This window comes from Medicago sativa, chromosome 8 (assembly GCF_051527215.1).
Source record: "Medicago sativa cultivar Bolivia chromosome 8, Bolivia_mono, whole genome shotgun sequence".
In the NCBI taxonomy this organism is placed as follows: domain Eukaryota; kingdom Viridiplantae; phylum Streptophyta; class Magnoliopsida; order Fabales; family Fabaceae; genus Medicago; species Medicago sativa.
In genome coordinates, this window is record NC_140756.1 from 73,661,106 (window position 1) to 73,794,057 (window position 132,952).

The following is a 132,952-nucleotide window of genomic DNA, read 5'->3' on the forward strand; positions in this document are numbered from 1 at the left end:
AAATCCAATATCATATTATTTTAAACTTCGTAGCGGAATAATTTCAACAACTTAAATAATCTTTGGCACAAGGGCCTCAATATTAAATCTCATAAAACTTAGTTCAACATCAATTCTTGAAAGATTCATAAAGTAATACGTAAGGAACAGAAAGTAAAGACATAATCACATCTCGTTACGTATCAGAGCACCTAAGACACACTTGTGAGGAGTCCACTCACGACCGCAACTAATCTTGGTTACCTGTGTAACGCCCTCCTTTTTATTTAATTATTTTAATTAGTTTTAGAATATATTTATATATTTAGTAGAGAAATATTATTTATTAGAATATGAGGATTATTAGTGTGAGTGGATTTGGGGGTTAGAATAGAAAGAAGAGTAAGTTGTTGGGCCTAAATAGATTTGGGAAGAATATTTTAGTATTATAAATAGAGAAGCTTAGGTTAGAAAGTGTTTACCCTAAAACCGCTTTTTTGGAAAAGAGGAGAACAAGGAAGAAGAGAAGAGAAGAGAAAAGAAAAGTCAAGAGAAGAGGAGAATACCTTAGGAAAGAAGAACGCTGCTGCTGATTCAGGAATTAATCTAAGGTGAGGGTGAGACTATCTTGCATTAATATTAAGTTGTTAAATCATTAGATTGCATCTAACAAGTTGGGGAAAGTTTGTGAGAATTTGAGAATTAAGGTTTTGAGAGAGATTTGAGGATTAGATGATGAAAACTTGTTGAATTGATGTAGAAATTGTATACAGTCCTTAGATAACCCATATGATGATTATTGGATGTAGTTTTGAGGTTAGAACCATGGAATTGGATGAGATGTTGGTGAGTTTAAGAATTAGGGTTTAATAATTGTAATAGATTGTTAATAGATTTGAGAACCCTTTGAATTTGCATACAGTAAGTTGATGATTAATTAGTGTTTTAATGATAGGGTAATCATAGGGTAATGATTAGGGTCAAGTTTGGAGAGTATTGGATCGAATACGAAGTGGAAAAGATTTCCCCAAAGCGAAATCGCAGCTGAACTGCGATTTTGCTGTCAATGTGCAAAACGCGTTTTTATTGTCTCAGTTTGACAAGTTTAAGTTCCGAACTGGGTTTAGGTGTAAACACGAAAGTTGTAGGTATGGATGTTAGCTTTCTAATGCCGTTGGTCTCACGTCAATGTGATTTATAGAACTTGAGTTATGGTTAAATTACTGCACGTAGGTCACAGTGAATTTTTATGGACTTTCAGCACAACTTTTCCGAATTTAAAATAAAAACTGGTACTGATCGGTACAGAATTGGTCTTAGGCGTAAACATGAAAGTTTTAGATATTTTTGTTAGCTTTCCAGTGGATTTGGTTTGACGTGAAAATGATGTTTGGTCTTTGAGTTATGATGAAAATACTACAGGGGGTCTTAGCGAAATTGTACGATGACAGCCTTCTCTGTTTCATGTTTTTGCGTTTTGTTCATATGTTTCTGTTTTGAATTGATCTTTGTTGTAAACATGAAAGTTGTTGATATTTGTGATATCTTTCCAATAGCTTTGGTTTGACATGAAAATATGTTGTGGATAATTTATTATGTTTTTACAAAGATACATAGTGAATTATTGTTGATGTTTAAATACGATGTTATATGAAGTTGTTTATGATTGATGAATATGATGTTTTAAGATGTTGTTTATTATCATTTGATATTGTTATATTATGATATGACATGAATTATTTATGTGATCCATATGTTGTCAAGATGTTAAGATGTTAAGATGTTAAGATGATAAGAGTTGTTAAGTCGTCAAGTCGTTATGAAGTCATCAAGTTATTAAGATGTTATGTTGTCAAGATATCAAGATGTTAGGATGTCATAGATGTTCATGAAGTTGTCTAAGTTGTAGGAAGTTGAGTCCATTGCATACTCATATACGTTGGTTGGGGGCTTGATGCTTTGGAATGCTTAGTCATTCACACGATTGGTTGGGAGCTTGATGCTCTGAAGAGCCTATTTACGCTCATATAAGTTGGTTGGGAGCTTGACGCTCTGAAGAGCCTATTTACGCTCATATAAGTTGGTTGGGAGCTTGATGCTCTGTATTGGTACCAAATGCATTTGCATATCAAGAAGTTTTAAGATGATTTAAGATGTGAAGTTGTCGAGTTGTCAAGTTGTTAAGTTGTCAAGATGCTAAGATGAATTGAGATGTTAAGAGTTACATAGTCGAGTTGAGTCACATTGTCGAGTTAAGTGAGGTTTGATTATGAAGTTTGATTGTGATTTGATGATTATGATTTAATGATGATGTTTGTTTATGAAGTTGATTATGAACTTGATTATGAAGTTGTTTTCGATAAATGCTATGTTTTGATAATGATACTTATGTCAATTATATGATGATGCTTACGATTATATTTGGTGTTAGATATTGATGCTTATGATCATGATTTAAGATAAGATGTTTTATGAATAATAATTGAGATTACTTGATGAAGTATATGACTAATGTAGGAAGTATAATGACACTAGTTAAGGAAGTTTAAGTGATTAGATATGATTAATGAATTATAAGATGTTTAAGTTGTTGAATGTACTTTATATGATTTATATGCTTAATATTATTGTTTGAGAAATCTCACCCCTCTGCTTGGAAATGTTGCTCTTCTATGGGTAACTTGCAGGTAACCAGGATTAGTTGCGGTCGTGAGTGGACTCCTCACAAGTGTGTCTTAGGAGCTCTGATACGTAACGGGATGAGATTATGTCTTCTATTTCTATTCCTTACGTATTACTTATGGATTTTTATGAATAAATGTTGAACAAGACTTATGAGATTTTTATGCTGAGGCCTGCGTGCCAAAGATTATTTTTATTGTTGAACTAATTTCCGCTGCGAAGTTTTGAATTACTTATGTTAAATGATTTTGAAGAATAAATTGTTATTTATTCAGTTTATGAATTTTTAAGAAGTGTAGCATTCCGTTTAAAGTTGAAAAACTCTGATTTATTTATGAAATTTTTACGTTGGGAAAACGGGGTGTTACAACCTGCAAGTTACCCATACGAAGAGCAACATTTTCAACCAAAGGGGTGAGATTTCACCAACAACAATATTAAGCATATAATTCATCAATCACATTTAACAACTTAAACTTCATTAACTAGTATCATTAATCTTCCTACATTAGTCATAAACTTCATCTTATATTATCATAATAAATAATCATAAACATCATATATCATCTTAATCATAACATCATATATCACCTTAATCATAACATCATATATATCATCATAAATATCACAAACATCATCGCGTATCATCATTAGTAAACATGTAGCATCTTATCATAAATCACATAGCATCATATCATAAATCACATAACATTTTATCATAAACAACTTCGTAATCAATCATCATAAGCAACTTCATAATCAATCATCATAAACATCATAATCATTCATCATCTTAAGCATCATGATCATTCATAAAGCACTTCATTAATAGCTCATCAACTTGACATCTTAACATCTTAACAACTTCGACTCGACTATGCAACTTCAACTTCTCAAATCATCTTGACAAATGCAAATGCATGTGGTACCATTCTAGGGCATAAGCCCTCATCGTCGTGGTTGAGCAAAAGTTCCATCGTCATGGTTGAGAAAAAGCTCCAGGGCATGAGCCCTCATCTTTAAATGAGTATGCATGGACTCAACATCTTACGTCTTAGAAACTTCATGAACATCTATGACATCTTAACAACTTGACGACTTCATAACGACTTGAAGACTTAACAACTTCATATCATCTTAACGTCTTAACATCCTAACATCTTAGCATCTTAAAACATCATATATAATTCACATTAATACTCATATAACAATATCACATTGATAATATTAACAGCAATATGACAGCACACAATTAATTCATCATATATCATCGTATTCAAGTATCAACAATTCATCATGCATCTTTGTAAGAACATAAATAATCATGCACAACATATTTTCATGTCAAACCAAGGCTACTGAAAAGATATCACAATTATCAACAACTTTCATGTTTACAACAAAGATCAATTCAAAACAGAAACATATGAACAAAGCGCAAAAACATGAAACAGAGAATGTTGTCACCGTACAATTTCGCTAAGACCTCCTTGGAGTATTTTCATCATAACTCAAAAACTAAAAATCATATTCACGTCAAACCAAAGCCACTGGAAAGCTAACAAAATTATCTAAAACTTTCATATTTACGCCTAAGACCAATTATGTACCGATCAATATCAGTTTTCATTTTAAATCCGGAAACAGTAATTTGACCATAACTCAAGTTCTATAAATCGTTTTGACGTGAGACCAACGACATTAGAAAGCTAACATCTATACCTACAACTTTCGTGTTTACACCTAAGACCAATTCTGCACTGATCAATACCAGTTTTAATATTAAAATTCGGGCAGAATGCAAATTTTCTCCAAGTTTCACCTAATCTCATGGTTCTAACATCAAAACTACTTCCAATAATCATCCTATGGATTATCTAAGGTCTGTACACAATTTCTACATCAATTCAACAAGTTTTTATCATCTAATCATCAAATCTCTCTCAAAAACCCTAACTCTCAAATTCTCATAAACTCAACCTACAACATGTTAAATCTAATTATCAGAATTACAGACTTAATATTACTGAAAGTTAGTCTCATCCTTACCTTAGAATTATCGATTGGCAGCCCTTCTCTCTTCTCTTTGTCTTCTCTTGTCTTCTCTTCTCTTCTCTTCTCTTCTCTTCTCTCTGAACCTTGTTTTCTCCAAAAACTGATTGTACGTTCTATGTCTTTCTAAACCTAACTTCTCTTATTTATAACCCCTTATCTAATTTCTCTTACACCTCAAAATTACTCTTTTCCTCATAATCTTATTTATTTCTAAATTAAGTATATATCTCTCCCACTTAATAATATTAATACACCAAATAACAAATATACCTCTTCACTGAATAACAAATATATTTCTACACCAAATAACATATATATTTCTACACAAAATAACAAATATATCTCTACATCAAATAACAAATATATTTCTACACAAAATAACAAATATATCTCTACACCAAATAACAAATATATTTCTACACAAAATAACAAATATATCTCTACATCAAATAACAAATATATTTCTACACAAAATAACCCCACAACTTAATATTTATTTTATTTTCGAATCTTATTTTATTAAACAATAAAATAAGTCACAGTGTCTCATAAATTTCTCTAAAATCATATAAATCACATAAATCTTATAAATCACACTAATCATATAAATATATTCTAAAACTCATTTAAAATAATTAAATAATCGAAACGGGCGTTACAGGGGGTGTGGGTGTTTGGTGGGTGGGGGGTTCTTTGCCTCCTCCTTTCCTGATCTGGTTGCCTAGGTTTTCTTTGTGCTTTTTGTTTTTGCAAGTGCTTCGCAGATGTGGGGTGGTCTCTTTTTCTTGGGTTGTCTTTTTGTAGTTAGGAGCTTGGGGTGGTGCCTCTCCGTGTTTCCCTTACCTCGGTTTGGCTGGTTTTGTTTTCTTGGGGTTCTTTTTTTGTTGTTTTGCAGGCGTCTTTGGATGTCCTTCTGGTGTATTTGTACTTTCTCTTTTTGATTTTTGTATACATATTATATATATATTTTGCCATTTCAGAAGAAAAAAAAAAGTATTAATATCTTTTTCTATATACAGTTAACATATCCTTTTCTAAATATGATTAACTGCATTAGACAAACGGACTGGCTGTCGTGTTGGTACTCGTCTTTCTGCTATTAAATAGATAAGAGAGTGATTCATTATACTTGTTGTTTTGGTTGTTTCATCTGTTCGTAAATTAGTACACATACTTTGTAAAATAAATAATAAATAAAAACTTAGTTTGCACACATATCTACTTGAAATATATTTGATTTTAGGTGAATCTGAAATTGTCATAATTTTTTCACAAAATTTCTTTTTCACGAATACGAAGATAGTAAGATAAATTGTCAAACATAGCGGTGTACATGGATTGGATAAACCTAAAAAACCCGGTCAAATCCACAAAAAAATAGGTTGGGTTGGGTAATTGGATGAGTATGGTTTTAAAAAATGAAAAACTCATAAAAAATAACAGGTTTCAGGTAAAACCTGACTCAAATCCAATAAACTCACTTACCCAATATTGTCAACATTTTTATTTTTATTTTAATAGGAAAGAAAGAGAATATAAAAAAAATTGTTATAAATTAAGTCTAATTTCCAAAATTGACACAAGACATTCTCTATCGAAATTCAAAACATGCTAAAGTTACAAATTAAGATGTTGCACTTTTTTTTGGTCAAAAAAAAAAAGATGTTGCACTTTTTTGTTATTTTGATGTTAATACAAATTTATGTCATGCAACTTTAGTTTGTTGCACATATTTTATGATCAAATTTATTATTTGATATTGTCATTTATTATTTTATGTCGATTAAATATAGTGAAAATAGGCTACACAATCATTTCGATAAAATAAAAAGGTTGAGTAATTTTTATGAAAAAATATGACAACTCATCATTTAGTCATTTAATGGTAAAAAAAGAAAGAAAAATAATTTGGGTAACCCACTACCCAAACCAAAAATTAGTGGATTTACCCAAACCGGCCCAATAGTATAAGAATGGTTATTTTACCTCACCCAAACCGAAATAGCCTATATGGTTTGGATCTTGGGTTTGGTCATACCCAACCCAAACCAACCTATGTACACCCCTAGTCAAACATTTATCCACTACTAAATATTTTCTATAGGTGAGGCAGAGGTGTGCTTGGTGCTTGCAAGTATACTTTGGTGCTTGATGCCATCTTATTTTTAGGGTTGTGTTGGGCTATTGGTGTTCCGTATATATGCGGCACTATTCTGTATTTTTTCCTTCTTTCTGCGAGTTTTTTTGCTTCTTACAGCTACTCGACGAGAATAATATTTGCCGTTTCAAAAAAAAAATCTATAGTCAATAAATAATCAAGAAACTATCATTATTTCTTTAATAAAAATTACATGATGTAGAACCAATTGGATTATCCTTCATTTATTAGTGGTGGTCTAATTAGACCATTTACAATGGTCTGTTTAATGTTGCTTTAAACAGAAAATTGCAGTCCAATGGTGTGTTTAATGGCTAAGGAAAACTGAGCTGGAGGATAGAGAGGATGAACGGTTTCAACACAATTGAAAGGGTAAGAATTGCCACTTGTCGGATTTTAATTGCTGAAAGGGGAACTTGTGGGACAGAGGGCGTGGAAAGAGGCAAAGAGCAACCTTTTTTGGTTAAAGCAAGGACAGCTGGCTTGTTGCAATTGGCTACTTATAAAAACAAAAATTAAATAAGAATAATAAATAAATAAAAAGTGGTGGGGTAGAGTGTTGAATGAAAAAACCATTGGAGAGGTAAAAATTGAATGAGTGTTGAATTAAGAGAGAGAAGATGATGTAGAGTGTTAAAAATTGAAAAAGTTGGTGTTGAAGGGTGTTGAATGTGTTGAACCACTGTAAATGGTCTTAGTTGAAAACCATTGTCCAACTTGACATCATGATGATTCACAAGGGTCATATATGATATATTATATATGCTAGTATAAAAACAAGATAATGTCAAATAGTCTATTTGGCAATCAAATATTGCTATGTGATCATGTTTATTGCTCTAAAACCAGTTTTTCCTTCAAATAATGATAGATATAAGGATTCGGTTGCTTGGAATGGTTTAACTTAAATCGATGGAAGAACTAAGAAGTTTCACTATATTTGAGAGTTGAGGATGTGCATAAGATTTTAAAAACAAAAAACAAAAAAAATTAGAAAACCAAATGCATGTTCAAACTTTAAGGTAACCTTTGATGAAGTTCTTCGCAAGAAAATACATATTTTTTTTGGTGATGGCCGGGGTTCGAACCCCGGACCTTGCATATTTTATGCATTGTCTATACCAACTGAGTTAAGCTCACGAGGACCGCAAGAAAATACATATGAACATAACTCCAATTGCTTTTGATTTTCATGATTGGTGGAGACACCCACTTTTGTGTATGGGTGTCATGTAATTTTGTTTTTATTTGTTGGTGGTGGCATCCGTTGGTTGGGTGCCTTTTTTCTTTTTGTATCAGATATTGGGTGTTTCATCATTATTAGCACACCTTGTGCGGGGTGAATCACCTTTCCTTTGAGCAATATATTCCATTTTGATTTGTTCAAAAAAAAAAATACATACGAAGGCTATTGAAATATTTCAATATTTAATTATATTTCGATATATTCTGTAAAGAAATATTTTATTAATTATATTGGTTAATTGAGTAGTAATTTAATTATGTAATAATGTTGATTAAATTTTTAACCAAATAACTAATTATATATTTAATTTATTGATAAGGCTCAATATGAATGAATGTGAAGATGATATCATAATTGGTCATCGCATTATATATATGTTATGGTTCTTATTATACCAGACACGTCATATATTGTCTCTTTTCCGAATGTGTGAAGAGTTTCAAAGACACAACAAATTTAGGTTAAAGAAGAACCACAACTTGTAAGGAATCCAAATATTTATAAGATCTAGATAACTCGTAGATCCTAATTTACATGCATGTTTGTATTAAGCATATCTTGTATTGATTAATTATATATATTGAATTAATTCCAACAAAGTACTCATTGGGCATAGAAATGTACAAGAGTCGGATTGGATTGTTTTCGTCGTTGTTATCCGACCAATCAAATTTTATCGATTTATCCAAGGTCCACAATTCATAATTTTTGTACTGAACCAACCTGATGATGAGGGGTTTGATTCAAGTCATTGAGTCATAGATCAACAAAAAATCAACAAAAAAAACAACAAAAATATATAATTAAAGGAAAATGTTAACTTGTGCCCTTAAGGCAATTAAATGGCATTTTCATGAAAATTTAAACACCTAGACTAAATTTCATTAATTTATAATTTAAACACTTGAATTAAATTAAAACGCTAATTTCCATATATAAAAAAAAAACTACCTAGAATTTTGCTTGCAAAGGAATGGGTTTCCTCCTATAACTATTAGAGCAATGCTATATCTCTAGAAAAAGAACATCAAGAATTCTTCAAGAATAAAAAGCAATCAATCACAATGCACTATTTGCCACAATTCAAGGAGGTGTGGCTGAAAAATAGGAAGTGAACAAATAAATCATGCAATTAAAATTTGCCACATGTGTCTTGAAAAATTCTTGATGCTATTTTTCTAGATAAATAGCATTTTCCTAACTATTATGTTAGATTATGCATTGTGTTACTAGTTCCTCTATGACTATTCTGTGGAATAAGCGTCGGCTTCCTAGTTTTACTCCAACTCGAGGTTTACGGCAAGGCAATCCTCTATCTCCCTATTTGTTTGTGTGTGTGGAATTTTTGTCTCAAGTTATTATCAAGAATGTGGAAGGTGATCAAAAGAAACAAGTCCCGCTCTCTAGAAACGGTCCCCCTCTTTCACACCTTTTCTTCGTTGATGATGTGCTCCTTTTTTGTAAAGACTACTAATTCGCAAGCGTTGAACATTGCTAATGCCCTTAGGAGTTTCGCTGATTGCTTTGGGATGAAGGTTAATATTGCTTAATCGAAGATGTTATTCTCATCTTCCTCAAAGAGGTAAGATGACATCTATTGTAACGAGTACAGGTATCAGTCGTACTTTTTCCCTTGAGAAATATTTGGGTTTTCCCATGATGCACGGACGCCTTCAAAGGAAAGATTTTGTGTTTTTGGAGGAGAAAATAAGCCAACTGTTAACTGTGTGGCAACACTGCCTGTTAAATAAGGTTGGTCGAATGACTCTTGTTAAAATTGTATTGAATGCTAATCCCAATTAATATATTTAGGTGGCTTGGCTGCCCCAATCAACATGTGATTATATTGATAGATTGGCTAGAAATTTCATTGGAAAGGTTTTTCTAATTCTAGTATCCACTTAGTTGGCTGGGGGAAAATAGCCAAACCCAAAAAGCTAGGTGGTCTCAGAATCCGGAAGGCTAGGGAGGCTAACACGTCGTTGATGGCCAAGTTCGTTTAGAGGTTACATCAAAATTGTGGTTCTTTATGGGTGCAGGTTTTAACTCACAAGTATATTATGCAGATATGCTTCTCACTGTTAGTAGGATATCGAGATCGGTCACATGGAATGTTATTATGAAAGCTAGGTTTGCCTTAAGGGATGGTTTTGAATTCCGTTTGGGTGATGAGAGCTCCTCGTTTTGGTTTGTTAATTGGTATGGCATCGGAAAGTTAGCGGAAAAGGTTCTTTACGTGGACATTCATGATCTCAATCTGAGAGTGAAGGATGTCTTCGTGAACGGAGCTTGGAATTTTAATCATTTATACACAACACTCCCTCTAGCTGTTAGAGATAGCTTGAAAATGATCCCCATTTGCTTGAACTCTCGCGTGGTTGTTGGGTATACTTTGAAAGGTAATCTCAACGGTATTCACTCAGCACATGATGGATATTATTGGCTGAACAAGTTCGCTTTTGCTGCTGGTGCAGTGGAGACCGTTTCGTGGACTAGGATATGGCAACTTCCAACACCGGAAAAGATAAAATTCTTTCTCTGGATTGCTCTTTAGAAATCCCTGCCTACGCGTTGGATGTTGCGCCATCATGGTGTGCTTCAGTTGAACTTTTGCCCAAGATGTAATCAGGAACCTGAGACTACGTGGCAAGAATACTCATGCCCACGGGTATTTGTGGGTAAAATCCTTCACGGGCACGGGACGGATAGCTAAACGGGTATCCACGGGTATTTGACTACCCATTATTATATGGATACGAACACGGATTTGATTGTATCCATACCCACGGGTACCCATACCCGATGATAAATTAAGTAAATGACTAAAATATCCTTATATATCTTATTTTATCTTACCTTATTACTTAAAGTTGTTACCTTATTGAAGGAAATTTTACCGTTCACCTAAAATTCCTCATTAATAACCTATTTTAATTTTTAATTTTTTTAATTCATCTTATTAAGTTCACCGTTTCCACATCATAAAACATATCCTGAATTATGTAAAAATCATGAATTTTCTATGGATTATGTATGATTTATGAAATTTGGAATGGATTGTGTATGGATGTATTAAAGTTGAAGATTTTTGGTAATTAAAAAAAGTTATTATTTGTACAAAAAAAATAAATTCAAAAACCCATGGGTACCCATAGATACCTCAATACCCACGGGTACCCGCATAGTGGGTACCCATGAGGGTACGGGGCGGGCACGGGTATCATATTTATCCAACGGGGCGGGAACGGACATCATACTATCCATACCCATTGACATCCCTAGTCACTACGCTTCACTGCTTGTGTGCTCATGCTTTTGTTAATCGCTTTTGGAGATCAATTGGATTCTCAGGTTACTCCTTTTTCCAGACTGATAAGTTGTATGAGTGTCTGCAGACTGGTGTTAAAGGTTCAACTATTTATATGTTTCGAACGACAGTTTGGTGGCTTTGGCGCACTAGGAATAAACGGTGTATGGAGAATGAATTGGTTTCACCTGTCTCTTCGAAGATATGTATGGAGAATTATGCTCATATGTTGATCAATTGTTTCTGGCAGCAGCAATCGGTTTCCCTTATGAGATGATTTGGCGCAACATATTGTATATATAATAATATAACTTCATACTCTAATATATGTATATATACCAATTAAAATAATCTTTTTAGGGTTTGGATGGGTCGTGACCCACCCTAGCCCATGAGTGGCTCCGCTGAATATCACAATCTCACTCATGCTCTCCCACCAAGTCAAACTAAGATATGATCCCTAGGGAGCATTGGAAGAAACAATATGCCAATTCTCCAAGAGGGAAGGCGAGAAAGACTATTAAATATTAAGCTATTAAATATATGAGTCATCTCTTTTATATATACAACATTTTATCCATTCGTATTTGATGTGAGACTAACCCATATCTTTCTCGTTAACTTGGTTAATCACTTTGGTCATGTACTCCTCCTACGTGCTTGTAATGAACAGCATAATAACTAAGCCATAAAATCACAATAAATAAGTTTATGTTATTCATCCTTTAAAAAAAATATGTTTATGTCTTTATGTTATTCATATCCTTAATTTCAATTCCAACACATAAGGTATTTCCATTGAATTCTGCTCTTTACCCAAACAGTTTTGCTCATTCCCAAAGTAAATGTCCAAAATACCCCTATGCATGTTAGTGTTAATGGAAATGTGAGTTAACAAACGTTGCGTGAGTTAACTCACGCTGCGTGACTTAAAGCACGCAAAAAAACACACTAAAACACAGGGTGAGTTAACTCACGCTGGTTTTGTTTCAATATTTGCTTTTGTTTTGACCGTGAACTACTATTATTTCTTTTTCCTTGTTCCTTTTGAAGCCTGATATTGAAATCAAACTTGAATAAACAAGGCACCGATTTATGGTGTTTCCTCCATAGAACCTTCGATTCAAATTTCAAAAAGAAATATGAAATAATTAAAAAAAATAGAAGGAAAAAAGGTTGTTGTAATTACGATGCACATATGGAATACAAACCGAAACAAAGGTTTGATTTTCCTATGTTACAGAATAATTTCCTTTTGTTTGTTTCTCTTCATCGCATGAATGTTATAATACTACTACCTAATAATTTGATTTCTTTCATAGTTAAAGGCAATAACAAGATAACATAGGAAAATCGATTGCACTCTATGTGTTGATTAAACAGCAAAAATAAACAGGACTTGAAGAAAGAAGTTTGTGTGACATCGTCCCAATTGAACACATCATGATGAAGAAGTTTGTTGTTTTTCAGCAAGCATGACTTAAGTCACGTGAGTTAACTCACGCAGGAGCATTTTGGTCATTTACTTTGGAAATGAGCAGAACCGTTTGGGTAAAGAGCACCACTCATTTTCATTTGATCTCATAAAAAAAAAAAAAAAAAACAAGGGTACCCATCGAATCTGATAAAAGTTTGAAGAAAAAAAAGAGTAAATTAAAAAGACATTATTTTGTACCATGGATTATTCGCGTTGATTCCATGGTAGTATTTTTTAAAATTTGTTTTATGTTTTGTATTGACTCCTTTTTAATTATTATATTGTCTCTTTTAATGATATATAAAACAAAAGCAAAGCATCTTTCACACATGAAATGACCTTATGATATTATATGAGAGATGGATATATCATATATGGCAAAGAAAGCTGAAATCCTGTAGAAGGTCCTAACACAACTCTTTTGGAAGACCACATTTTATAAATAAAATGAAAGCAAAAGGTTGTATCTGCTTTCACTCTTTCTCCCTCGTTGCAATTTAACCACTAATTACATTATTTGTAAAGTGTAACCAAAACTCCACTCCCTATATATAGTGCTTTTATTTCTGTCAAAAAAATATATACAATGTTTTTCTCATATATATATATATAATAAATATGTGAATATGGCTATATCATTTTTCATCTTTAAAAAAATTAGAATAAAAAAATAACGTAAGTACAACTCTGATGATAAAAGATAGCAAAGATTCTTATGAGTTTCACCTATGATATTAGGATTCTATATTAGATAAACATGACGTTAAACTATAACCAAAATAGGTATATTTTATGAAATATCGTTAACATAGACTTTAAATTGCTATTAGACTAGGAAATAGTAATATCAAACAAAAACATAAACGAGATTCATAAAATCCAATTCGCCTTCATCATTCTAAATCAAATCTTTGTTTAATTTCAATTTTAACCAACATTTTGTAATTCTCCCATTTAGACGATTTTTACATATATACTACTTTATTACTTGTACGATTTTGTGAACAGTACTTTATTACTTGGACGATTTTTTGAACTTACCAAATTCTCAATCAAGTTTTTGGCGTCATTGTCAAGGATTGTTGATTTATTTCGAGTAGGTGATTTCACTTTATTTATTGCAATTTTTCTATCAATTATATCAAAAACTAGTAAAAGACTCGTACATTCGCACTTTAAAGACAAATTTACTTAGAGAGACTTTGTTTGGAGAGAGAAGGAAAAGAGGGGGAGAACTTCGAAGGGAAAGAGGGAAGGGAAACATAGGGAAATCCCTCACATTTTTTTTTTGGAGTGTATTTTTTGTTGGAGTGAGATGAAAAGACTATCTTTGACAATATCTGAAAATGCTATCTTTCACTTTGTATGTTTTGACAATATTTTGAAAGTATATAAAGAGGTCTAATGCATTTGAAAATTAAGTAAATTTGTCTATCGAGTTCATTTATCAGAAGGAAACTTTTCACGCCAACAAGAACTTAGATAAATATCCATTTTGGCACATGTTCATCCAAGCAAAACCAACATTATTTTTCTTCATGTGCTCATTGCGTTTTGGAATAACGTTCACTTGATTCGAATTCTGGTATTTAACTAGGGTTAGGATCAAATGACATCATGGTGTCAAAATTAGTTTGACACCAAATCTCATCCATTCATTTCATTTAATCTAAAGACTTAAATCTATCACCAAATTAATTAACATACACCAAATACTCTCTATCACCTAATTAAGAAACATATCTATATCATTAATTCATAACCAAGCATCCATTTTTGTTTTCGCTAGATTCAAACCCTTTTCATTTCCCCCTAAATTATTTCTTTCAGCCATGAGCACAAACTCAAACTTTTTAATTTTTATAAAAACATGATAAAGCTCAATTTGGTTAAACATGGGACACGATGAGTCCTCTAAAAAAATAAGACACTATGAGTGAGAAAATAATCTAAACTAACATGAACAATTCAAGAATCATTTGGGTGGTTTTGACGTATCTGTTATTGATACTTTAGCCGAACTTGTTAGCTTTTTTTAATAGAATTTATTTAATTATTAAAAAAAATATATGAGTATGAAATAAAGGCAAAGAATATAATCGATGGTGATGATGACTCAAACAGCCATAAGTATGAGTATTTGTGAAGGCAAAAAAAAACGTAAGTATGAGTTTTATCATCCATTTTATAAAAAAAATTAGAAAAGAAGTTTGAGTATGTGTCGATGGCAGAAATAAATAAATCTGGGGAAATAAAAATGGATGCTTGATCACGACCAAAAAAAAAATGGATGCTTGATTCTACCAAAAAAAAAATGGATGCTTGATTATGAATTAATGATATAGATATGTTTCTTAATTAGGTGATAGAGAGTATTTGATGTATGTTAATTAATTTGGTGATAGATTTAAGCCTTTAGATTAAATAAAATGAATGGATGAGATTTGGTGTCAAACTAATTTTGACACCATGGTGTCATTTGATCCTAACCCATTTAACTAAGTTAAAGGAAGGCACATTTATTTGGAAATGATTATAACTTCATTTCCACTAAACTTATTACAATTAAAAGCCGAAATTCAAGGATGACTAATTGATACTATAAAAGAAAAACATTGTGGATACCTATATATAGGCAATTTTTGGGTGCGGATCAAGTTTGCGCATCAACACATATATACACACCCTACTCTAATTCCTACACAATTATTAGTTCCAATATTGGTCACTAATTAGAATAGTACCTAACACATTTAGGACATATATAGATATATACACTCTACGCTAATTTCTAAGTAATCTTGATCCATATATTAAAAATGATTTGTTAGGATACACTCACTTGTTTTTTAGAATGAGTATTTTAGCATGTGATAACAAAAAAAGTTGATAAATACACCTTAAGATATATGTTGCTAAAACACTCATTCATAAAAACACATAGATGTATCCTAGCAAATCCCTAAATAAAATTATTTACCTTTCTCGCTTCAAAGACAAATTTACTTAAAAAGACTCTGTTGGAGATAGTGAGAAAAGAGGGGGAGGACTTTGGAGTGAAAGAGGAAGGGAAACATATGGGAATCCCTCACATTTTCTTGTAGTGTATTTATTGTAGACTTGTACGGGTGAGATGAAGATATTATCTTTCTATTTTAAAAGTTATGTTAACAAGTGCCTTTAGGGTAAATTATTTGCTCTCTCTCTCTTTTTCCTTTCTCTCTTGTGAGCCGTCACAAAAACTCTAGCTTATTCTCCTTCATCCACCAAAGAATGGTGATTAATGTAACACCCCGTTTTCCCAACATAAAAATTTCATTTAAAATCAGAGTATTTAATTCATAACGGAATGCCACACACTACTTTAACATCTCAAAACAGATAAAAATAATTATCCTTCAAAATCAACATCATGAAAAATCTTAAACTGTTGCAGCGGAAAATAGTTCAACATTTAAAAGTCTTGGCACACAGGCCTTATTGGAAATTCTCATAAATTAGTTCATAAAAGAAACACGTAAGGAATAGAAGTAAAAGCAAGCCCCCATCCCGTTACGTATCAGAGCACCTAGACACCAACTGAGAGTCCACTCATGAACGCCTCTAATCTTTATTACTTGCACATTACCCACGGTCGAGGCAACATATACGCAGAAGGGGTGAGATTTCATAATCAATACATTAAGAATATAATCCAATAAAATGCATTTAACAACTTAAACATTAATAACATATCAACAATTAGCATATTTTTCATTTCATAACAAATACAATCATCAAATACCATTACTAATTTTCATCACAAATCATAATCAACTTAACACTTAACCTGACGACACAACTCATCTTTGACCATGCAACTCTATCAACTCAACAACAACTTAACAACACAACTCTTCTTTGACCATGCAACTCTATCAACTCAACAACAACTTGACAACTTAAACATCATGAACTTCTTGATATGCAAATGCATGTGGTACCAATCAACAACAAAATGAGCATAATAGGCTCTTCAACGTGTGAGCACAAAGGCTGCCGGGCCTAAAGCCCCCAACTTTAATGAGCACAAAGGCTGCCGGGCCTAAAGCCCCCAACTTTAATGAGCACAAAGGCTGCCGGGCCTAAAGCCCCCAACTTTAATGAGTATGCAATGAACTCAACTTCCAACAACTTAGACAACAACATAAACAACTCATACGACTCATAGTCATGGACCACTCCTTGAATTCTACAACATAGACCGACTCATGCAACTTCAAGACACTAACAGTCAAAAGCAGGGAACAGCAGCAAGATACAACATTTAATAACATTTGAATGCATTAACATCATCTAAGGTATGAATTACATCAACATAAATACCATAAAGCATCATTATAACATTCATGCAACCACACTTCTAACCTCAGTCACCTGAACAGACTGCAGGGTCTATAAAAACATCCTAAACAGCTCTCTTACTTAATTCTAAGGTCAACTCAAGACTACACGTGTGAAGGGATCGCATCGGGACAATTTTGGGCAACTAACAGCCTAACTCGCAGTGGCGAGTAACTCTGCTCGCAATGGCGAGCAAAGTGTGCATTCTGGGTTCCTAAGTCCTTACTCGCAGTGGCGAGTTATTCTGCTCGCAGTTGTGAGCTTACAGGTCACTCGCAGTTGCGAGTTGCATTGCTCGCAGATGCGAGCTCTGGGTTCTAGCTCGCCGTTGCGAGTGTTCTTGCTCGCAGATGAGAGCGATGAATGTCAGTACGGCCAGAAACCTAAAAATCACAACTTTTCACCTATATTCATGATTTCTTCATCCAAATAGCATCTAATTATCATCTTAAGTCATATCTAAGGTCTGTACACTAATTTTGCATCAATCTAACATCTGTTCTTGATTCATTCATCAAAATTGATCCTAAACCTAATTATCAATTCTCACCAAAACTTAACCTAATCATGCTAAATTCATCCTATAGAATTATACCCTTAATGATATTGGAAATTAGTCTCACCCTTACCTGATAATAGCAGAATCGCAGCCCTCCTTTGGTTCTTCTCTCTTTTTGACTTTTCTCCCTTTTTCTCCAAAAACGTACGTACTACTTTTCCTAACTTATGTCTGTCTATTTATCTCTCCTTTTTACTCTTCTCACTACTAATTGCTCATCTCACCACGCAGCCCAATCTTTAATATTTTTATTTTATTTCTCATATCTTATTTTATTTAATAATAAAATAAGTCACACCAACATAACAACTTCACAACATCAATATACTTCACGTCATTCTAGAAAATCACATAATTTATCTATAAATCATGCAAACTATTTAAATTCTTAAATCATATAAATATATATATATAAATAAATATATAAATCCTCATTAAATTAAGTAAATAATTAAGACGGACGTTACAATTAAGGGTCAATTTTTGACCCAAAATCACCCTCTAACTCGTTTTTCTATTTCCCTTTTATTGAAATAAGTGATTTTCACATCTATTTCGTCGTCTTCGTGCGACGTTGGTTGTTCGTCATCTTTGTGCGACATTGTTTGTTTTTCTTGTTTCTCTCAAGTATTTGATCGCTTCAGATTGTCAGATCAGCTTCGATCCAATGCAGATCCAATCAATGACTTTGGCGTCATCCACGTTGCAGATCCGGAAACATGGTTATTCCGGAGATTTAAATATAGTCATATGTGTAGGCATTTGTACTTTGCCGTTTTATGCTATTAACATGGATGTTGTGAGCCTGATTCATCCTTTTTGTTTTTAGCGAAATTGCATTATATCGATGTACTCTTTCAATTTGAATGAATGAATATCTTTTATTTTGTCAAAAAAAGAGTGTCTTTAGGGTACTTTTTAAGAAGACAAAAATAGAAATGATTGATGGGAGGGACTAAAATTGCTTCTAAACTTAATTCTATCTTTTATTCTTAGTTATTTCAAGAAGAACATTTTTCACACTTTCAAGGATTTGGCCATATTTATTTCTTTAACCAATGTTTCAGAGACACTTTTTTTTTGACAAAAATGTTTCAGAGACACTTGTTAACATTTTTCTTTAAAACATAACCAAAAAGTAATTCTATACTACATTTTATTTTATTTTTTTAGTGTGGCCAAGACTTATTACCATAGTCTTGTGACCATGGAACACTTGATCAATTTCTTATGTCCTGATTGGTGGTTACAAACAATACAACTTGCACTAAACATACAACAATCATTATCCTAAGAAGCCTAGTTAGACCATGAAAAATTCTTGCATATCCCTATATCATAGGCCACTGATGGAGCCGTACATTGTGGGGCCGCATTGTGCTTCAATGGAGTCAAGTATTTGGCTATTTGCAAAAGCTAAAGCCTCCTCGATCACTTCTTGAATTAACAAATGAGAGAGTATGTGGCCAGAAAACTAGTTGTGAAAATATGCTAGAATGACCTTATGGTATGGTATGCATCTTAATCTAATATCTTAGGAGAATGATAATTGGCTACAAGCCAGAGAATCACAGAGAATAAATTCACTAGAATCGAATTTGGAGACCAATAAAGAACTAAAACTTAAGAATTTTTTTGATATTAAACGCAGGATTTGATAACTTTGAATAGTCACAGAGTACTGTATATGTAAAAGATGAAATACTTTCCAGCAAAAAAGCAGGCAATGTTGATCAATATTATGATTTTCCTCTAATCCTTTGTTACTACCAATCATAACACTAACAAAGGGTGGGGCCAGTTCAAAATTCATTCACATAAATTCTCTATTGAGTCACGCGGAAGCTTATATACCACATGTTAGTTATTCTAATCCAAATTCCAAATGGTTTTGTTTGGACCTTAGAGAAAGATTAAACATCTTTTAATGATAGTGTTATTGATTATAATATCGTCACAAAACCAAAGATAGGGTAAAGGAGATTCCAAATTCTGTGTCCCATTGTCAGAGCACAATTTTATAAGTATTAAGGTGCGCTTGGAGTCTCAAGCTTTATACTACACGATACCCCCGGGGCACTGGTTAAGGAATCCAAAAGAAAAAATTATAAGTTAGAAAAGACATTTTTTAAGCTTTTAATGCATTGATTACACAGCTTTCAATGCAAATATTACTATATTTGCTTCCTTAACCAGTGCCCCGGGAGCACTGGTTAACATTTCCCATAATAATAATAATGAGGATTTTACATCACTGCCTTCGCAACCTCTGCTTTTTAGATAACTGTAACTTTGACTATAAGCTACATGAAGCAGCTGGTTTTTCCTACAGTTTCTTCACCCTTACATTGTCTCCCTAATGTTTCCCAATTGTCTCTTTTCAACCTAGTAATGCTTCATAATGCATTCAGAGCTGTACATAATCAAACTACCAATAATCTTCAGACATAATTAACTCTAAGAAAAGAGGCAATGGTTAAATACTTAAGGGTATGTTTGGATGATCAAAGAAAGTGAAAGGAAAAATAGTAAGAGGAAAGATTGTTGAAGGAATGAAAGCGAGTAGAAAGTGAATGGAAAGAGAGATGATTATTTAGTTGTTTGGTATCAAAGAAAGTGGAAAGAAAATTGAAGAAAAGATAGATATATTTTTATTAAATGACATAAATATCCTTACATTGATATATATATATATATATATATATATATATATATATATATATATATATATATATATATATATATATAATATACACACACATACATAATAAATATTAAAGTAATTAAATTTAGAACATGCCTTAAGTATATGACGTCAGAAGCAAACTATTTTTTTATCAAATTTATGATAAAAATGAACATATGGTAATGAAGAAAAATAGTTCAAAAACTGAGGGTTATGTTGTCATTTCACCATATTGGAAGTTCGTCTCACACTTTCTTCGCTTTGCTGGGAGGAAAGTTTTTAATGTGGGACCCGCTAAATGATGATACTTTCTTTCCTTACTGACAGAGCATCCAAACAATGGAAGCACAATTTTCCATAAACTTTCTTTCCTTCCTGCTTTCTATCCACTCTCTTTCCTTAGAACCAAACAGACCCTAAATGAATCCCTCTATTGAGCAGCAACTCAAGATTCAAATAACCAAACGTACAAACAAGTTGGGTAGTTCTTTGCTCAATCGGTTGAACCAACCGATTCGGTCTGGTTTTTAAAAACATTGATATCAGCAAGCTAAATGTAGACACATGTATGCATAAGACTTTCTTTGGAAAGGAAATATTTTTGTTCAGCAGTATCATACAACTCCCACCTAAAGTAAAGGTTGTGTATACCTAGAATCTCTTGGAAACTTTTAAATGGAATTCCTGATTAATTTAATTATTACCTTACTGGCAGAGATATGCTTTCAAAAGTGTGTAGATTTTTAAAATAATGGTTAATGACATAATATTAAAACTTGTATGGTTGAGTAGTTTATGATTTGATCTTATCACAACGCTGTTATTTTCGCTGAAAGTTGATTTTGACGCTAAGTAATTAAACTTGAAACGTATGTACTTCAAGATTCAAGATTGGGAGACTTTCGCACAAAAAACATGTGCTAAAAATCGTCATATACCTTAAGCATGTTGAGAGAATTGATTCATGATTTCAATACTTTTTCTGGATAATTTCAAAACTCAGCTTGGTGTTGAAAATCAAAGGTTCAAAGCTAAAGGCAATTCAATGGTATTTGTACAATACCGAAATGGAATTGAAGTTACTCCCTCCGTCCCGGAATATCTGACCCATTTTCTAAAAAAAAATGTCCCAAAATAACTGAGTCATTTCAATTTTCAATACAACTTTCATCATTCCCAATACAATATAACACTAAATAATACTACTTTTATCATTCCCAATACAATATATTCCACTTTCCCTTTTGTTTATACATTTTTCTTAATCTGTGTGAAATGAGCCAAGGGCTCAGATAAATTGGGACGGAGGGAGTAACAAATACTGAAATTAACCATATGATGAGATTCAATGCATTAGTGTTGGTATGATACAACCTAACCATATGAGAGCTAATAAATATATATACAGCAACAAGTCTTCTTTTATTTTAATTATTAAATAAGGTGGTGGCTAATACCATTCGTGACATTTATCTAACATCAATCAAAATCACAATTATAATGGGCTTCTGTTCACGTCTTTGTACAGAAGATACCGTGTCGGAGTTTTCCCCAGTGCAGCGTACCTGAAGACAGCACCACATGTATTAGTCCGTTTGTTGCAAGATGATATGGAAGTAACATGTAATGTAACATAATTAAGAATGTGATTTTAGCCTTGTATGCTCAAATTAGCGGGGAACTGAAGGAGGAGGGTACAATGTAGTTTGACGTAGCTTACCATTGTGGGACGAATGGCGCCATCCAAATGACATCACCCGCCTGAACCGGGTACCTATTCACATAAAAATCACAACAACAAAAAAACAATTAAAAAAAAAGAGATAATTCTTTGATACCCATGACAAAATATAGGGCTAGGTACCAGTACTCATTAGGTAAACGCATCCTAGAAGTTACCTGAAATATTAGCCAGAGACCCTGCATATAGACTTACATACTAGTTGTGGTTTTAACAAAGAGATCGTCTAGTTCTCTCAACCAAGATGCACAAACATTCATACTTGACCAGGCAAGTTCAATGCGCCTAACACTATTACTAGTCAATATTTGTCCCAAATCCCATATTCAACCCAAAAGCTCAAGTTATTATATAGACATGTTAGATTTTGTATATATCAGTCGCATCACCTCCGCGGCAAACTAAAATTTCTCTTTCAATGTAGAATACTTTGGATTTCCTTTTATTAATTATTAAAATATAAATGAAATATATAGTATTAAATATTTAATGTTATTGTACTTGTTATTTATATTGGGCTTACTGTGAACGGACCGTGATGGGTTGTACCGTTCTTATTAGTCAACCCATTTGAGAGGTCCCTGCCTCCACTGATGAGTATATAATCTAACTATCCCATTAGGTTAGACACACTAAACAGAAGAACGCTCCATCAGTGAGGCGGTGGCAGAAGCATCTCTCAAAAGCTAATTCTCTCAAGTCTCTATGGATTCTTCAACTATTCAAGGTACACGGTTATGGTATTAATTAATATTGTATAATATGCTATATTTTCATATCTATGATTTTGGTCCTCTGTTAAATATTTATCAATTGGTATCAGAGCATACCAATTGATAAATATTTAACAGAGAACCAAAATCATAGATATGAAAATAGAGCATATTAATTAATACCATAATCGTGTACCTTGAATAGTTGAAGAATCCATAGAGACTTGAGAGAATTAGGTTTTGATGGATGCTTCAGCCGCCTTACTGATGGAGCGTTCTTCTGTTTTTAGTGTGTCTAACCTAATGGGATAGTTAGATTATATACTCATCAGTGGAGGCAGGCAGGGACCTCTCAAATGGTCTGACTAATAAGAATGGTTCAACCCATCACGGTCCGTTCACATTAAGCCCAATATAAATAAATAACATTAAATATTTAATACTATATATTTCATTTATATTTTAATAATTAATAAAAGTAATCCAAAATATATTGGAACCAAAGAATGTCACTATTTTGGATTCTCTGCAACACTCAGGCCAGTATTTTTTTGTAAGGTCAGGTTTAAACTCTTACCAACTATCACCCAAACGATAAATGCCTTCTCCTTCCAATAGCAACAAACCATGCTGGTTATAATGGACCTCCTGCAAAAGCCACAACGTACAAAAAAATTAAAAAGGCCTTTAAAGTAAAAAACTTAAAAACGAACTGTCTCGTTGACTCATATATGAATACCTTAACATTAAGAAACTCTCCAGGCTGAAAATCCATTATCTGCAAGCATGGTACATCAGTTAAATTTAACTACAACTGACCGAAACCATGATAATATTAGAAAGATTAGACGGACTTTGACAAAGTAGGACCTTGAGTTTATGAGAGATTTGGGCTTACATGTATATTGAAGTCATATGCCAAAGACATTGGAAGTAGCTTTCGCAGTTCAAAAATCTGATGATGCATACAGAAAGGAATTAAAACTGTGTCTACAAATTAGACATGCATAAAAATTTGCAATCTAGCTTACCAATAAGAGGGGAGGAGGGAGACTTAAAGTCTTAAACAAAAGTCAAAGACTTAATTATTGAGTATACGCCTAAAAAATGGGGCATTCTAATGCATCACAAGTGAATAATCTAAAGCCTATCGTAGAGTGACTTGACTTGTGCCAATTATAGACATGAATTGTCAGATTATCTTGAATAAGAAGTATAAATCATTGAGTACAATACTTCCAGAAAATCCAAACATTAACATTTACAGAGTAGTTAAATATGAACTCTCAGATTAATGATAGTGACCCTGAACCCAAAGCATTTCAGAATTGCTTCAGTCAATACCATTAACACTGATAATAGTGGCCATAATTTTTCGATTAACTATCATCATATATTGAAAAAATATAATTGTTGAATTTAAACAAAAAAGGAGAAATAAAGCATAATGCCTTCCAGAATATAGGAATAATGTACCTCCCCTGGAGTTTCAACGAGTGGCTGTTTATCCGTCGAATTAACTAGGGGCTCTGGGACATGATTTGGCAGATAAGCATACCTGACAGGTTATTTACATTACTCATGTGACTGCTGGCAATTTGAATTAATGCAACAAACAATACTCAATCCTTGAACGTTTTACAAAGTACAAACTTTTATTGTGACTACTTGTCAAAGAATCTTCAAATGTGAAATGGGTTCACCAATGCATTTTCAATAAAATTAACAGCATGATTTCTCATTCTGATGAATGATCAGGTCACAGGGATGATGCATTTGTTTATAAATCATAAAAGGGTGGAGGTACAAAGTACAAACCTTCGTTCAAATACCACAATAATAGCAGGAGCGTCAGATTCAATTGAATGTTCAAAATTTGGAGGAAAATAAGCATATGAATCAACCTGGAATTGATAACATGGCATAAAAAATTATTTTAGCCTTGCATGCATGTATAAAAATAAAACATTGCATGCATGTATCTTGAATGGCATAAAACATCGCATACATGTATCTTGAATGATATAAACATGAAGTAAATAAGCATAGCTTTGAAGCCACATCACACGCTGTTGATTCTTATATTCTTAAGCCCAATGCAAATGACACGGGACTTTGTACCCTAAATAATAAAACACATTTTTGAAGTTGTTAGAGTTCTGGATAATGAACTTGATGTAAGAAGTGAGATTGAACAAAGCATGAACAGTTATTTGGCATGGACCGTGGAACGCCCAGGATCTGCTGCTGTTGAAAAATGACGCAGTTACACACAGTTTTCCATGTAGGCCATTAGATTAGATTAGATTAGATTAGATTAGATTAGATTAGATTACAACTTTGTGAGGTCTTGTGGCACAAATCCCTCCAACGGCTGAAATTAAAACTTTTGGAAAAATAACTGCACCAAATCCGTTTCCGGCAAGTAGATTAGGTCGTGCAGCGTGTTGTACAGATAGGAGTAGATTGAGGCAAGTAGTCATTTTTGGGTTGTTATAGACAGAAAAGTACATTTTTTTTTCTCTAAAGAGCTGAGGCTCTGGTTTCCATTATGAAAGATTAGGCTCGACTTATATTTACTTTTAATAATATTCTTACACCAATTATTGCTCCTGGTGTTCCATCAATGAGTCCAATAATCCACAGATCATGGACTTTCCATGGATAGAGACCAGTAGCTGGTCCGTGCTATGTTCGACCTCAATACTGACATCATGATCATTATCCAGTGAAGTGCTTAATGAGAAGCAGACCTACTTGTGGGATTCAAATAATGAGCTAGATCAGAGTGTAACCAAATTACCTGAAACAATGATGAAAATGTTATTCATTTTTCCTCAAACTAATTAATTAATACTACACTTCTTCCACAAGTATAAGTTTATAAACAATAGTGAGAGGAAATGATATATACATACATATACATATAATTATTAGAAAATTAATTATAAAAGTCCCCAAAACTAGTATCAGACTGACAGGATCACTTCATATGCATAGCAATCATAAACTTATCACCTTCAGTATATGGCTCACACCATGAGCACTGGTGACTCTGACAACACCGTGGAGCACAAAGATGAATCTGCACATAACAATCTTATAAATACATCAAATATGCATGAGCTAGAAATGATGTCAAATTGTCAATGGTTTGGAGCGTCATGGAAATGGAACTGGGAGAAGTAGAATTCAGAAATTGAAAAGATGAAGGAACAAGTTCAAAACCTCTCTACATCATGCAGGGGAAGTCCTGATCTTGAATTTTCTGCAAAAGTGGGAAAGCACAAATCAGAAGCATACCAACTAAACCAGTTGCAGTTACGAACTTTAAATTGCACAGTACATTAAAAAATTAAGAGTCACAAATTAAATGTCGACGTATGCAAGTTAAGGGAAAGTGTGAAGGTGTGATTGGAGGATATAATGACAATTGTAACCCGATATTACTACGACCTCTAAAAAGAGAAGCAGATAAGATATAGCCAAACAAAAAAAAAAATAGAGCAAAAATACAATGAAATTATGTTACCAGACAGAGAGTGGCTACAAGACAATGAAATAAACAAAGCACCAGATGTAACGCACAAATCATGCAAGAAAGATAGTTTGCTATAGTGCAGTTAAAAGAAATGTCGTTTATGAGACAAGTACAAGCGACTGTGAATGATGAAACCTGGTTTTCTGACATTGACTATTCCATTTACAACATATTTTTCTTCAATTGTCTTTCTAAGCGCTCAAAACTTTCCATAAGATTTGATCTAATGTGTTGCAGAGGCTTTTACATATGCTTAACATATTCAAGGAAGGAAAGAAGCCTCATAAATATTATGCATCATGTATGGTATATGACATGAGCAGAAAATGACATCGCAAAATTAGTATTTAGCAAATATACAAGGTTTGGAATTCCACCTTGCCGAAGCAAAGTTTCATCACGAAATAAATATAATAGATTCTGTGTAGTGAAACATAATCAAACCTTTCAGCTTTGCTAGGTACATTATAAAGTGTGAGCCCATTTCAGGTGAAATTAAAAATGCCCCCGATGTATTGATCCTGCCAAAGCCAATAAAGTTACCACACAGGAAGAGGATTAAACATCTTAACCAAAACGAAATGAGGATATTCAAGAGTTACCAATCAGGCAATGGGCCATAAACATGACTTTCTGGTGATATCAAAGCATGATCTCTCTTATAGACACTGCGTGTGAATCCAGGCAAATCTGACAAACAAAACCACGTTAGAGTCAGTTCAATACAATTTAACCAAATATTTTTGTTTTAGAAAATAAATCAGGACTCAACAGTAACAAGACCATAAGATCCAAAAGATATTTTGATGTAGTTAACAAATAAAACAAAGATCAGATCTCAAGCAAGTATCCAAATAATAACGCTTGGTAGTTGGGTGTCAGTGTCACATTTCACCACTTGGTTCAATTCTTTCAGTAACCAAAAATAACAATCTTATAGTAATTGTGAAGTTCACAACTTCATCTAGGGAGTGGCAAAGAATCAACCATAGAAGATGGCATTAACTTATTGAGTTTCACCAATCTCACAGGCCTGCTAGGAAATGTCCAGTTATATGTGTATGTGTGTGTGTGTGTGTGTGTGTGTGTGTGTGTGTGTGTGTGTGTGTTTACACCTACGTCTAGCTATATATGCATAACTAGTTTACAGATATAAATTATAATGTATTTCATATTTACTACAAAGACCCCCCTCTATCATCATGAAAACAAACACAAAACTCCCTTTTGTTGTAATGCTGACAAGACTAATTAGATTTGTAAGCTAAGCCATTAGCTCATAGATATTATACTCAAATGCTAGTTAGGTGCATATAACACATTAATTTGGTGTAGTAGTTTTTTGTTGAATCGGCGAAATTTATTAACGCGCTATACCCCGGTCAAGGTGGACGGGACAAGGCAGAGAAATAATACAAAGATACAATTGACACAACCGAACAAAACCAAGGCAAAAGCAAAACGCAGCTGAAGCCAAAACAAACAGACACGGCAGCAAAACATACAAACACAAAGGCTGCACCAAAAAACTAATAAGCCCCAAACAGAACTCCCAAAACACCAGAACCAGGGACGGACCTAGCTATAATTAAAATGGGGCAGCCGCCACCCTTTAAAGATGTAGCACTACCATACCCTTATACGTATATAGTGTTTGCCAACCCAGCTTTATGAAAATGCATCACTTACATTACATATATTATTTTCAGCGCAGGCATCATTTACACTTTTGATTTGTTGAATCATCACTCACCTTTCTACAATATAAATATAGTAAACTATAATATTACATTAACACAGTCAGTTAGCAATTTGCTTACTAGCGTACCTGCCTATTATTATTCTCAAGAAATACTTTGTTGAAAAGTCAATTTTAATGTTGATAAAAACATTTACAATTGTAATTTGGATTTTTTCTTTTTTTTATGAATTGTAATTTTGATATCTAAAACCTAATCCAAATCAAATTGCATAAATTGGATCAGTTCATTTTTTTTAAATATGTCATCCAAACTGAAACACGTGTGATTATCTTTCAATCAAATTTGTTTAAACGGATCTAAAAGCACCACGAAAATCCCTAAGCATTGTCACATTGCCACACTGCAAGGTTTACTCTCTCATACCTTTTGTAGGATATATGTTTTTTATTTGTCATTAAACTAAAAAATTTACAATTATTAATAGTAAAAGTTAGTTGTATTGTAGTTCATTTTACTTATCACGTGTTATATTTCCGCCACCCTCAATACTTTTTCTGGTTTCGTCCCTGACCAACCAATCAAAACATCACCAAAAGGCTAGAACAGCAGATCCAAAGTGCACAAGACAATCACCACCCGAAAAAGCTCCAGCCAGACCAGCAAAACTGAAACTTGAAACCAGCCAAAACCACATAAACCAGCAACATACAACAGCAGAAACTACTCATCATCCAAGAAACAATCTTCAGGGTACCAAATCCATTCATAAAACAGACAGGGACACCTTTAACCGGCTCAAACTCCACCTCCAATAAAGACTTAATCCCATCCTCTATCTCATCCACCTCCATGCTCTTATTTTGAAAAATCACATCATTTCTAGCCTTCCAAGTCACGCCCAAATTGTTGAATAAATCAACCAAAATCCATTTCTCACTTTCTTATTCAACGCACACCCCGTCAAACACTCAAACTGATAGCCAAGGGTAATCATTTGGTGGTAGTTACCAAAATGAACTTTGAACTAAACTGCAAAGTAGGAATGATATTTGACTGCAAAACTAGCTTACTTGATGAACTTAATCAAGTTGGTAGAGGCAGTTTTTGTAATAAAATGAATAAAAAAATTATAACATTCTCATACAAACAAACATTTAAAAAAATTATAAATAAAAAGTGCTTAATTGAGCAAGTTATATTGACGAGTCTAGTACATTAAGGTTTTCTGGATTAAACTATTATAAGTTGCTTTCAGCTTATTTCACCGTAGTTGCAATGAAATAACTAACGATTAGTTAGTAGTAATTGTTTGCTTCTAGCTTCATTAACCATTTGATTCATATATGAAAATAACACAGTCGGTGAAACAAAGATGTTACCCTTACTTTGGAGATTAAGAGGAGGTAGAGTGGAGTCATAAATTTTGGAATAAAGAGGTTTCGATTTTAATTCTTCGCTGAGCACAGAAGGTGCAGAGCAAAACCCTTCTTCTTGCGCCAATGAATACCTAAACAACCCTGAAGAAAAGAAAGAAAGAAAAATAACATAAATGAGGCTTTTTAACTATACATAGCTTCGATTAGTAACGAAGGTGGAGAAGAGATAGTACCGGAAACGAGGAGAAGGAGGAAGATAGTCCGCATTTTGAGAGTGGACACTGGATAGTGACGATGACTCATGAGTCACGGAAAGGTTCAATTCGCATGCCTTGGCAAAATACTATAGGCCAAACAATAGCAATCGTTTTGGACATGGTCATGATTCATGAATGTATATCTCACTGTCATACATTCTAAACAATTCATATTTGATTTATATTTTGTAAAAAATAGCTGAAATTCTTATAATATTTTAAATATTTTTAAAAAATTATTAAAAAAATGTATAAAAGTTACACATGAGTTGACTTAAAATAATGTTTCTATCAATGAATTGACATCAGAGATAACACTTTAAATCCTTTGATCGGCGATGCCTTTATTTGAACAAATAACAATAATGGATCTTACACTACTAAGAGTGGGTGGCGTTTAGCCTGGGAATGGGGAGTTTTTTCCCACCATGGGAAAGCTCCCCTTTTCAGGACACCTGTCAGTGATAAACCTCTTTAATAAAAAAAAATAAAAAACTGAAAATTGTTATTTAATGTTTTTTGTTTTTTCTAGTGCACCTCCTCTCTATTTCCTATTACTATTGCTCCACCTTACTTCCATTATTTCCAGCAGACCAATTCATTCATTTCCTTCTTCGACCTTCTCTCCAACAACTTTTTTTCTTCTTTGACAACAACAAAACTCCTTCTCTCCAACTCCAACAGCTAAAACCGAAACTCAACATATCCATGGAAAAATAATCCCAATAGTTTTTCAAACTATAACAACTAAATCCAATCCAAGAGTCTCAATTTACAGCTCACACATATCATTAATTCATTTGGATCTACATCTCAGTAAAATCCAATCCAAGCGCTTTTATAAATCTAATGCATGTAAATAAACTTCTTTTCTTAATTTTCAATTTATTTATTCTCTGAAACTTTCTTTTCGTCTCAGATATGATGAAAAATGAAAATAAATTATTTTTGCAGATCTAATGAAAAAGGAAAATGAAGGAGGAAGAATGAGGAAAACACCTAATCTCCAAAACACCCAAAAATGATCGAAAATGAATAGAATTAGAAATTTTGGGGAAAAAATCTGAATTGACGAGTGTTCTTCATTTTAATTTTAATTACCTTATATATATTTTTGTATTAATTAAAAGTGAAATTCTAGAGCATTCTTGTTTTGATTTTAAAATAATTTTAAAAGTGATTTTAATTAATAAGATATTATGACTTATGAGAGACGATGAATTTTAATTTAAGTTAGAACAAAACAATCCAAAACAAACTGCCAGGCCCATGACTTATTACAAACAGATAAAATATTGTTGTTTAATGAATTTGTGGGGTCCATTGTTGTGGTTCACAATACCAAACAACAAGTTAAAACAATTAACTGGTGACAAATCTTAACCATCCATATAAAAAACTATTAAATCTATGGTTGTAAAAGACACTTTCCCATCATGGGAAAAAAGAATCTGTTCCCATACTAAACGTCACCCTAAGAGTGGTTATGATTAAATTCTCTTTGTCAATCAACAGGCACCAAGTATAACTTCAAATCATTCTCACTCGTGGTTTTGGATATGGAAGTTGAAACTCCCAGAAAAGTTCAAATTTCACTTTTGGTTGGCCTCACATAATGTTGTTCATACCCTGTCTTTGCTACACCACGGAAGCATTGTGCCTTTCGTTGTTTGCTCTCGTTGTGGCATCCAAGATGAAACTTTTCTTCATTGTATATGCGACTGCAATTTCTCAAGAACCATTTGGCTTCACAATGGATATACAAGGTTGGAATTTTTTCTCCATCTTCACGACGTGAGATTGGCTCAAGGAAGATGTCATGGGTTCTCAACCAATTATCTTTTCGGTTACTGTTTGATGTGTTTAAACAATGAAATGTGGTCCTTACACCACCTCTCTTTTAATATTCACAACACGGTGAAATTAAATCTAGCTTCTCATTTGAGGTAAATGTTGTATGAGTTGATTGTCACACCGCCTCTCTTTTAATATCCACAACACGGTGAAATTCATCAAGCCTAGCTTCTCATGCATAACCTTTATGGCAAGATTCCTATGACAAGATGTACCTTGACAAAGAATCTGGGTTGAATGATGCGAGAATCACGATTTTAGAGAAGTATCGGTATAGAGTTCTTGATATAAGAGTCGTGTCAATTTCGTATTCTATTGTTATTAGATTGAAATCGTTGTTTGGTGAAAGTAAAACACTTGCGACGAGACATAGTATATAAAGGAAGAATAAAATAATTAAAGTGTGAACACGCATAACACATCTATTTTAAACAACGTTTAAACATTTAACTTAGTGCTTGTCATTTTTTATTTTATGTTTACCTTTATCATTTTGTCTAAAATACATGTTTACTCTTTATAATTTAACAAAATAAACCTATATTAAGTGACAAATATTACTCCAATTATGCTACTCTAAAATTAAATACAGTTATTACGATTACCTTATGAGTATATAAAGGAAGAATAAAATAAATAAAGTGTGAACACGCATAACACATCTATTTTAAACAACGTTTAAACATTTAACTTAGTGCTTGTCATTTTTTATTTTATGTTTACCTTTATCATTTTGTCTAAAATACATGTTTACTCTTTATAATTTAACAAAATAAACCTATATTAAGTGACAATATTACTCCAATTATGCTACTCTAAAATTAAATACAGTTATTACGATTACCTTATGAGTATCCCTTTCATGCCCTATAAAAAAAATACTTCTCATAATTTCTTGATAGATAAAAGTCACTTCTCTCTACTACTTAAGATTATTACTTTATATAACAGTGCATTCTTTGGACTGGTTATATATATACATATAGCGAAGCACGTTGTTTCAATTCTTGTTAAATTAAAATTTATTTAATTATGATTAAACCTATAAATTTTTGAATGATTTTTTTTACAAACATGTTAAAAATATTATAAGAAACTATTTTTATACGAAATTATATTTTTTTTTCAACATGTAATGAATTAAATATGAATTTTTTTAAACGCAAAAATTTAAAGATTAGAGTAATGAAATCTGAATTTAAAAATCAATTCCTGAGCTAATATTTTGTGGATAAACTTTGTATAATGTTATTATAAATAAATATTTAAAAAATAGTTCAAAATTTAAAAGTTTAAACATAATTAAATAATTTTTAATTTTTTAATAGCCAAAAATATGTGCTGAAATTATTTATAGATTAAACCATTAATTTTGTCAAACACAAATATCCTTTATTATAAAAGCTAGACTTGCTTGGCTATCATGTTTGCCCTAATTCACCCTTCTTTGCCCTAATCCCTAGCATTTTTCCCTCCTAAACATGTACTAATGACTAATCTAATCTCATCCGTTCAACCTCTATTTTCACACTTGATCACACCCGTTGATTCAAAGTCTACAAATTTTCTCTCATATTACTTAGTTAATGCAATTGAAGACGTATTTAATGCAAATAAAGTCGGTCAACAATCCCCTAACTAAATGCTGATCAAAAGGTGTTCTTCGTACTGACATTACAATGTTTCACACATACATTTTTTTAAATAAAGTCGAAATTATATGTCATTAACTATAATTAAATTGCTATAACTAATTGCTTTAAATAAAATGATATGGCACTGTCCAAAAAGTATTTCGACTTCTCTCAAAATAAAAAAAGTATTTCGACTAAATAGGAATTACTTTAAATATTTCTATAAAATAGGCTGGTAATTAATTGCTTTTAATTTTCGCAATGAATGGGAAATACTACCAATAGAAGCACAACGGTCATTCACATTAATTAGCATTCTATAAAATGTTGTCTTCTCCTTATAACTTTGGTGCATATTTTCGAATCAAAGCCTTAAAAAAAAATATGATCCTGTAATTATATGATGTTAGACCTTACGACAGCAAAAAATATCATGGATTTCGCTCTATACTCATGCTCATGTATATTTTGTTTAATAGAAACTTTATGTTAATATCATCTGATTACTCTTATTTTTTGATGAGTGAAATATACCGTAGCTATGGAACAGCAATAATATATTAACATTGTTCCTTCACAAATGTTGCACTATGGGAGTATCACGTTGAAGATCCTGCATTTATGCAACTGTTGAAGCTAAAGTGGCGCACATATCATGTGCAGTACCACCCAGACGAGGTATTTTATACAAAAAATCCTGGAACTCAATCATACTGTTAGAAAGTAAAATAGAAGAAAGAAAATATTTTGCTATTTAGTTGCTATAAAGAGCATAATTGGTTTTAGGCATGGCAACAAAACCCATACCCGCGGTTACCCGCCCGAACCAAACCCAATTTGACGGGTTTTCCCCGTTTTGACTGGGTTTGGGTATGGGTATGGGTTTTCCCCGATTTCAAAACACGGGTATGGGATGGGTAACGGGTATATAGGTACCCACCCCGAACCCATACCCAAACCCGTCCCAAATGTAAAAAATTACTTTATGTTGATATGTCATGTTATTTTGTTTGATAATTGTCATGTTAATAAAAACTACCATTGATATTTAAAGATCAACTAAATCATTCCGTCTAACAAATGTTAAAGTGAACGCATTGTTGGATAATGTATTACAACATTGCTCTTGGGGATGCCAAAAAACTTCTATTTTTTAATTAAAAAAAATTATTCAATGCGGGGATGGGGATGGGGCGGGGATACCCGAACCCGTCGGTGTAACGCCATCCTTTTATTTAATTATTTTTATTAAATTAGAGTCTATTTGTGATTTATTTTATATATATGTGAGGTGTTAGTATTTTATTATTTGGCATTATTCTATTATTTATTAGAACATGAGAATTATTAGTGTAAGTAGAATTGGGGGTTAGAATAGAAAGAAAAATAAGTTATTGGGCCTAAATAGATTTAGGAAGAATGATTAGTATTATAAATAAGGAAGCTTAGGTTAGAAAGAGTTTTTACGTTAAACCGCTTTTTGGAGAAAAAGGAGAAAGAGGAGAACTCAGAGAGAGAACCCTAGGAACGAAGAAAGCTGCTTTTGATTTCAGAAAAACAATCTAAGGTAAGGGTGAGACTATCTTTCACTAATATTAAGTCTGTAGATCATTAGATTGCATCTAACATGCTTTAGGATGAGTTTGTGCGATTATGAGAAATTAGGGTTGCATGAACATATGGGTAGGTTATGTTGAGTTATAACTATATAAGCAAAAGTAAAATTAATTATATATATGTTCCTTGAACTAGTTTCTAGTGTTTTGAAGTGTCTAGTTACTGTTCCGATTGCACATATCCATTGTTCGACATATACCCCTCCTCTGAGTTAAGGTTTTTAAATTCATATCTCCAACTATTATTATACTATAAATTGAATTTATATACTTTAAAGTGAATTTGCAAAGACACTGAATAAGAACTAGTTTATGAGAGACCTATATTAATCATGTCGCTATCTTCTGTGTCCTTTTAATTGAGACTCGTTGGCTGTGATGATAATGACTTGCGACACTGCTATTATGTATTAGATTTTTGTCATATATGTATGTTTGTTTGTTTTTGTTACAATATATGTATGTCTGTTGATCGAAGATTCAATACTAATTTAGTTTGGAAAAATATATTATATTTTTAAAGTGAATTTTTGAAGATAATTATTATAGTGTTTTTACTATTTTGGAAGATCTTGATTTCTAGATTTCTAACAAAACTTTATACTAGTATTTTCACCGTTTACGAAGGACACCAATTAAAACTATGACACTAAATTTTGACCACTAACTTTCCGATAATTAGTTTAACTACCCAAATACCATATAGTTATTGTAGTATGTACAATGTTGGTTCTGTATGTGCTAATTGAAGACGTATGATTTAAAGATGTGTTATATAAAGATGTGATATTTGAAGATGTATGATTTAAAGATGTGCTATTTGAAGATGTATGATTCAAAGATGTGTTATGTAAAGATGAGCTATTTGAAGATATTTGATTTAAAGATGTGTTATATGAAGATGTGTGATTTAAAGATGTGTTATATTATGATGTTGATATGCTATGAATTAATATGTGCTGCATATTGCTGTCGATCTTATTTAAGATGTAAATGTCGATCTAAGTCAAAGAGTTTTAAGATGTTCACGTTGTTGTCCAAGTTGCATTTAGAGTTGTGTTGTTGCATAGTCAGCGATGGGGGCTTAATGCCCGACAGGTCCAAATATGACCTTAGCGATGGGGGCTTAATGCCTGACAGGTCCTTTATGACCTTAGCGATGGGGGCTTAATGCCCGACAGGTCCAAATATGACCTTAGCGAAGGGGGCTTAATGCCCTGGTGGTACCACATGCATATTGAAGATGTCTAAGATGATTTAAGATGATTTGAGAAGTAGCAGTTGCATAGTCGAGTCGAAGTTGTTAAGATGTTAAGATGTCAAGTTGTCAAGATGTCAAGTTGATAAGTTATTAATGAAGTGCTATGATGAATGAAGACGAATGATTATTTGATGTTAGATGTTGATGCTTATAAATAATGTTTGATGAAATGTGGTGACGTTTGTGATTAATATTGATGTTATGTGATGATTGTTGGTGACTATTATATGATGTTTATGTTGTTAAATGTAATTTATGATTTATGAGCTTAATATTATTGTTTGAGAAATCTCACCCCTTCTGCGTATATGTTGCCTCGACCGTGGGTAATGTGCAGGTATTAAAGATTAGAAGTGTTCGTGAGAGGACTCCTCACTTGTGTCTAGGTGCTCTGATACGTAACGGGATGGGACTTGCTTTCTTATCTATTCCTTACGTGTCTTTATGAACTTTTTACGAATAAGTATTGAATCAAATTATGAGATTTTCTGATAAGGCCTGCGTGCCAAGACTTTGTTCATGTTGAACTATTTCCGCTGCGTATTTCCATACTTTTATGATGTTGAACCTGGAAGGATATTTATTAATATCTATTTTATGACTTAAAAGTAGTATGTGACATTCCGTTTATGAATTAAATACTCTGATTTTAAATGAAATTTTCAAGTTGGGAAAACGGGGTGTTACAGTCGGGGACGGGGATGGGATTCAATTTCTCATCCCCGTTGGGTATAGGTAGGGTAACGGGTAAGTATATGAGAATCAGGTATGGGGACGGGGAAGGTAAAACCCGTCCCCCACCCCGCCCCATTGCCATGCCTAATTGGTTTATTTTGATATATGTTTCCAATACAGACACATTTGATATTGGGTACAACTCTCAACAAAGAGATAGACAATGAGTTGAATAGGTATGTCACTTTAATCGATCCAGGACTCAATCAATTTGAGGTTGTCGTGGATAAATATGATGGAAAGCTGTATTTCTCTCATGGAATAGAAGAACTGAACAAGGCCTTTAAATTAGAGCATGGTGGCTGGATATCTCTGATCTATGCTTTCCCTCAACTTTTTGTGATTCGGGTTCACGATCGCCATAACTATGAAATCAAGTATCCGAGTTATCTCCCTCCTTTACGTTTAAGGCTAGCACAATTAATTTACGGTCCTAATGCAGCACCTGGATCTGTCCAGATCGACTACCCCGCTCCTTATCCCCACATATGCGACTGTTTTAAATTTAGTGTCACCAAATGGTTAACACTTGCAGATGTAACATCTGATCAACTGGTATACAATCTTTATAGATTTAGTCACATATTTCAGTTTGTTATCTGTCAATGTCGATTTATTTATAAGATCTCATATGTGTCTGTTTTCTTATTTTACATAGAATTTCTCCTATGCTAAAGTATTTGATAGCATTGTTGACAAGAATTGCAAAGAATTGGTAATTATTGACGATAGCGGACATCATTGGTTGTTCAATGTGGTCATTCTTTTTGACAAGGACGAAATCAAGTTTGGAGGGGATTGGAAAATGTTTTGCACCACAAGAAATCTGTACGAGTGGAAGGCATTAAGGCTTGGAGCAAAAACTTTGGCCCCCAATGCATTCCTATTTTGCACATTTGATTTTTAGTTGTCTGATGGTTTTGATTACGTGCTATCTAATGTCATGTAATTCCTATTTGATATGTTTTTATTATTTTCAATTGAAGGATGCTATGTTTTGGTTGATTCATTATTTTCATCTATTGTAGACTTTTATATATTGCGATCGAAAACAAGATTAATTATATTTTCTTAAAGAAACCAGAATAAGTTCATCTATTAATCTTATTGCTGCAATCTAAACAAATACTAAAACTAGAATAAAAATAGTAAAAAAATACAGTCACCGATTTGTAGAAATAATAATAATAGTCATCATTGCTCTTTGATTAATTATGTAGTGATCATGTCTAAAACCATGGACGATAAAGGCCATTTGATTTGCAATATAAGGTCTTAAGAGATCAACATATTTATTTCTTAGAAACCGACAAAATAGGTATATTGTCACATGAGAAATCAAATTTGAATTACTCCATGAGAACATAGTTAATGCTAATTAAAAAACGAATAACTTACTTAATGCAAATTAAAAACGAATAATACACTTTTAATGCAATTAACAACGAATGACGCACTGTTAATGACAATTAAGAGCGTAGTTAATGGTTTGAAAACGTAGTCAATGGCAATTGAAAACTTTTAACTTGCATATTTTCCTATAACAATTGCTTTTAATTGCTTTTATGCATTATGCACTAATTACTCTACCAATTACTACCTATTAAAAGCATCTATGACATACTTATATCAATTGGTCACGAAAAACTTAATACACGGAGAAGTTAATCAACTATGCTATATATCAAATATGCTCCAATAACAAAAAATAACCACGAAAAATATGTTAAACACATTTGTCACGCTATATGGAAAAGTTTGCAACAATATGCACAGAAAATTTAACAACAAATATTGCATCACGAAAAAAATTGATGTAGTATATTTTTTGTTAAATTTTCTGTTTCCATTCTTTACGGTAACGACACTTTTTTTATGCTCTCCATTTTTCTTTATGATGTGACTTAGATCGAGCAGTGCAGAGCTATGTGCAATTTTGTTAACAAGTATTCAATTTTATTCAATTTTGTTAACTACCATTTCATTTTGTTATGTATGATATAAAACTTCTATCGGCTATGTATGGTTACATTATTTTCATTGATTCGATTAACTTCTATGTGATAGGACCCGTGCGGTAGCACGGGTCAATGATCTAGTAAAACATCAGTCATAGCCGACTAGACCTACCCGTGCATTCGCTAGTTTACTAAAGGAAGGCGCGAAGAATTGAAAATGAATGTTGCATAGACGAATCCAGACACGTGCTTGATTCATTTCAGGGTTTAGCAACTCAACTCAAAATTAGGGTTTAACTTTTCGAGCTTTGAAGTTCGTAACAGCTTCGAAGAACAGTGAATATAATGATTTCCGAAGCTGAAGCTGAAGCTGAAGCTGAAGCAGAAGCAGCTTCAATGGTTTCCGTCGTTGCTTCGTTATCCAAAAGCTTCGATCAAGTTCCTCCTTCCGCCGTCCCGGCGGTGCTCGATTGCATTCTCGTTTCCACTGGTTTGTCTCCGCCGTCGCTCCTCGCTTCCCTCATCCATCATTTTCCTAGTTTTCTCAAGGTATCATTCATCTTCTTCATCTATCAATCCAGTTCCACTCTTCTTTTCTTTTCATACCTCGTACTGTTACTTCTTGATCCGTTTCTAGAATTTCTAGTATTTTTTTTAGCTTTATATTGATTATTTTTGGTTTATTTGTCTGATTATCTTTGTTGAATGTAATTTACAGGACATTATCAAGGAGGATGGTTCTTTGGATTCCGATAAACGACACCGTCTGGTGTCATTGGTGGGCGCATTTTGTCACCTCCTGAAGAAAACAGGTCAGTTTCCTCTTTTTGGTTTGGTAACCGTCATTTTCTCACCAGCTTATAACTTATATTTACTAGTTTATAGTGTTTTCTAATAAGCTAATTCAAGTAGCTTATAGCTTAAAGCTTATAGTTTATAATTTTTTCTCTTAATTCTATTAATTAAAATTAATTAAACATATCTTTGTTATGTCATTTCATATTTACAAGCTAGTTCAATCGATAATTTTACCAAACAATACAAATTCAATCAACTAACTTATTCACTATCAGCTGTAAGCTCATCCACTATTTCTTACCAAGCAGAGCCAAATGCTTTTTTGTCAAACCACATGTCGTTTTATCTGTTTTGCATTTGGAGATGCATTTCTCAATAGAAACTATAATGCTATGCTGAAATGGAGCACAACAGTCGCCAGATACCCTCCATCTTTTTTCTTCAACTCAGAATCCTTTGATGTATATATTTTCTATTTTGGTAGGGGCTGATAGTGACACGATACAACTGTTTGTATGGAGGTGTTTTCTACCTTTAGCTAAGGTGCTACAGCCATCTCAGCATGATTTGCTTAATCAGGTATAGTACAATGTTAAATAGCTAGGAAATTGTGTTTTGTTTATAGTTGTCGGAGAACTTTTTTATCATCTAAGTACTTTGTAATCTGATATCGTAGATAACAGAATCGTTCATGGATGTTGTGATTGGAACCAGCACCTTGGAGGTTCTTGAAGAAACTTTGGTGCCAGTTTTTTTAAGATCAGTCGGTCTTTCAATGGGGATGCTTCATAATGATGATTTGTGCTTGTATAAATGGAGTACAGAACCGTCTCACCATGGTTCACATGATATAATGGACAAGGAACAGTTTATGTCTTCATCAAATTGTTTCAAACTGACAATGTCATGCAATGTTTTGTCTGTAATTCTGGAAGTTGCCCTTCAGTTTCTGAATACAGATGCAGTCTCCAAATCAGTAGAAAGAGAAGGGTGTATTGCAGATACATTTGTGAAAGTTTTGATTTTCGAATTATGTAATATGAGTGAACGGATGCTTTTACATAGTCCAGAACATAGGTCTTGTGCAATTGGCTTTCTTCTTCCTATTATTCTCAAAGCATTCTCTGCCATCGGCTCATTTGAAATCTCAATCCGTGGGCTTAAACATGGGTTTTCTCGGTATAACCAGTTGAATTAATTAATACTTAAATGGTTTAGTATACATTCTTTATTTGTATGAATTTTTCTTGCATATTACTGGTTTTCAGGGCGTATTTCTTCATGAAAATATGGAACTGCTGCAAAACCCTATTTTCAATGGGACCTCTAGAGAGAAGAGAGGCTTACAATACACTTTCTTTGTATTTCTCTTTTTCCTGGCCAACAGAAGAATATGAAATGTCGGATAATGATACGGTCATTAAAGCAGAAGAATTTGACATAAGAGCAGAAAAAGAGTTCTGGGATGAGATAAAGACGGGGCTGGTACTTGAGCTCTGCTTAGTAGTTATCTGTTTGATTGCTTAATTTGTTGTTGCTGTGCTTACTTAAGAACCAAAATACAGGTTGACAAGGAGAGTTTTGTGAGGAAGCAGAGTTTACATATATTGAAGATGGCTCTGAATATACAAGAAGGAACCAATTCCCTCTCTAGCATTTCAAAAAGCAATACCAATGGAAAGTGTTCAGTACCTCGTGGGGTGACAAGGAAGGAACGATGGGCTTACAAGGAAGCCAAGTCACTTGGTGTTGGGAAGCTTTCAACAATAGATGAGCTGATTTATAACAGCCAGCAGTATTGGGGTGCATTTGTGCTTTTATATGAGATGCTTGAAGAATATGGTACTCATTTAGTTGAAGCAGCTTGGAATCACCAGGTAATATAATCATGGAAAGAGAACAAACTTGGTATATTATATTATATATATGAAATATGTGTGTGTGTTGCTTTGTAATAATTGTTAAAAAGTACAGTGCAATAACTTCTATTAATACTTATTCTGCAATACAGCCCTCCAGTCACAACTGAATGAGAAAACAAATCATGGAAATTACTCGTAAGAGTTCATTTGCAAGATTTAAGATACAATGGCGATTTTATGAGATAGTTTTATATATTCTAACAAGTTTCTAAACCCTACTGTAAATGTTTAGTAGTTTTGGATTGATGAAGATGTGAGGTATGGTTGGTATTTAGAAATAAATTGGGAATTAGGAAATGAGCAAGGAGAACGAAGGTAGGAAGTTGTAATGCACCCTTCCCTGGTATGCTGTTTGTCATTTTAGCCTCTCACTTGAAAAGAAAGTTTCTTTATGTACATAGAAAAAGAAGTCATGATGTGATGGGTAAGTTTATTATTTGATTGTGATATATGTATTGTGTGTTTGTCTAGCTCAGAGACATCTTTGTTTTTTTTTTTTTTTTACCTTTTTAACAGTTTCTTAGATGGCTGCCTCAGTCAAGAAACCTGTTTAAATTGCAGAGAATTTAGTGTATCTTTGAATATGAAGTTGTCAAGACTTCATCGTTTCTAGGTCATTTATAGTGTCAGTCAAATAAATCACAGCGCTTGTTTTTTTGTTGTTGATGTTTTTGTTCTGAGTTCCGTGTTTTCCACAACAAGTGCATCTAATATGTTACAATAATTCTTTAATACAGGTCTCTTTAATGCTTCAATTTTCTGAGTCACATCTCAATGTTGCAACCAATATCAGTAAAGCTCATCAAGATCAATTTGAAATATATGGGGAGCCTTTTGATTGGTTATCTATATTATGGGAACGAGGCCTTTGTCATGACAATCCTCAAGGTTAGTGTCATCATCATTATGCACAAGTGAGGACTTGACCAATATTTTTGTCAGTAAAACTTTAAAGTCGGGACACGTATACCATTACCCAAATTATGGAGTTTGTCACATGTTAAATTAGTCCTTTCATCCTTTTTCCTTTCATGGTGTTATCCAAATAAATGCAGTAAGGTGCCTGATCATGCAGTCTTTCCTTGACATCAATTTGGAGAATTATAGGAACTACATAAAATCAGTGCCTGAAACCTTTGTTCTCGGTCCATTTTTGCAAGGGTTGAATGATCCAATACACCATAAAGAATTTGGTACGTGCTTCACTCCTTTGGCCCCTTTCAAATGAATTTCTTGTTCATATTTTAATTTATGTTTGGTCGTTAAGGTCTGCACTCAGGAGAGATGCAGTCCCCCATGTATGATGTCTTTTAGAATTTTGGCTAGGCCTAACTCAGCTCCAAAAGCTAGATCAAGGCATGATTATTGCCGAAGCCATACACTGGCCATATCTCTAGTCAATGTAGGACCTCAACACACTCCCCTCATGTTCAAGATTGGACATCTAAAATGTGGACAAATATGGGTGGCCAGTGGCCCAATAGCAAATCTAGGATAGGATTTATACAATCTTTTGGAATCTGGGGTTGGTCGAACTCAACCCATAAACTAGCTCAATGAGGGAGGGTTTTTTAAGCCTTACTTTGACTCAATCTCTAAACGATTTGAGATTTTAACTTTTTTTAGTTAAAAATATATGCTTATTCCATGGTTTAATGTCACTCAAATTATTACTTTCTCCTAATCTGATGTTCCATTTGTTGGTATGATAAAATATGTCTCCATCTCCTTATGCTACTTCCTACTGTTAACATATTACACTCTTCTAAATAGTGCCATGGTTTAATTGATATTTTAGGTGTAAAAGGAGTTTACACATCAACCGTGATTAAAGGTGCAGCCCAGTTTTTACGGCAGTACGTTAGTTTTCTAGCTCCAAGGTATGCTTTAGAAGCTTGTTTTAGTAAGCAGTCTGGTATTTGGTGTCTTTATAAAATAAAGTTCATTAGCTTATCCTCTTTACGCCCAAAACCTTTATGCCAATCAGTAAAGAGACTTCCAAATTGGTAGGCATATCATGCGGTCTATATACAAATTAGTCAAAGCTCCATAGTATGGTACACTAGTTATTTTAGTTTATTAGTTTTGAATCAGTTTTTATGACCATCCTCATCTCTCTAAGATCTATGTGAGATTTTAGAAGGCATTTGATTATGTTTCTTTGATAATAAGATGAATGACATGCTTACCGCTAAACTTAGTGGACCGGTCTTTTTTCTCGCAAGTTTTTGGGAGTAAAAATGTTGTTGCGTTGTTCGAGTGCATTTGACTCGAGTGAATGCGAGAGTCTCCACTCTTCAGCCAGAAATTGTTAAATGCACAGTTGATGAGTATTTTATGGGGTTTCTTCAGCATACATTTAATGGGAGAGGATACAATCTATCTCCGTCTTTCTCCTACTCACTCACACACATGCAATTTTTATTTAAAAAATATAACATGCTTGTTTGCCTATAGTCTGGTGGTAATGCTAGCTATAATGATTTTTATGCTTATCCTCTATTTATCTCTTATATTGTAAATATGTAACGAAAAGTACTTTGGCTTTACTTTTCTTATTGTCTAAAAGTTATTTACAGGAAGCTCTTTGCATTTTTATGCAATTTAGCATCCACTGCTAAACATCAATCTTTTGGACGGGCTGGACTTATGGGCCTTGCTGAATGCATTGCTTCAGCTTCTACTGGCATTGGAATACTTATTCATGCCAGGACTGAATCATTCACAGGCACTTCTCCAGTGGAACTTGTTACTGGAATGGAAAATCAAACTGTTAAAAAAGAATTACTGGATATCTTTAGATATGTTGTTGAGAGCAGCAAACAACATTTTAATCCCAGTTACCGACTTCAAGGTTTATAATTTAGTGTACTTGAATTATGTGATTTTTAATATTCATTTTGATATTCACAAATTTAGGAGCCATAGAATCATCTTACACCTTGATTACGTTTACAGTTTGTGGCAGGATTCTTGAGGCTGCTGCTTCTGTGGTGTGCACATTTGATATTCCTCTTGAAACTCTCTTGCTTTTCATTTCAGCCTTGCCACGTGAGTTCACGGATTATGGTGGTAAGTGAAATTTCTAATATCCAGTGCTTTCTAACAATCTAACTGTAGTGATGAACTTGTGTCGCTACTCTATTTTCAAAAGTGGAAGAAGCCGTTGTGTACATGCACCATAAATGATGTTAATTTAATAAATGCACCATCAGCCCTGAACTCAGCCACAAGTGGTCCATGTTCTTGTCTCTTGGGGCTAATTAAATGAATGGGCTCTCATGATTCAGCTGTCTGGCATCCGTACAAATGAGTTCAGATATATCATCTATCATGGTTTATTGTTTTATAATTCAATGGCAAAATTCAATAGGGTTTGATGGAATTAAAGGAATTCAGGCACACTGCAAATATGAAATTCAGATTGATTATCAGACCATGATTGAACCAACTTTCCCCCCGGTCTGATATTTTGTAAATTATTCCCTGTTATTGTTCTTCCTTCCTGATTTTGTAAATCACAATTCGTGAGTTTGAACTTGGGAGCATTACTTGTTGCAGTATTTGTTGGGATATATAATACAAATATTGACGATAGATTGAATTTTGATCACTCACATATGCTGTTCCGCGGGATACTGGTGTATCTAACCTTTTGTTGGTCGATGAATTAGCCTATAAAATCTGAGCGACATGTGATTTACTGTTGGTATAACTTGACTACTTTCCACCTCTTCCCTGCAGGCCAATTAAGGTTGACTGTGCAACGATGGCTCTCTGGTTGTGGTTACAAGGATTGCCGTGCTAATTGCTGTATCAACGAGATGAAGCTCTGCAAGAATCTTTATGACTTCCCACAGAGCTTTATCAGCAATCATCTTTCCATAAATACTTCTCTTAATTTTGATGATGGTGACTTCAGTGCATGGGAGTTCGAGGCAAATAGATGGGCAAGAGTGCTTTTCCTTGCAATCACGGAGGAACATCCTCTGGAACCTATTTTAATGGTTTGCTTTTGGCTTTTTTCCCTCTGTATTATCTATATGATGCTCACCAACTCCCTCTGAAAATTGGGCTATTAATTTGTTCTACAAAACAAGGAGAACAATTATTAATGGATTGGGTTGGGTTCTACATTAGTTTTATAATATACAGTAATAGGATCCTTCTATGACTTGCAATTTATACTGCCCAATGCATTGACATCCCTTTATCATTCTCTAGTGCGAACACTGATGACAGAAATGGATATCTATTATTGTTGCAGTTCATTCAAAAAATTGGCTTTAATATCTTCAAGCAAAACCATGATGCAACTTACACAGGAGTCAAATTACTGATTCTAGCCTCAAGCTTAGTTCTGGAGCTTCGTAGAACAACGGAAAGAGTGATTCAACATGGCAATAATGCCAGAACAAATATAGGGAGTGCCTTTCCTGGTGTAGTTGATGATTTGAGTTTCATAGACGACATTTCTACGAAGCTTGTTGATACATTTCTGTATTTGTTGGTATTATTTCTTTTAACTCTTTGTATTATGTTGCAGACGTCCATTTATTCATTTGTGATCCTTAAATGATTATTGAAATGCAGGATGATCTAGTTCAATTTGCAAACCAGTCTTGTTCTATTTTCTGGTCTGGTGCTGTTGAAGAGGACACTGCACTTCCTGGTGCGGTTAAAGGAAAACTTGGAGGTCCCAGTCAGCGAAGGTTGCCAATTTCTGCCACCACTGCTGTATTGCAGGCGGTAGGTACTTTCTGCACTTTTATTATTGTGGGCTGCTTGAATTCTTTTCAGAGCTGGATTATAGAAAATTATTCATTGTGGGTGCCACCATTGTTCTGGTAGAATGGGTGCCACCATTGTTCTGGTAGAATTTATAACTAAGCCGGTGAAGTGTAGATATACTCTTATACAAACAAGTGGCTAAGGGTTCAGACATTCATTTTCTTAATGATATTTCTTTCTTTCTAGCTTTAACATTTTACTTTATCCGTCAGTGCAATAATTTTAATGGAAGTGCTTGAATAGTTTAGGCTCTCAACTGATTTCTATAGATAGAGCCTAGCGGTAAGGAACCAGCCTGTTAAAAACAAATCTGATAGGTATAGAACAAATAATATATATTTGTTGATAATATTTAACTCAACTCTTGGGAATATCCATTGGACTTGCAGTGAGGACAAAGCACAAAATGATAGTATTAATCTTGACTTGGATAGCTGCACATACCGGCCAACCCAAAAACCTTTTAGCAGAATGACTAGCATTCCGAAATTTGTTATACAGATTAAATAATTGATACTATGCATTTAAATGCTAGAAAATTGACAATAAACAGTGATAGGTCTTGAGCAAAACTTACAAGTAAATACAAACAAAAGTCAAGGAAAAAACAAATTTCATCCTCGAAGCCTTTTAAAGTAACTAAGCATTGAAGTTCTAATCAATGTTTATGTTAATAGGAATCTTCAAATAAAAGTACAACTAGTAACCTGTGTGGATGATAGCAAATAGTCTATGATTTTTGGTATTTGAAAGACAGAAGATGACACGGTAAACAGAATGAGGAAATGTAAAAGAAACAAAAAGAAAAGAATTCCGTTTAGAGGAAAAAACATTGAACAGACTCACAAACAACAAGCACAAAGGAGAAAAAAAGAGAAAGAGGCAAACGAGAGAGCAATTTTAACCTGCTGGAGAGTGAGAAGAAAGAGAAAACAGAGTACCTGATTGGGTTGATGGACAGAGAGTGGTTTGTTAGAAATTGCTTGGTGCTAGCCGGAAAGCACTGGTTCATGGCCATAAAGTTGCAGGAGAGCAGTGGGTCTGATGGGGGACATGTAGTAACAGAGAGGGGGAGGCTGCTATTTGGAAATGAAAAAGAGACAAGGGTTTTCTATTTTTAAATTCCAAAAACCTTAAAATACTCCCAAATCCACCTATGTAACATTAAAATATCATGGATATTTTGGGTTTATCAGATAGTTCCATCATCGTGGCCCAAAAGCACACTACACGCCGTGATTTCCGCCACTATAACCACAACAGTTGCAACACTAAAACAGTTTCCATGCTGTTGTCATTCTTGGAACTTGCAGGGTTTGTTATTTTTGGAATTTTCTTTTTCCATACAGAATACCATCCTTAATGCCTGAAAGGATGTTACACTGTCATATCCATGTACTGCCAATGTCATTATCAAGACCCACAGTTTCATCCTGCTATATTTCTATTTCTCTTCAAGGGGCTGATTTATCTTTGCTCAAAGCAATAATGTTTCTACAAGTTGATGTTATAATAATTAAATCAGTTCGTTCCTGTTCTCTTCATTTTTTTTTTTTTGAAATTAGGCCATACCTTTTGTTTCCCTCTTTGCAACTTGTCTGATTTTTCCGTGCTTCACCACGCAGGTGATGTCAGCGAAGGCCATGTCATTAATTTTGTTGTGGTGCAAACAAATTAAAAAAGATGCTTTGCTTAGCTCTGCCTTTACTTTCATGTGGCAATTCTTCTGGAGGACAACTAGATCACCTCATTCTTTCTCAGAGGTACCTGGCATATTAGATGTATTATCTGCTATAAAAATTGTGTTTCTGTCAGGATGAAGTGTGTGATGATATTCTTTTTGCTGTTGCTATGTATGTTCAATGCAGACACAGGCAGAAGTTTGTCTTGCAGCATATGAAGCATTAGTCCCAGTTCTCAAAGTTCTATCTTCCACATACTGTTCTCAATCTTTTCATCTCATTGATGAAAATGAGCAATTGTTTTCAGAAACAGAAGGAGGGCCTCAGTTAGATCGTATGTGTGTATCTTTCGTTCAAAATATCAATGATCTCCTAGGGGCCGGAATTTTGGCAAGAACTCGAAGGGCTGTTTTGTTGGATATAAAGGTGGTAATCTTTCTTTCTTCCGGCGCATACATTTTTTTGCCATATGATTTTTGGAACGTGATAAACTTAGTCTCAACTTGGCATATGCATTTCTTCATTTGTTTCTCTAATTCAATTGTACCTGGGTTGTGGTAAATCATCCTTCAAATAAATGGTGATAAAGCTTTAGCTGTTAGCAAATTGTTAAGTTTGTAGTAACACTAAATACAGAATGTTTATTGAATGGTTTTAACTGATATTTGACTGATTCAGTGGGCGTGCCTAGAATCTTTGCTGTCAATTCCTTCTCATGCTCTCAAAAATGGGTTTCATTTGGAGAGTAACAATGCTTGCTTCTCAGATGACACTCTGAGAAGCATTTTTGGTGATCTTGTTGAGAGGTAAGCAACAGAAAAATCTATATGCAATTATCCATGCATGATTATGTGCGATTTATGGTATTTCTGCTGCTGCAGTTTTGTTTATTTATGATCGAGGCTATCAAACTTGGTCAATATTATCAACATCAAGCATCTTGTTTACATGTTTTGGCTATATCTTCTCTTTTCTCGTGGTTTGTGTTATTTACGAAGCTTAGCTTACTTAAAATTGTGTTTTGCAGCCTTGAAAATGCTGGCGAAAGTTCTGTTTTACCCATACTGAGATCACTCAGAATGTTATTTGAGCTAGTTGCCAGAGTGACACCAAGTGCAGTTGTTTCCTGTAGCAACGTGATAGATGCACAGGTTTACTTCATAGCTTGCTATTTAGTTTGTATTTCATATATTCAATAAACCGTGTTGCCTTTAATTGAATGAATTTTAGGAGTACATGTTTGCATCCGATAAACTTGAAGGTGATTTTAAACATCTGCTTTGTTCCCGGATATAAAGCATCACATTCTGTGCTGATAACCCCCAAGACTCTGATAAGCTACCCTGTTATTGGTTTTGTTTATTTTTCTGTGATCAGTTGTTTGGATCCTGAAATTTCATAGACCTAAAGATGATGCTATCTTTAAAGGCTGATGGTTTCCCTGCATTTGTCAATGCCAATTGGGCACATACATGTGTTACTGCATTTTTTGGAATAACATAATTACTCAGGTAGCACTGTTGTCATGGGTTGGAATCCTCAAACTTGAAAGAATAATCTCTGAACTATAATTCTTGATTTAAATTGAACAAAGGTGATTTTCATTATGTGTGTGTGTGTGTGTGTGTGTGTGTGTATATATATATATATATATATATATATTGACTCCAAGAGTAGCTCTTTAGAGTTACTATCTTAGCCTTTATTTTTAATATCAATTGATGGCTTGGATTAATTAATAATAATAGCAAGGGTGGGGTGGGGTTCTATTCTTTTTTCCTAAACTCACAATGTCTACTCCTTCCACAAAAATTCCAACGAGTTTAACAAAAAAGATTTCCAGACCAATCGAGTAGCAAAGAAGAATTGCTAGAGTATGGAAGTGATGATAGAAGCAATGAATCCCGGTCCTTTCTTTATATTAATCAATTTCATCTTTTTATCTTATCAGATTCATTAACAATTAATGATGATTGCATAAAAAACAAATAAATGGTACTTTTTCTTATCCAATTCAGTTAACTGGTTTTTGCAATAGTCAAACCTGTGCTAAACCTCAAAGCCAATAGCCTATTTTTAGATTGTAGTCTTTTGCCGTAGAGAAACAAAAGACTCACCCTATCAATCATCATTATTGTTATTATTAATTAATTAATTAATCATAACCATCAATTGATATTAAATTTTTTTTTTTGAAGAAGCTAAATGAACCCACCCAAATTGGCACCAGAGGGAATCGAACCTGAGACCTAGAGGAGGAGCACACTCCCAAGTCCCAAGCCAATTGATATTAAAATTAAAGGCCAAGATTTGGAGTAATTCTAAAGAGTTGCTCTTGGAGTCAATATATTTCTCCCTCCTATATATTTTCTAATAACTACCTGCCTAGAATAGAGCTACACTATAAAAAGAAACTTAATATTGGATGGAATGGAGTGGGTCACTTTTCAACATGTTTCATGCCATTTCATCTTATTTCAAATATTGGAACCTAACACTATTCCATGTCACTTTGACTTCAACCCCATTTTATCAATCCAAACATAGCTCTGTTGGTCATGCATGCTAGATGCTTGAGCAACTTGCCCGTGTTTGGCATATAAAAAGAATAAGAAAACCTCCCTTTGTATGAGATGGCCAATGTGTGTGAGCTTGCGACTGTGGCGATCCCCACATATAAATAAATTACAGTGCTAAATAAAGCAAGATAGGAGTTTCAGTTTACTTGGTACTTCAAGGCGATTAACAGTTGCCATACTAATCACATGACTCCGTATTACTAATGATCTTATGCTCAACTGTGATGCCTCTTTAGTCCACCCGACTCCATTGCTTAATGAATTTGATCTTGGTTGATATTGATTACTGCCCAGTTTGATCCTATGATTATGGTTGTTGGTTAAAGCAATCTTGTGATTTGAACGACTGTGTTCTCCACTGCAATGTTTCTAACTTGTTTTTATTTATTGTCTTTTTTTTGCATTCTTGAAATTGCATAATTCTATTTTGTGATGATTTCTAATCAAAATGCTGGAATTTTCCTGTATTTAATTGCATGCATATCATTTTCTCGCCCAACCAACAGTGTCTACTGACATAATGACTTCCAAATTGTTGTATTTGACCAGTTGATGTGGAATTTGGTCCATTCATCTTGGATATTGCATATAAATTGCAACAAACGAAGAGTTGCTTCGATTGCTGCTCTTTTGTCAGCTGTTTTGCACCCTTTGTTATTTAATGATGAGAGCATGCATCAAAAAGACAATGCACCAGGACCACTGAAATGGGTATGTGTTCTCTTACACAAGTTTTCTATTCCCGTATCTCTTCTCTTCTAATTCTTGCAGATAGTGACTGTTTTTTTTAATGTCTGGATTTAGTTTATAGAAAATCTTCTTGAGGAAGGCACAAAAAGTCCTCGAACAATTCGACTTGCTGCATTGCACTTAACAGGGTTATGGCTCTCAAATCCTATGATTATAAAGTTTTATTTGAAAGAGCTTAAACTGCTCTCACTCTATGGTTCAGGTACCAAACATGTTTATATGCTGTATCATTTTGCAATTTACTTGGCTAACTGTTGTTTTATTACTATATAATTATCACATGAATATTGGATTTCTCTTTCAGTTGCATTTGATGAGGATTTTGAAGGTGAGCTAGCTGACAATAATGATGCTAGGCTGGAGGTCTCTTTATTAGCCGGGAGCCCTGATCCTGAGCTGACAGAAGTAAGCAACTCAATATTTAAAAGTGTTGATTGTAAATATGTATTTTGTACTTATTATTTGATTATGTTATTTGATGGGATCCTTGTTTACATTGATAGCCTGGGGCTGATTTGATTTGATACCAATATTTTGAGATCTTGCTTCCTTTGCTTCTTGTGTATTATGAATAATAACATGAGAAACAATCAGATTTAACCAAAATTTGGCTACTTTAATTTTCTGTTTGTCTACCCGAATTTCTTAAACATCGAATGCATTTTACTTTATCATAATAACACCATGATATGCTTATTGTCATTAATTGCTAATGTAATAACTTTTTATTTATTAGAAGCAACTCTAGAAGCTTTTGACTTTGTAATAACTGGTCGTACTAATTGGTCATTCTTCTTATCAGGTATTTATCAATACAGAGTTGTATGCACGCGTATCTGTTGCTGTTCTGTTTTACAAGTTGACAGACTTGGCTTGTATGGTTGGATCACCAAACGAAGACACTAATTGCATTGCTGCATTGGATTCCGGCAAATCATTTCTGCTAGTGCTTCTTGACTCTGCGGTAGTAATTACTATTATTTGATAAAATAAATCGTATGCTAAATTTTGTAGTAATTGTTTTATCTATTATTTTAAACACAGAAATAGCACTGTATGTTATGTACTTTGCCTGTTGAGAGATTTTGTTTCTCTGGTTTTGAATACTATAAATGTGTGCGGTAAAAAATAATTAAGAAGTTAGCCCCACTATTGTATGTTTTGGGATTTTATATATTGAGCCTAACTCATCCTTACAAAAACGGCTTCTAAGGTGAGGGGTGCCACTCTTTATAAATTATTTCAAGGCCTTGTCTCTTTTTAATATGGGACTCTGGTTTTCCCAATACACCTCTTATGGGACTCTGGTTTTCCCAATACACCTAATTGTGGTTGGGCATAACTCAACCCCGCAAAACCAGCTTGTGAGGTGAGGATTGCCTTTACTTATAAATACATTGTCAGACCATCTTTTATCCAATGTGGGACTCTTTAACACACCACCTCACACCTAGGGCTGGGCATCTGGAGCGTAGATATGAATGGTGGGTGGCACGATAGCAGAAACCTGATAGTAGGTGGCCCAATGGATCTTGGAGGAGACTCTAATACCATCTTAGAAATTGTGGTTGGGCCTAACACAACACCACAAAACTGGCTTGTGAGGTGAGGATTTCCCCCACTTATAAACACATTGTCAGGCCATCTTGCCATCCTTTATCCGACGTGAAACTCTTTAACAACACCCACTCACTCCCAACACTTTTGGGCTCGGTACGTGACCAGAATTAATAGACTCTGATACCATATTATGTTTTTATGTTGGGTCCAACTCATCTTTACAAAACTAAGTTGTAAGGTGAGAGGTGCCACTCTTTATAAACTAGGTTTTTTTTTTCCAATAACATGAAACACTGCCAACACAGACATTAATGTTTGTAAGTTAATAGAGGAGACTTTTTTTTTAGTCATGTCAATAGGGGAGACGTAAACTGTTGAAAGCTAGTTTTTGTTAATGCTTTGCAGTTACAGTGGAATACGAGTTCAGAGAACATGATGGTTCTAAATTTGGGATAGGAATCTGATTGCTAGTTTCTTAATCTTCAAATCTTAACTGATATGCCTGCCACTATGCTGTATAAATTTTGGAACGTACTTTCTTGAATATATATTTATATATATTTTTGGAATACTTCTTGAATGTATTTTTGGTAATGCCATATTTGGTTGTCTGATTTTTGGGTTCAGCATGTCCACTTATGACAAAGTCCAGTTGGTTATTTTGGAATGCTTATGTTGAATATAATATCTGTTGATGTAGGTCAATGATAAAGATCTTGCCAAGGAGTTATACAAAAAATATAGTTCTGTAAGTATCCTTTATTCTTTACCTTTGTTTAGCATGTTGAGATGGTGTATGAGAATATAATCTCGGTCCTCTTTTCCTGATGTACTTGTTAGCTCAAAATCAGCTTCGGTTATAACTAAATAATTAACTCTTAGCTGTCACCAACTGTAACTGCACTGAGTTTAAATCATAAATATGAGTCCTAACTGCCTCCGTCTGTAATCAACTTTACAGAAATTCATTTTTTCTGGAATAGACAGTTCCTTTCTCACATTTTCAGTTTCATTTCAAATATATGGTATCACGAGCCTAAGATTGAGACGTAGCCACTGAAAGTACTCCACCATCCCCACCTCCAACCTTATGAAACGTTCCACCAGTTCATATACAACCTAGATCCACCTCTTCAGCGTTAGCTCTGGTAACATTTTGTCGTTTGATTACAGAAAAATTTGATGAAGATATTAGAAACTGAAACCGCCATTGATGAACCTTGAAGATGAAGTTAGTTACAGAAGTTTGTTAGGAGAGAGGGAGGGGAGAGAGAGAGAGAGAGAGAGAGAGAGAGAGAGAGAGAGAGAGAGAGAGAGAGAGATAGAGAGAGAGAGAGAGAGATTCTGTTATTGTTAAATGAATCTCAGAGGTACAAGAGTATATATAGGTGAATAGGAGCTAGAGATATGTGACACATGTCACAATCTGATAGGCTAAAGCTTAAGACTAATGAGCTAGTTACTTAACTATTACAATCTTAACCTCATTTAACTATTACAAGCTTATCTATACTCTAACAGAAGATGTAAGTAGATTGCACCCGTCATCAACAGTAATCATTTCATCAATTTATGGTGAATCCACACATTTTGCCACATTTTTTACTGAGAAAGATCAATGAATTTGAAGAATGAATGTTGGGTATCTGGCATAGAAGGAACATGAAAACTTAATCCTTTCATGACCTCAGTTCATCATAACTACTGACATTCTGATACTTAATTGCACATTTAACTGAACACCACAACTCTTGACGACATATCTATCTGAGTTCATGTCTTGAGCCAAAGCCCTTTTAGTTTCGCTGTTGTCAATTGGAGACCCAGTAACTCCACACTCTTGAAGATTTGCTGAAGGGATTGCCCTAGACACTATGAGTCAATCAATACTTGTAGAACCAAATAAATAATCAATATATTTGTCTTTCGCGGCTGGCGACCCCTTTCCGACAATTTGTTTTTTTTTAACGACATATCTTTTCTCCAGTGGACCCTTCTTTGGCATGTGTCGTCATTGGCTCCACTGTGATCATATTGTTGTCGGGAGTCCAGTCACCTAAATGACTCTGTAATTAGAGCTGCCAGTTGTCGTCAGACCAATTTTTTTTGAGAGTTTTGCAGGAAGAACCCAGGCATGGCCATATGAAGTGCCTCCTCCCGGGTTACCTACTGCCAAAGGTTTAGCCTGTGGGTTCCATTTTTGAGGTGTGTTTCTTTGCTTCTGATATTCCGATAAGCAGTTTTTCCAGTCAGGTCTCCTCTGATGTGTCATCTGCTGTCATTCACTCTCAGTCAATTGAGTTTATTATTGTCCTGCTGTGTTCCAGCTTTGATTCAAGTGACACCCATTCATACATACCATATATTCCAATCTATATCAAACTGTGACGGTCTATCTTTGCTGATATAAACCCAGTGTTATCATCCCTGAAAGTGCTAAATGTTTGGAGTTAGAGATTGCTTCTTCAATTTTCTTGACTAGATCCACAAGTTTTCACCATTCATCTAGAATATTGCACGGAATATTCTGATGTGCGCATATTGAAGCAAAACCATAACTTATAATTAAGAACAATCTAAAAATGAAATGCATACCAATGGCTGATTTTACTCAGATTCAGTGTAGTTTTATGACTTTATCACTCATTGCAGATTGTCTATGAAAGTCACTTCGAGGTTTTCATCTGACTTGATATCTTGGACCTCAAACCCTTATGCCAAGAGAATATCTCCGTGATAAATTATTATGCTAGCTACTCTTGCCTTATGGCAGGATACAAGAACTTTCTTATTGCTACTGCAATTGGTGCCCTCATCTATCTCTGTTATAACTCATTTAGCTCAATGTGACATTGGTTTTACAGATTCATAGGCGCAAAATACGTGCTTGGCAAATAATATGTATCTTGTCTCCATTTGTCGAGGAAGATATAGTTGGGAAAGTTTTAAACTACTTGTACATATCACTTAATGTAAGTTAATTACACTCTGTATAACACGTTTGTGTTTATTTTCTTATTGAAGTTTTCATTATGTTGTGGATTTGGTTGTGTTGTATGCATGTGTTTGTGAACTTATGTGTAAGCATATGAAGTTCTTATCTATTTAACTTTTATTTTAATATTTTATTAGATCAAACACACTTTTAATTTTCATGTCTTTGCCCTTAGTTTTAAGATAGTTGTCAGGTTTTGCTTCTCTTCTCTTTCTACTTGTTTGTTTGTGATGCATACTTACATTCCATGATTAATTATATTTGCATTGTTATTTGTTAAATAGACATCACTTTTGATCCAAAAAAGGAATGATAATCACATTGATTCTTCTTTGACGCCAAAAAAGATTAACACAAATTAAATGGAAATCATTGTGTTTATACTACTAGCAACTTGTGTTGATTCTTCTTTGACATGAAATTGGAAATAATTATATATTTTGTATTCCTGCAGAGAAATAACTTACCCGCTGTTCGACAATACTTGGAGACGTTTGCAATTAACATATACTTAAAATTTCCATCACTAGTAAGACTTTCTTCTTCCTCTTTTTCCTGTTGTCATTTTTCTCTTCATCTTTATGCTATGTATTTGCAACTGTTGTAAATAGTGAAGTTTTACTACTATTATTATAAGTAATTAATATTGTCTTCTGAAATATAATATTCAGTTTTCACAGCAACTAAATTTTTTTTCTTCATTGTTTTGATTGACGGATAGAAATCAACATGCACAAGACCAAAGGATAAAATATCCTCCTTAAGGAAACCCACAAAAACCATCTAAGAAAAGATCACCGATCTATCTGCATGTCTCCAGTAGAGAAAGTTAGAAACCCTTCTAAAAAGAGGGGTTTAAAACCATGTGGGGTGGGGAACTTAAAACCACTTTTCCCATAAGCAAGTCAATAATGAGAAATTATCGTTTTAATTTCTAGATCATAAAAAATAACAGCAGACTTTCTGCTTCTGCTCTTATGGCACATCGATATATTTACTTTGGCCGAAAACATTAAAAGCTTAAAGCGCATGTTAAAACATAAAAGCAGCTTGTTTTTTACGGTAGTGTAAAAAACTCTATGCAGATGTTGGTTACTTGAGATTTAGTTTTCTGGGATTAATAATATTTAAATGAAATTAGGTTCAGCACATGTTCATCTCATTTCTGGATGATATAAATAATAACTATCTTTCAGTTTCCTTCTAAGTTCAGATTAATTTCAGATACAGTTGCAAGAGAATGCTATAAAGAAAGATCTAGAGATTAATGAGTTGGATAGAAATATGGTATATGGTAAAACATTATGGTGTCGTTCGATCCATGTAGCCGACCCGACATAGTTGGATAAGGCTTGGTTGTTGTTGGTTTACAGTTGTAAGAGAATTCTGCAGGCTGTTCCTTGTATATCTGTTTTATGCAAATTTTAGTGTCAAACTTAATATACGAGTTTGTAATTTGTGACCTTCCTCCGTTGAAATGATCTTTTTATCCCACTGATCATAATGTCAAATCCACAGGTTAAAGAACAATTGGTCCCTATATTGCGGGATTATGATATGAAACAACAGGTAAATAATGTTTTCTATGGCATGAAACCTTTGCTTTACTGTGTTCTTGTCATTGTTATTTGCTACTCACTATACTGTGTAAATTTTGATTGTTAATTAAGTCAATTATTTACCAATTGATGCATGAGCTCTATAACATCACTCAACATGTATTATTTTAAAATTAAAATTCATAGTGGTATAATTGTGATTATATAAGGCATTGAATGTTGCGTTGGATGTGTGGTATGATTAGACGGGATACGATTATAAATGACAACGTTAGAGAGAGAGTGAGAGAGAGAGTTGGACCTACAGTAGAAAAGATGGTGGAAACTAGACTTAGGTGATTTGTGCATGCAGAGAGAAGACCTGTAGATTCTGTAGTCCAAACTGAACATTCACCAAACCTCCGAACAGGTTAGTCCAAACTACAGAGGCTGTAAATGTTATAGAAACAAGAGGTTTGCTGTTTCTGTTTCTTGGTTAGACAGAGCTGTCATGTGGTTTAATCTGTGATCTATGATAAGTTATGTACCAGCAGGGGCTTACATATTCTTTTGACACTCGAGCGTTTCTCATGATTTTTCCTTTGTAAATCTAAAGGAATATCGGGAATGATTAACTAAATGATGAATGGAGAAAATAGAATCACGAGACTTGAGCAGAAGTGAGACTGAACCTGGTGTAATAATAACTTGAGAAACTTAAAGATTGACTTACAGAAATCTTACAAGCGTTTTGGGTATTTCTTGGGTTCCTGTATGCACAAAAAAGAATAAATACATTATGTATTGACAACAGCAATTATAAAGAATCAAACTATTTCCCCTGACTCTAATCTTTTCAAAATGATACTCCCATAATTGCTGATTACATTTTAATCAGCATCTCTACTTTCTAATTGCCAATGCTTATATCAGTTGAATTACTGAGACTGAGAGTATAAGTTATGCCTCAGGATGGCAGTTACAACTTGCTCGTATTTGAAAGTCTGACATAAAATTTACATTTTTCGTCTATCATCATCTTTTTCAGTATTATATTTTATGATTTGGCTATTTTTCTACCACCATTTTTTTAACATAGAGTAGTATTTGCAAATTACAGATGTCATGTTTTACAAACTGTGATCAAACATATTTTTGCATGCATAAAAATACTTCTTCTAATTTGTGAGGATCAAAATGCAGGCACTATCTTCATATGTTTTCATTGCTGCTAATGTCATTCTCAATTCATCTAAAGATGTTCAATCTGGGCATTTGGATGATTTGTTTCCTCCTCTTGTTCCATTATTAACTTCACATCATCACAGCTTACGTGGTTTTACCCAGGTTATTATTTATGGTGTTTCTATTTCTGTTTTTTAATCTCTTTATATCTTTCTCAAACTCAAATAGATATGCTTAATATGCTTGTCTGTTTCTGCAGTTACTAATATATCAAATTCTGCATAAACTGTTTCCAATGTTGAATTATGGATCTTCCGACATACTAACTTTAGAAAAGAGGTGCTTTGTAGATTTGAAAACATACCTTGCGAGGAATTCTGATTGTGCACGGTATTGTTATTTTTCCTTGCTATATCTACACGCGCACACACACACATATTTAGCATAAATCTTTGTCGTAGTTGATTTATGTAGATTTCTTATTGCTGCTGTAAACTGAATTTTCCACCATCTTAGAAAATTTAAAATAGGGTTAATAGTGCTTTACCCCCTGTAATATAGGTCATTTCCAGGTTTACCCCCTGTGAGATCTCTAGTCCTTGTGAGATCTTAACACACACCCTCACGTCTAGGTTTGTACATCTAGATCATGGAGGAATGCATGGGTTCAAATTACAGATCTTTAGACAAAAATGCAGCTTCAGTAGTTTTATTATGATCTTCTTTTCAGCTTACGTGTCAAATGGCAGATCTTGAATTAATTTTGAATATTTTAGAATATCTACAAAAGATCTTTATAAATATTGTGAAATCTATTAGTCCTCTAATTGATACAGTCTAAGCAGTTTTTCCTAATTTCATTATACTTCCTATTTTGTTTGCATACCTTAATTAGACTTGGGACTAGGAGTTGTATTTTTTGAGTTTGTGTTATTTTGATATACAAATTTGACAATAAATTTTGACAACAATTTGTATGGTAAATGCAGTTCAAATATGTGGTTCATTACGTTAAGTGGGTGATTAATGAATATGACATGGTGTCACAACTTATTACACTAAACGTAAGTAAGCACGATTTTGAATGTCATTAACCACAATTTCCATGAGTATATTTGAAAACGAACCGTGCTTAATGGATATCATGTATATTTGAACATGTGAAAATCATGTATATTTGTACACGGTTTGGATGGTTAATGGATATCATGTATATTTGAACACATGAAATCGTGATTAGTTACGTCCAATGGATGGTTAATGAGTTGCAAACCTTGTCATATTCATCAACCATGAACGAAATGTAATTAACGACATATTTAAATTTTGTCTCAAAATATCATTTTTGTTTTTTATTTGGGTTGGGCTTTCAATCATAGTACTGAGTTAGTACTACCTTGTTATTGGTATACAGAGTTTAATTTCTATGTACTGTAAGTCTAAAAAGGTTTACACTATCAGTCCATCACTACCAATTATGTGTTTGCTTTTAAAGGTGATTTAAATAAAAGTCGAATGTTTCTAATGATCCAGCGGTTATGATTAATTGAAAGTGTAAAGTGTATATAAATTAAATCCTTAGTATAAATAGGCGCTGGCACATTTTATTTTATGTCACGAAATCAATCTATTATCATATTTTTCACCTTTTACTACCCTACATAAACCCTACTGTTTAAAGATTTTGTAATTTAGGCTGCGAAAAGCTGTTGTACAATTTATTAACGAACTGTACTCACCGCTTTATATTATCTTCTTTTCAGCTTACGTGCGTCGATGGAAGGATATCTTGATGCTTATAATCCAAATAGCTCTGCCACACCTGCTGGAATATTCATCAATCGAGTTGAGGTGAGGATCTGTGCGTACTGTATTGTCGGATAATGATACTAATGTTACCCTTTGGGGAAAATAAATCAAAATTGCAAAAAAAAGGCAACTTACATTCTAGTTTTAAAGTAATGAGTTGGACACGCGTTATTGTGTGTGTGTGGAGGAGAATAGGTCAGGTCAGCAGGGGCCTAAGGCCTACCCTACGGCTTAGAATTATATCATCTCTTGAAAGATAAAAATGAATATTATCTCTAAAGATCACCGAAGTTCAAGAACTAATACAAATTATGTAGACAATGTACACAAATCTTGATAAATGATTCTAAAAAAATAAATAAAATCTGTCCCAACGATTATACACAATTATGGAAATATGAATAGAAGAAAAATATAGGAATTAATGGAATATTCCAAATAGTGCTAAAGTTGTGCAAATATTGCTATTTACAAAATTATACCTCACTCCGTCTTAATTCAGAGAGAACTCGCAGAGAATTTCCTAACTATCTTTTATCACAAATTCTTTCATTGAATGGTTAATTCTGTTACAATCAGCTTTATATGCTAAGCTGATAGTTACCTGCAATAGCATGTCAACCTATATCTGATTGACACGAGTCATTTGACAGCTGTAGATAACTGTCAAGTGCCAGCTGTATTCAGCTGGCTTAACCAGAACCAAGTCTAACTACTTAATTAACAGCTTCTCGTATATTCCGCAAGATGGTAAATGAATATCAACCATTCCTAACTTACAAGTTAGTTGTTAAAATCACTACTTTATTGACAAGCCTCTTTGAATTTGGGCTTGGGCCTTGCTCAATCTCAAAAGCTAGCACATGGGGTGAGGTTTTCTCCTCGCTCAACCACTATTTTGGCCCCTATGACTAGTCAATGTATGGTCTTCAACACACCTCTTAATGTCCAATATTGGACATTTGAAGCGTGTGGTTTGTAAGACCAGACATTTGTGGGTGGCTCGATAATGGGTAGGTCAAAAACGGTTCTAGGTTAGGCTCTAATACCATTTTAGAAAACAGGCTTAGGGTTTGACTTGAATTTTCTGAATGTGCTGTTTGTGAATTAGCATCTAACATAATGTTTAATTGTTACATAAAAAAAGATTACAAGAATTATTAATGTGAAATGCAATTTACGTGAAGTAATTAAGCTATCTCTGTTCCCTGAGATGCATTGATCCTATTCTACTTGTTGTACAAAGAATCAAATCGACATTGAATATAGATCTATTTCCAATTCCAACAAAGCCTTTAGTTAGCAGTAGTACATTTGTTAGCTAATATGCATGAAAGGATCATTAACTATTATCATCAAACCATTGTGTTATCAACACTTGCATTTTCATCTAACATTCATACTTTTTCTATTTAAAATCGTCTGGCCTTTAATCCTTAAATTGCACATCCCTTGAAGCATATATGTCAGAACTGGAGAAATTCTGCATTCCCAAACCTCTGCTCCAATATCTCAAATATATGAGCTTGTTGGATATTTATGCTTTTATAGATTATACTTTTGTTAATTCTCTTTTTGTTTGCTGTGTAAAGGAAAACAATTTTGAATGTGTTCCAACGTGTCTCATGGAGCATGTTCTCAAATTTTTAAATGTAAGTTCCTTGTCATACTTCCCTATTTAAAGAATTATGCTAAATTTTTTGTTTCATTCTGTGAGTTTTTATCCCCAATCATTGCAGGATGCTAGAGAAGACTTACGATGTTCGATGGCAAAGGACGTGGTAACTATAAGGAGTGAGACTCTAAAATTCAATGGAGATAATTGCATGGAAAAATTATCTGGTGGCAGTGAAGCAACCTTGTTTAAGGATATGTCCTCAGATTTCCAGAAAAAGATAACATTTACCAAACATGATGCAGGGGACAATGATGCAGGATTAGGTTGCGACGATGATGAAACTTACCGAAAAATGGCTGGTATGTTTTAACTTTTAACTGCAACTAGCAGAATATACTTCTCAGCTGACTAGGGCTTAGGATTATTATGGTTGTTACAATTGGAATTCTGTTGTAACTGAAACCAACTGTGATAACTGTAATTGTACTTCTATAAATTTTAGTGATTGTAACAGAAAACAAAGAATGACATAATACATAATTTTCTGTGTTCTCTTGGTTGGATTACCTCTCTCAATTCTCTTTCTCTACTATAATAGGGTATAGGAGCCATAATCTATCAAAGGCCTCCCAACGTCCTTCATCTTCCCCTCCTCACCGGAAATCTCTCCTCTGGTCAGAGCTCAACTACTGAGCTCCCTACATCTGGTTGCGGTGCCAGCATCAATTTATTTCTCACGGTATATTAGAAAAGTTCAATGAGTATAGTTTTCTTCTGCGCCTTCAGCAAGTGTAGCCAGTGATCAAATGTATCTTCACCGTTATCTTGAGTCCTAACACTCCGTCGTGATTTCTATCCAAACACAAATGTGGTATTAGCAAAGCTAATGAAACTTATCTGATGTTGGAGCAACTAGATCAATTGCTCCTCTCATGTCTTCAATCCTCTCTCTCTCCAGCAGCATCCTCACCCGTGATTACTGAAGCTAGTCAGTGATTATTTAGAATATTCATATGTGTTGGAAATTCCGCCTTAATTGTGGTCCGCCCCTAGTCACCTAAGTTGCGACCTTTGGTTAGCCTTCATTGCAGCCTCCAACACCTTCATTGTGTGGGCTTTGATGGGGTGGATATAGTCCCACATCGGATAGATAGGACTTTTGAGAAGAGTTTATAAAGAGGAGGCACTCCTCACCTTACAAGCCGGTTTTGTAAGGATGAGTTAAGCCCCAAATTTCAACAATATGGTATTTGAATTCTGTGGTAACTGAAACTAATTTTGACAAGTGACAACTATGAAGATTAGTGATCATGACAGAAAACAAAGAATAACTGAATACATTACTTCCTCTTCATTCTCTCTGTTAGATTTTTTTTTCTCCCTTCTTAACTCTATTATACTTTAATAGAAACTAACAATGCAATTAAAAGGAATGAACATGGATAATCAGACCCTTTGCTTTGTTTTTGTGTTGTATCTGATGTCTGTTTTCTGCATTTTAAATGCGCTTCATAATTTTATGCCTACAATAATTTAATTTTTCAATATCAACATGACAGAGATAGAAAGGGATGATCTTCTTCTGGACCAAGTTTTGCAATCAAGAAGATCGTCTCTAGATCAACAAAAGGCTAGTCGACAGAGTTTCATCCTTGTAGCATCACTTATTGACCGCATACCCAATCTTGCTGGTTTGGCACGTACGTGTGAGGTAAGCTACTCATGCTTCTTTGTTTCCCAATCTTTTCTATATTATTATTTTTTACTTTCCTTTATCTCTCCAAACAAACTTCACTTCTATTGTTAATGCAGGTGTTTAAAGCATCAGGGCTGGCAATTGCTGATACAAACATCATAAATGACAAACAGTTCCAACTAATCAGGTTTTCATGATAGTAAAACTTTCTTTTTTTCCCTTTTTACACTAATTATTCTAGATGTTCAAATTTTTAGAGAACATGGACTTTTGACGATGGACCAGAGACATATGTATTTTTGAACTGGGTCTAGTTAATATTTCACATATTTTTAACCGCTAAAAATTTTCGGCAAACGAGACCATCTCTAACTCTGAGGTAACAACAGCCGACCATAAAGAAACATCCTTAGCTCCATCTGAATTGCCTTTTCATATGTCCATCAACTATCCACATGAATATAAACTTCCTCTGTGCCAAAAGAATCCTTCTAAAGTGACAGGATTTTGGATTGGTGGCTGTTTTTTATAGTAAAGAAGTTTCCAAATTAGATGGTAGCCAATAAAATATTATAAATACATGTTATTCAAATCAGTCTTGGGAATCTAACTGCCTTTTTATAATTATCTACTTATTGTTATATAAGTGTTTGAGACATCATAAGTATAACACATCTTAAGGTCTTTACACTAATTATCCATTCGTTGAGGACACTGCTTGGATAGGCTCTGATACCTAGCCAATATTTCCATTCCGCTGGACATCTTGAATTGACTTCATATGTGATGATTTTCCTGGAATTTGGAGGGCGATAAAAATAAAATAAAATAGAATGTGGAGCCCTTTATGGTTGCAATATCTTTATTTATGTTATGGAATGGCTTCAATGCGTTAAATTGTAATTGCTTCAGTCATTCACTGCATTATTGTTTACAGTGTGACAGCTGAAAAGTGGGTGCCTATCATAGAAGTCCCTGTAGATAGCATAAAGACATACTTGCAGAAAAAAAAGAGAGAAGGATTTTCCATATTGGGTTTGGAGCAAACTGCAAACAGTGTACCTCTTGATCAGTATATCTTTCCAAAAAAAATGGTAAGCTGTGTGTCAAATTCTGAATTTTATATTTTGCATCTTGTTCCATGGAATGGCCTTCTGGATTGGTACTTAGCGAGAGCATATTCCTCTTTCTGCATGCTACATGTGTAGCTAAACTGCTATTGTTTTTGAATTAATGTTTCAGATTTTTTTTTTTTTGGTCCACAATTGATGTTTCAGATTCAAGGTTAAAAATGTAGAAGGGGTGAAATTAATTTCTGGCTTTATCAAGCAAAAACTAGTTGCGGAAATGAAGTAATACTGAGAGAGGGTGACAATATCTTTTTTCCCTATTAAATAGGAATCTAAAATATACAACCTAAATCACAGAATTAGATGTTGAATCTCCTCAATTATCCATTCTCTTAATCTCCTCAATTAAGCTCAAGTGGTTAATGAGCTCCACCAAAGGACGAATCATCGGGAGAACCTGAGTTCGATTCTTGGGTGGAACAACTATACTTACCTCAAGGCCGAACTCCAGATTACCAAGGCCCCCTTCCTCTGGGAACCAGAGGGTTAACACCCAAAAAAAAGTGGAAACATACAAGGATAAATTATGCAAGTATATGTCTTAATATCTAAAGAAATTGGTCACTAGAGAACGTAACTGATGGAATTATTTTAGTATTGAATGAACAATATCATGTTCCTGGTAATATAAATAACAGACTTTTATATGTTTTTCATCTCTTAGAAAAAGGAAAAACAAACGTGGTTGCTTTTTGTCAATTAGGGTTTCCTGTTTATATTTAATTGGTTGGATGCTATTTGTCAATCTCTGATGTTGCTTATATTTTCTTCCCCTTTGATGCCACAAATTTTTGACATGACTTGGTGTTTGAGAATGTCCTTTGCTTGTTTACTCAGGTCCTGGTTCTCGGCCGAGAGAAAGAAGGTATACCGGTGGATATAATCCATATTTTGGATGCTTGCGTCGAAATCCCCCAATTTGGGGTTGTGAGATCTCTCAACGTTCACGTCAGCGGCGCTATTGCTCTCTGGGAGTATACTCGACAACAGAGATCTAGATAGTCTATAATTTTACAAGCCAACCACATCACATTTAAAATATCGGGAATTAAGGCATTTTGCTCCCATGTCGGTCCATCAGAATATCTTTCAGGCTTTAGCCTTTTGGACTGACTATGAAATTAATCTCCCATTAGGCTACACCCACGATAATTAATTTGTCGGATTTTGCATCTTCCAACCGAGATACCTCCGAAGACTTGAACTCGGGTTCTCTTCTTAGAGGTCAGTTAGAGTGTGTATTCACTTCAACCAACTCTGTTGGTAATCTTTGTTGTATTTTACACTAGAGATTGGGACCAATTGCATTTCTTTGAGAAACTCAATAGCTGTGATATTTTTGTTATTTTCATTTACCGTGAGACGGTATCTCCTCCTTACAAATTCTTGGTATGAAAGTAGTTGTATTCTTTTAAAACTGTCATTTGTTAAGCTTCAAATATAATTTTTTTTTTCTCAAGTACGATTCACTTTTTGTATTAATTAGAATTAGGTGTTTGAATAATAAATTCAGATTAAGTTTAATCAACTGGTAGTTAGAAAACAAGTTGCTAATTCTATTGTGTTCCTTTCATTAAATAGTGAATATTATTATTTAAAAGAGTAAAATAATGAATATATCAGTTTATACTTGGAGCGAGGAAAAATGGATAATTCAGAAAAAAGAAGTGGTTTGTATCTGTGATTAACCATGTCCTTTTTATCTGATTAGCGTCATTACGTTAAACCATATAAAGAAAGGAGGCATGTATTTTCCTAGACAACTTGTACATGAAGGTAAAGTTCTGGATCCGATTTCTCGTACACTACTAAAATTTCATAGCTCTGGTTAGAGCCACCCACAAATGACAACATAAATGCTGCGCAAAGGACATGAAAGAACTTGTCAACAATCAGCACGAATGCAAAACAAGAACTTAAACGTAACTACATTATATATTCCTGTCAGATAATATGCTATTGTACTTCTATTCATTTATATAGTTTAATCTTTGACTTAACATATATATTTATACGCTAAGGCTTTGTTTGGGAGTTTGGAGGGGAGGGGAGAGTTTTGGAAAAAAGGAAGGAGCAAGTGGAAGAAATAGAAGACATTGGGAGGAGAGGGTTTTGGAGGTTAATTTTTTACTCATAATAAAAAATCTCCCTCATTTGGGGGAACTCAAAAATTGTATTGGGGGAGGGTTTTGGGGGGTTATGGAGGGGTTTATATGAATTTTTCAAATTGAATCCATGTTGTTATAATATTCTTAAAATAAAAAGTATATTAATCATAAATATTAGTTTATCATTCTCTAAAAAACTGTTCTTTCAAAAAATGTGAATTTTTTTGTCCATTTTTCTATATATTTCCAACCCCCCAAAGCCCTTCCCTCCCTTCCCCTCCATACTCCCAAACAGAGCCTAACTCTCTTTATTTCCTTTTTATTTTTTAATTATTGTAGTACTTTTAAATATTCTCTAAGCTCTCCTATTCTCCTCTTCTTTACAATTCTTAACAATTATTTTACTTAAATATATTTGAGACATTACACCTTGAGACAATCACCGTAAAATTGAACTTCAAGCTCACTTGCATGTCGAAAACACTTTGGGAATGGTACTTTTTCCTCTACTTACCTGATAATAAAACATATTTCATAGTATATCAGAGTGTGGCTTAGTATCTGAGCTTATAATCACAAATGATTCTAAAATTTTCATTCAAATACCTGCAATTTTTTAAATCCATTTCCTGAGATTCCTTTCTTCTTCTTTTTCTCCTTTTTTGTGTCGTTTGACCATGGTCTTAAGAAGCTTGGAATTAGTAGTTTCCAATTGCCAAAGCAACCTGGCGTTCCTGCATTCTTCTTGAAAGAATTCAACTGCAAAATTTAGCAAAGAAATACTTTTTTTTTTTTTAAAGAAGCAAAGAAACACTTGTGTTCCATAACTTCTAAGATAAAATTATTTTGTGGTGTATTACTAAAACTCAAGTCTCACATTAGCTACAACAATTATGTCCTATAGAGAATACAAGTCTTAAACATCAGTAATTCGTTAACTTGCAAAATGGTTATTAACCTATTATTGGATAAATCAAGTTGACATTGAAAAGAGATACGGATTGAAAAGTTTATAAAGAAGATACCAATCACTTTACAAGTCGGTTTTATAAAAATCTAATAAGTATGATATTAGAGTCTATTCATTGGAACATAATACACACCATATTATTTACGCACCAAATTCAAAAATGACGGACGCAAAAAGATATATTGAAAAAATTCAAGTTAAACATTTAAAACAAAGAGTTTATAAAACACATTCATCACTTTATAAGCCAGTTATCTAAGAATGAGCTAGTATCAATTCAAAAACCTGATAGTTATGTAGTAGACCCTTACAAAAAAAAATAGTTACGTAGTAGAGATGACTTAGGCCTTTCATCTAAATTTAATGGTTACATTAAAAAACCAAACCCATAAATTTAAGAGGACCTGAAGTTTTGACATACACATCATATAATCATTTAATATCATGACAATTTTTTTTATTTTAGTTATTTTAAAGTAAATTTAAACATCAAATTATTTGCTATGTAATTAATGGTACCTGTACTATTGGAGTTTGGATATTATTGTTTGCAGAAACCTTAGGGAGTAATGGCATGGATGATGCTCCTCCTCCTTTTGTTGAATTCCGAAGGAGACGTGAATAAATAAGCAACCCTGATCTTCTGTCATATCCTTTACTACTACTACTAGTGCTAGCTGAACCATCAATGCCTTGTTGTTTAACAGTGTGATGTATATGATAATGGTGATGATGGTGATGATGTTGTTGAATTGATGATGATGACCTCTTTTTCTTAGGCTTCTCAACATATACTTTGACTAACACTGCCTTATCTTTGCGGTAACTTACCTACAAATTATTACTCAGAGGGGTAAATTAATTAGAAACTCCAGATGTCAATTAAGCACATCACAAAATTAGGCACCGATTAGAGAAAAAATGTAGAAGTAACAAATTTACCTGTTTGGTAGGCATTTTGGAACAAGGTACGAAGCATGTATGCTTTTTGTGAATTTAATTATGTTTGGTTTTGGTTAAGTATTCTATTGTGATAGCATCATCATGCAGGCCTAGAGTAGCTAGGAGATGTTACCTATGTTAATGTAGAAGTTAGGCTAAGAGAATAATGCAAATTTATAGTATATTTGTTTGGGTGGAATTGGAATTAAGCAGATTATGCTTCGTGTTAAAGAAGCATAATGTAATTATCAATTTATCGTTGTCAACAATGTTGCGGCCCAATTATGGTGTGACTAAGTATAAACCATCAGCTTACACATGTGATCTTATGGTCTGCTTGCCAATTTGCTTTGTTTTCCCTCAACAAAATTAAGTTGTTAGTCACATTCACACGGACCCAACCACGGATTATTAAATTAAGAAAAATGATCATAACATGTATCCGAGGGGCATTAATTAAGGAAACATCGTATAATAAAAATATTTTAAAACTTGTGTAGTTAAATTTTTAAAAGGATAAAAAAATAATATTATTTTTAATGTAAAATTTAATTTTTGTTATCTTAACTAGTATCTTGTTAGCGTGACCCTTAATTAGTTTTTTTGTTACATAAAAAAAATTAAATAAATTAGAGTTGCGAATATCAAATATTTTATGGTTGAAAGTTAATATGTTGAACTAAAAAATAACCATTTGATTTAATAATCAAAATATACAATTGTAAAGATTAAATATTTTTGCTATTGAAGGTTGACAATGGCAAGAAGCCTGATGTTATCCCCTCTGATAAATGCTGCAAGTTCTAGTAAGCCCAAGCAACCACTAATCATGGTGGAACCGGTGCCATAGTATGACACTCGAAATCCTCTTGTTGAGGATGAAGGGTATTGTTGATGATGAGGGGCATGTTCATAATAATGCAAATGAGTAGCAGTGTGATGATGCGGCAAATGAGGACCATCTACCATGATGATCCTCATGAGGAGCCTTGTGAAGAGGATGCACATAATGAGAATGCGAATAACGATGATGATGAGGATGATGGGGTAGAACAAAATAGTGAAACAACAAACTGTACCAAAAAGGAGGAATACATGCCTATTTCTCACGAGTTGGACATGAATGAGGATAGTGAATCACATGAAAGCATTTCAGAGACACCTGCTGAGGAACAAGATTCCAACTCTCAACCTATTCTAAGCAGAGTGGCGCAGGAAGATCTTGAGGTTGTATAGAAAATGTTGGAAGCTAAGGATGCATGTAATGTGGAAACATAATAATTCACGCTTACAATATGAAGAGCCATAGGAAAAAGATTAAGTCTAAGAAGTGTCAATAACAAATACAAAACGGTCCACGAGCGCACTATCTAATGCTTCCAAATTAGGGCCGGTCCATTTAACCCGTTAATTTTGGCGGGCTGAGTCAAAGTTTTGAACTCGCTTTCTATAGTTGGTTCACCACCGCTTAACTCGTTGAAAAATCGGTGCTGGCACGGGGCGGGCCTGCCCGCTAAACTCATTTTTCTTTTATTTTTTAGACTTATTTTATCCTTTTAGATTTATTTTGGTTGTTGGGTTTATTTTAAGATTTCTTTTATGTTGCAGTTTTGTTTTATGTCGGCGGTTTTTTCTTATTTTGCAATTAAATATGATGTTGAGTTCGACAATTTGTTAATTGTCTTGTTTTTACCACAAATTTATTTGCGGCTTATTCCTTTATGATAAAAGCAACATTGTTTGTCTTCGTAAGCTTAACTCAGTTGGTATAGACAATGCATAATATATGCAAGGTCCGGGGTTCAAATCTTGACCACCACAAAAAAAAAACATTGTTTTTTTAACAATTAAGTTGTAAAAAATCATTAAAAATGTTGTTTTTTCTCTCAAAAAAAATAAGTTTTGTGTTTGGTGGGTTGGCCCGTCAACTCGTTTGTCCGGCACTAAACAGGGTGCGGTGAGATTTTAAACTCGGTCACTTAATTTGACACGGTCTGTCTTGTCCCGTTTTAAGCGGGTTTAGACAGGACGAGCCTAAATGGAACGAGGCGGCCCACTTTGTCATCCCTATTCACAAATTGCCTTGAGAAACTTGTGTGTCACACACATAAGCTGACGAATCATGGTCATTCTCATGTTAGAATCATCTGGTGGGACTCATTGTGTTAGGAGTCCCAGATAAAAGTGTTTGATATGGTATTTAAGCATTAGACTCTTTCATCCAATTAAATAGTCTTTTAAGTTAGACTCAAGTTCTAACTCACTACCTCTAGTCCTCTCTATTCATTAAAGAAAGCTTCTTTCTTCTTTTAAAGAAAGCTTCTTGAATGATGGTTTTAGGTTACCAAACTTTTGCTTTCCCTCATTCTAATTTTTCTGTTTTTATGTTCTTTCCTTTTTTATTTGATTGGTATGGGTAAGGTCTATCTCACACACATCTCATCTTTGTATTTTCTTTTATCATGTTTTTATGAGTAAAAATATGAAAATCAAGGTATATGTTAAGTGATTGCACATATGCACAAGTGACCCGAGTTCACGTGGCTCTAAAATATGAGTTTTTGTAAGTACTTGAATTAAAATCACGGTCCTATGTGTAAGTACAGGTGAAATCAGTTAACGTGTAACGAAAGACATCACTAAAAACGCAGACAAAAAAAGTTTTTAGTTAACTGGTTCTAACCAGCTATTTTTAAGACGTGACTAAGAAAATCAGGAAAATTATTTTTGACGATATTGTGATTATTTTCTGGTTGCTCTTAATCATAATGATTGACAATGTGATTTTCTTCCCTTTTTTTTTTTAAGACATCTTCCCATTTTTATGGTTACACCGGGTGTAATCAGCTATTCCTAATTTTTTGAGAAAAAAAAATATTCTTTATTTAATTCGTTGATATTGTGGAGAATAATCATTATGATTAAGAATTCTTTTTCGGAAAAATTATTTGTAAGTATTTTATTTTTATTTTTTTTCTAACAAAAGGGAAATTGTAAGTATTTATTTGATATTCACTGTTAAAAAAAAGTTAATAAATATTTTTTACACCATTAATCAATACTAGTTGTTGGATAATTAATAACATTTGAATTTAATTCTTGTTCAAAAAAACATTTGAATTTAATTATATAATTGCTTTTAAAGTTGAATATACGATTAGATTAGTTGTGATTCGTTGACAATTTTAGTTTTTTTTACAACAATAGCGGATCAAAATTTAAACTTGATTTTAATTTTTTTTAGTTGAGGTAGGTCTCATGACTCAATGGTGTCAGAGATTACGAAGTTCTTATATCGACAAGGTAAGTTGAAGTGATATTTTTGCGGAATATGAGTCAATTATATTACTTCCTAGTTAGGCCAACATTTTTTTTTGAATAAAGTTAGACCAACGTTTTTTTTATAAAGGAAAAGTTAGACCAACATTTGTTGACTATCAAAATTAAAGTTTGTGATTTTTTGGTAAGGGAAAATTAAAGTTTGTGACTAAAAGTAGGTTAGGAACGTATTTTTATATACAAAATCCGATCAAATTAAGTGTGCTTAACTATAACAAAAAAAAAAAAAAAGTTGTCAATAATGGCCAATGTAGGTTTAAGACAATTGCTATGCTAGGATACTCGTAAAACTCACTAATAGCTATGCTAGGATACTCGTAAAACTCACTAATATTATCTTTAAAATCTCTGCATTAAGTGAGATGATTCTTAATAAAAACATGATATATACTTCACTCGTTTTAAAATGAATGTGTCGTATTTGACTATTTCACATAAATTTTAAAAAAAATTACAAATGAAAGAGAAAAATAATAGTAATTTTAGCATTTATCGTTATTAACTACTGAGGTATTCTACCTCTAAAAAAACAATCAGTGTTCTAATTATCTTTTTTTTGAAACAATCGGTGTTCTAATTATCATAAATACAAATTGAGGGCGACATACAGAATACTAATTGGAAGGTACAATTAAAAAATTGCATTTGGAATTAAAAACGACACCTATTTAAAGACAAATTATATGTTTTTTTTCTTCCAAATATGACACTTATTTTTGAGATGAAGGGTATTAGGAGTATTTGGCACATTTATTTAACTCACTAATTAATTCAAAAAGAATGTAACAAAGAAATTCAGTGAGATGAAAAAAACACATTAATTAGTCATCTGAGTTTATCTCAGTTGATAGAGACATTGTATAATATATGTATGGATCAGAGTTTGAATTCCGGACATCTCACTTATTCACCTTAAAAAATAAATTTCTAGTCATTGGATTATTTGAAAAAAAACACTAATTAATAATATATATTTTTTACAATAATTAATAAAATATGTTAGGTCGACCCTAAAGAAATATATGTTAGGAAATCAGAAGAATATGTTCTAGGATATTTTCCAAAAATATATATTGAACATGATTAATTAATAAAATATGTTAGGTCTCCCCTAAAAAAATATGTTAGGAAATTAGAACAATATGTTCTAGGATATTTTTCAAAAATAGATATTGAACATGATTAAGAGTATATCAATGCGGATAAGAATACACATGTGGATATAGGTGGATTTGATAAAATAAAATAAAAAGTAAATAAGCCAATTAATTGAAAAAGATTAATTCAATAAGAATGTAACAAAAAATTATTCAATGAGAAAACAAAAGCACACTAATTAATAAGATATGTACTTAAAAAAAATTAATAAGATATTTTTTTTCTTCTAAAAATCAATAAGATATATTAGATCTTAAAATCAGAAGAATATGCTGTAGGATATTTTTTAAAAATAAATATTGAGTTTAATTTTTTAGTACAATATTGAGTATAATTTTATGTGTGATCCTTAAAACATGATTATAGGAGTATTATATTAGATAAGAATAAGAATACGTGGATACATGTGGATTTTATCAAAAAATAAATATAGCAATTAATAAAAAAAAGATAAATTTATATATATCAAAGTATTACAAACAATAACTAATTTACGTATATACACAAAAATTTCGGTTCTTGGCATTTATTGTCCAATATTTTCACACGATGCAATCAATCAATACATACTAGTTTCTCTCTTTAGCCTATAAAACCACAACAATTGATGCGTTTTCTTTTCATCGCATCACAATATAATCTTCTTCATTCATCAACAACACACTTCACTCTTTCACTGTTTCATTGCTTTGATCAACTATGAATGCTTTAGCAGCCACAAACCGCAACTTTCAACGTGCATCTCGGATTCTTGGTTTAGATTCCAAGCTTGAGAAGAGTCTTCTCATACCTTTCAGAGAAATCAAAGTATGAATCTTTTTTATCAATCCTTTTTTTGAGTTTCTCTGTTTTTTAAATTATAATTTGCATGGTTTTTCTCTTTCCACGTGATGAAAAAAGTGATTTTTTTTTTTTTTTTTATGTGGGGTGTGTTGAAATCTAAAAGGGTTTCTAATTTTCTAGGTTGAATGTACAATTCCGAAAGATGACGGTACTCTGGTTTCGTATGTTGGGTTTAGGATCCAACATGACAATGCTCGTGGTCCTATGAAAGGAGGAATTCGTTACCACCCTGAGGTTTTGATCTGTTTTTTTTTTTATTTATTTTTCATTTTTTATTTTATGTTCCTTGTATATACTGATAAATTTGAAATTTATGATCTGTTTCAATTAAATTCCTAATGTTTGAAAATTGAAAATTTCACAGTTTGAATCATTGATTGCATGGTGTAGCCTTATGTGTTTAATGTATGATCTGTTATATCACATCATAATTACAGTTCTAAAATCAGGGTTAGAATTTTGTTTTCAAAATTGTTTTTTTGGGATGCGTTTGCGTTGCATATATGCTGTGATCCATTTTTTTAGTCTGCATCTTTTAACAAATGTGGTGACTTTTTTTATAACACTTTATGTTTTTTTATGATCAAATAAAATTGTAAACCATTCTCAGCTTCTGGTAGTAACAAGAGTCTTGGGATTTTTTGTGAACTGGTTTTTATATTAGATTATTTTGATTTTGTTTTGTGCACTTATTTTTTGTGCACTGTTTTTTGTGCTTGTCCTTTATCCTTATGCTTCTTCTGTTCAGTTTGAAATGTTACTCGCCTGTTTCGGTATTCTGAATCCGATCACTTTTGATATTCCTTTTTAGTTATTACTTCCCTTGAATCTGTAGACAAACTGCCTGTTTGATATCAAAGTTTTTAATTATGCAATTAATGTTGAATGCCTTTGAAATTTTACCTGCTTATTTCTGTATTCTGAATCCAACCGTGAGATACATGTTGCGTATTCCTTGTCATTTATTGCTTCCTTGAATATGTAGATCCAATGCATCTAGTAGTCAATGTCTTAAATTGCGGCGACTTGATCTTTAATATTGCAAGCCGACAAATATTGCTTCCCGTTTGTCCCGACTCTAAAACTTAAATAGTACGTCTTCAATAACTGTTGAATGCCTGTGAACTTTTACATGCCTTTTTCGTTATTCCAAATCCGATCATGAGATCATCGTATATCTCCTTTCATTTATTGTGTCCTTGAATATGAAGATGAAATGCAGCTTGTCAATGATTTATTGTGTCTAAACAATCGTTGAAATTGCAAGCCGAAAAATATGGTTGTCGTTATGGTTGCATGTTGATGCTTTAGTCACAATTATCAATGTTAAAAATTTATATTGCTTTTGAAATCAAATTGTCAATTTCTTTGGTGCCAGGTTGACCCTGATGAGGTGAATGCTTTAGCTCAGCTTATGACATGGAAGACAGCTGTTGCAGACATTCCTTATGGAGGTGCAAAGGGTGGGATTGGTTGCAACCCGAGGGATCTGAGCATCAGTGAGTTAGAACGTCTAACTCGGGTTTTCACCCAAAAGATTCATGATTTAATTGGCGTTCAGCGTGATGTTCCAGCTCCTGATATGGGAACCAATGCTCAGGTATTGTTTAACAGTGTAATGCTTGCTTTATGTCCATATATATGAATAAACCGTTTATCTCTTCTCATTTATCCATTTTTTTTCACAGACTATGGCATGGATTCTTGATGAGTATTCTAAATTTCATGGACATTCGCCTGCTGTTGTGACCGGAAAGCCTATTGTAAGTATCATATACAAACACATCAAAACCTCATTTTTCTTCTTCTGTATATTAGTAATTTGAGAATTTGCTTAAAATTAAATGTTTATTCTGTAGGATCTTGGAGGTTCTTTGGGTAGGGAGGCAGCCACAGGTCTCGGAGTTGTTTTTGCAACAGAGGCTTGGTTAACTGAAAATGGAAGGTCAATTTCTGACCACACATTTGTCATCCAGGTATTTCTTCACCACTACTTTAGGATGATAGATTATATAATACACATAAATCCTATTTTTATCATCAATTTGATTTTTTATGTTTATTTTTTTATGACATTGTACAGGGCTTTGGAAATGTTGGAACTTGGGCTGCAAAAGCTATTTTTGAGAGAGGGGGTAAAGTTGTTGCTGTAAGTGACATCACTGGTGCTATAAAAAATCCCAATGGAATTGATATCACTGCTCTCCTAAAGCACAAGGAAACCAATGGAAACTTGACCGAGTTCCAAGGAGCTGATGCAATGGATCCAAATGAATTGCTTGTTCATGAATGTGATGTTCTTATCCCCTGTGCCTTGGGTGGAGTTCTAAACAAGTATGTTTTTCTATGTAATCCAAACTCATCATCGACATACAATTTATTTTAGTTTTCTATTAGATTTGAATACTAAGATTAACATTGCATCCTCGTTATTTAATTTTATCTTTTGTTCATTCTTTTAAGTTTAACCATAACATTTTGGTTTTCAAGAGCTACAACTTAATATTGGTATGTCATTATTTGAAGGGATAATGCTGCTGATGTGAAAGCTAAGCTTATTGTAGAAGCTGCAAATCACCCCACTGACCCTGAAGCTGATGAGGTACAGTTACTAGTTTTAGAAGTGCTGTTTGTTATTTCGTATATATTCTGAACTTATATTAAATAATGGAAGATTTTTTTTTGCAGATTTTGTCCAAGAAAGGAGTCACTATATTACCTGATATTTATGCTAATGCTGGTGGAGTGACTGTGAGCTACTTTGAATGGGTTCAGGTAAATAGGACAAACAAAAACAACTCAAATCCTAATCAAGCTCAAGTCTGATTTAATATATTGAATATATTGCTAAGTCTCACTTTGGCTATATGTTGTTTGCAGAACATTCAAGGTTTTATGTGGGATGAAGAAAAAGTGAACCGCGAGCTGAAGAAATACATGAGCAAGGCTTTCTTGGACATCAAGGCAATGTGCAAAATTCATGACTGTGATTTGAGAATGGGAGCCTTCACTCTGGGAGTGAACCGTGTCGCCCGCGCAACACTTTTGAGGGGTTGGGAAGCTTAATGAGTGATTCGATACTCATTGCTCTTTTTTTTCTTTTTACTTATATTAGAATCAGACCATTGATCACTACTTCAGAAGTAGAATTTTTGCCTTCTTTTTTACCTTGCAATTAGGCCTTTGATATCTTAGCATTAGTCGGCTAATTTACATAGTTATGTGAGACTTGCTAATAAATATTATAGCGCCACTATTTTCATCTGAGAATTAGATAAAGTTATAGTCATCCTTTGGTTCATCAAGTGTTGTTTGTTTTCTATTTTACTTTAGATATTATGTACCACTCTATGTTTAAACGTGCATGCAAGTTAAAAGTAACAACAATTGATACTTTATGCATCCTAGTGTTTTTGAAGAATTAGATATAAAACTCATGTTTTTGCACTGTGAAGGGAAAAGCTGTTAATGAAGAATCCGCTTAAACTACTGAAGTTGGGGTTGGATTTTCTGTTTTTCAAAGTTGGGGGACAGGACATTGATCCTTGAAGCCACTCCCCTTATCATCATTACCTTGAGATCCATCATTTATTATTTTTTTTGTTAGGCAATCTCATATATAAGTTTTAAGGTCATTAATAGAACTTGTTGGAAAACAAAGTATTCCACTGAATATACTTCTTTTATTAAAGATGTAACCAGAAAGTTGCTTTACAACAGAGAATGCAAACACATAGAACTTACAAATTACAGAGAGAATGATGAAGATTAATACGAGTTTAATAGGAATTCAAGAGTCTAGTCTCGTGATTGGAAACCTATTTCTAACAATTATCCATCCTGTTCTGTGTAAGAAAGCATGGAAAAACCATTGAACGATACCTTCATAATCTCTATTGAAAATGACAACTGATAAAGGACCAGCCTGTGAGGACCATTCGTATGTTAAAAAACAATGACATATTCCCTCAAACAAAAAAAAAACAATGACATATTGGTTCCAATCTTCTGACTTTCAATCCCTTAAAATATATTCAGTTTGCATTAGATGTATGACAGCATTACCTGATCCTACAACTGCAATCACTGCAACAAATGGCATTGATGACAGTTCAAATGTATACTTCTTTCTAGGATTTATTCACTTTATGGAATCAGTTTCAAACCCTTTGTTATATTTGTTGAATTAGCTGCAAGACTAGATTAAGAGAGTTACTCAAACGTCTTAAAAAAGAAGAGTTACTCAAACTAACAGTCGAGTGGCACATAAACTTAAGAAATCCTGCACTGCGAACATGCAAAAACTTTGTATCAGTCTGCCTTAGGATCATAAAAGGAATTGAAATACAATGTCTAAATCAGATTCATGTCTTGTTTCTGTTCTAGCAAGATTAATAGTAGAGCACACTATATTAAGAGACAAAAGTTGGTGGGAGAGAACTACATAACAGCAATCCCACTAATATTTTTTGGAAGTGCTGGAGTTCTCATCCAGCAAAGTTGCTTGCTTGTCATAAAATGTAGTCTCCTCCAATACCTTCTTCCGGATGAGAAGTAATCCTGCCACTGCTACAAACAGACGAGTTTTGCAAAAGTTGTTCATTTGATCAACTGGACCTACTCCTGTCACGCTATCGACCAGATACGTCATAAAGAATCCAATCATCGCAGCGCGAGCTGCATGATACCAAGAAGTAAAAGTAAATAAAGTTGATTTTTGTACTCTTATTGAAAGAAGAAAAACCTTTGCTCTCTCATTTCATTTTAGAATGCAAAACGACCATCAAGTAGTTCAGCTTCAGGGAGATGGAGCCTTTTAATATATTGCTGGTTGATTCCGGACTAGTCTCGAGCTAATTTCTCCTCTTTGCCTCTGAATATGCGAATGACCAAAACAGAAAATGAATAGATTCTTAAATGAATTGAAGTTCAAGTATTTACAAATAAAAAACTAAATATGATGAGATGACAACATATGAAATCTAATTCTGAGGCCTACTATGCATCTGTAACCTCATCTCAAGTAAAGGAAAACCAAATGAAAAAATGAACCAGTGCATAGTCAAATAGAATACCGAAATGACACAGTTAATAGCCACTTCATTCCATATTATTGGCAAACTGGTTCAACTGGGCGTTTAGAATTGTTAAAAGTATTAACTATTATTCAGGAAGAGGAGAGTCAGTAAAAAACAGAAACCCCTTCAATGCAATAACAGTTAATACATCGAAATTCCTACAAAACATAAACTCAATTCTGAGTCTAAATTCCACAAACATCCAAACCAGAAAGGGACGTCCTATGTCAGTACGATCAAAAGCAATGAGCATCATTTGATGATGAAATGAGGTTGACTAAATTGCTTAATTAGAAGGGGTAAAAATCAAAGATTGATTTCTAGATTACAAAACTTCTCAATTAAAATAAGTTTATAATTATTCCCCCACAAAAAGAAACATCGTCAAACCTACTACCTACAAAACTCACAGTTATTGTATTGCGTGAATCTTTTCAAAGTTCTTTTTCCACAAGTTGTGGCGAAATTTACCCAAACTGACTCTAAGTCTACATCAGTTTCATGCTTTTGGCATAAAGTTTAACTCAGCGACCGTGCCTTTCTATGTAAAACCACCCTACTGAAATGCAGCAGAAGTTATGCCGAAAAAACAAGTTTGCAAAGAGTATTAAGTCCTAGAGTAGAGGAAGACTAGGAATCGACCATATATAGGTGGAAAATGGAAATGGATAGTGGCTGACAAGTTACAGGGCTCTTGATTTTGCAAAGCAGGGTTCCAGCTAAAATCCCTGCACATTTTTTATATTAGAAAGAATAAACAAGTGTGTTTGTCTTAACAATAAGGATTACAACAGCTGCACCATACCCTTTCCCCCCAGCAAACCCGGTGTTGCACCTCATCTTTAACCAAAAAGTAGTGTGCTTATGGATTGTTGTTGGAAGAGGCCAAACACCTGTTGAGTTGACAATAACTAATTGTTGCATTGATGTTGAACTTGCTTTTGAACGCGTGACAATGGCAAACCAAACACACTAACGCTTCTTAGAAGTGTGAAGAATGAGTGGTTGAGATTCAAGTGAGAGGGGAGAAAGAAGCCATGGGTATGGTTGTTGACATGCTGTTACAGTTGCATTGATGATTATGCAGGATTTGTGGTGTTGGCATTCTCTTCTCAGTTCACAGTTTCTGAGTCAATCTATCCTCTTTCTCGCTATCTCATCCTTATAGTTATGTCAGACTTGCTAATAAATATTACAGCGCCGCCATTTCTATTCGGGAACCAGATATAGTTATTGCCTTCCTTTGGTTTTCCAAATGTTTCTTTTCCATTTCACTTCAAATATTATGTTTAAATGTGAATGCAAGTTAAAAGTAGCGACAATAGATACTTCATACACCCCAGTGTTGTTGAAAAATTAGATGTAAAACAAGTAATGTTTTTGCCTCGTAAAGTGAAAAACAAATGGAAAACTATTGATGACAATTCGTGTGTGTACAGCTGTTAGTAAACTCCTTTCTAGGATTACTTCACTCGACAAGTTCAACTTCAAATCGTTTGTTATATTTGTCAAATTAGCTGAAACACACTCAATTAAGAGAGTCACTCAGACTAACAACCCAATTTCACATTCACTTAAGAAATATCCTACATTGCGAACATACAAAAACTCTCTGTATCATTTTGCATAAAATGAATTGAAATACAATGTCTAAATCATATTCATTTCTTGTGTCTGCACTAGCAAGATTATAATACGGCACACTATATTAAGAGACAAAATGCGGTAGGAGAGAACTACATGACAACAATCCCACTAATCTTTTTTGGAAGTGCTTGAGTTCTCATCCTGCCAAGTTGCTTGCCATTGCTTGTCATAAAATGTAGTCTCCTCCAATAATTTCTTAAAAGTATCAACATCCTCATTCTTCCTGATGAGAAGTACTCCCCCCACTGCTACGAAGAGAAGAGTTTTGCAAAAGAAGTTGTTCATTTGGTCAACAAGACCTACTCCTGTCAAGCTATCGACCAGATATGTCATAAAGAATCCTATCATTGCGGCACGACCTGCATGATACCCAAGAAGAAAGGTTAACAAAGTTGATTTTTTCCCTCTTATCGAAAAACAACCTTTACTTTCTCATTTCATTTTAGAATACAAAACAAAACTGACCATTAAGTAGTTCAGCTTCAGGGAGATGGAACCTTTTGATCCATGCCCACCAAGGTACAATGGAGGTGTCAAACACTACAGGATTGTCATTGCTGGATGATTCTGGGTTAGTCTCGAGCCATTTTCTTCTTCTTGCCTCTGAAAATGGGAAGGACCAAATCAGAAAATGAGTACATTTTTAGATGAATTGAAGTTCCTAGTATATAGAAATAGAAATAAAATTTGAGGAGATGACAACATATGAATCTAATCCTTATGCCAACTGTAAAAGAGAATCACCCTATATCAATATGATTAGTAGCAATGGCCCCCTTTTGATCATAAAAAGAGGATGCTTACAATTATTTAATTAGAAGGGTAAAGATCAAAGGATAGACTTCAAGCTTAAGAATCACCCTATTATACAATTACCGTCTACTAAACTAGTAGTCGCTGTATTGCAAGAAACTTTTAATATTTCTTTTCCATAAGTTTACCCAAACTGACTCTAAGTCTACATCAGTTTCATGCTTTGGCATAAAATCAAACTCCACAACCATGTCTTTCCATGTAAAACCACCCTGCCAAAATGCAGAAGAAACAAATTGGCAAGGAGTAGAAAGTTAAAGAGTATAGGAAGACTAGGAATCCACCATAGCCGTGTCAACGGAACGTGGCCGAGAAGCTATAGGGCTCTTGATTTTTGCAAAGCAGGGTTCCAGCTAAAACCCCTGTGCTTTTTTTATTAACAGATATAAACGAGTATGTTTTATCTTAACAGCTGCTAAAGGCTTCCATTTTACCATATCCTTCCCACTCAACAAACCAGATCTTTCACCTCTTCTTCAACTCAAAAAGCAGTGTGTTTCATGGTCGGCGTTGGAAGATTCCAAACACCTATTGAGTCCTCGGTAACTATTTGGCTGTATTGACGTTGGACTTTCCCTGGAACACATGCCAGCAGTAAACTAAATACACTAATGCATCAACCACACCGGCATTTCCCAGAAGAAGGAATAACCATTGATGAGTCCAAGGTGCTTGCTACGCACACACAAACAAATAACAACGACAGCCATGCCTTTTCCCACTATGTGGGTAATATTTAGTGATTAATTTGTTAAGGCAATGGGAAAATGTTAGCAGCAGCAATTGAACCTAAATCTCCTACATAATCCTTCTTCAGAGTTCCAACCCAGACCACTAGACTAATTCTTCAGGGACAACAAATTTAGAATAACTAAATCAGGTACCACAAAAAACACAGATTTCTTCAAGAAAAGCTTTTCTCATTGAAATTCGTTTACTTCCATAGGTGAAACCTTACTACCACAGTACCACTTATTATTCAGTTAACATAAATCATCAATCAAGAGGAAATTAAACTCTATAGTAGGAAATGGATCTGAGAGTAAATGAACATAAACATTGCAAAGTAAACAACTAAACATTTGAAGATAAAACAAATAGAACAGTGAAATTCAATCCTACAATACAAGGTAGAAAAGGTACCAGCATCAATAACAGCATCCCAATCAGTGGTACCATTTTTCCTAAACTGCATCAAATCCCAAGTCCCAGCAACCCATCTAGGATCCACAAAACCACTAGAAACCTTAACCTCCTCAGCAACAGGAACAGCAGAAGCAGACCCATTTGTCCCAACAGAGATATTCTCAGGTGGTGGTTTCACTGCAGTTTCAGCTGAATCAGAAGTTCCAGCTGAAGCTCTCAAAGGAGAGAGGGAGAATAAAGGAAGGTTTTTTGGTCTGAGAGTGAGAGTAAAGAGGTTGTTGCTGTGATGGGGTTTGGAGAGTGAAGAATGAGTGGTTGAGATTCTAGTAAGAGGAGAAAAAGAAGCCATAGACATAGACATAGTTGTTGACATGGTTTTAAAGTTGCATTGATGATGTTAGTATAAGTGTGTGGTTTGTGTTTTCTGTTCTAAGTTTTCAGTTTCTGTTTCTGTTTATGTTTCTTGAGCTATCTTTCTATCCTCTCTCTCTCTCACTTCTATCTCATCCTTTGAGAATGGGCACAAGTACAACAACACAATGAGGTGAAGTGAACTAGTGAGGTGGGACAAGTTATTAATTAATAAGTTACTATAAATATACATTAAAAATTGAAAAGTATATACAATTTGCTGGCTATGCCTTAGCTACTCAACTTGTTTGTCTTTATTTGGTTCTCATCAATTCTTCATCCAATCATTTACTATGCACTATCCTTGGATTGGATTACACCCATTTCTAACTTGGAAGCTATACACTATGTTTATTGTGTGTTTGTTTATGTGATATCAAAATTTGATTTTGAGTTAATTTATTACGTATGTTTCATTATGGTTAAAACTGAGTTGAAAGTAAATTTATGTATGTTTGGACGTATTGATGTACACTTGTATAATCAATTTTTGCATCTTGGAATCAAACATACATTTAGACCTTGTAGCCAAAAATGATAATGATTTTAGTTGCATTGAATTTAAGGTGAACCGATTTATGTTTGAGTTAATTTAAAATGTGCATTGGGTTAAAAATGAGAGTAATGTGAATTATCTCGCACTTTTACCCTTTTGGAGTTGAGATCGTCGAGCTAACATGTTAATTAACACGTAAATCACAAATGTTTTCAAATGAGGTCTTGAAGCAGACAATTTTGGTGTTCGATCTTTGATGCAACAAATATGTTTATGTTGTTTTGTCGAACTAGAGATTTAGTTTGTGTATTAGTTGATAGTCATCAGTTGTGATTCTCTTTTTCCAAGTGATTAATTGCATCAATCAACATTATTTTATTTTATTTCTTTTAATTTTTTCATTTGATTTAACGTGAGTGTACCCAATCGTGAATGTCCCCATATATTTTTCATTTAGAGTTGTATACATGGAAGAATTGTTTTTTTCATTATCACTACTTGAAGCCCTCCAATATGCAATGTCACTTATCATAACCGTCTTTGAATATAATTCTTTGCAACACCTCTTCACCATAAACATCAAAATCATATGCCACCTTTGTTGCTCAATTTTTTCCCCTCGCTCAAATATTAGACACATGCCCTAACATCTCTCACTGGTCACCATTTACCACTGGATTGTCATTAACATCTACCACCATTAATGCCGTTCAATATAATTCTTTACATTACTGCAATCATTCTCAAACACCCCTTACCAAACACCACTTTCCAACATAATTTTTTTATTTTTATTCCCTTAAATAATGTTATAAGGACACTCTTTAACATTTACCTAAAAAAATAATCAAAAAGTGAAATCAAATCTAAGTAATATGAAGTCAAATATCACAAAAATAAATAAAAAAGATTCCTACCATATCAGCTTCTCATGCACCTTCCTCAATTTCGATTTCACCATATACATTGGATTGTCATTGACATCTACCATTATTTATGTCGTCCAGTATGATTAATTACATTACCGCCATCATTCTCAAACACCATCCACCGTTATCAATTTGTATTCAACTAACTTTTAATTAAAATCAATTTTACCACATCAATTTAGAATATTTTTCTACCATAAAACAAAATACACTCTACAGGATCAATAGCTGTCTTGCATTGGAAACTACAATTTGTTAACCTTTAAAAAGTTGAATTCACCGTTTTCTAACATAATACTATCTATTTTTATTCACTTAACCAATGTCATAAGGGAAATCTTTAACATTTCCCTAAAAAAAAAATCAAAAGATTGAAATGAGAGAGAGAGAGAGAGAGAGAGAGATTTTCTCTCTCCATCCTACCAGCTTCTCATGCGCCATCCACGATTTAGATTTTATCTCCTTCATAAATAAGATCCAAATAAACACAACCCATATTATATAATCCAAACCACACTTATATATAAACAAAACCATACGCCTTCCTTCATTCGAAAAGTTTCCGAATTTGGACCTAACTTCTCTCACACCACCCAAAATCTGAACTACCACACACTGTGTGATTGTTGAAGTTTTTTGGTCTAAATCATCACATTTTAAGCCTTTTCAAACATCAAACACAAGGTAAGGTCACATTTCTTTGATCTATTGTTCTTTAATTCGATTTTTTTCTCTGGGTGGTGAACACGTTTGGGATTATATAATATAAACATGTTCTATATACGTTGAATTTTTTTATATTTCTAATTGTGTATTTTTGTTGATTTGAATATTTAATTTTGGTTGTTTTGTATAAGGACTAACACATGGACTGTGTTAGAGTCACCAGACCTGCCATTATTGTATATGTTAGGCTATAACATGCCGAAGTGGAGGGTAGAGTGAGAAGGGTTAGGGCATCATTGGTGATGCCACCATAGCATCTCAGGGGCACGACCTCGATCCCAACCCCATGTTGTGGAGAAAGGTTTGGACCATGATGAAGCTAAGGAGAATTCTAATGATGATGTCTACCCAAAGCTGATGATTGACTTCTTAGGAGTTGATCTAAAGAATGTTGAATTCCAAGTGACTACCACAAACATGGATCGTGCATGTTTCAGCTTTTTGAGAACAATCTTTGTGAGTCGTCTTCATGCAACAACTACAACTGAGATGGATGATGATGAGAAGGAGATGCAGCTGAATTGGGACCAGATGTCTGAATATATCAATTGTACTTGGTGGACACCACACTCTTCACTGACAAAGCACCACCTATATCAACATTACAAATCTGAAGTATCTTCATGCCCTTGAGTTGGTCGATGATTTTGTATTGTATTTTATTTCAAGATTTGCTTAGTTTGTATTGCATTTTCCAAATCGAGTCAAAACAAGAGTTGGATGAACCAAGACAATTTGCAGTCGTTTTCTAAGTGTGTTTAGGAAATTCAGATTATACAATCCAAAATGTGGTAAAAAAAAATGGTTCGTATTTGGATTATATAATCTGAACGGGACATAATAAGAAATTTGGAAGGCACGTGAGAACTTGGTAGGGTTCAAAAAGAAATTCACAAAATTATTCCATTTGGCTAATATCCCAATAGAATTGGCCCAACCCAAGAAAACGTACACAATCAAAATTCGTGTCTTTCTCCCTCAAAACTCTCTCTCATTTTCATTTTTCACTATCTTCTTCACTCTGAACAAAACGAACGAACCATGGAGGTTGCAACCGCAAACGCATCTTTCACCTTCTTATCAAACAAACCCATGCTCATTTCACCCTCTTCATCACGAACCCTAACCCCTATCAGACCCATCAAATCCTCTTTCAGAAACTCCATTTCCACCGATTTCGTCGCTCCTTCCACGGCAATCAGTAGTTCCACTAGTAATTTCTCTGGTCACAAGCTCCGTCCTCCGTGCCTCAATCCCGCGACGTTTCAAAGCTCCGGCGGTAAAAGAGGAGTCGTTACTATGGTATTTTTTTCAATCAACTTTCACATTTTCATTTCTAATGTACAATTTGATGATAAATAATTGATATGAATATTCAGTGTTTGTAATAATTTCAAGTATGGTTTTGTAACGGTTATAATTTTTGTTTTGCGAAAGAATATTGGTTGATTTACTTGTGTTGGATAAGGTAGTGTGAAATTTAATTGTGAGAGTGATTGAAAAAAAAGTTTCTTGGTTTTCTTTCATGGCTAAGAGTTATGAAATGGATTGGAAATGTATCAGTTAGTTAATGAAGTCAAATGTCGAAATCAAAAATCAAGGTGGTAACAAAGAAAGCACACTTTTTGTTTGTTGGAGAGGTTTAGTAGAATTGTGGGGTGTGTAAACATAAATGCAAATGCTTAGATTGTAGGGGAATACCCTTTTTGTATATATTTCATATGGGATATTTCTTGTTTTTGTTTTTTGGAACAGAAACAAGGTTGTTGGACTTGATTTTTTATGCCAACTTGTTTTGTCTAGGTAGACCTGACTCATAAACTTTAAATTCATTTTAACAAACTACTTAACTCAAAATTCATACATGAAAAGTGTAAAATCAGGCGATTTTATGAGTTTAAACTCGATTTTGACAACCTTGTTCGTGTTGGTCAATGTGGCGTAACATAGAAAAGATTTATGTAGTCATTGTAATTTGTTATGCACTGTCTCAATCTAACAAACATTTCATTACCTATGATATCTAGAGTATATTCGATTCTAGGACCTGTGGGTTGTGGGGACGGCCCACTTTTTAGGGTTTCTTTGCTGTTGTTTGAGCCGACTTTGCGTTGTTCAGCGTCACTTGACTTGGTTTTAGCTTCTGTTTTTGTTAGGTGGTTAGGCTTTGATATTTTTGCTTCAGTTTTGAGTGGTAAAGACTCATTTTTTACTTTAAGCTTAGGTAGCTTCTACCTTATGGAATGGTTAAGCTTATATTTGCTTATGTTAAGTAGTTAAGTCTTGAGTTATGGGTTCTACTCAATGGTTAAGCTACTATCAAGTTATTTTAAATAATATTCAAGATCTTATTATTTCTCTTATCTTTTTATCTAAAACCCATAACTTAATATGATTTTTTTATCTAAGCTACTAGCAAGTTATTATCAATAATATTCAAGCCCTTATTATTTATCTCATTATTTTATTTGATGCCTATAACTTCAATATGGTATCTAAAGCGTGGTTCAATCCTACTTGATTACGCGTTGTTTAGTCTCACTTGGCTTGGTCTTAGCTTCTGCTTTAGTTAGGTGGTTAAGCTTTGATATTTTTGTCTTTTTCTTGAGTGCAACTCATATTTTATCTTCTCCCGATGATCAAGCTTTGGTAGCTATTAAAGTTAAGAATCTTTAGATATTCCTTTAATTGTACAACTTCCTAGATTGATCGTTATTACTCCAAGAGTATACAACTTCCTAGGCTAGTGCTCACTAAATAAGCATTCAAAGTATTTATTGTAAAACCATTCTAAATACAAGGGTGTGATCTCATTATAGACACACACAATTTACAGAGATTACACAGAGCTTTACGTAGTTTTACAGTGGCTTCTGACTTATATGGTGGTTGAGCTTACTTGCTTATATTAAGTGGTTAAGCCTTGAGTTATAAGTTTTGCTTAACGGTTTCTACTAGAAAAAAGTTATGCTTAACAGTTAAGCTTCTATCTAATTATTATCATAATATTCAAGTTCTTATTATTTCTCTCCTCTTTTTATTTAAAATCAAAAACTTTAACTGGTAATACTGGCCATGCATGATTTATATATTATGGAAATAAACCATACAACACATATGTACAATAATTTATGGCACACCGAGGTAAAATATACGCTACTCATATTATTTATGCAGATTTGTTATTCATTTTTTCTTGTCTTTGGATAGGTTATTCCTTTCTCAAGAGGGACTGCATGGGAGCAACCTCCACCAGACTTAGCTTCTTACCTGTACAAAAATCGAATTGTTTACTTGGGCATGTCTCTCGTTCCATCTGTTACAGAGTTGATGGTTGCTGAATTTCTTTACCTTCAATATGACGATGAAACAAAACCCATTTATCTGTACATAAACTCCACCGGAACAACAAAGGTTAGTGATGTTTTTTGTTTAAATATGTACTGTCTAGTATATTGCCTTTTTCATAAGAAATAATACTTCTCATAGCATGGTAAACATTTTTTTTTTTATGTCCTGGTGAGCTTAGCTCAGTTGGTATGGACAATGCATAGTATATGCAAGGTCTGGGGTTCAAACCCCGGCCACCACAAAAAAAAAACATTTTTTTTTATGGTATTTGTCTTTTTGCTGAAGTGTGAATAGCATGAACTGCCTGATGCAGAACATGGAAATGTTGTAAGAAGGAACAATAAACGTTTTTTTAGTGGAGTGGGGCATAGGAACTAGAAAGTTTGTGAATCAAAGTAGAGTCACCAAAGTAGATACAACAGTTCAAATTTACCACTTCTTAAAGTAAAATATGTTTAAAAGTGTGAATGCATTTATTTAAGGAGTTAATAAATATTGTTTTTTGATGATATTCACCGTTGCTGTGTAATCAAAGTTATGCTTGCACGTCTGCCTTTTTAAAGTTAGACCTGTTTATATCCTGCCCTCAGTCCAAAAAAATTCAAGAGTGGCTCATTCATTAAGCTGTTAATCTCATATGCATGTCTATGTGAATTTTAATATACACAATGTAGCAGTTGCTTATAATTGTGATATAGACATAGGGAAGTTATTGTAGAGATGTTGATGTTGATGAGTGCACTGACCCATGCTTTCATTTGATTGAGATATAGTGCATAGAAAATGAAACTCTGGAGCTAAGTCAATCTATCCCGAGGTACTACGAGCCAATGATGTCTTCCTCATGCGGACGCACAATCTTACGGTCCATGATCCCACATTGTGCTGCGCTGCATATGGGCTCGTGATTTTTTGAGGTGAAATTGTGCGATCGCGCATGCGCGAAGAAGGCAAAATAGACTTTTAGTGCTATTGACTAGGTTTTCTCAAATGACCTCATAAAAGGCCGATGTCATCTCCTCCTTGCGCCTCCTACTGTGATGCGTCGTCGTTTCTGTCTATTCTTCTGTAGTCTCTCTGTGCATCCGACAGTGGCGTGTGGACATTTTATTGCCTCTGCTTCTCAATATAATGTTAAGGTTTTTCCCCTTCCAACTGAACCAAGCAGGCCCAATTTGTTATCCACCCTTCCACTTTTTTTCAAAAATTTCTAATGAGGAGGGGATTAGGCCTTTTGACCCACCGTCTCAAACTCTTTTTCTAACTATCACTGTGTTTAAAAGTTTCCTTAGTCTTTGTTATCCTCTTGCGAAAACAAAAAATCATCGTTGTTATCCTTTTTTTAGTTCATTTTTTAACTTTTATCAATTATCAGCCATAAATAACTTTAACATTTTTTATAGAAAATTAATTAATTGTTATATGTATATATGTTGATTTATTTTTAATTGAAGTTTAGTTTAATATTATGATTTAAAGATTGTTTACTGTGTGTAAGTATAATTTTATACTATTCTGTATTTTAGCTCGGATTGTTAGGATCTATGATCCGTGTTTCATTCCTCGAGTTACGATCTATTCATCCCTCCTGATGGTCCTAAGTAGAAACTTGATCTCTTGTTGCCTCTGGGTACTTGCATGTTAATTATCGCTCCATTTCTTTGCCAAGCAGAAAGATCCACAAATAATTCTTATTAGATATTAAAACAATGGTGCTCAAGTTTCCATGAATAGATCCGTTTGTTTAATAGAATCTTGTTTCCTTCTTTCAGGGAGGTGAGAAGTTGGGTTATGAGACTGAAGCACTTGCAGTTTATGATTTGATGAGGTTATCATCTCTATGATTTCTATGACCCTGTCATTTATTTTATTTTATCATACTTTTGTTGGGTCTTAAACTGTATACTGGCTAGGGGTCATTAGAAAATGTTAAACTACTTACACTGACTGGCTAATTGCTAAATTATCGCTTTTCTTAAAGTCATTGTTGTCTGTGTTTTGTCATGATTTATGAAGCATAAATTTAACTCACGAGAATGAGCTTAGAACGAGATCTATTAGTGAAGATAAATTATCGCTTTTCTTAAAGTCATTGTTGTCTGTGTTTTGTCATGATTTATGAAGCATAAATTTAACTCACGAGAATGAGCTTAGAACGAGATCTATAAGTGAAGATAAATTGTATTTTTCTAGAATTTTCTTTATTTTTAGGCATAACAGATAATAGTGTTCTATTCCGTTACAAAATGCTGATCTGTCTTCGAAAATGTTGATTTATGCCTGTCACAGTCCTGCTGTGCCGCAGACATGTTACTTGGTGGAGATTTTGCACTTGCATACTGCTCACCTTTCTCTATTTTATTTGTATTCTGGATTCACATTCTCCCCATACATGTTAAAAATATGATGTCAATATCTATTGTTAGTGTTTAAATGGACAACTGGACATAATGTCAAATATTAATTAATGGAATAATTATACTCACCCATCACTGCACAACCCCACCTCCAAAGAAGAGGCATATTATCTTGTTGTATAACTTTTTCCCAACGTGCAGAAGTCCCTGCAGAAAGTTTGTATTAAATAACTTAGCTATGTAATTCTGGTACAGGTACATCAAGCCTCCTATTTTTACTCTCTGCGTTGGCAATGCTTGGGGAGAGGCAGCCTTACTTTTGGCTGCTGGTGCAAAGGGTAACCGTTCTGCTTTGCCATCATCAACTATAATGATAAGACAGGTTAGATCTCAACCATTTAATAATGTACTCAGTTTATTTTATGTCTTCGGTTGTCTTTTTCCAAACACCAACCATGTTCCCCTTTTCAATTTGCAGCCTATTGCGCGGTTTCAAGGTCAAGCAACAGACGTCAACCTTGCAAGAAAAGAAATCACTAGAGTGAAGACAGAATTGGTTAGAACAACAGTCATCTAGTTTACTTCAATCTAATTTAACATAATTATGGTTTCATCGTAAGTGACCACTGTTATTTGTAAATCTAGCTATGTAGACAAATGCATATGTTTATGCTTGTACTCCACTGAAATATCAAAATGTAAGGTTGTGTTTGGATGGAGGGTTTAGGAGGGCAGGGCTTACTTCTCTTTTTTAAATTATGAACAATATAAAATGCCATTTAAAAAATTAAGTGTGATTGAAGTATTATATGATCATTTATCACGTTATTTAATTTTTTTTAAAGATATCAAATATATTTTAAAATATAGACCTAGCCCTGCAAAACCCTACCCTCCAAAAACCCCCTCTCGAATATATTTTAAAATATAGATCTAGCCCTTCGAAACCCTCCCCTCCAGAAACTCCCTCTCGAACAGACCCAAAGTTTATAGATCCGTGGGAAAATAATTTTTTGGTTTCCTTCAACAACAAAAGTCGAGATTATGAATTATGTCTTGTGTTTTAAAAAGTTATACATTTGCGCTTTACATTAAGCTTCTTGCTTTGAAATATGGATTCTCATAAGTGCAGTTTTAAGTTACCATCTTTAACTTATTACTATGGTAACTGACATGCACACTGTTTGATTTATTTCAAGGTTAATTTGTTAGCAAAGCACACTGAAAAAACACCTGAGCAGATTGAAGCTGATATTCGGCGCCCAAAGTATTTTAGTCCAAGTGAAGCTGTTGAGTATGGAATCATAGACAAGGTATTTTCCATAACTAGATGTTTTTTTCTTGGAGTCGGTTATTTACCAAGCAAACTAAAATATATGGTCTTTTTGCAGGTGTTGTACAATGAGAGGGGCTCTAAGGACCATGGAGTTGTTTCTGACCTTAAAAAGGCACAGCTTATTTGACCGCTGGGAAGTTAAATCCCTCTTTTCTTGAAGTTGAGGTAAAGTACATCTGGTGTCATTGTCTTATAAAAAATTTAATGCAACTTCAACACTGAATGAATTCATCTCACTAAAAGAGTAATTGTTTCCCATTAACCAACATTTACTAAATCTTGTGGTTCTTCATTATTATTTGCCTGGTTATTTGTGACATCTAAAAACTTAATGCATGTGAAACCAGGATTGCATTTTTTTTCATCATTTTTCAAATTCATTCACACTTAACATTATGCTTTTGGCATTTGCTAGTTGCTGCTATATAATGGGTATTTGAAAGTGGTCTAATGACTGCACCAACCATGAGTAAATGATTCATGTCTGTGTAAAAGGGAATTCCTAAAGCTCTAATTTATTGAGCTTCTTTGGGAAAATCATCATGCTTTCAACAAACCTCTCACTCTTAAATTGTGTAAATAGTAATTCCTACTGCGAGTGACATCCATGACCTCCATCGTGTCTATTCTCTTTTTATTCCACTACTCAGTGCAAAGCATAATAAATAAGTAGGTTCTCAATTAAGAAAGCAAACACCTGTCCTTTTCATGGCCATAAGATTTCATTGTTTACCCACACCAGATTCCTAATGATAAAGGGTCCGTTTGGATTGAGCTTATGCAAAACAGCGTATGCAAGTAAATATGCTTTTATTTATTATTCATAAGCTTGTTAAGGTAGTTTATGAAAAAACAACTTATGAAGATACAATTTTCATTAGTTAGAACTTATGAATTAATATAAAAGCTTATTTATTTGCATAAGCTATTTTTCATAAGCTCAAAATAAGCTCAGTCCAAACGGGGCAAAAGTAAGATATCACAAGGGACACTTAGAATGGTCACAATTGCTTGGTTTGGGCTGTTTGGTATATTTGTTTGGTATATAATGTTTTTTTAATGGAATTGTTCCTGATCATGATTCATGACCACAGAAATTTGTGCGGAAAAATGGATTAGCAAAAACGAAGGGATCTGGGGGATCAGCAGACAAACGATACAACCGTGCCAAGCACTTGTACACTTAATTTGCAACATTGGAATCTCCATGTTTATAACACCGTAGACTGTATTTCCCTCCCTTAAGAAAAGGTAGTAGGAACTGATTCCTGCGTGTTTTGTAAAATGTTGTTTACCTTGTTGTATTCCAGTTCATTCAAATATGAAATTTTACGAATTTGTGTCTCAACTCTCAGCACATTAACAAACGCAATAGCCAAATTCGGCAGAAGTTGAAAATTCCAAGTTAACACATTTCAAGCAGCAAGACATTTTAGAAGTGGGAAGGGACATAGACTCACTCTGGTCTGCTAATTGAGTTAAAAATGGCTCGCGGAGGTGTAACTTATGAAATATATTCAATTTCAGTTTGAACATTAAATAAATAGTTGGATAAATAATACACCTTTTAATAACACTTGCCTCATCTTGTTTACAAAACACAGAGTTTATAAGTTGTTGAAACACATGGGTAATTACAAGAAGAGAGTACACCTAGCACTGCCAATAGCCACATCACAATGCAATTGAGTACACCTAGCACTGCCAAATAGTTTGTCACAGTAATTACAAGAAGATAGCTAAAGTAGCGTCCAAGTGCAATAGCAGTGTGAGTAGAATAAAAGCTTCTAATGGTATAATTATTGATTTGAGTGGAGCATTTTGCATACATGTCGACAGCTACATAGTAAAGATCTGTTGACAAACTTCAGGCATCAAAGGAAGGGAGGAACCACCAAATGGACGGCTTGGGTTAAGATGCACCAACTCCAATTCCAATATATTTTCACTTTAAACTTAACAAACTCAATCTAAGCCAACACGTACTTGTATATAAAATAATAATAATGGGAGACCACTTCCAGTTCTTCTTCTACTTGGCAAGCATACACCTCATTATAACTTGACGGCAGGTACAAAATGAAGGGAGTAAATGCGACCATTATTATTACTACCACCATTACTACTTTCTATACTTTTTAAACTATATATCAACACACTATAACTATGACTTTTGGTTCACTATCATGACATCTCAAAGGTAAGACTACTAAAATCTTGGTTTTAGACCTCTCTCAACTAAAAAACTATTTTTCATTAGATTCTACAAGTAAATAACTCTCGTATAGGGAGATAAAAGTCACAATAAAATTTATGACATATGTTAGCATTTTCCAAAAGAAATGACATGCGAGAAGAGATGAACTTCTTGACTAGAGTTTTGGTTTTTAAAAATTAAAATAAGCTTTATTTTTTGAGAAAACTAATATTTTATTATTATAATGAGATAAATCCAATTAAAATAAGCTTTACTTTTTGAGAAAATTAATATTTTATTAGCACGGGTCAAGAGTATAGTTATGAATAAACTCTTACAATGCCATGAATGCATTCATATTTTTCCGTTTTGGCCTTTGGGTTTTGTCCACGTTTTTAATCTTATTCTGTTTTTAGTATCATACTCTTGTAATCATTACACAGCAGTTGAGTGGAACTGGAGTAGCAAGTACTTATAGAAATCTTCCTATGGTAAACTGTTGTATTAATAAAATAATGTTAGACATTCTAATTAATAACGTTAAAAATTATGGTTAATAAGTATAGAGTGAATTACAACTTCCTCTCCTAAAAGAAGCATGAAATACACTCTTCTTCCTTCTTATGTTATTAATATACACTCCCATCCCTTAAAAAAAAAAAAAACTTAAAAATAAATTACACTCCCCTCCCAATAAGAGATACTTAGATCATAACCCCTTCTCCTATGAATTCTTTATGTACTACATTTTAATCCATTTTATACATAAATAAATAATTCTATGATATTTACAAATTTTGTTCCACTGTTCAAGAAAAAACAGCCAATGATAATAAAAATTGATTATTTTATTATTAACTTAATTATTTGTAATATAAAATATTTTGATTTTGGTAATTTTTAAAAATATTTTATTTTGTTTGTTTGATATTTTATAATAATGTTTAAAACTATACGTTAATGATATTGTATATCAAAAATATGATTCAATTTTTTATTATAATAAAATGGATATGCGCAATTTTTCACTGTCCTCTGTGAGTTAAATTTTCGTTGCTAAATTATTAAAAATTATATAAAAAAATCACTAAGGGAGTGAAGTGTAGATTTTAACATTAGAGGAGAGGAGAATGTAATTCAAGCTTCTCTCAAGGGAGATGAGTGTAATTTTTCTAATTTTTTTTTTTAAAACAAAATTTATTTAATAACCAGATCCTTGCTTAAGACGAACATAAACCGATGATTCAGAGATTACAAAGAGGCGCCGTATATAGGCGGAACACCCAAAATAAACACCATAAAAAACACTCATACACACAACACCTAACCAAGCCATACCTTCGACACCCATGAGGACGACACCACCAAATAATCTTCACTTCCTAAAACATACTCCATCGCGAACTACCACTGAAAATGATTCCATAACCACCCATCGCCACCACTCACCTCAAATAAGACCCCTCTAAGTCAAACAACATGCACGCATCACCATAACTGAGCCACATCCGAAAAAGGTTCTATACTAACACCCCTTTAATATGTTTTGCATAAAAGAGTAGGGGAGTATATATTTTGACACAAAAGGAGAAGGTAGTGTAATTTAAACATCTTTCAAGAGAAGAGAGTGTAATTTACTTTTAAGTATAGGGTTAATGAGTTGAAACTTAACCATCGACTAGACCAAATAAACCACATATTTAAACTTATTAACCATCCAGGCTATAGTTAAAATTGTTGTCGAATATAATATTCCCAAATGGGAGAAAATGTAGACTACTACATGCACTTCCAAGCATGGCCTGTGTACTATAAATATGACCCCATCCCATATCTTAGCTTCCCATCTCATAAAGCCAATTGTATACCTTTGATTGTTATTCTTGCTTCATATACTTTAGTTCATTTGCTTAGTCCACTCTTTAAATCTGAGTATTTGTCATTTGAACATGGAACTCACTTTTAAGCACCATCTTGGCCTTGTTTGTATCATACTGCTCTTACCTCAGCTATGTACCTCACAAGACTCCTTTACTGACTCCAGAGCAACATATTACGGTAGCCCAGATTGCTATGGGACTCCAAGTATGATCCTCCTCTTCTACCTAAACTAGATATTTAATTTCTTTATTTGTGTCATGTGTTTCAACAAATAAATTGTATGCACCAAAAAATGTTCACTTTGCTAGTGTTATGTCGCACAATAAATGCCGCATTTGACAATTTTACACATGTTAAAAAAAATAATAAATAAAAAAGGAAACGAAAAGAATTATTTTACTAAATTATGCTTATTAATCGTTGGTGTTTTTTTTTTTGGTCAAGATTTTTGGTGTGTTATCATTATCATAAATGCAAACTGAAAAAAATAATAATTTTGAAGTGATGCATGCGATACTAATTCAAGGGTATATTTTAAAACGATTAACTAAAACTACATTGAAAATTGAAAACTACACTCTTTTAAAGACATTCTTTTTACAAATATGACAGATATTATGAGACGGAGTAAAGTAACAAATATAACATGATTTGTGAATTGAAATATATACTTTAGGGGGAGCTTGTGGCTTTGGAGAATATGGAAGGACAGTGAATGATGGCAATGTTGCTGGTGTGTCTAAGCTATGGAAGAATGGCACTGGCTGCGGTGCATGCTATCAGGTAATTTTCAACCATAATTGTAACAAAATATTTATTTACATAAGAAAAAACTATATATTAATTTCCATTAATAATAGTAAATTTACTAACTATAAATGGTGATGACTAATTGATTAATCAGGTGAGGTGTAAAATACCACAATACTGCGATGAAAATGGAGCAACCGTAGTGGTAACAGACTATGGTGAAGGAGACAGAACAGACTTCATAATGAGTCCACGAGGCTACGCGAAATTGGGACGCAACGCAGATGCATCTGCAGAGCTATTCAAATATGGTGTAGTAGATATTGAATACAAAAGAGTCCCATGTATGTACAGTGGGTATAACATAGTGGCTCAAGTCCATGAACACAGCAAAAATCCTTATTACTTTGCTGTTGTGGTTCTCTATGTAGATGGAATGTATGATGTCAATGCTGTTGAGATGTGGCAGGTATATATATACTCTTACTATATACATTGCATTTAATTGGTCGCACACATAGTCACACATTTTTATGTTACATTCGGGTTAAAGTATAAATTTTTGTTGTGTTAGTTCAGTTAGTAAGACTCACGATTTAATTTAGCTCTTGAAATCAATGTTTTAAAAATCAGACCGATGATCAAACTGGTTAAATGTCCGGATCATGGTTCAATTGATTGAGCTACGCTCAAACTGAATTTTTTTGAATTGATAGACCAACGCGGTTCAACTTGGTATGATTTGGTTCTAAGAGACAGAAAACATTGCTTGAAATGTTTTTTGTTGTGAATGGTGTGCAGGAAGATTGCCAAGAATGGAGGCCACTGAGGAGGGTTTATGGAGTAGTGTTTGACTATGCCAATCCTCCAAGTGGTGAAATAAACTTGAGGTTCCAAGTGAGTGGAAATGCAGGTGTTTATTGGGTGCAGTCCAAGAATGCTATCCCTAGTGATTGGAAGGCTGGAGCTGCATATGACACTATGGTTCAGCTTAATTAGAAAATAATTAACAAAACTACTTTTGAGTCTGAGATCCCAAGAGCATAATATTGGAGCCAGTATCTAATTTGTTTCTATTAGTGTATGTGTATGTCACTATGTGTTGATTGATAGTGATGTTCTTTTGTCTTTAAGCTCTAAATAAGGATTCATGTACTTTCCATATATCCGAGATTACATGGAATTTGAATAAAATAAAATGTGTTACCCTTTCTCTTTTATTTAATTAATGTCTACAACAATGAATTAACAACAAACATTCAATCATACACCACCAAAAGAGTGAGCACGTTCCTGGACAATATTTGACATTTTGAAAATGAAATATTTTCACATTTTGAGCTTTTCAAATAGTTCACACAAAATTAATTTTTTTTTTTGAAAGGTCACACAAAATTAAATTGTCCACACACATTTTGAGCTTTTTTATCATATGCAAGCTGAAACATTGCATATGATAGAACATCTCTTTTAATTAAATTGATAAAATTTATGAGGATCAATTAACTTTTTTTATGATGAGTCAACCTTGTAGCTAAAAAATGTCTCTTTAATTGAAAACATAGTGGCTCTTCAATGCATGGCAAAGTTAGATTTTTTCTAGTTACACCCAAAATTTATTGATATTTCTCTCCCAGATGCTTCAATATTCTCTCCCCAAAGATATGAATGTCAAATCTTACAAATTGGTGAGGCAAGCAATTTCTGAAGCGCGTGAAGTACTGCAAAGAATTCTCCTTGGCTAGAAAGTAGAAACAAATGAAGGTGAACTAATGTGAGAGCAATTGACATAAATTACGTGAATTGTGTTATCTTAAAGTATACTCCCCTCATCGCTTTTTATAAGACAATTTTACAAAAATCACATGTATTATGAAAAGTAGTTTGAATAATAATTTTGTCTAGAATGTGTGTGATTATTATTAAAGGGTAGTGCAAACTTGTGCCTTTAGGGTACATGTTAAAAAATCTAAAAGAATAAATATTCTCTAAAATTTTGTGCATTCAAATGTAATGCACACATTTCAATAAACTATTTTTATATCTGATTCATTACCTTGGGCACTCATTAACATTTCCCTTGCTAAATTACCATTTGTTGCAAATATATATTCGATGTAAATTTTTCAAGACAAATTAATAATGAGAAATATATTTAAATACATTTAAAAATTTGTAGATAATCTTATACTACTATTTATGGACAAATTATTATTTTTTAAATGGTTAATGGTGCTTTTTCCCCCTGTAAAATAGGTCATTTCCGGTTTATCTCCTATGACATTTTTTTAATTTTTTTAATTGGCCACGTAGGAGGAAAAACACTATTAACCTTTTTTAAATGGTCGGAATGAGCGTTTGTTTATTCAAATGATGACCAAGTCTGGCATATATTCTATACACATTCTCAATCTTCCTGCTGTTTATTGTTTGCATGACCATTGGTTTTGACCCAGCAAACAAACTTTTGACAATTAATTACTATATGATATGATAATATTAAGTTATATACTGATAAATTGAGCTAGACCCAAAGTTGGAGAAAACAAGGGCTGCATCACCAGTGGTATGCATAAATCTAGACAAAATGATTGTACTATAAATACTTATGTCTTGCTATCTTTACTTCACATCTCATTAAAGCTTAATTAATTCTCTTGTTAGTTGCTTGCCTTTCAAAACAAAAATAAAAGCATCCCTTCATATATACATTTTCTTTATTGCATTGGACACTTTTAATTACTTGCATTTGCATATTTGATAATTTGTTGTGTGTTTCAAGACATGGATCTTAGTTTTAAGCTTCAATTTAGCCTTGTTTGTGTTATATTGTTGTTTCCAGCACTATGTAACTGCAAGGAAAATTATACCAAATCAAGAGCTTCCTATTATGCCACCTCTGATGGCTATGGAAATCCAAGTATGTGACGTGATACTCCCTTTCTAGTTCTAACTATATGATTAATTGTTCAATTGATATATAGTTTACATTATTTTAGGGGGAGCTTGTGGGTTTGGAGACTATGGAAAGACAGTGAATGATGGCAGTGTCACAGCTGTGTCTGCAAAGTTGTGGAAGAATGGAGGAGGCTGTGGTGCATGCTATCAAGTATATACTTTCACTTCACTTTTAATTTCCATATTTCAACAAACCTTAGTGAAATTAAATAATAAATGTTTCACATCATTTATATGGAAAGTTTAATTTGCCGAAGTTTATTTGCATTAATAAATATTTGTTTTAACTTTTTACAAAATGCATGTAAATATGATGATACATGAATTAGGTGAGATGCAAAATATCACAATATTGTGATGACAATGGAGCATTTGTGGTGGTAACCGACTATGGTGAGGGAGACAGAACTGACTTCATAATGAGCCCGCGCGCCTTCTCAAAATTGGGACGCAACGCAGTTGCATCTGAAAAATTGAAGAAATATGGAGTATTGGATGTTGAATACAAAAGAGTCTCGTGTACATTTAAAGGCAACAATATCGTATACCAGATCAATGAGCACAGTCAAAACCCAGGTTACTTTGCTATCGCGATCCTCTACGTTGGTGGAACGTATGATGTCAATGCTGTTGAGATGTGGCAGGTACGATACTTAGGAACTATTTGGCAAAATTAAGATATAACTAACTGATAGCCGAAAAACTTTTATAAAATATATCTTAACGAACATATAAATGATGATACATCATTGAACAATCTATATAAGAAATGTACACTGTATTATTTAGTGCATATAAATTTTTAGTTCTATCTAAAATTTGTTCTAGTGAAACATGAAAGATGAAAGTACTTATAATCAGTTAATTTGTGTGAATGATGCAGAAAGAACAACACAAATGGGAGTCCATGCGTAGGTCATATGGGGCAGTATTTGACTATGCTAACCCACCCAAAGGTGAAATCAGATTGAGGTTTCAAGTTGGGGTCAATTGGGTGGAGTCAAGGTTCCCAATACCTTCAAGTTGGAAAGCTGGTGCTACTTATTCAACCAAGATTCAGCCTTACTAATTCATTAGTACAAAAAAGCATGCAGTTTGAAATCCCATAAACTGGAGACTGTTGTTGTTTTATTAAAAAAAATGTAACTTGAATAAATGGGAATCTTGTACCTTCATTCCATCTGAAACTTTATTGTAATAGTATCAACCAATGAAATAAATGTAGTACACTAGTACTCTTAATAAATGACTTCATAGATACTCAAAATATGATTATTTTAAGTGGCCTTGTGGGTATGATATGCAATATTTTTTTTCTTAAAAAGGTATGTGTGCGTTGTTAGGTATAACATTGGAAAAAACAATCATATTTAATCCAGGTGTAAAAGGATACTCCACTAATTCATAGAAATTCAGTATTCTCATATGAATAAATCACCTATTAAAACTAAAAAAAAATAGACAAAGTGACAATAATCATTACTGCCACTCTGTTACAATCCATTCACCTTCAATTGTTCATATCCACAGCTCCAAAACTATGGCATCATTAGAATCATTTAGTGACTTAAAAAAAGCACAAGTTCAAGCATTTGATGATTCCAAAACTGGTGTAAAAGGTATACTAGATTCTGGCATAACAAAGATACCTTCCATTTTTCATGTTAACTTGGAAAAATCTACTCAAAATTCACCTACTGATGAGTCCAACTTCACCCCCATCCCCATCATAGATCTTCAACACATCAAAAGAGTTGAGCTAGTTGACCAAATCAAGAATGCTTCCAAGAACTGGGGATTTTTCCAAGTGATCAATCATGGTATTCCACTTCATGTTTTGGATGAGATGATCAATGGAATTTGTAGGTTTCATGAACAAGATGCTGAAGCTAAGAAACCCTTTTACTCAAGAGATAAAGATAAGAAAGTTAGGTATTTCTCTAATGGGAAGTTGTTTAGGGACATGGCTGCTAATTGGAGGGATACAATTGCTTTTGCTGCAAACCCTGATCTTCCCAATCCAGAAGAGATACCAATAGTATGCAGGTAATGTTCCTTACAAAAGTCTTCTATTTATCTTTGTATGCGATAAGTTTTTTTTTTGTGTTAACCCTCCGGTTCTTAGGAGAATGGAGCCTTAGTAATTCGGAGTTTGGTTGAGAGTATTGGAAAAAAGCTAAGTCTTGCATCGGATAGATAGGACTATTGGTAAAAGTTTATGCAGAGGAGACACTCCTCACCTTACTAGCCGGTTTTGTAAGGATGAGTTAGGCCAAATTTCAACATGGTACCCAGGCCTATTGTTCGGGCCACCCACAATTTATTTACACGCACGGGCCGAATTTCAACATAAGTAAATAAAAGGATTTTGAGTTGTATAGTTTGTTACTGACCATGATTTATATTTTACTGGTGCATGGTTTGGTTCAGGAAGGAAACCAAAAGCAAAAGAACCGGTACAACAACTAGGTAGGACTAACTTCAACTGTTAATGGATCATCCTGAACTGGTATAAAATTTTGTTGCATTGGTTCTGTTATTTTGAACTGAACCGAAACTATCTTTAGTCTTTACATCAAACCGAATTGTACTTTTTCGAAATGAACTGATTCTTTGTAAACCAAACTGTACCAAATTTCTATTATAACTGATAATTTGGATTGTTAGGAAGAAAAAAAACCATAACCTGAGCCAAAATCGAACATTATGATTTTTAGGGAAATGTTAACGAGTGCCCCTGGGGCACTCTTTAAGGGATTTAAATAGTAAGTTTTTATGGAAATTTGTGAAATCAATGCATTGAGAATTGAAATATTTGACTTTCTTAATGAATAATTTCTTATTTTGGATTGCTTAAATAGTGCCCCAGGGGCACTTGTTAACAAGACCCTTGTTTAAAATAACTAAAAATCTAACTGTTAAACTGAACCGCACCGACAAGACCTGAACTGAGACGGATAATTGATAACTGAACTAAACCAAACTGAGTTAGTTCAGTTCGTGAACTGCCTGCCAATCACAATGGTATTTTCCATTGCGGTTCATTTTTTACTTTTTTACATCTTTTAATCTACCTAGAGGATCCTGTCCGGTGATAAATGTCAGTATCCGAGCAGTGTCTAAGTAGTGTCGGTATCGGAAAACTGTGACTCGCCGACATGATATTCTAGAGAGGTGTCTGCTTTATATCAATGGACAAACCATTATTTTGGTCCTCGAAGTGTAACTAGCTGTCACATCTATGTGATTCTGACGTGGTGACCAAATAGCATATTGATATGTACAGTGCCGAAAATGAAACAAAATCTTCTTCTTCGATCATTTCCCAAAAGGCTCCTTCTACTCTCTTCATTTGCATAACATCCTTCCAAGGCCCTTTCTATTCTTCATTCTTTCCTCTCCACTTTGTATAATATCTTTTGGCACAACAACATGGCCAACTTCCTTATAAAAGACCTCATCATTTGAAAAAGGCATGGAAAGTTTCTGTGTTGGCTGGCAATCATCAAACACCTTTCTCCTGATTTGAATAAAGTGAGAAGGTTAGTGGCTCAATCCAAGACTTTGCAAGGTTAGATGACGGCTAAAGATAGTGCAACTTGGTCCAAAGCTATGAACCAATAACAAGCCTTGCTTCAACTCACTTACAAGTGCCTCAGAATATCAGAAGGTGAAAAAAGGAAAAGTGAGTTTGATTTTGATAAGCTACACTCATGTCAATATGCTGAAGTGTCCACAAAGAAAATTGTGCATGGGATTTTCAAACAAAAGCTCAAGAGTGAACCATAAATCACTCTTTTCTTACTGAACAGAACAAGGTCATGTTCCCTTCCATGATTATCTCTCAGATGATTGGTTGAATATGGATATAGCAGGGGCTAATAATAATCAGAATTAGGATTGGTAATGCGAATGAGTTGAGAGAGATTGTGGATAGGACAGTAGAAGATTATGGTGGCTTTTGGTTAAATGGCAGGCAAGATCTTGAATCGCACATGGGAGTGGACTTGAATCAAAATCCAGCACAAGAGACCACACCAAGTCATGAAGCAACCTCAGTTTGGGACTTGACCTATAATTAAGTCCTTTGTTGAAATATTTAATCATTTTTAGCCTCAATACTATTTGATTTTATGTTTATTGTATTTCATTTTCATTTCCTTAAATCACTTCTTAATTGTAAAATGTTTCGTAACTAGTGAAGCTCGGAAGAGTGGAGGATTTAATTGGTTTTTGTCTGAGTCAGACTCAGAAATCAATGTGACATCGAGTTACACTTTCAGGTTCGCCCTTATATCAATAGTAGACCCTTTCTTTTGTTTTTAATGAAATAATTGTGTATTTGTAGAGATATTGTGGCTGAATATTCAAAACATGTAAAAGCATTGGGTGTTGCGATCTTTGAGTTATTGTCAGAAGCTCTTGGCCTCAATCTTTCTTACCTTAATGAAATGGAATGTGCTGAAGCACTTTATATCATGGGACAATACTATCCACAATGCCCCGAACCTGAGTTAACTATGGGAATTGGAAAACACACTGATTGTGCCTTCATGACAATACTTCTTCAAAATCAAATAGGTGGTCTTCAAGTTCTTCATGAGAACCAATGGGTCAATGTTCCACCAGTGCACGGAGCTCTTGTTGTAAATATTGGGGATATCCTACAGGTAACCATGATCGGTTTTGAGATAAAAATGACTTATACTTGGAAATGATTTTCAAAGAATAGCCTTATATAAGTTTAAGATGTATAGACCATATAAAGTTCTAGAGAGAAAAAAATTAATGCAAAAGTGAATAAAATCATCAAAATTTAAAGTATGGATGGTTTGAACATATGCATGTGTTATGTGTACCTTTTTCTTAACTAATTTTGCCTTCAGTGTTTCACCACCAAACAGCATTTGCTTTATGTAGATGCAAGGGTGACTGGAGCCTCATGGCCTGTTTAAACTAATTTATTTAACTTATCTAATAGCATAGGAATTTCTGAGACTGCTTGAGAGAGCTTATATAAACAACTTATGACATGTTTAAAAGCATTTATTAGCTTATTTGCATATCTTATGTAAGCAGCTTGCAACTTATATGGAAATAGTTTGACTATATATTATCCTTTGTTATAGAAATGGTTTAAACAGAAGTACTTATATGATAGACGTTTGTGCTATAAGCACTTAATTAAACTGTTTATCCAAACTAGGTTCATCTCTGTTTCAAATTTGATCTTGCCTTCATTTATAAGAAAGACCGGTGACAGTATGGAGTTTTGACATTCTTTGTCGAGGAATCTTAAATTATTAGGCCAATGATTTTATTAAACACCTATGTCAGACAATGAAAGTTTCATAATTAGATAATTATATTGTTCATTTTTCATTATTGTACGGTAGAATTTATATTCATAATTGTTATCCTTTGCAAAGTTTTATCTCAACATTTTTCTCACTACTTCCTTCTGAGCCCTTATTATTAGAGTACAGTGAGAATAAACTAGAGTTACTTAGTGGTAACTATAGTAGAAAGTTAGTTAGGGAGTTAGTTACTCCAAGTCACTATAAATAAGCTACACCTATGTACTATTTCAATATCTTTTATACAATTGTTTCTTGGTAATGACTCCTAGAGAGAATTACACAATCTATCTTTCCATTGCATTTGACCTAGAACCATGGAATCCTTTAATTCATAACACTTATGATTAAAATCCTGTTACTATCCATTTTCCTTAATCTTCTGGCTGATCTATCTTCCATTTCAACATGTATGTTATTTAATTTTCCACTAAACTATCATTGCCATGTACACAATTTCATCCTTTATATAAAATTTCAAAGGGTTGAAACAAGAACAGAATGCAAGATATATCATTCTTAAGGTGTTACTTCCAATGGAATCATTAAGAACATAATCCAAAGTAGAACTTAAAGATTCAGAACTTCTATTAACAGTTCTTTGTTATTTGTGCAGCTAATGACGAATGACACATTCATCAGTGTTAATCACCGGGTGTTGTCAAGGAATATAGGTCCTAGAATATCTGTAGCAACCTTCTTTATGAATTTTACTATATCTGAATGCACGTCAAAAATTTATGGTCCAATAAAGGAATTGTTAACAGAAGAAAACCCTCCAATCTATAGGGATATTACTATGAAAGAAATCTTGACAAATTATTATGCAAAAGGCATTGCTGGTAATGCTTGCTTGATTCCGTTAAAGTTGTGAAGCAGATGTAAGGTATTTGACAGATGCTACATTTGATATATTGTGCTATTGAAGAACTTCATATGATGTTGCTGCTGTATCAAGATATGTATCAGTTTCTTGTTAATGTGACGTGCCAATTTATTTTGAGTTGATTGAAGGTTTGATATACTATATTTAATTAGTTTGGAAAATCATATATTTCCAGCTTTCATATATTGAAATCATGATAACAATTCAAATTCTCTACATAAATGTGTCTTAATGTATATTCATAGTTCATAGTCATACTTTACAGTGGCGTATCCAGGACCCTAGGTCAGAGGGTGCGGATTATAAACTTCAATGAGTATTTTTTTTTTTCTTTTTTGAAGGAAACTTCAATGAGTAATTTATACATATATAAAAAATTGGTTATATAAGTTTTTAGTCACTTCCCTAAAAAAAAAAAAAATTTTAGTCACTTACAATATATATAAGTTGACTTTTAGTTATGAATCTCCAATTTTTTTTGGGTAAATAGACGAAGTGACAATTGACATTGAAAACACACACATATAAGTGGAGAGTTCAAATTCGAATCCGATCACGATATGCGGAGTATCAATTTCAATATTTTTATCAATTGAGTTAAGATTTACAGACGAAATTTACCATATCGTTAAAAAACGATAAAAATAATGACAAATTTCAAAAGTTGGAAGATGCCAATACATAATAAGCGATACAAAGAGATTAAAATTTATCAATTTTTGGAGAATCAAAGTTATATTTACCCATAAATTTTAATTGCATATGTATTGATATTAATCTCAAGTGAAATTTTTTTCACTATATTAGCGAAAAATAACACGTACTTTGGCAAAGTGGTAAAGAATGGTCAATGGTAGACACACATTTGCCTTTTTTGCCATGCATATGAAAATACTATCATCTAATTGTAATAAATTAATAATGATTAATCAACTAAGTAATTAAAGTAAAGTAAATGAAAAGAAAGACTCAGCATACGGCGTACCTGCCGGCCGGAAAAAGAAAAATGAGTGGTGCAAATCTTAATATTGAGGGTGTGCAAAGTGCATTTAATATATGAAAATTAGTGTAATTTTAAAAGTTTGAGGGTGTGCAGGTGCACTCCCTGGGCACCACCTAGCTCCGCTCCTGATACTTTAGATTCTTTAGACATGCTCGTATTCATGTTTAATTCCTCAAATAAGTAGAATTTCATATGCTTCTCTCAAAGTTGGTACATATGCTAACTAAAACGCTTTCTTTGAAAAATTCAAAAAAGTTTTAAAGTGTGATTTACATGGTTGATTTGATTGTATTTTTATTTTTTGTGTGGGGTTAAAATCTCAAACCAAATTTCACTAAAAAAATTCATTAAGATAATTTTTTTTAACAATAATTACTTTATTTTAATTTAATAAAATTTTATGAAAAATGGTTTTGCTGATCGAACCAGAATTTGCAAAAATATGTCTGATGATAAGTTCAAAAAATACAAAGCTCAAGCTTAAATTGTTATGTCTTATGATTTGTTTTAGATATGACTCTACTTTTTTTGAAGTTTGATATTATGGTTAATCTGGTTAAAAATATATGTTGTGGGGTCTTTAAATAAGTCATATAATTCATCATTACAATAGACCGATGAAGTTTTTTTCTTACAAAATAAACCAATGAATTTACTACATTTTGGTTAAAACTAGCTATTCATTTTAAGGGCTAAACATATTGTTTAGCTCTATCCATTTGATTTTTACTTAAAAATAATGTATTCAGTTTTATATTTTGTTGTATATAAGTTGAGAATTTTGGATTTGAACCCGAGTCTCAATGTATCAAATATCTCTACAAGTGTCAATTGAGTGGTAGTTACATGGAACTATTCATTTTTTATCAATACTTTTAAGGGTTTAACACAGTGTATGATTACAATATTTTGATACTTTTTTGACACAATATGGTAGGTATTAATTAATTAATTAATTAACGAATCTGTGGGAGAATTGCAGCAAAAACATTTTGTTAGGTTACACATTTGCTAGCAGCCCTCATAGCTAGTTATCAAAAGTAAAATATTACAATTCTTGAATAAATGAGGTGTGCAATCTTGAATAATAATCAACCGCGGTTGTTTAGACATTTCTATGTCTATCTATGTACAATAGTATTTCTTTATTCAAATGTTGATGAAGTCTGTCACATATTCTATACACATTCTCAATGTTCACTCTGTTTATTGTTTGCTCCAAGCCTTTGGTTTTGACCCAGCAAACGAATTTTTGAAAATTAAATATAAATTAACCATATATATACTATTAGACAAAGTAAAATTCAAAATAACTATGGTCTATGCATCATGTAGCAGTAGAATATTGGATAAACACAATTGACAAATTTAGCTAAACCAAAGTTGGAGAAAACGGTGGCTTCATTATCACTGGTATATGCTTAAGTCTTGACCACAGGATGTACTATAAATACTTCTATCTTGGTATCGTTGCTTCACATCTCATAATAAAAAGCATTCTCTTGTTAATTGCAGTAAAAATATAAATCATTGCTTCATACACATTAATTGTTTTATTGTATCGCATTTGATAACTTGTGTTACATCATTATCATTACATATTTAAGGCATGGATCTTAGTTTTAAGCATCAATTTAGCCTTGTTTGTGTTATTCTGCTCTTTCCGGTACTATGTAACTGCAAGGAATATTATACCAAATCCAGAGCTTCCTATTATGGCACCTCTGATGGCTATGGGACTCCAAGTATGTGATGTGATCCCCCTCTCTCTCTCTCTCTCTCTCTCTCTCTCTCTCTCTCTCTCTCTCTCTCTCTCTCTCTCTCTCTCTCTCTCTCTCTCTCTCTCTCTCTCTCTATATATATATATATATATATATATATATATATATATATATATATATGATTAATTGTTCAACTAATATATACTTAAATTTATTATATTAGGAGGAGCTTGTGGTTTTGGAGACTATGGAAAAACGGTGAATGATGGCAGTGTCACAGCTGTGTCTGCAAAGTTGTGGAAGAATGGAGGAGGCTGTGGTGCATGTTATCAAGTATGTTTTCACTTCACTTTTAATTTCAATATTTCAACAAACCTTGTTGAAATAAAAAATGTTATGGAAAGTTTAATTTGCCAAAGTATATTTACATTAATAAATTATATTTGTTTTAATTTTTTACAAAATGCATGTAAATATGATGATACATGAATTAGGTGAGATGCAAAATACCACAATATTGTGATGACAATGGAGCATTGGTGGTGGTAACCGACTATGGTGAGGGAGATAGAACTGACTTCATAATGAGTCCACGTGCCTTCTCGGGATTGGGACGCAACGCAGCTGCATCTGAAAAGCTGAAGAAATACGGAGTATTGGATGTTGAATACAAAAGGGTCTCGTGTACATTTAAAGGCAACAATATCGTATACCAGATCAATGAGCACAGTAAAAACCCAGGTTACTTTGCTATCGCAATCCTCTACGTTGGTGGATCGTATGATGTCAATGCTGTTGAGATGTGGCAGGTATGATACTTAGCGCCTACGATAAAATTAAGCTATAAATTAGCAGATATGTAAAAAACTTATCTAACTTTATTACATTATTTATAAAAAGATCATAATGAACATTTAAATGACTCGATATATTATATATCGAATAACTCTATAAGAAATGTATACTATTATTAGATTAGTGCATGTTTCTTAACTGTATCTAAAATTTGCAAGTACTTATAACCAAATACTTTGTGTTTCTCTTAAATATTGAATACTAGCTCTATTGTTAATGAAAAAATTGTGTGAATGATGCAGAAAGAACAGCACAAATGGGAGTCCATGCGTAGGTCTTATGGGGCAGTATTTGACTATGCTAACCCACCCAAAGGTGAAATCAGATTGAGGTTTCAAGTGAGTAGCAATGTTGGGATCAATTGGGTGGAGTCAAGGTTCCCAATACCTTCAAGTTGGAAAGCTGGTGCTACTTATTCCACCAAGATTCAGTTTTATTAATACAAAAAACATGCAGTTTGAAATCCCATAAACTGTTGTTGTTTTATTAAAAAAAGTGTGACTAGAATAAATGGGATTCATGTGCCTTCATTCCATCTGAAACTTCATTGTAATGGAGTATCAAACAATGAAATAAAATGTAGTACACTAGTACTCTATTAATAATTTACTTTATATACTTGGCTTGCAATGCAAACATGTCTTGATATCATTACAAGTAAATTCATAATCAATAGAATGACTTTAAACGAAGGGAGCATATAAAGTAAATAAAAATCATAATCATATTATACAATACTGTTTACTTAATTTAAAATGGTATGTACGTATGTCGTCTTCTTTTCTTTTTTGACGAGAAGGAATGTATGTCTTGCAAGCATGGGCGGACCTGAACAGGTCCTGGTGTGGCAAGTGCCACACCAGCCCAGCCAAAAACTTTTTATGAATTGGTACTCTTGAATTCTTGCACAATTAGCAGAAAACAAAGAACCCATGTACCAGTACCACCACGTACTTGAAAAGCCTAAAGTTTTTCACCCTATGGGTTTCAAACTAGTGAGTATTGTTCAAACCAAATACTAACAATGACCCACAATGCATTGGATAAAGCACAAAGGGAATTGTTCACTTATACATTAGATGTGGGACTTGGTATCTATTTCTGTTTTACAAAGCACATGCATATATAACTGGAAGTATTTTTTTCGACATATAGAGAATGAAATTACTTCTATAAAAAAAATAGAGAATGAAATTAATTATCTAATTTAATATTAATAATAAGTAATATCAGTTTTTGTGATTATCAAGCTATATATTTTGTGTTGCTTGTTGGAAAATGGTTTTACAAAAGACCTAAGAATTGAGTTTTCATCGTTAGCATCGTATGTTTGTCAAGATATTATTGAGTTTTGACTACTAAAATTGATTTTATATTGTTTGAAATTGAAATTGAATCAGGATGAAGAATATGTGAAGAGTCAATTAAGTACCAAGATGGATGATTAATGGTCAAATAAATGATCGTTTTGCTACAACTATTTTTAATATAATTTCTTATTAAATTTAGTTTTGTTTAATTATTTGACAAAAAAATTGTGCCTCACCAACATTGTGAGTCCAGATCCGCCCCTGAACTTGCAAGGGTACACAATTGAAAAATAAATTGAGTTCAATCACGATTATAAGCAAAAATCAACATTTTAAAATTATTTAATTAATGATGTATATGATATTTATTATAGACCACATACATAATTTAATGAATAAATCTAAAATGTTGATATTTATTTATAATAATAACCGGAGGATGTACTCGTTTTCTTGTTTCCCCACCTTTTTTAGGTTGCACGAATTTATATAAATCCACTATTCTAAAGTTTGAAAAGATCATTAATTTTATCTCTAAATTATCAAACTCTCTTCAATTTAGTCGTTAAATATCTAAATATAAAATGTAGTCTCTAAAGCATGTATAACGTTTAAAATTTTCTTATGGTTTGAAAATTATATAAAATGTAGTATCTAAAGCATGTATAATTCATCTACTCAAAAAAAACATGTATAACGTTTAAAATTTCCATATGGTTCGAAGTTTATTAATGAATTTTTTAGGAGAGAACTAATTTAATGGGATATTATTTGTTTATTCATTATTATTTTTAATTTTTTTTATAGATATTATTTTCTTAAATAAAGATATCTTTCATGTGCTAACGGATCCACTCAAATAATTGAGATTTATTTAAATGATTGATTTTTTCCAACAAATATTTTTGCATATGCATCGATAAGAGATTGAATTCTAGATTAAATTTTTAAGAGTCTCAAATATTTATTTACAATATGTTTTTGTTGGACTTTACGGTAAAAAAATGTACTACAAACAAAATCCACAAATTTTTTTTTGGTCAAAAAAGGCCACAACTAAATATATAAAAAAAAAAAAAGTAATAATAGGTGATTTTTCAATTTTCAAAATATAAATAAATAAACAAAATGATCCCTCCTAAACCCCAAAAAGGAGGGAAAATAGAGTTTTATATTGGTTTGGTAAGAATTCACTCTCGTGTATCCACTTCCCAAGAACACCTCTTGCTTGCTACAACACACCCCCTTCATCAGAGAAACTCACCCCCCACCACCACCACGAAATGCCATCTCAAGCTAACTCCGATATCCCTGCCTCCTCCGCCTCCGTCGTCATGCTCTCTGCTCCCGACACCCAAGACAACCCTCAAGACGTTTTTCACACTCCGCCCGAGGAAGCTTCACTTCACTATTCCGACGTCGATGTTCCTCTCTGTGCTGTTAACCAGGCCGACGCTGGGTCTCAGGTTTTCGTTGATTCGGTTGATAGTTCTCAGTTTGTGGATTGTAGAAAGGATTCGGATTTAGGGTTTTCTGAGGAGGATGGTCAGTTGAAGGATGAAATTGATGCTGGTTTTGTTCCGGAGAACTCGCGTGGTGTTGTTTCTGAGGAATTTAGGGTTTTGGAAAGGGATATTTCTGATTTGGGTGAGTCTCCGGCAAAAAAATTGAAATTAGGGTTTGAAGAAGATTCTCTGCCTCCAAAAAATGCTGTGGGTGGTGAGCAAGTGAATGTGGATGCTGTGAATGATGATGATGATGATGATTCTTGCAGAGAAATTCCAATGGACGAAAACTCGGTCCCTGAGGAAAATGTTGAAACTCAAGTTGCTCAAAATGCTGGGGATGTTAACTTGAATGAGAGGAACAATTCATGTTGTGAGGTGGGAGAAGGTTCTGGAATGCGCGAGGAAGAAAATGCTGAAACTCAAGTTGTTCAAGATGGTGGGATTGTTAACTTGGTTAAGGGGAACATGTCAAGTGAGGAGCCGGTGCTGCGTATGCTGCCAGACTCAATCCGAAGTCTTTCGGAGAAAGAAACTGCAAGTGGATCAGAATCTCAGAGGGTTGAGGAGAAAAAGAAGTTTTCTGTTTTTGATGTGTTGAAATTTCTCGCGGAGACTGCTGATAAAAAAGAAGATGATGGTCTTACTGTGTTGGAAACAGCAAAGCGTTCTGGTGTTATTTTTCCTCGTCCAAGTTGGTGGCCTGAGGATATGAAATCTCAACTCTTCAACTTCGATGATAAGGAGTGGAGGAAATGAAGCTGATCGATTTTTGTTTGTTTGAGGACAATGATGGTTCTTTCATTGAGGATTCCCAATCGATTCTGTGACGCTTGTTGATGTTAACTAACTATGATGTTGTATGGTAGTGATTCTAATTTCGATCGTATTTTGAATGTTGTCTAACATTTGTGACTGTGGTTAAGAACTTGAGTTAATATTAACCACCTTTGTGATTATGATCTAAATTTATATATGCTCCTGTAGCTGGTTATATTTCCAAATTTTTCTGCAGGTCAAAACTTTGATCCATTTGCTACCAAATACATAGAACAGATAATGCTGGCTTTGTTATATTGGAAAGAATTACATGACACAACAATGTGATAGCTCATAGAATTGTTATTTTTTGTTGTTATTATATTAAGATGCTTCTTTGATGCTTCAACTGAAAATGAAGTTTGTGTTGTATTCTGTAAATGAAAAACTTCATTATCTATAGGGTCCAATCCAACACATGATGCCCAAGTGATTGAATTGTTAAGCATAAGGCATAAATGCTCCAAATGCACAAGTCTCAAGAGGAACCATGACTCGTGTATTTGTGTAAATTGTCACCCCTGCTCATATATATAGCATTTAGTTCCTGAACTGGTAGTCTTGTAATTTTTAATGGGTTTAGTAAAAGTATCTGGAAAAACTTTACAATGTGGGTAACAGAAGAAGGATGGATCCTCAACATAAGGTAGCTTTCCCAAGGGATCTCATTCTAGTTGAAGATTTTTTAGGTAGTTTTTAACATGAGATCAGAAAAATTCCCTTTCTGTTAGGTCGGTCCCAGAATACCTATGGCTTTTACAATCCATCAATTCCACATGGGGTTTATGGAAGAAGGATGGCAAGATTTGATGGATATATGCCAATAATATAGTGCCTTGCTGCTCAAGGCATGCAACTCTGAAGCTCCAGAAGGCCAAAGTAATGTATGTTGCAACCATTGATAGTTTGCATGCAACTAAACTGCTTCTGTTTTGCTCTTGTTATCACACACCCCTAACTAAAGGTATAATAATGTCTAGATTCTAGATTCATTCTGTGCAGTTTGTAACTTGCAAATCAAAATTTCAGTGTTGGTACCTTTAGGACTGGGTTGGAGATGTAATAAAGCTATTCACCAACATTTGTTTAATAGCTTATGAACTTGAAAGAATTCTTAGTCACATGTCACAATATTTGCAGAAATGTTTTAAGGTGGAATATAACAGAGTGGCATTATTATCAAATTCAATTGGATGTTTAGTGAATAAGTTCAAAATTATTGTATGACAATTGTTGTAATGTATGAATTATTAATAAAATAAGATATTGTTATATGCATCAATTTTATTCATTTATTTTATATTTGCTTTTATTTTCTAATGTTGTATTTACTTTTATTAATATTTGTATTTATTTAAAGAATAATATCAAATCAATAATTTAGATTAATGTAAACAAAATAATTTCGGAATAATGTTAATAAAATAATTTAGAATAAACTTAAGAAAATAATTTTGATTAATGTAAACAAAATAATTTCAGAATAATGTTAATAAAATAATTTAGATTAAAGTTAAGAAGTTAATTTAGATCAGAATTAAGTCATGCAACGTGACTTAAGTCACGTTTCTATTATAACTAGCGCAAGTTAACTCACTCAACTAGCGTGGGTTAACTTGCGCTAGTGCTAAGTGGTGCGTGACTTAAGTCACGTTCATAATACACCAACGCATGTTAAGTCACGTAGCGTGACTTAACATGAGCTCAGAATACAATGGCGCAAGTTAAGTTGCGCAGCGCAACTTAACTTGCGCTAGTGTATTTCTGTTTATAATACACTAGCGCATGTTAAGTCATGTAGCGTGACTTAACATAAGCTCAGAATACACTAGTGCAAGTTAAGTTGCGTAGGGGCATTTTGGACTTTTATTTTGGGAGTGAGCAAAACCATTTGGGTAAAGAGCAGAATTCTACTCGGTAAACTCGCATTCTCCAAACTTTAAGCCCAACAACTTTCATGAAATGTGTATTTGTGATCTAAATTACTATGCCTTTGTATATAGAGGCGTATTTTGAGACGAGTTGTGTTATTTGAACAACCAATTATGTGACAACTTTTAGTACAACCAAAATTGTACAAAGAAAAGGAAGTATTGACACAAAAACCAAAGTAATAGGGAGAGAAATTAAAAACATAATGTGAATATGAGAGAGAAAGTTGTCATAAAAGTTGTCAAAAAATGATCGTAAAATATCATTTCTCTTTTGAGACAGACCTCTGCAATACCTCCACCAAATACATCTAAGGTGGAATGTAAGATGTAATTTGATATACTAGCAAGGGTTGCCAAACTCTAAAATTAAACTAGTTTACTATTCTAAGAAAATTAGTTGACTCCCTCTTGAGGGAGTATATTAGATTAAGATATCAAAAAAATTAAAATATTTTTTTGTTGATAGAGAAATCTTGTAATATTCCATTAAGGTTTCTATAAAACATAAATCACTTTTGCATATTCAATTAAGAATATCATGCTTTTTTACGAGGAAAAGAAAACTACAAGGAAATGAAATATCTAGTCTAGTTTTAAATCGAGTTATCCATTTTGATACTTACACATGCAAAAACAAATTTTACCTAAATTAATCGAATAATATGAATTAACAAAAATCACTTTTATTGTGAATGCATTCAAACATAAATGAATTTAGTAAGTTCAACTTACTTTTAACTAAATCAATTTTACCAAAATTCATTCTTGGCACGGCAGAACCAGCATACACTTCATTATCATTGTCGTCGTCGTCCCCCCGCGCAATTGTTTGATTTTTGCCTCCACTTGGAGAGTCAATACTACATTATTAAGTCTTCATACAAATTTATAAAAAATACTTTAAAATCTTAAGGATTGTATGTTATAAATGCATTAAAATTCAAGCACTAAAAGTTCAACTCCGTTGCTATTCAAAGAGTGCAGTGACATTTAATATGTTGAGGCAAAACAATTCCTCACTTGCCAACTAAACTCTTTATAACCAAACACTAAAATCCTAATCGTAAAATGTCATGTTTTGGAAGTAAATTACAGCCAAAATAATTGTCTAGTTCATCCCTATCCATTCATAAAGCTATTCATCCATTTATTTCTTCAGATGAATGGTGTTTCTGTGGAAGGAGGGTGTCTAATAATTCACAAAATATAAGCTGCAATTGCATACTACAAAAGCTACAATTGCATACAAAACACTGGAGAATATCACTCCGCATTTTGTGCTATATATATGTTACAATCTATCATCAACCTATACAAAATAGCCCATCCAACTTGCATCCCTTGGCAATCCAAGCTCAATAAGGTTGCAAGTAAACAAAAGCACAGCCATCGTATCTCTTGTACAAGGACTTCGGTGTTTAAGACACAAGCAAAACATGTGGACCGTAACCAAATATAAAATTATGTCCATAGTACATACTCTTCCAGGTATAACCTAGTAAAGATTATTCAAGGACGAGTAACATGCGAGTATACTGAGCTACTACTGGTGCTTCCTTGAGCAACCAAGCTAGAATTTGGGAGCAGGAGCTCTGCCTGTGGAAAAGAATTGTTAGATGGAAACTCTAGCAGCAGATCCTGATCCGAACTCTCATCAACGAAGTTTAAAGAATCCAGCATGTGCAAGCCACCATTGCGAGGAAATGCAAATAGGCTTTTCGGACTGATGCTAGAGCCATCTACAGCTTCTTTGCCACCAGTGCCAGGTTTTACTATCACCCTTTTGGGACTCCTCATTGTTGTCTTCAATTCTGAAATTTGCAAGATGGACGATTCTTTAGTTAAATTGTGAAAAGCTCTAGTTAACAACTGATAACAATAACACAGGATTTTAATAATTTGCATTGATGTGTTTCAAAGTAAAGGCTCAACATATATTCAACATTTTGTAATAATTTCATATTCGGTTTTATTTCTTGATGACAAGAGATTTTGCTAACCTGGAAAATTTTGATTTTGGCTGACACGCAATCTCTTAACATTCGCAACATTACTTGATGCCACGGCAGGAGATTCCATATCATTACGTTTTCCAGCTTTGTTTCCACCTTTCTGCACTCGTAGAAGAATGCACTTAGAGTTGAACTAATCCAATCTAAACTGGCAAAACTAACTCTTAAAAATAAAAAAGGATAGGATTAGTTTCCAGATACAAATTTTGAAACCAACTACATCCAAACCAAACAAAATATGTTAAGCTTTTACAAATAATATTTTACTCGAAAACTTTCATATCATTCATATTTATTCAGGAGTTTTCCAATTGTATCTCAAGTCAAATTTGATTGTCTCTCATCTCATCTATAAGAGCAATAAGATTGACAAATTCTTTTTGCAAACACCCCTAGATGTGATATCTGACAAGCAACATTATAAATTCAATTATCAATACAAAAGCATTAGCATGATTCTAGACAACAATCCAGCACAAACCTTGAGAAAATTATAGTGTTCTACACATTTTGACTTTGACAAGTTAGATAATGCAAGCCTTTTACATGTCTTGCAGTCTTCAGGGTCTCCTCCAAACAAAGAGATATCAAAGACACCTTCCTCGAGAAGTTTCTGAAAATAAGTTAACTCCTCCTTGAATTGAAAGCTATCGAACATAATTTTAATGCTGCACATACAACAATGCCGGTCAATAACTTTTATTCCCTATTCCGGAGAGACAAAATTGAAACTTATGTCAAAGGACTATAACTTACAAAACAAAATCAAAATAGTGTTTGATGATAAATATCAATAAAATTTTGATCAAACATAAGTAACCAGATTCTAACCTATCAGGAAATTTAGCAGTATCAACCACGGGGAGATACTTCAGTAATTGGTGCTGCTCTTCATTTGTCAAGTTTCTTGAAAACTCCTTGTAGTTCACTACATCCTAACCAAACATGACAGATATTGCATTCAGCATTCATTAATTTTATGGATATATCATATGACATGAAGCTTTACCGACCAATATACAATTGTAAGAGGTTAATTGCTATGCACTGATGGTGTAAAAAGCGTGCATCCAATTAAATCAAACCATAATGTCAATTTGTTATGTTAGTTCTTAATACATCTCCACAAATATCTATATGGTGAAATGTGATTGAATGTATGTGTAAAACAAAATTACAGTAAGTATACAAATTAAATCCTAATTATAAATGCTTTGTAGAAGATGACAAGAACACATAACCCAAAATCATGATCATATCATTTATGTAAAACATTGCCTACTCCCAAACAGTATTAAAAATCATTTAAAATTCAGTTGCTATCCAGAAAGTCCCAAGAGTAATGCATGAAATTATTTAATAAAAGATTCCAAAACACATTATATTAATATGTCAAACAACTAAAGCCAAACAACACTGCAGCAAACCATGTTAGGATAGAATATTTGATTTGAATAAAAATGGTTTTAGTACTTGCTACAAGACTGGGAATCAATGTTTTTGTCAACTTATGCCAAACAATCCATAAAAAGAGGGAAAAAAAAGAATACACATGCAACTCACATTTAAATCTATTGAGCACAGTGATGAATCATGATTTCCAAGAACTTCTAGTTTTTCAAGCTGAGACTTGTCCCTGAAATTTCAAAAAGGAATAACTATTAAGTCTTAAAGGTTCACAATTATCATCACTTCTCCAAAACAAATTCCACAGTTTTATCTCTAATATTTCTTCACTAAGCCATATGTACAAAGACTATTCATAAATACGTTAAGATCTTCGTACCACTTCAGGAGAATACTATCAATGTAAAACGCATTACATTTTCGACAAATCACAATCAATCATATGTGTAACTTTAGTAGTGGTTATGATTGAAGTAAAAAAATTTAATGACATAACAATTATGATTGATTGATAGTGTAAAAAATCTTTACACAAACTGTTTATATAATATTCATTGATATTCTTGCATAATTAACTAGCAATAATTGAAGACTAAAAACACATGTAGAGAAACATACCACACAAGCTGCTCCTGTTGCAGTCTTGGGCCAGCAGAGTTTCTGACCTTTGCAACTCCCTGAGAAGAGAAATTCATGCCAGTGTAATCACTAAGCATGGGAATTGAACCATAACACGAATATGCCTCATTCATTAGGCATTGTTTATTATCAACTGAAAGAGAGCTAGCCTCAGACTCTTCGTCACGAGCTATAGAGCTAGGATGCCTAATAAGCATGCTTCCATGTCCTATCTCAACAGAGACCATCGGAGTTTCACTTTTGTAAAGAAGTTCCTCTTCAGAAGAAGCAGAGAAACAGGATTGCTGTTGTTCATGGAGAATAGTACACAAGTCTTGTGTGAGCTTTTCAACAGAAGAATGCTTCAGACGCCCGGCACATGTTCTCTTTTTTGAAGGCGCCGCAGTATCCCAGACTACTGACCGAGAAGGACCTAAATTAACCAAACTATTGTTATTAGAGTTACTTGCTTTTATTAAAGAAACAAGGATACCTGTTTTTGAGCTGCAGTAGATTAAAATTTAGCACAATAATAGAGAAATAGTTCTTGACAAGTATCCTCATATATGCAAATCTTCACGTTTTACTCAGAAAAAAGTATCATCAAAAGAACACACACACACACACACACACTTAAATGTGCCATTGCAATTGTTTTGAGACACAACTTGACCTTCATTTACAAAATACTTTAAATCACTTAATGATTCTTTTAATCACAATAGCAGCTTGATAGTATAATGCACAGCCAGAACTTTGAAGCAATGATAACTTGTCTTCCTTTAGGGAAACAAAGGCCTCATATGTTCATTTGCAATTCGACAAATTTTCTTTTTCATTTTGTCCCCATTTTATTATGCACTTCTTGATTATGCTCAAACAAATAGGATGTCATCAAGATCTATAGTATTTCAACTGAAAGGACAATGCTGCCATGATCGGTTATGAAGAAACAAATTTCAATGAAATCAGCAAACAGCAATTGTCCAACCTGTCAAATCACTAGCATCGGTGCCGCCAAATTGAACGCAGCTTTCTGAATTAGAGATGGCTGACCCTGAACTTGATCTATTGCTTGTATCCTCATCGACAGCCTTTTGGAATCCTTGATTATATTCAGGGGTGAACCATCCAGATGCAGCATAAGCATTATCATAGTTCTGCTTTCGTTTAACCAATTTCACTTCTTTGTTCTTATTTAATGATACAATCTTTAACCTTGAAACTCTCTGATCCTCAAAATCGACAGTATCTGTCCGAGCATGTAAAGGAGTATAATTTGCAAGTGTTCCCTTTGTCCTCCATCGAGATCCACATGCATTGCATAAAATTGGCTTCTCGGGTGGCCCGTTACGCCAAAGTGGTGTGCCTATTGCAAGGATTATTTGTTAGAAAATCTATACAATATTAACAACCCTCTTGTACACAAGAAAAGAGATTGTCTCCAATTAGAAAGACCGATAAACAATTAACAATCACAATTTCATATACACCACAAAACTGAACTCAGAAAACATCTTAAGGTTGAGATATCATCGTCTATCAGTATTCAAGATCATAAGGAACAAGCCATTCCTGCTTAAATTGTCCAATATCTTCCTGTTACTAGATATTTTACATATTTTATATGATGCATAGCAACGCCCTTTTGCAAGGAAAAGAAGATACCGGTATGCAATAAATTCATCAAGCAAATATGGGTGAACTCAATTTAAGAGGTCATGTATACTGGTAAGTAAGACAATGCTTGGATTTGAACCAAAAGGCTTAGCATTTATCCGCCTAGTATCGCAGCATCAATGTTAAAGCAACCTAAATGAATCATTTTAAATTTTGAAGTGCACACCAACAGCAACGACTTCAACATTTGAAAACTGTTTTCAAATTTATAAGAAAAACAATGAACATTCAAATGTTTAAGAGTTGCAGCCTTGCAGGATTAGTTCTATTGAGGTGATCAGCACGAAAAAAATCGTTGTTTCAAAATCAAATTCAGAAAGCTTCAAAATATGATAAAGGATAATCATGGCAATTGACATAATCCTTTTAAAACACATGAGTGGATTAACCAATGGACATTTCACAAATCCACATTATCCTCTTTTCTTTTTCTTATGTTCACATTATTATCCAAATGTGAAATAAGTGAACTATGAGTTGACTCTTTTTGATAAAATCAATAGATGTTCTGCCTATGCATTCAACAGATTCTGAGCTTAATTTTGCTCCAATTACATTTGTTTATGATTCAAACACAGTCAATAAAATTAGAAAAACAAAAAATACAACAAAGAAGTGACACAAAACACATCAAAGTAGGAAATCAATAGAGTTTATCAATAACTTCCAATCCCAAAACACTAGACAACAACAACAACATTACAACAAAATATATTATTTGTTTATGTTGGCCAGCAACACATATCTCAATTTTATCAATATCACAATCAGTGCCAAGGTTGCAAAACAGACTTTGAATCAATCAAAATATGACAATTTATTTTATTTTTTTTTCAAACAAAATTATCAATAATAACTCCAAAAAAAAATAGCAAAAAAAAAAAAACTGTATATTGGAGAAACAAGAACTCACTTGTAACTCCACAGTGAAAGCAAGGTCCTTGTTTTCCCATGTCTCAATCTTTTCCTCAAACAAAAGGGCAAATAAAAATTGCAGAAAAATAACTTATTTATAAACAAAAAGAAAAAGTTCAATTAAAAAAAACTGTTTTTTAAGCCTAACTTATGGCTTATATCAGTAGTGGGTATAGAAAATTTAATTCTGCAACAAACCCAGAAACAGTTTTGAACAAAAAAAGCAAAAAGCAATAAACCCAGAAGCAGTTTTTGTTTTTAAGTCCTTAAAAGTGCTTTTTTTTTACACATAAACATGCACAAATTGAATAGAATTAGAGAGATTGATAAGTGGGTGTTTTAGCTAGGAATCTGTACAATCCAATGGAAGAGAAAAGAACATTGAAGGAATCTGATGAATGAGAGAGAAAAGGAGAAGGGAAGGTGCAATGGAAAGAGAGAGAATGAGAGGAAGGAAGGTCTCTGTGTTGTGTGTGTGTGTATGTGACCTCTTAGTTGTATTGTACAAGAAGTAAATGTTGAACTTTTTCTCTTTTTTATTTTTTTCACCCACTCCCTCTCTCTCTTATTTTATTTCATATCATTGTTGTTATAGTAGAGATTTCTGTTTCTTTTTTCTTAACTAAACTTTAAAATTTAAAACTTTCTTTTTTACAAGAAAATTTAAAACTTCTTTTGAACATTTTTTTACAAAAACAAAACGATATTTATTTATTTAAATTCATAGAGTATATCATTCAAAATCGTTAAAATTGTAAAGGATAATCAGTGAACAAACTCGCATCATTCAAGTTAATAGTATACAACAATATAATGCCTACAAATCATGTCTCTTAATGTGTAATGTTGACGCTGAAATCATTGATTGAATATTCTTTCAACAGGAATCAAATGAACATCGCAAGAAGACGGAAAATTAAACAAAGTCACACAAGACAACAAACATAACAACGTTATACTCGGTCAACAAAATCACGAATAAAAAAACCTAGATTCATGTGAAAATCACTTGTTTAGATTAAATAGTGAGAAAAAGATGAAGAAGAATTATTTCGGGGCAAAAATTGACCCAAAACAACCCCCACTGTCGACTTGTTAAAGATGGAGGAACTTTTTTTACATGTCCCACTAGCTATTTTTTAATGAAATAAAAGTTTAGACTAGTTGAGTTTCTGAAGCTAAGAGAGTCAGAAAAGTTTTAATGCTCAAAGGGAACTGGACTATCTCCAATGGAGGAGTCTAACCTATGAAGCCCGGATACTCCAAAATGGTGCCGTACCCGTGTCGGATACGCATCGGATACCGATACTCCGCGGATACTTCGGATACCGTATCCCAAAAGTATCGGAATTAATTATTTTAATTTAAAATATATATTTTATCGGATACTTAAAAGATACTCGACGGATACACACAGATACTTATAAGATACTTCACACAGACGTATCCAAAAAAAATGAAGTGTATAAAAATGAGATTGTGTTGTGAAAATTTAAGATACGAATCACTATAATTACTTTTCAATTAACAAATTAAATATTATGATTTTGGTGGATGAAAGTAACAAGAGAGGGGAGAGAGGAGATTTAATCAATCAACATTAAACAAACTTTGTTTTGAGTTCTTTTATTGATACATTTGTTGATATCCTAACATATGAATGAAAATAGAATATGATTTATACAAAAACTTTACATTTTTTATTTTGATCATATGTATTTTTTTTTTTTTTTGTAAATTGTAACTTTTATGGATATATAGTATGAGTAATCAATGTTTTTTTTTAAGTATTTTACACGCATATAAATTTTAATATAAATATTTTGTTAACGTATCTTAGCCGTATCGTATCCTAAATTTTAAAAATTTCGCGTATTCGCGTACCCGTATCGTATCGTACCTGTATCGCACTACGTATCCGGGCTTCATAGAGTCTAACCCAATAAGCATCGATATTGAATAGCTATATTCATTCAGGAGAAGAATAAGAAGATGTTTATTAGTAGAGTAACTATAATAACTAATAAACACATTATTTGTCTCTCTCAGACTCACGTTTTACCATGTTGTTGGCTCAGTGAGAGATCGAACCCATGATCCCTTAACGAAGGAGTCAAAGTCCATTACGACTTGAACAAATTCATTGTTAGTGGACTTACATATTTTTAATATTAAAATGAATTAATGTAATTAAAATGCATGATTTATAATTATTGGTGGGATTCTTTTAGTAATTTTTTTTTAGGTGTCGAATTGAAGAGGTTGGATGTTTAGGGTGCGTTTGGTTGCGAGAAGAAAATAAGAAGAGAGAAAGAGGTGAGAGAGAGTAAGGGAAGAGAGAAAGAGGTGAGAAATAGAGTAGATTTGATGTATTGTTTGGTACAAGTGAGAGAGAAGAGAAATAGAGAAGAGAGAAGTGTTGATTATTTTTGAAAGTACAATAATGTCCTTAAAAAAATCCTCTCATCAAATTATTTTATTTTTATTTTAATTTAATTAATTAATTGAAATGCCTCAATTATTAAACTGAGTTTATTTTATTTTTACTTAATTATAATTTAATCAATAAAATAATTAATGGTTATTAATATTAATTAAACGAACCCAAGAAAAAAAGAAAGTCACATGATGATATAACAACAACAACATAGGCGTGTTGCACTACATCACAAATTAAAGGGTGAAAAGGTAAAAATACTAAAATGAGCAACTTCTCTAGACTTTCTCTGCTGTTTTGGAGAGAAGAAAAAACATGTGGGCCCCATCTCAGATTTGTCTCTCTTCTCTCTTTCATGTGTGTGCCAAACAAGAGAAAATGCTAGTTTCTCCCCTATTTCTCTCTTTGATATCTCTCTCTTCAGCATTTCTCTTCTACCAAACAAAGTGTAAGTAAGTATTAACGTTAAAAATTATAAAATGAGTGATGATCATGTGAGATTCACTTTAGAAACCAAATGGAAAAATTCCATTTAAGATGCTCTTACATATTACTAGACACTAACGAGGTTATTGCGTCAACGTAAGGATTCAACACACATATTCTTATTAAATATAAATTGAATCCTTACCAACTAAGCAAACCTACATAAGTTTAAAATTTAAAATTTAAAGATACTACTATATTTAACTCCTTAACCAGTGTCTTGGGGGCACCGGTTAACATTTCCCTTATTATTATTATTATTATTATTATTATTATTATTATTATTATTATTATTATTATTACTACTACTACTACTACTACTACTGACAAACTGTCTTGTATTATTATGTTACTTAATATTTTAGCAAACGTATCCTTATAAAAACTGCAAATCAAACATCCTGCAATTTCCTTTCACTTTTTTCTTTGGTATCGCAGGACCTAGGGTTGATTTGGTTTATTATTGTTTACAAAAGCCTTGCAGCGGAGGGACCTTTTTGATGGACGTCTGACAAATTCAGGGATTAAGTTGATATTTCGCATAATTGAGGGATGAATTTGGCCGACGCGTGAAAATTCAGGGACGAATTTGATGGTTCACTCGAAATATTACAAGCAAAGCATAGAAAAGTCCACGGTCAACGAGATTTGTGCAACAGTATACTTCCTCCGGTCACTATTATAAACAAAAGGTTGATTTTTTAGGTTCATTCAATAAATGATGTATGTGGTCTGTATATAGGCCACATACATCATTTATTGAATGAATCTAAAAAGTGAACATTTGCTTATAATAGTGACTGGAGCAAGTAATTGATATCCTCCTAACTGTTTTTCTTATCCGTTTAATAATTTGTGTGCAACATAATTAAATGGTTTAACTAGTATATCTAATTAGATCTTACCATTTAGATTAAAGGTGTTCAAAATCGAACAAATTCAATAGAAAACCGCATATCGAAACCGCAAAAAATCGAATTTGATTTGGATATATTCGAATCACTCTTTTACTTAACTGTATGGTTTGATTTAGTTTGCAGTTTTTATTTTACCAACCGAATCAAGTCAAACCAAAGCAAACTGCAACATAAAAAACACTAAAAATACTTAAAGAGAACATCCCTGTTAGATATTAGTATTATGTTTGAATCCCTAAAAAAAACCATATTTTGAAGAGAGATGTATAATAATATAATTACCTAAAATACTTACACAAATATTTAAATAGACAAGTTTAACTAAACGTATGTGCACACCTATTTTATATTAAACTAATCCTAAATGAAAACTACAAAGTTGAAAAAGTAGAATACAAAGTTAAGAATAAACTAAAAAGAGGAGCTTATAAGATACTACAAGTTATTTTTTAACTTATCATGTCTATTCAAAAAATATTCTCATACTTATCCTATTAACTATTACTTTTTAAATACAAATTTTTTAAATAAACACATTGTAGATAGTTTTTTTTTTTTTTTTGTTGGGAGGAGCAAATTGTAGATAGTAGATAGCACAAAAATTTAGTATTGAGAATTTCTTTATCACTATTTTTAAACAAGAAGTACAATGTGTAATCGTAGAAAATAATCTCTTGAATTTGAGAAGAACTAAAATAGACGACAACGTTAGTGATATTAGATTAACTCAATATTGATTACTAAATTAAAGTGATCAGAGTCTTTTAAGTACATTTCAATTGGTAGTTGCAAGGATAATAATATGTAGAGGTGACGGTTGAACCTCAGACTCCTCACTTCTCCACATTTATGTGTGAGTCTCAACCACTAGACTACTTGACAAAAAAATAAAAATTAAAGTTACTAGAATCATCACATTTAAACAATCTTGACTCGTACACCCTCCGGTCACTATTATAAGCAAAAAACAATATTTTAGATTTATTCATTTAATGATGTATTTGGTCTTTATTATAGACCACATACATCATTAAATGAATGAATCTAAAATGTTGTTTTTTGCTTATAATAGTGACCGGAGGGTGTACTCAAATTTATATGATTTCTTTATGGAAAATGTTAACCGGTGCCCTCGGGGCACTGGTTAAGGAGTTAAATATAGTAGTATCTTACATTGAAAGTTGTTTTATCATTGCATTAAAAGCTTAAAAAGTGTTCTTTTTGACTTAAAATTTCCACTTTTGGCTTCCTTAACCAGTGCCCCGGGGGCACTCGTTAACATGACCCTAATAATAATAATAATAATAATAATAATAATAATAATAATAATAATAATAATAATAATAATAATAATAATAATAATAATAATAATAATAATAATAATAATACAAGACAGAACAATAAAATATAAGGGAGAACAAGATATGACAATTTTTTTTTATTAAGATTTGATCTTATATGATTTTTTGTGAACAAAAGACTATTTTGATATTTTAGACAATTTGCACGTGAGATAAAACATTGTTTAGTAAGTGACAAGAATTTTAGTTTTTGTCATATCTCTCGCCTCTAGTTTGTCTTGACCCTGAAACAATTTTACAAATCAAACATTGTATAATTGGAATTATCCTCTCGCGTCCTTCATTTATTTTAAGACTCTAAAATGGAATATTTTACCAAATCAAAATGTTCTTCCTAACACAAGGTATACCAGAATAGAGACATAAATAGAGTCCAAAACAATATATACAAGCTAGAAACTATACAGAAACCCAGCAAGAAAGGAAATAACTATTAGCCTATGCCGAGCATAGTAACCAAACTAAGCCACCAACCATGGTAATTGAAGGGAAGAGAAGCAAATTTCACCTTCAACCACATGAAAACTAGAGACTTAATCTTATCGACCACCTGAACAATCAGACATTCTTTGCCATTGAATAACCTGTTATTTCTTTCTTTCCAAATTTTCCACACACTCGCAAACCAAATAACCTGTAAAATTGAACGCCGCGCCTTAGCGGCACCACTGCCAAAGCTGAATTGGTTAAAATAATCTGCAACATCAAATGGGATGACTGTAGAAATGCCCAGCCACCGAAAAATAAAGTGCCAAACGGACCAGACACACCCTAAGTTTCAAAGTGTAAAATCATCTAATTCAAATATTATTTGCACTCCAAATAGTTTGGGATAAAGGTTTCAAGAAGATTTTGTTGGAGTCCGATTTAGCTATCACAACGGATTTTATTTTGAAAGGGTGTCCTCAACAATACACACGCCCTTCAATTGTTGCTCTCGTCAATCACCTTAGGATGTAATAATGAAAAATTCAATTTCGACATAATTATATTTAGACAAGTCAGATTCCGAATTAGCTTGCGGTTTATTTACTAAGCTACTCATCCTCCCCCAGACTGTGTTAACTTTTTATGACAACTATTCGTGCGACAACTTTTATGACAGCCATAAATTTACAAAAAAAAAAAATATTGACACGAAAACCAAAATAATAGAGAGAGAAAGTAAAAATATAATGTTAGTATAAAAGAAAAAGTTGTCACAAAATGGTTGTACAAATATCGTTTCTCTTATTTTAATCGTATAATTCCTATGTAATTTTGGCCTAAGGGCCTCCCTTTTATAAAAATAATAATAATATTATAATTACATGTGGTTCAATTTGGATGATTGTATTAATTGTTGTTATATGGTCCAATTAAATGTAATTTTGAATGTTGACCCAATTTATATTTGTAAAGTAATTTATTAATATTGTTTACACCTAAAAAATATCCTAAGTTGTTAGATGAGACGTAGTATCTTTGCTTCACATGTGTTAGTTAGAGGTGGTCAAATGTAGCGAATTGAGAATGGTAGGAGTGTTGAGGTGTGGAGAGATCCATGGTTGCGTTCAACAGAAAATTCATACATTTCGAGTCTTTATATGCAGGATGAGGAGCACGTGAAAGATATGAAGCTTATGTGTTCAGAAGGGTCGGACTATAAATAGGATATAATTAACATGTTGTTGAATGATAGAGACAAAGGAGAAATTCTAAAATTGGTCATGACATATCTGAAGGGTGAGGATAGGCGCATTTGGAAATTTAATAACAACGGTCACTATACAATAAAGTCAACTTATAGGTTTGCTATGGAAACTCTTATTGATAGTCAACTTATAGGTTTGCTATAGAAACTCTTATTGATAACGCAAAATTTAGGATGTCGAGAGATTTGAAGAGAATGTGGAAGCTACATATTCCTCAACAAATCAAAGTGTTTCTATGGAGATTGCTCAAATGTGTTATATTCCTGCGCGAATGAGACTTCAAGATAGAGGTGTTCCATGTTCGGATTGAAATTGCTCAAATGTGTTTTTCCTGCTTTTATATTTTTGTAGCATTTTAGTTCTCAAAAATCTTTTGTCAAACTCTACACTCTTTGGAGGAGTTGAGGAAGCCATGTTAGAAGGACAAAGTTTCTTCATTGGTGTGTAAGCGTTTGAAGAAAAAAAGAGGATCATTATTGAGAGTTATTATTTGAATACTCGATTAACTTTTATGTTCAATAACAAATACTAATATTATATAGCTACAATAAAGTGACATGTAAAAAAAAGTGATATTTTGATGCAAAATGTAACATACAATATAATACAAATCAACATTAGAAAATAAAAATGATCGATTATGTTTTTTTTCTTACATGAGAAAGAAGAAAAAACATAAAATAGGCACATAAAGCATGAGACACATAAAGCATCAACTAGTAAACTTAAGGAAAGTTCACTACAAGGTGCATATAATCGAATAGATAAATTTTAAATCTCTAGCTCCTAACTTGACAAGAATGTCAGCACAAGCATCCATTCTTGTATAATATGATGAAGGGAGATTTCCACTAATTTCACACATATGATCAATTATGTTTAAAACATATGAAATAGTAAAAAAAAATATATAAACTAAAAGATTAAGAATTATAACAAAAAATCCCTTAAAAAAAATTATTACAAAAATTAAAACATATTTGTTGTCACATTTTTATATTCTCTCGTGTGTGACGACGTGATGTGGATTAGTTTTAGTGGGTCTTTATGGATTAAAAGGAATAAACATAGGGTAGCATTACCTTGTGACTATTTGTTGTCACAAACCTAATCAACACCGTTGATTAAGCCATGGCAATTGATTGGGGTCCCACCATCAGTGATATGATTTTTGCTTGTTTTGGTTAGGTCTTTTATGTGATTTAATTCAACGGTGATTAAGGAAGCTTGTGACATAGCCACATAAAATCCCCTACTCAATAATTCAAGCTCAATAAAATACCAATGAAGTTTGATAAAAAAAAAAAAAACAGATATGGTTTTGTACAAAAGAAAACGGATATAGTCGTTTCTGTAAATATCGTTAATGATACTTACAGAGATATATGATGTGTTGATGTGCAAGTTCGAACCTACGATTTCTGACTCTTCATTAATTATTTTGTGTGAATTTCCCCGCTAATCTCTTCCGGAAAAAAAAATCATATATGGTCCGATTGATTAAAATCCCTAATAATTATATTTAATTTTCAAAAACAAAAATAAATAGATAAAGAAATAAAAATATAATATCCTAAGTGATCATAACTCAGTTGGCAGAGATAATACATTGTAATATACAAAAGTTGAAGGTCGAACCTTGAACACCTTACTTATTCGCCTTAAAAAGGTGAATTTTATCCACTATACTATTTATAAAAAATGTAATATGTCAAAAATATAGGAAGATAATATGACAAATAGTGCGTCCATGATACATAGTGGGTATCTAATGAATTTGACTAATTTGGTGCCTTGTGAATTTCCTTATCTTTTTTAGTGTTTCTTTCCCCTTTTAATCTAGGATTGAAAAAAAGGGCTATGGAGGATGGAGTTTGTGTACTTTGTGCAAAGAAAAATGGTCCTAACCCATCTTTGAAACTATAATATTAGGTCAGCTTGATTGACTAATTAAGGGACCTTATGGAGTTGAAGCCACTATATTATTTGCCTTTTTCCATCAAAGGATGGCCAGTCCTTACTTTCTACCCATTAAACCATTATAAATAGAATCCACACTCTTCACAAAACATTGGTAAAATCAATGGCCAATAGGTTTCAAACAAAGACAAATCCAATGGTTCTGTTATTCCAAAGAACGTGTCTTGCATTATGGAAAACCTTTTTTTTTTTAAAGTCTTCTAGCAATATCAATTTAGGAATTCACAAATCACCAACTTGACAGATGTTGGAACAAGACCGTAAAATTCAGTCAGGTCAATTATAGTGAAATAGCCATTTCAATCTTCATTCTTAATTTCTTATCAATATGATAATTTTGAAAACAATTATGATATCTGTTGGTATAAGTATTATGAGACAATTTGAAAAAGCATATAGAAATATTTTATGAAAAGTATGAAAAGTCTTTTGGGTTGGTATCCTCTCTATTTTTCAGAGAAATAGATGTGTTCACTACTATATTTTGAAATAAATAAAAGGTATAAATGAGCGTTATTTTAGAATTGATGATATTAGTTGAACATTTATACATCAATAGTATAGTATAGTAATGGAGGTGCTCATTTATTTTAAGAAATAAAAAAGATATCTACTCATGTCATTATGTTGTTTTCAGCTTATTTTTATAAGTTCTATAACATGTCTTGTCAAAGTAGTTTATATCTTGTTTGAAAACAATTTGAATTTATTTTATCTTGGTTTAATTGCACCGTTGCCCTTCAAATAACTGGAGTCTGAGATTTTTACATCATTTTTTTTTTAACAATTTTGACCCTTTACGTTTTCCCCCTTTATAATTTAGAAGTCCCCCCACTCAATTTTTATCAAAATGTATGCTAAAGGGACATCATTTGTTGAGAAATACTTGGGTGACATTAATGTCACCGTGACATTAAATCTGGGCCACAGAAAGGCCAAGATAGATGTGTTGTGTGGCCCAGATACAATGACAATGTGTGTTGTGTGGCCCAGATTTAATGTCACGGTGACATTAATGTCACCAAAGTGCTACTCTCATTTGTTGACCATGCACCCAACTTTCATATTCATCGTGACATTTTTTTTAAATTAAGAACGCCAAAAATCACCTTGTAAATGTGAAAGCGAATGAAACTCTTGACACTCTTTAGATAAGTTAAGGAACTCACGGTCGAAGGACAAAGTTTCTTTCTTGGTATAATCGTTTGAAGAAAAAAAGAGACTCACTTTTGAGAACTATTAGTTGAATCCACAACCAACTTTCAAGTTCAACAACAAATTTAGCATGTTCATTGAGACACTACGACCAACGTAAAAGAAAAGTTTTTCTCTTTGTAATTTACTAGTTCGTCTCCCAATTTTCTCTAAATTGTATGCTAAGGATACATCATTTATTGATACGACGTCTTGTTCAAAAATAATAATTTATTGATACAATACAACACTCAACTTTCATAGTGAGTGTAACTTTTCTTATACAATTTTAAAACAAAATTTAGACAGAACACATGATAGCAAATGCAATCACTAACCAAGGTTTCAAACTTTTTGTGCTTTTTGGCATTTTTAATTTTAAAGAAAATGCGAATTGACTACGACAGTATGACACGTCAATAACTTATGTCACATCGGCACGTATTTGGGA

At 33.2% G+C, this 132,952-nt stretch overlaps 13 protein-coding genes and 1 long non-coding RNA gene across 19 annotated transcripts; 9 read left to right on the forward strand and 5 right to left on the reverse strand.

Moving 5' to 3' along the window:
- Positions 1-21,844: 21,844 nt before the first annotated feature.
- UGLYAH (ureidoglycine aminohydrolase) lies at positions 21,845-29,972 on the reverse strand. Of its 2 annotated transcripts, XM_085734929.1 has the most exons (13): positions 29,840-29,972; positions 29,616-29,747; positions 27,130-27,217; positions 26,972-27,048; positions 26,215-26,254; positions 26,005-26,071; positions 24,805-24,890; positions 24,463-24,544; positions 23,885-23,941; positions 23,726-23,764; positions 23,564-23,634; positions 22,253-22,306; positions 21,845-22,097 (listed from the first exon to the last, which is right to left on the reverse strand). In XM_085734929.1, exons 1-13 carry the CDS (start codon positions 29,907-29,909, stop codon positions 22,028-22,030), a joined length of 933 nt encoding a protein of 310 aa, XP_085591055.1. In that variant the 5' UTR covers positions 29,910-29,972; the 3' UTR covers positions 21,845-22,027. The 2 variants fall into 2 exon arrangements, with proteins under 2 accessions (XP_085591055.1, XP_085591056.1); XM_085734930.1 differs by lacking the exons at positions 21,845-22,097; positions 22,253-22,306 and adding an exon at positions 23,170-23,286.
- Positions 29,973-37,068: 7,096 nt separating this feature from the next.
- LOC146901372 (uncharacterized) lies at positions 37,069-37,870 on the forward strand. Its single transcript, XM_085737049.1, has 2 exons — positions 37,069-37,518; positions 37,622-37,870. Exons 1-2 carry the CDS (start codon positions 37,069-37,071, stop codon positions 37,868-37,870), a joined length of 699 nt encoding a protein of 232 aa, XP_085593175.1.
- A 1,221-nt stretch (positions 37,871-39,091) lies between these two features.
- Positions 39,092-66,391, forward strand: LOC146901373 (tRNA/rRNA methyltransferase (SpoU) family protein). The gene is made up of 35 exons (XM_085734932.1): positions 39,092-39,470; positions 39,640-39,733; positions 40,204-40,298; positions 40,396-40,898; positions 40,988-41,204; positions 41,285-41,596; positions 42,379-42,529; positions 42,697-42,834; positions 43,440-43,521; positions 44,221-44,495; positions 44,600-44,713; positions 45,386-45,648; positions 45,909-46,151; positions 46,235-46,390; positions 48,058-48,195; positions 48,301-48,540; positions 48,793-48,920; positions 49,142-49,265; positions 51,243-51,404; positions 51,498-51,645; positions 51,748-51,848; positions 52,246-52,407; positions 53,704-53,751; positions 55,868-55,975; positions 56,453-56,527; positions 57,517-57,567; positions 58,740-58,883; positions 58,981-59,111; positions 60,485-60,572; positions 62,123-62,182; positions 62,270-62,507; positions 63,708-63,859; positions 63,961-64,031; positions 64,782-64,938; positions 65,812-66,391. The coding sequence occupies exons 1-35, from the start codon at positions 39,267-39,269 to the stop codon at positions 65,974-65,976; spliced, it is 5,538 nt and encodes a 1,845-aa protein (XP_085591058.1). The 5' UTR covers positions 39,092-39,266; the 3' UTR covers positions 65,977-66,391.
- Positions 55,362-60,531, reverse strand: LOC146901374 (uncharacterized). The gene is made up of 3 exons (XR_015022486.1): positions 60,461-60,531; positions 58,270-58,306; positions 55,362-55,430 (listed from the first exon to the last, which is right to left on the reverse strand). It is a non-coding gene; the product is annotated as an uncharacterized LOC146901374 (long non-coding RNA).
- A 229-nt stretch (positions 66,392-66,620) lies between the features above and the next one.
- LOC146901375 (uncharacterized) lies at positions 66,621-69,154 on the reverse strand. Of its 3 annotated transcripts, XM_085734933.1 has the most exons (5): positions 68,995-69,154; positions 68,572-68,883; positions 67,689-67,841; positions 67,512-67,596; positions 66,621-66,833 (listed from the first exon to the last, which is right to left on the reverse strand). In XM_085734933.1, the coding sequence occupies exons 1-4, from the start codon at positions 69,007-69,009 to the stop codon at positions 67,546-67,548; spliced, it is 531 nt and encodes a 176-aa protein (XP_085591059.1). In that variant the 5' UTR covers positions 69,010-69,154; the 3' UTR covers positions 66,621-66,833; positions 67,512-67,545. The 3 variants fall into 3 exon arrangements, with proteins under 3 accessions (XP_085591059.1, XP_085591060.1, XP_085591061.1); XM_085734934.1 differs by lacking the exon at positions 66,621-66,833 and having other exon boundaries at positions 67,247-67,596; positions 67,689-67,826; positions 68,995-69,152; XM_085734935.1 differs by lacking the exon at positions 66,621-66,833 and having other exon boundaries at positions 67,247-67,596; positions 67,689-67,823; positions 68,995-69,150.
- Positions 69,155-74,113: 4,959 nt separating this feature from the next.
- On the forward strand, positions 74,114-77,639 carry LOC146901376 (glutamate dehydrogenase 2-like). The gene is made up of 9 exons (XM_085734936.1): positions 74,114-74,298; positions 74,455-74,568; positions 75,713-75,934; positions 76,023-76,097; positions 76,194-76,310; positions 76,418-76,668; positions 76,861-76,936; positions 77,023-77,109; positions 77,215-77,639. The coding sequence occupies exons 1-9, from the start codon at positions 74,191-74,193 to the stop codon at positions 77,398-77,400; spliced, it is 1,236 nt and encodes a 411-aa protein (XP_085591062.1). The 5' UTR covers positions 74,114-74,190; the 3' UTR covers positions 77,401-77,639.
- A 3,318-nt stretch (positions 77,640-80,957) lies between these two features.
- On the reverse strand, positions 80,958-83,587 carry LOC146901377 (light-harvesting complex-like protein 3 isotype 2, chloroplastic). Its single transcript, XM_085734937.1, has 3 exons — positions 83,016-83,587; positions 81,525-81,662; positions 80,958-81,418 (listed from the first exon to the last, which is right to left on the reverse strand). Exons 1-3 carry the CDS (start codon positions 83,389-83,391, stop codon positions 81,168-81,170), a joined length of 765 nt encoding a protein of 254 aa, XP_085591063.1. The 5' UTR covers positions 83,392-83,587; the 3' UTR covers positions 80,958-81,167.
- Positions 83,588-86,589: 3,002 nt separating this feature from the next.
- CLPR4 (CLP protease R subunit 4) lies at positions 86,590-93,972 on the forward strand. The gene is made up of 8 exons (XM_085734938.1): positions 86,590-86,882; positions 88,791-88,994; positions 90,704-90,759; positions 91,544-91,670; positions 91,767-91,844; positions 92,488-92,601; positions 92,680-92,789; positions 93,719-93,972. The coding sequence occupies exons 1-7, from the start codon at positions 86,622-86,624 to the stop codon at positions 92,749-92,751; spliced, it is 912 nt and encodes a 303-aa protein (XP_085591064.1). The 5' UTR covers positions 86,590-86,621; the 3' UTR covers positions 92,752-92,789; positions 93,719-93,972.
- A 2,694-nt stretch (positions 93,973-96,666) lies between these two features.
- LOC146901379 (expansin-like B1) lies at positions 96,667-98,677 on the forward strand. The gene is made up of 4 exons (XM_085734944.1): positions 96,667-96,906; positions 97,379-97,485; positions 97,607-97,921; positions 98,254-98,677. Exons 1-4 carry the CDS (start codon positions 96,771-96,773, stop codon positions 98,449-98,451), a joined length of 756 nt encoding a protein of 251 aa, XP_085591070.1. The 5' UTR covers positions 96,667-96,770; the 3' UTR covers positions 98,452-98,677.
- Positions 98,678-99,994: 1,317 nt separating this feature from the next.
- Positions 99,995-101,656, forward strand: LOC146901380 (expansin-like B1). The gene is made up of 4 exons (XM_085734945.1): positions 99,995-100,372; positions 100,452-100,561; positions 100,740-101,054; positions 101,294-101,656. Exons 1-4 carry the CDS (start codon positions 100,237-100,239, stop codon positions 101,477-101,479), a joined length of 747 nt encoding a protein of 248 aa, XP_085591071.1. The 5' UTR covers positions 99,995-100,236; the 3' UTR covers positions 101,480-101,656.
- A 104-nt stretch (positions 101,657-101,760) lies between these two features.
- LOC146901381 (1-aminocyclopropane-1-carboxylate oxidase homolog 1-like) lies at positions 101,761-106,889 on the forward strand. Of its 3 annotated transcripts, none has more exons than XM_085734940.1 (4): positions 101,817-102,456; positions 102,841-102,879; positions 104,759-105,080; positions 106,384-106,889. In XM_085734940.1, exons 1-4 carry the CDS (start codon positions 101,951-101,953, stop codon positions 106,639-106,641), a joined length of 1,125 nt encoding a protein of 374 aa, XP_085591066.1. In that variant the 5' UTR covers positions 101,817-101,950; the 3' UTR covers positions 106,642-106,889. The 3 variants fall into 3 exon arrangements, with proteins under 3 accessions (XP_085591067.1, XP_085591066.1, XP_085591065.1); XM_085734939.1 differs by lacking the exon at positions 102,841-102,879 and adding an exon at positions 104,610-104,693; XM_085734941.1 differs by lacking the exon at positions 102,841-102,879 and having other exon boundaries at positions 101,761-102,456.
- A 2,244-nt stretch (positions 106,890-109,133) lies between these two features.
- LOC146901382 (expansin-like B1) lies at positions 109,134-110,846 on the forward strand. Its single transcript, XM_085734943.1, has 4 exons — positions 109,134-109,401; positions 109,601-109,710; positions 109,872-110,186; positions 110,475-110,846. Exons 1-4 carry the CDS (start codon positions 109,266-109,268, stop codon positions 110,670-110,672), a joined length of 759 nt encoding a protein of 252 aa, XP_085591069.1. The 5' UTR covers positions 109,134-109,265; the 3' UTR covers positions 110,673-110,846.
- A 1,880-nt stretch (positions 110,847-112,726) lies between these two features.
- Positions 112,727-114,051, forward strand: LOC146901383 (uncharacterized). The gene has a single exon (XM_085734946.1). The coding sequence runs from the start codon at positions 112,826-112,828 to the stop codon at positions 113,804-113,806; it is 981 nt and encodes a 326-aa protein (XP_085591072.1). The 5' UTR covers positions 112,727-112,825; the 3' UTR covers positions 113,807-114,051.
- A 2,648-nt stretch (positions 114,052-116,699) lies between these two features.
- On the reverse strand, positions 116,700-122,937 carry LOC146901384 (GATA transcription factor 26-like). The gene is made up of 8 exons (XM_085734947.1): positions 122,431-122,937; positions 120,829-121,206; positions 119,838-120,270; positions 119,376-119,448; positions 118,644-118,747; positions 118,294-118,480; positions 117,801-117,912; positions 116,700-117,611 (listed from the first exon to the last, which is right to left on the reverse strand). The coding sequence occupies exons 1-8, from the start codon at positions 122,468-122,470 to the stop codon at positions 117,310-117,312; spliced, it is 1,629 nt and encodes a 542-aa protein (XP_085591073.1). The 5' UTR covers positions 122,471-122,937; the 3' UTR covers positions 116,700-117,309.
- Positions 122,938-132,952: the final 10,015 nt, after the last annotated feature.

Coding starts and splice junctions, on each gene's coding strand:
- LOC146901377 (XM_085734937.1), bottom strand. CDS start 83,391: ATGTCAACAACTATGTCTATGTCTATGGCTTCTTTTTCTCCTCTTACT. Junction 81,663..83,015: donor GGATGCTGTTATTGATGCTG/GTACCTTTTCTA, acceptor TCCCATTTTCAG/AGGCAAGAAGAAGAAAATGG. Junction 81,419..81,524: donor TGAAGCTGAACTACTTAATG/GTCAGTTTTGTT, acceptor GGTATCATGCAG/GTCGTGCCGCAATGATAGGA.
- LOC146901372 (XM_085737049.1), top strand. CDS start 37,069: ATGTTTCCAATACAGACACATTTGATATTGGGTACAACTCTCAACAAA. Junction 37,519..37,621: donor ATGTAACATCTGATCAACTG/GTATACAATCTT, acceptor TATTTTACATAG/AATTTCTCCTATGCTAAAGT.
- LOC146901384 (XM_085734947.1), bottom strand. CDS start 122,470: ATGGGAAAACAAGGACCTTGCTTTCACTGTGGAGTTACAA. Junction 118,748..119,375: donor TGTGCTCAATAGATTTAAAT/GTGAGTTGCATG, acceptor ATGTTTGGTTAG/GATGTAGTGAACTACAAGGA. Junction 117,612..117,800: donor CCAAAATCAAAATTTTCCAG/GTTAGCAAAATC, acceptor TGCAAATTTCAG/AATTGAAGACAACAATGAGG.
- LOC146901381 (XM_085734939.1), top strand. CDS start 101,951: ATGGCATCATTAGAATCATTTAGTGACTTAAAAAAAGCACAAGTTCAA. Junction 102,457..104,609: donor GAGATACCAATAGTATGCAG/GTAATGTTCCTT, acceptor TTTCGTAACTAG/TGAAGCTCGGAAGAGTGGAG. Junction 105,081..106,383: donor ATATTGGGGATATCCTACAG/GTAACCATGATC, acceptor TTATTTGTGCAG/CTAATGACGAATGACACATT.
- LOC146901382 (XM_085734943.1), top strand. CDS start 109,266: ATGGATCTTAGTTTTAAGCATCAATTTAGCCTTGTTTGTGTTATTCTG. Junction 109,402..109,600: donor TGATGGCTATGGGACTCCAA/GTATGTGATGTG, acceptor TTATTATATTAG/GAGGAGCTTGTGGTTTTGGA. Junction 109,711..109,871: donor GCTGTGGTGCATGTTATCAA/GTATGTTTTCAC, acceptor TACATGAATTAG/GTGAGATGCAAAATACCACA.
- UGLYAH (XM_085734929.1), bottom strand. CDS start 29,909: ATGAGTCATCGTCACTATCCAGTGTCCACTCTCAAAATGCGGACTATC. Junction 27,218..29,615: donor ACCTCCTCTTAATCTCCAAA/GTAAGGGTAACA, acceptor TTTGTTTGTCAG/ATTTGCCTGGATTCACACGC. Junction 23,635..23,725: donor GAGAGTTTCTTAATGTTAAG/GTATTCATATAT, acceptor TGGCTTTTGCAG/GAGGTCCATTATAACCAGCA.
- LOC146901373 (XM_085734932.1), top strand. CDS start 39,267: ATGATTTCCGAAGCTGAAGCTGAAGCTGAAGCTGAAGCAGAAGCAGCT. Junction 46,391..48,057: donor CCACTGCTGTATTGCAGGCG/GTAGGTACTTTC, acceptor TTCACCACGCAG/GTGATGTCAGCGAAGGCCAT. Junction 56,528..57,516: donor ACTTAAAATTTCCATCACTA/GTAAGACTTTCT, acceptor TCAAATCCACAG/GTTAAAGAACAATTGGTCCC.
- CLPR4 (XM_085734938.1), top strand. CDS start 86,622: ATGGAGGTTGCAACCGCAAACGCATCTTTCACCTTCTTATCAAACAAA. Junction 86,883..88,790: donor AAAGAGGAGTCGTTACTATG/GTATTTTTTTCA, acceptor GTCTTTGGATAG/GTTATTCCTTTCTCAAGAGG. Junction 91,671..91,766: donor CAACTATAATGATAAGACAG/GTTAGATCTCAA, acceptor TTCAATTTGCAG/CCTATTGCGCGGTTTCAAGG.
- LOC146901380 (XM_085734945.1), top strand. CDS start 100,237: ATGGATCTTAGTTTTAAGCTTCAATTTAGCCTTGTTTGTGTTATATTG. Junction 100,373..100,451: donor TGATGGCTATGGAAATCCAA/GTATGTGACGTG, acceptor ACATTATTTTAG/GGGGAGCTTGTGGGTTTGGA. Junction 100,562..100,739: donor GCTGTGGTGCATGCTATCAA/GTATATACTTTC, acceptor TACATGAATTAG/GTGAGATGCAAAATATCACA.
- LOC146901376 (XM_085734936.1), top strand. CDS start 74,191: ATGAATGCTTTAGCAGCCACAAACCGCAACTTTCAACGTGCATCTCGG. Junction 76,311..76,417: donor ACCACACATTTGTCATCCAG/GTATTTCTTCAC, acceptor GACATTGTACAG/GGCTTTGGAAATGTTGGAAC. Junction 76,669..76,860: donor TTGGGTGGAGTTCTAAACAA/GTATGTTTTTCT, acceptor CATTATTTGAAG/GGATAATGCTGCTGATGTGA.
- LOC146901383 (XM_085734946.1), top strand. CDS start 112,826: ATGCCATCTCAAGCTAACTCCGATATCCCTGCCTCCTCCGCCTCCGTC.
- LOC146901375 (XM_085734933.1), bottom strand. Junction 67,842..68,571: donor TCCAAACTCCAATAGTACAG/GTACCATTAATT, acceptor TAAATTTTGCAG/TTGAATTCTTTCAAGAAGAA. Junction 67,597..67,688: donor ATGGATTTAAAAAATTGCAG/GTATTTGAATGA, acceptor TTTTATTATCAG/GTAAGTAGAGGAAAAAGTAC.
- LOC146901379 (XM_085734944.1), top strand. CDS start 96,771: ATGGAACTCACTTTTAAGCACCATCTTGGCCTTGTTTGTATCATACTG. Junction 96,907..97,378: donor AGATTGCTATGGGACTCCAA/GTATGATCCTCC, acceptor TATATACTTTAG/GGGGAGCTTGTGGCTTTGGA. Junction 97,922..98,253: donor ATGCTGTTGAGATGTGGCAG/GTATATATATAC, acceptor AATGGTGTGCAG/GAAGATTGCCAAGAATGGAG.